General features: G+C 39.9%; 1 protein-coding gene and 1 non-coding gene across 3 annotated transcripts; both read left to right on the top strand.

The window, feature by feature from the left end:
• Window positions 1-30122: 30122 nt before the first annotated feature.
• WIF1 (WNT inhibitory factor 1) lies at window positions 30123-119014 on the top strand. Of its 2 annotated transcripts, XM_040233382.1 has the most exons (10): window positions 30123-30626; window positions 31182-31321; window positions 84827-84935; window positions 96450-96590; window positions 97486-97581; window positions 103218-103313; window positions 107786-107881; window positions 114145-114240; window positions 114749-114844; window positions 118161-119014. In XM_040233382.1, exons 1-10 carry the CDS (start codon window positions 30479-30481, stop codon window positions 118280-118282), a joined length of 1140 nt encoding a protein of 379 aa, XP_040089316.1. In that variant the 5' UTR covers window positions 30123-30478; the 3' UTR covers window positions 118283-119014. The 2 variants fall into 2 exon arrangements, with proteins under 2 accessions (XP_040089316.1, XP_040089317.1); XM_040233383.1 differs by lacking the exon at window positions 103218-103313 and having other exon boundaries at window positions 30133-30626.
• On the top strand, window positions 106227-106338 carry LOC120858948. Its single transcript, XR_005719977.1, has one exon. It is a non-coding gene; the product is annotated as a U6 spliceosomal RNA (small nuclear RNA).
• Window positions 119015-144179: the final 25165 nt, after the last annotated feature.

Here is a 144179-nt window from a genome sequence, read left to right as displayed (position 1 = left end):
GTTCCTATTCCTTTATATTTAAGCACATTTTAATTTCATTAATTAAATATCATAAAATTTAAATCACTTAAGTATAATATAAATACTTATATTTATATAATATTAAGTATGGTTTTAATTCTGAAGTCAACTGGAAATGAAGGAAGAAAATGTTAATTGGAGTTACTTCTGGGTTCAAAATGCTCAATCAGAAAAATACAAATAATACTAGTAAATCAAATCCTCCTTCAGTAAACCATTCTCTTTTCAACTTCATTTCAGTTCGAACCTATATAAGCACATCCACACAAAATTATAAAAATTGTGAACATTCGCTGAATATGGTTTTATATTTTACTCTCACTTAAATGTTGCATCATAAGCATTCCCTAGGTTAGCCAATACAGTTATACAGCTAGCTGTTCATAACTACCTCATAATCCATCTTTCCCCTATTGTTGGCTAGGCACCTTGTTTCTAATATTTCTGCTATTATAAATTATGTTGCAAAGAACATTTTTGATCAAAAGTCTGTCTGCACCTTTGATTATTTCTCAAGGGTAAACCCTTACATCAGCCCGGGTTTTAGCAGGAAATTGATGACCTATTCCAAATGTTTAATTCAAGAGAGCTTCATGAAATTACTGATGATTACTAGAGGTGTGGGCAGGGTTAAAGGAATCAACAAGGAATGGTGAAGCACTCAGAAATTGGCAAACACACCCTTCCCATGCCTAGCCCAAGAGAGAAAAGGGCCAGATTGTTACTGGCTCATAAAGAAAGTTTCAACCGAGCAATTACAGCTGCCCCACAGGAAACCATGGCCTTAAATCTGTACTTCTCAAAGTGTGGTCCCCAGATCAGCAGTATCAGCAACACCTGGAAATCTATCAGAAATGCAAATTATCAGGCCCTTCCCCATTCTACCAATTTGGAAACAAGGCCTCCAAATGATTCTGATGCTCTGAAGTTTGAGAACCACTGGCTTAAGGAACAAAGTTGTTCACAAAGCCATGGCAGCAGGGAGGGATCAAGTGATGGGAGGTAAATGTCCTCAGATTTCCTCCCCTTTTCTGCTCTCTCTTCTCCTTCACTGGCTAGACCCAACTAGAAGCTAGAGAGCAAGGGAGCTCAGGGATCTTTCTGTGGACAACATGTAGTAGAACCAAGAACGGTGGAATGGTGACATGGAGGAACAGAAAGAGAAGAACCAGCCACTCCCTAAATCTGAACCACTGAAGAAAAAAATGTAAACATTTTTATACCTTTTAATGTTGTTACTGTTTAGTCACTAAGTTGTACCTGACGATTTTGTGACCACATGGACTGTAGCCCTCCAGGCTCCTCTGTTCAGGGGATTTCCCAGGCAAGAATTCTGGAGTGGGTTGCCATTTTTTTCTCCAGGGGATCTTCCCAACCCAGGGATCGAACCTGCTTATCCTGAATTGGCAGGTGGATTCTTTACTGCTGAGTTACCAGGGATGCCCCATACCTTTTAATACATGATAGCAAATTTTTTTTTGTAAAGTACTCATAAATAAACACCTCTGCCAGCATTGGTTTTGACTGCCTCTCTGGTGGAACTCTTGCTAACTTTGATATGAAATTTTTTAAAGGGTTCCAGTTGTGTTTTTTTTGGCCATGGGTCATGTGGGATCTTAGTTCCTGGACCAGCATCCAACCTGTGCCCTCTAGCATTGGAATTGTGGAGTATTAACCACTGTACCCAGAGAAGGCAATGGCACCCCACTCCAATACTCTTGCCTGGAAAATCCCATGGACGGAGGAGCCTGGTGGGCTCCTCTATGGGGTCGCTAAGAGTCAGACACAACTGAGTGACTTCAGTTTCACTTTTCACTTTCATTCATTGGAGAAGGAAATGGCAACCCACTCCAGTGTTCTTGCCTGGAGAATCCCAGGGATGGGGGAGCCTGGTGGGCTGCCGTCTATGGGGTCGCACAGAGTCGGACACGACTGAAGCGACTTAGCAGCAGCAGCAGCAGCAGCAGTGTACCACCAGAGAAGTCCCCTGTTCAGGTTTTGTAAATTAAAAATAGTATCTTAGTCTTGTTTTAATTTGCATTTCCTCCTTAAAAATGAGATAATTTTTTTAAATATGTTTTTTACCATTTGCATTCTTCCTGGTTATTATCTAGTTATGTTCTTTGCCCACTTTTCCATTAGGAAATTTTCTAGTTCGAAAGAATTCTTTTTCAATACGAAGATGATTTCTTCTCTCTCTGTCATATTTGTCTTGGGTATTTTTCTCAGTTTGTTATTTGTCTTTTATTTTAGATACATGGAAATTTTACATAGTCAAATTTATTAATCTTATTCTTTATGATATATTCTTTTGCTTGATTAGCTCTTTAAAAATGATTTGTTTGAATTGTGATAATGATGGATAAGTTGGCTTCTTTATCAGATTCTTATCACTGCAGTAACAAATTGCCTCATAATTAGTGGCTTAAAAATGATACAAATTATTATTTTATAGTTCTGAGGGTCAGAAATCCAAAATGGGTCTTACTGGGTTAAAATGAAGGGGTAAGCAAGGCTGTGTTGTGTCTGGCGGTTGAAGAAGGAAAATCATTTTCTGGCCTCTTTGAGCTCCTAAAGGATATCTGCCTTCCTTGGCCTGTGGTTCTCTTCTCCATCTTCAAAGCGCATCACTCAGTCCATGCTTCTGTTGTTCCATCTCCCCTGTCTCACTCTCCTGCCTCCCACTTTCCCTTAGAAGGACCCTTTGATCACACTGAGACCACCTGGATAATCCACCATAATCTCACCACCTCAAGATCTTTAACTTAATCACATCTGAAATTTTTTTTTTTTTTTTTTTTTTTGCCATGTAAGGTAAAGACTCTCCCTGCAATTCAGGAGACCCAGGTTCAATCCCTGGGTTGGGAAGATCCCCTGGCGAAGGGAATGGCAATCCACTTCAGGATTCTTGACTGGAGAATTCCATGGACAGAGGAGCCTGGCGGGCTATAGTCTATGGGAACACAGAGTCAAACACAACTGGACAGCTAACACACAACAAAGGTAATATATCCACAGATTCTGGGGATTAGGACACAGGAAATCTCTGGGGGCCGTTTTTCTGCCTATCCCAGTTCCCACCACCCCATTCTTTTAATAGTATGGTCCAGTGTAGAAACCTACCTAGGTACACTGCCCTTACTCTCCTTCAAAAAATATTTTTAAACCATGCTTACCAGGTTCAAATTACCTTTTTGTTCAAAAACTGTTTTATTATCCCCTTTCTGTTTTAAATCACCCACAGAATATTAAAGTACCTTGTTGACTGTGGCAATTTTCTCCATAACCCAAAGAGCAGTTTCAGTCACCAAATTCCACTTATTCATAGCTGGTTTTTTTTTTTTCCAAACTTACATTTGGCTGAATCCCATGAGCTCTATTGAATATCTAAAGTGAAATTTATTTGTGAAGCCAAACATCTGCCAAGTATTGCACTGTCTCTTATATTTATGGTCACTTCCAATTTCCCTCACACTAAAAGCATAAAAAGTCATTTTTACAGGAGTCCATCATATTCCAATATTCATGATTTAAGAAGTAAGTCACTATTCATGGGAACGAACGTTTCCTTTTTTACCCACTTAACCCTGAGCCTAGTGTTGGGGATATAAACAAAAATAGGACATCATCTTTGCCCTCAAGGTCAAGGGGAAAACGTGGTTCCAATCATATTTTTTAAATCAGAAATGAAGTCAGAAGGTCAATTTGTCTTAAGCTCATTGAGCTCTTAGATTCCATGTGGTATGTATGTATTTGTATATGTTCATTTATATAGGTACTGTATATTCTGAAAAGAGAATACTGTGTAGTAAATAAGACATGGGATCAAATCTTGGCTCTACCGTTTATTTGCTCCATGATCTTATATGAATCGTTTAACTATGAGCCTTAGTTTCCATATTTGTAAAATGTGGATAAGAGTACCCACCTCACCGGACTTTGTAAGGATTAAATGAGATAACATGTAAAGCACGTAGAAGAGCCTGGCCAATAAGTCAATCCTCAAATGTGTTGGGTGGAGTCAGAATGTAAAGGAGGGATGGTCTCCTTATATTACAGAGCGACTAAGTGCAAACACTCGGGAATCAGGCTAGTTGTTTTAAAATCCCAGCTGTCATTGTCATTAGCTGTGTGACTTTGACTGTCAAGTGGAAGCAATCATCATCATCATTATTAGAGACCTCACCAAGATTATGAGTTAAATACACTAACACATGTAGAATGCTTACAAGAGTGCTTGGCACCTGGTAAATGCCATATAATTGTTGGCTATAATTATATATCTCTCTAAAGTTTTAGTTCCTCAAAATAAAATGCTGCAGATATATTAGCTATATTAACTAATACAGTTCTATTAATTATATTAACTAAACTTATGGTTTCTTAGCAAAAGGTACTACAGCTGCTATTATAATGTAATAAAAAGACCAGTCTAATGGGTTGACCCACATTTATAAACACGTCTGAATGAACAAGGCGCTATCGCTGTGAGCTAGTGTCTTTCTCTGTGAAATGGTCACGCTAATCTCTGCCTAACACAAGATTCTTTTTTTAACATAGTAAAACACAAGGTATCACAGATGACCTGGGTTTGAATCCCGATTACTGGAGATTTTGCCTTGGACAGCCATTAACCTCTCTCTTTCCCTTCATTGTATATACATTTTTTTCATTGAGAGGAATGATTTCTACAGCTGTCACCATAATTATTTCCAAGGTGGGGGAGAGCTGTTTTCATTTAGGAAAATATCTTAACAATAAGTGGAAAGTGCAAGTGGGATTGCCGAGCATATACTGAAAGAGGAAATTTTACCTAAACTGTGCTTAGTGGAGAAACAAACAGCTGAGAGATGAGGGAGAATGTGTGGGAGGGAAGAGAAGAAAAAAGAGTGAGAGGACAAGGCTGGAACCTGGGGAGAAAGCTTGCCGGTGGGAACTATAAGGTGAACAAATAAAAAACTTGAAGGAAAAGGGATGTCTCAGTGTGTGTTTGCAAGTCTTTGATTTAACCCCCCTTTCCAGATTTCACCAAAACCTCACCTATCTGTACTTACATGTGAGTGAGTGGTTGGGTCATAAAGGAAAGACCAGTCCAATGGGTTGAGGTCTACCCTGCAGTCACTTTTCCTGATCTTTGTGTGGGGCTAAGAGCGTCATGTGACAGTGACAAGCGATCTGCAGTTTCGGGTGGCAGGGAGGAGTGAAAAGTCCATGGTGGTCCAGAGGAGTGTCTCTCCGGTACCATGTTACAGAAAGGTGGCCTTAGAAGGAGGGAAGCTGTGGAAAGAATTACAGGTATCTTCTTCCTAATGTTATGGTAACAGTTAACTGTAAAATACCGGGTTGGCCAAAAAGTGCGGTCAGATATTTCCACAACTTTTTGGCCAACCCAATATGTCACACTTAGGGTTCCTGTGCTGTGCGCTGTGCTGTTTCGATCAGTCGTGTCTGACTTTGCAACCCCATGGACTGTAGCCGGCCAGGCTCCTCTGCCCATGCAGATTCTCCAGGCAAGAATACTGGAGTGGGTTGCCGTGCCCTCCTCCAGGGGATCTTCTCAACCCAGGGGTCAAACCCAAGTCTCCCGCATTACCGTCTGAGCCACCTGGGAAGCCCTGGGGGTCCTGTATAAGGCCTTTTATTTTCTCTCTCTCTCTTAATTGATCTAAGAAATATGCAGAGAGTGCTAAATAAGTGCCAGGCATTCTCCCAGGTCCTGGGAATGTAGTAGTGAACAGAACAGACTAAGCTTGCAGAACTTAGTTTTGCGGAGTGTAGAGATGAGAGAGTGTATAAAATACATAAGATATGTCAGATGGCGAGAAAGACTACCAATCAAAGCAGGGAGGGGAGATGAAAATGTTGGAGCAGGGTGGAGGAGGGTATGGTTTTAAATAGGAGGGATAGGAAACTTCAATGCAAAGATGAGTTTGAGCAAAGGCCTGAAGGAGGTGAGGGAGCAAGCCTGTCTGGGAGAAAAATATTTCAGGTGGAGAGAATAGTAGATATACAAGCCTTGAGTAGGGAATGTGACGGATGGGCTAGAAAGTTGGTGAGGAAGCCTGTGTGGCTAGAGTGAAATGATCTAAGGAAGAGTTGTAGAAGTCAGAGAGGTGGAGAGTGTATGTGTGGGGACAGGCATAGGTTCCGCACACTGACTGCACATTGGAATCACCACGAAAGCCCCAGCTTGATGCTGCCAGTCCTGATGTATTTGGGCTTGATTAGGACCTTAGCGTGGGTAGGCTTCCAGAGAGCCCCATGAGAGTCTAATGAGGCAGGAAGCGCATGCTCACCCCGTCCCCCATCCCAACCCTTGACAGGGTAAAGCAATTGAGGAGATTCATTCCCTATTGATTGAAATTGCAAGACAAGAATAGCAGGACAGTTAAGGGAGGAGGCTGGGCCCTGCCCAGACCACATATTTTCTTTTCAGAGTCAGGAGACCTCGTTGACCACACAGGTACAGAAAAGGCTCCTTGGAGGCCACAGGGGAGTTATGTCAAGGGATGTCCTACCCAGACACCTTTTCAGTAAAATCCATCTTGGCTAAAAGATGTGTGCACAAACCTGGGAGGATCCCAAGATATACCAACTATGGACTATGAACCAGGCAAATCAACATGATTGGCCAAAAGAAACCCAGAAGAAATGCCCCATAAAAGTACTTCAAACTGCTATGAGGGCGTGACTCAGTAACTCTCTCTCTCCCTGAGACCCTTGTGTGTCTATCAATATGTACTGTACTTTTTTGCCCTCTTAATAAATACTTGCTTCACTACTTTCTATCTTTATGGAAATTCTTTTCTGCAAGGCTGGAGGCTAGGGCCCTTGTCACTGGTCTAATGGCTAGGAGCTGGTGCTTTCACCACAGTGACCCGGCCTCCATCTCTGCCTGGGAACCCAAGATCCACTCTGTGGCTGCTCGAGATCACTAATATGCAGCCAGGATTGAGAACCGCTAATGTGAACAATGTAAGCAACTGAAAATCTTCTTCATGAGAGGGAAGGGAGCAGCAGGGTGAATTATATGTTCTGATTTAAACTTTAAGAATCCCTGTCTTGAAACTGTATGCCATCCAGTTACATTCAATGTATCTTTTAAACCACTTGAAATCTCTCTTGCTGTCACATGGATGAATCTAGAGAGTGTCATACTGAGTGAAGTCAGAGGAAAACTATCATATAAATCCCTTACATGTGGAATCTAAAATGTTACAAATGAAGTTACATACAAAACAGAAAGAGTTTCACAGATTTAGAGAGTGAATTTATGGTTACAGGGCAGGGTAAGGGCTGTTTGTGGGAAGGATGAGGGGAAGGGATAGTTAGGGAGTCTGGGATGGACATATACACACTGCTATATTTAAAACGGAAAACCAATATGAACCTGCTATACAGCACATGGAACTCTACTCAATGTTATGTGGCAGCCTGGATAGAAGGGGAGTTTGGGGGAGAATGGATACATGTATACTTATAGCTGACTGTTCACCTGAAGCTATCCCAACATTGTTAATGGGCTATACCCTAATACAAAATAAAAAGGTGGGGTTTTTTTTTTAAGTTTTCTTTTTTAAAATATTTCTTGAAACCTATGCATGCCTGCCTTCTCAGTCATGTCTAACTCTGTGTGACCTCATGAACTGTAGCCCACCAGGCCCCTCTGTCCATGGAATTCTCCAGGCAAGGATACTGGAGTGGGTTGCTATTGCCTCTTCCAGGAAATCTTCCCTACTCAGGGATCGAACCCAGGCCTCCTATATGGCAGGCAGATTCTTTCCTGATTGAGCCACCAGGGAAGCCCTGTATATAAGTATGGTGTTACAAAACTAGAAGATCTCAATATTATAACAAAAAATGCTTCATGTTTAAGGTGTATTTTGGTAAAATTCTGTTAAACATTATCTTTCCGTTTCTGTTGGAAGTTTATTGAATGTTACCTAGTGAATTAGGGAAGAATATGCATAGACTTCTGTATATGAGAAGTACAGCTTATCTACAAAGTCTTGTCTGAGATTGGAAATTATGCTTATCTGTGACAAACTGTTTGAAACTCTAGTAAGGATGGTAAATAACAGTGGAGAAGATGGAAGTTAAATGACAAAATCTTTTTAAGCTGGGCTAAATGCCATGTATGGCTATTCTCTGTGAAATGGTTTATTGTCATGTAAATTATATGCCATTTTCAATCTGGCAGTTTTCAAATCGCTTCTCTTTTTGGCGAAAAGAGAAAAGAAAAATATTCTGTTAATAATGGAAAACATTCTTTTCTGTTCGGGAGTGTTTGAAAAGAGTAGCTATAAAATGTGAATTGCAATACAGTGTTCCAAATATGCAGTAACTCTGGGAACTCTATAAAACTGAAATCCACCCACAGCTTTCCAGAACCTAATATCCACATCCACCAAGGGAATTATTAACCTTCTCTAATACTCCTGTGGGTGCTTGTGTATTTAGTCATGGACTATAGCCCACCAGGCTCCTCTGTTCATGGGATTCTCCAGGCAAGAATACTGGAGCGGGTTGCCATTTTCTTCTCCAAGGGATCTTCCTGACCCAGGGATCAAACTTGGGTCTTCTGCATTGCAGGCCGACTCTTTGCAGTCTGAGCCACCAGGGAAGATCCTAAGTATGATTTCAAAATATGTATTACTTTAATTTCTCTTAAAATGATTATAATAGAGAAAAGAAAAAGTAGGTTTCTATGGTACTAAGGCTGGTAATGCAAACCCACAGCATAAGCTATTTTTGTTTCAAAATGGGTAAATGAAATAAGGATGAGTATATTCAGTCTACACAGAAAAAAAAATTTTTTTGTTTTAACACATGTTTCTCATCTTTCAATTTTTAATGTTATGTTATGAAAATGCCAAGCATTTTCAAGACTAAAGAGAATAGTATAATGAACTGGCATATATCCATCACCCAGCTTCAACAATTATCTCTACTTATATTCCTTGTCTTGAAGTCAGTTTTCTCTGATGCTAATAATGCCTCTATTTCTTATGACTAATGTTTGCTTGATACACATTTTTCATTTTTCCTCTCCTTTTACTTTTAACCTACCTGAGTTTTTATATTTAACATACTTTTTTTGTAAGCAGCATTGTTGAGTCTTCCTTTTTAAAATCCAGTATGATAATCTCTGCTATTTAAATGGGTATTTAAACTTTTTACAGTTAATGTGATTAAAGATATAGTTAGCTTTGTGCTGTGCTTAGTTGCCCAGTTGTGTATGACTCTTTGCAACCCCATGAACTATAGCTTGCCAGGCTCCTTTGTCCATGGAATTTTCCAAGAAGTTTGCTATTTCCTATTCCAAGGCATCTTCCCAAACCAGGGATCGAAACCACGTCTCCTGTTTCCCCTGCATTGACAGGTGGATTCTTTTCTTATCACTGCACCACCTGGGAAAGCCCCTTAAGTTAGTTTTAAGTCTACCATTTTGCTATTTGTTTTCTACTTATTATATCTATTCTGTTTTCATTCCCCCCCTCTTTTAGATTATTTTTAGAATTCTGTCTCCAGTATTATTTTATTAACTGTACCTCTTTGTTTTATTTTATTTTTTTTACTGTTTTTCCTAGGATGTACAACATTCATCTATAACTAAGCACAGTCTACCTTCAAATAATATTGTACCTCTCCACGTAGACTAAAGAAAGTAATAAGACTATACTTCAGTTTCTTCCCTCTCATTCATTGTGCTATTGCTGTCATATGTTTCACTTTTATATGTTATAATCTTCGCAATACTTTATTACTATTTTTGCTTCAAAGAGTCAGTTGCTTTAAAGGAAATTTTTGAAAGAGAAAAGATTATTTTGTATTTATCCTCATATTTAGCTTTTCTGATTTCCATCTTATATAATCTTCCTTTTGTATTTTTTGTATCAGATTTTTGATGACAAGTTTTCTCAACTATTGTTTAAAAATTTTTGTTTCTCATTTTAATTTATTAAAGAACATTTCCAATGAATATAGCATTCTAGGTTGGTGTTGTTTTCAGCACTGTAAAATCCATTCTCTTCTAGCTTGAATTGTTTCTAAAAAGAAGCCTTAAGCTTATTCCTCTATAAGTAATGTGTCTTTTACTCTCTGCCTGCTTTAAAGTTTCTTTTCTTTATCACTTGGTTTCAGCAGTTTGGTTAAGATTTAGTGTTCATCTACACTGTTCATCTGTTCATCTTGCTTGGGATTTGTTGAGCTTCTTGAATCTGCTCATTTACAGTTTTCATCTAATTTGGAAATATTTTAGACATTCTTTTTTTCAAATACTTTTTCCTTCCTCCTTTCCCTATGTCTTTCTGAAACTTCAATTACATATATGGAAGTCTGCTTGATATTGTTCTACAGACATTGAGGCTGTATTTTGTTTCAGTCTTTTTCCTTCTTTGTGTTTCAGTTTAGAAAATTTCTAGTGCTATGTCAAGTTTATAGAAAACTACTATAATGTCTAATCTGATTTGAAGCCTATTCAGTGAATTTTCTTTATTTTCGATATCTCACTTTTCAGTGTATTAGTTCCAGTTGTATCTTTTTTATAGCTGCCATCTCTTGCCTCATTATATTTATGTTTTCCTTTAAACCCTTGAACATGTTTAAAGTAGGTGCTTAAAAGTAGTTATCTGTGAATTTCATCATTTCTATCATTTCTTAGTCTTTTTTATTGATTCGTCTTCTAGTTTATGTATTACCTTCTCCTGCTTCTTCACACATCTAGTAATTTTTTCATTGGATGCTGGACATTATGAATTTCAGGTTTTAAATGTCAGGATTAAAAAAAAAACTTTTTTTAAGGGTTGAGTCTTGTTTTTGAAGCGAGTTAACTTGCAGGTTAGTTAGATCTATTTGAATCTTGTTGTTAAGTTTCATTAGAGTGGAAAGTGAAAGTGAAAGTTGCTGAGTCGTGTCCAGCTCTTTGTGACCCCATGGAGTCCATGGAATTCTCCAGGCCAGAATATTGGAGTGGGTAGCCTTTCCCTTCTCCAGGGGATCTTCCCAACCCAGGGGATCAAACCCGAGTCTCCCGCATTGCAGGCGGATTCTTTACCAACTGAGCCACAAGGGAAGCCATTAGAGTGGCTCTGGAGTAATAGGTATTCTAGAGCTAGTTTAACCCTGCCTTTAAAGGATTATCCTTCTGGCACCAAGTGCTTCAGATGTTCAGTGAAGTCTCTACAGTTTGGTTGATTGGAACTCAAATATCTCCCTGCTCTGCATCAGCTCTGGCAACTTTTAAGGTTATTGCTTCTGAGTAGATCCTTAACCAGCCTTGTGAAGTTCCTCCCTGTGGATTGTCAGCTTAGTAAGGGAACTTCTTGAGCTTCCTCCCAACCCCACAATCTCTCTTCTAAGTTCTTTGCTTCACAAATTCTATCTGCCTTGGTCTCCCCATCTCTGTTTCCCCAGAGACTAACTTGCTCTGCTTGAATTCCCTCTCTACTCCATAGTCAGGAAAGTGCCTTCAGAAAAATATCCAGAGTGATCTTGGGCTTTCTTGTCTTTTAGGGTTTACAAACTTAACAATTCCTATCATTCAGTGTCTTAAAACAGTTGCTTCTTATATTTTGTCAACTTTTCTCGTTGTTTGCAATAGAAGGACAAGTCTAGCAACAGTTACTTCATCATAGCAGCAGAGGAAGTTTCAGTTCCAATAATTATCTACTCACGGCCAGTCGTGTTTCATCTATACCTCCATCTCCACTCCCACCCCTCCAGTTTTCAATTGATGATGAATGGGACAATCACAACTACAGTTGTGAGTAGGTAAAATAGGAGTGCCACCTGAAGGTTGATGATGTGCCGCTACAATAGATACTATAATAGAACATACGGTATCAGCACTGGAGGCTTCATCTTGCCTTCAAATCCATGGTTCAACTTACTGTCAATAAAGTACAGTTTGGTTTTTTCAATTTTTAAATCATGGACTTCACACTCAATCCCAGTGTCAATTATTGTAAGCAAATTTAATGAAGTGACATTTATTTGATTCTTCTTTTAGAAAGCCAACATACTGAATATGAATTACAGATTCTTAGCACAGGTATCAATTAATGATTATCTGACCATATATCCTTATTACATATTAATATAACTTAATTGGTTAAATCATTAGATAAGAAAATGTAGAAAGCTAGTAATTCATCATTTTGACATCTATTATTTGAATATTACCCAAATTAAGGCATTTATTAATGTTCCTTCCTTAACTGTTTTAATCACCTACAATAAGTGAATTAAACATTTCTACATGTTAAAATTTCCCAAAGCAGTTTCAGAAGGCTGAAGAATAAATACTGTAAATGGCAAAAGGTCTTTAACACCCCAATCCAAACACTGACTAATTGTAAACACCTTATAAAAATACAAGAGACCTGTATTTTCTCTTGTAGAAGTAATATTATAGTACACTTTTCTTCTCTCAAAAAGAGATTTTTTTTTTTTTTTTTTGCTTTCTTAGTAAACTCATGAGGTTGTATAATGTGAGTCCTGGTAATTTATTTTATTTTACTTTAGAATTGTAACATAGCAGTGAGTGGAAAAGCTGAAGAATTCACAACATTCTTCCACTGAAGCACAAAACTAGTGAGGCTGTGAAGAAGTGAAGTGAAGTGAAGTCGCTCAGTTGTGTCTGACTCTTCGTGACCCCATGGACTGCAGCCTACCAGGGTTCTGAGTCTATGGGATTCTCCAGGCAAGAGTACTGGAGTGGGGTGCCAGTGCCTTCTCCAGGGGATCTTCCCGACTCAGGGATCGAACCCCCATCTCCCGCACTGTAGGCAGACGCGTTACCCTCTGAGCCACCAGCGAGGCTGTACGATGTAGTAAATTATCACTAGAATTAAGGGGCTAGATTTTAACCCTAACTGCCGATAACTTGCCAGCTTGGACTGAGATGTCGTTCACTCGCTGTCATGAGCGCTGTAAAGAGGAGTTTATATCTCTCCACATGTCTGACACTGTACGGGAGACTGAGGAGAATGAGTAGTTCAGTCACTAGAGATGTGAACTGTGGAAACATAGATGTGATCAGGGTGTCTACGGCTTAGTCCAGTGGTTCTCAACACTAAGACCCAACACTACCATTTTGGTTGTTTATTTTCTGTGTTTTGTTTGTGGGTTTCTCCCCCCAGTTTTTAAACGTTAAAAAATTCACATACAGTAACATTCAACCTTTTTTCGTATACATGTCTGAGTTTTAACAAACGCATGCAGTCATATAGTAGTCCCTACCACAGTCAAGATTCAAAACAGTTAACATTGTCCCCAAGAAATTCCCTCTTGATGCCCGGTTGTAATTAAACCTTTCTGGGAACCCCTAGCCTCTGGCAACCATTGATGTATCCCTGATTTTCTAGAATGTCACATAAATGGAATTACATAATATATAGCTTGCTGCTACTGCTGCTGCTGCTGCTAAGTCACTTCAGTCATGTCCGACTCTGTGTGACCCCATAGACAGCAGCTCACCAGGCTCCCCCATCCCTGGGATTCTCCAGGGAAGAACACTGGAGTGGGTTGCCATTGCCTTCTCCAATGCATGAAAGTGAAAAGTGAAAGTAAAGCTGCTCAGTCATATCTGACTCTTAGCGACTCCATGGACTGCAGCTTACCAGGCTCCTCCATCCATGGGGTTTTCCAGGCAAAAGTACTGGAGTGGGCTGCCATTGCCTTCTCCCAATATATAGCCTAGACTGCCCCAAAGTTGCCTTTTTATTGGGTTGACCAAAATGTTCATTCAGGTTTTTCTGTAACATCTTTTGGAGAAACCCAGTTAACTTTTGGCTAATCCAATGTTTTAGATATTTTGTTATTCCCCCATTATGATCCTTAAATAAAATCCAAATGGATGTTTGCATCTACTTTAATGAAAAGTTTGGTTTTAAGGGAAATAAGAAGATAAGAAGGTATTATATATAAAAGTACAGTGAAATGAAAAAGCAGCAGTGTGATGTGATTTTTCCAACAGGTGAATAATTCTTGGTAAAGATCCAAACAAAACCAAATACAGTCTGACTTTTCACAGAATCTCACTACTGCCACTAGTTGCACTTCTGGAAATTCAGTGTATATTAACAACTGTATGTTTATATGTAGAATGGAGCTAGGTCTCTAGGTTCAGATAATTATAAGAGGTTTTCATCTACATAAATCTCCAATGCAGTCATCAAAAGATACGTAGACTCTGGGACAGTTCATGTGTGGTCCTGTCTTGTGCAAAACACGACATCTGCTATCCCTGCTCACACCCTTTAAGAGCCCACAGTGCCCTCCAGCTGTTGTAATAACCAAAAGCATCCCCACAAGGCATTTCTAAAATGCCTCCCGGTGGATGGCAGTGGAGACTCACTGGCCAAGATGAAGTAACTCATGCCAGCCAAGACTCTCAGTGGAGATCACCATTCACAGATCTTCTGATTACCAGGTGAATTCTGCAGGTACCTTCATACTAGGAAAGGGAAGTCTTGGAGTGCTGACTTTTATATTCTAGTCTCCAAAAATAGATTCCCCATGTTAGAGATTAACAGATTATCATTTTGGTTTATCCCAGTTCTGTTTTGAGTTTGTTTAGCCTGAAACAGTCTCTGAAAACCTCATCAACTTGAAAGCAACAAAATTAATTTCCTATTTTGTACCTAACTCTGCCAAAGTATTTTTTCCTCAATAGGTCTTACTTTCACAATTAGTTAATCTCCCTTGAAAATTCTGAATGTGTCCTTTCAAAACTTCACAAGTGCATGTTTTTTAAGGTTACTACATGCAAAAATCTGTTTTGCCTTAGTTGTTGTTGTTTAGTCACTAAGTCGTGTCTGACTATTTTGCGACTCCACGAACTGTAACCCGCCAGGCTCCTCTGTCCATGGGATTTTCCCAGGCAAGAATACTGGAATGGGTTGCCATTCCCTTTGCCAGGGGGTCTTCCTGACCCAGGGATCAAACCCACATCTCCTGCTTGGCAGGCAAATTCTTTACCACTGAGCCACGTGGGAAACCCTTTTTTTTGGGGGGGGAGCTTAGTATATTACATAAATGAAGCCAGTCACATAAACTGGCACTGTTTGATTCTGATTATTTCCATGAATGGAAAGAAAAGGTGTTATGTTTACCAGAGAAAAATGCCTCAAGAAACTTGAGTATCCTCAGGAATGAATGCAAGAGAGAATTCAACCCTTATTATGGTTTTAAATAAGGCAACTTCCACAGTATATTTTATAAAAGCCTTGGTAAATGTTTTTTAATTATGAAGAGAGTTTTTTCTTAGGTGAGAAGAATTTTTAGTTTTCTGAGATACTAGTTGATGCTGCTAAGTTCTTGCAGATTCTGAAGCTAGACCTATGTCCCCATTGTCTATTAATGGTAATGTTTTTACTGCAATAACCAAAGGGCAGAGCAAAGTTTCTTCTTGAGGCCCAAGTTATATAGCTTCATATACATTAATGATAAATATTCAAGACATTTATGCCATTCGAATAACCTCTGTTGAGAGTAAAGTTTTGCAGACAGTCTGTAGTAACTTGGAAGAAGCTAGTATTTACAGGAGAGAGCCATTTGGATCCAAATATTGCATTAAATCTTTCCATGTATATTTTACAGATGCTCAAGAAATACCTATTATATTTCAGACACTTTAAAGCCAGAAACATTCCTTAAACTAAATCTGAGTTGAAGTAGCTAATCAAACAAAGCATCCTCAAATATTCAGTTGATGGGGTGTAGGGAAGGGAGGACTCTGTCCTGTTTCCACAATCTGTATTTTTTCCATTACTCCACATTGCCTCCCAAGTGGTACTAAAAGCCCAAAGAGAAGGTGAAATTTTGTGGGACTATAAATATATTGTAAACAAGGCTCCAGATAGCATTCAGTCCCTTGGTGTTCTTGCATAAATGAGAACAGTCTTTGTAAAACCTGATTTTAATCAAGCTTGTTGATAGCTAACCTCAAATGATGCTATTGCAGACTCTGAAATAGCCATCATTTGCAGAGGCACATGACATTTTGATTCAATCTCTTTGCTTGCGGCAAAAAAACCCATTAAGTATTTTTCAAACCAGTGAAATAACTTTACTGCTTTTTCTTATTAATACACCTTTATTGTAAAAGCCTTAGATAATAAAACTAAACAAGATGAAGAAAGTGAAAATCTGTGATAAAGTAATCATCTAATCACTGTTAACATAAGTAGTGTCCAGATATACACAAATATGTTAACATGCATAGACATATTTTAAGCCATTCTGTAATTATACTGTAGAGAATACCATGATCACCCATGCTTTTTTCATTTAAAATAATGAGTACTTCTTTTTATGTCAACAAATTCCATTAGACCCCCCTTTTTTTGGCCACACCACCCATGGCATGCAGATCTTTGTTCTCCCACCAGGGATGGAACCCATGCAGTGAAAGCATGGAGCCTTAACCACTAGACCTCCAGAGAAATCCCAGACCGAATTTTAACTTGCACCAAAGGAGTCTACTGTGTGGTCATTTGTTCAGTTTTGATGAAAATTGTTTCTAGTTCTTTAATATAGTAAAGTTGGTCAAGAACATTCTTGTTCATGTATGTCTCATTCCTATCTAATTATTTCATCAATTCTCAGAAGTAAACATTTTTGTTAAAAGAATACGCCTATCTAAAACGTTAATGTGATCATTACATGCAGAGTCTAAAAAGACATATGTGTGAAGTCTAAAAGGACAATACAAAGGAACTTATTTACAAAACAGAACAGACTCACAGACTTAGAAAACAAACCCCGGTTGTCGGGGCAGAGGAAGAATGGGGGGAAAGGGATAGTTGAGTTTGGGAGGGACATATACACTTTGCTATATTTAAATTAGGTAACCAACAAAAACCCATTGTATAGCACATGGAACTCTGCTCAGTGTTATGTGTCAGCCTGGATGGGAGGGGGGCTTGGGGGAGAATGGATATATGTGGCTCTCCCTTCACTGTTCACCTGAAACTATCACAACACTTTTTTCTTTTTTTTAGCTGGAGGCTAATTACTTTATAATTTTGTCACCACAATTTTTGTCATACATCGACATGAATCAGCCACGGGTTTTTTGGCTATACCCTAGTACAAAATGTTTTTGGTGTTAAAAAAATAAAAAATTAAAAAAGAAAAAAATTTGATGTGATCATTATATGTGGAATCTAAAAAGACGTGTATTAAATCTAAAAAGACATGATACAAATGAACTTACCTGCAAAACAGAAACAGACTTGGAGTCACAGACTTGGAGAACAAACTCATGGTTGCCAGGGTGGGAGAGGATGGGGGGAGGGGATAGTCAGGGAGTTTGGGATGGACATGTTCACACTGTTGTCTTTTAAATGGATAACCAACAAGGACTTACTGTATAGCCCAGAGGACTCTGCTCAATGTTATGTGACAGCCTGGATGGTAGGACATTTGAGGGAGAATGGATCCATGCATATGTATGGCTGAGTCCCTTTGCTATTCACGTGAAACTATCACAACATTGTTAATTGGCCATAGTCAAATACAAAATTCAACATTTAAATAAATAAATAAACGTCGATATGAGATACCATATAACTCTCTGGAAAGACTGCACTAATTCCTAACCCTCGCAACAGAGAATGCTATCAATCATTTTCATCTTTTCTTTAATGAAAGGTTAAAGGGAATAATCTCATTGTTTTTATTTGTATTTCTACAATTACCAGCAAAGGTGGATATCTTAAAATGCTAAACTACTATAGTTTCAAAAAAATGTTATTGAAGTTTAGTTGACTTACAATGTTGTGTTAATTTCTGCTGTGCAACAAAGTGATTCGTTATACATATATATATTCTTTTTCATATTCTTTTCTATTGTGGATTATCACAGCATATTGAATATAGTTCCCTGTGCTATACAATAGGACTTCATTGTTTATCCATTCTATATATAATAATTTGCATCAGCAAATCGCAAACTCCCAATCCGTACCCCTCCCCTCCCCTCCCCCTTGGCAACCATAAGACTGTGCTCTATGTCTGTAAGTCTGTTTCTGTTTTCTAGATATGTTCATGTGTGTCATATTTTATATTCTATATAGAAGTGATATCATATGATATTTGTCTTTCTCTGTCTTACTTCGCTTAGTATGATAATCTCTAGGTCCATTCATGTTGCAAATAGCATTATTTCATTCTTTTTATGGCTGACTAATATTCCGTTGTGTGTGAATATTTCAGTTGGTTCCATGTCTTTAAACAGCCATAGTTTTTAATTTATTTGTATGTGTATGTTAATTCTCTGGCGTTTTGCCCATATTTGCCATTTTTCTATTGGAAAGTCATCTCTTTTTAAAATTTTGGCAAGAATTGTCTTTATTAAGGATTTATGTATATGAAAGTTGGACTGTAAAGAAAGCTGAGTGCCAAAAACTGATGCTTTTGAACTGTGGTGTTGAGAAGACTTTTAAGAGTCCCTTTGACTGCAAGGAGATCCACCCAGTCCATCCTAAAGGAGATCAGTCCTGGGTGTTCACTGGAAGGACTAATGCTGAAGCTGAAACTCCAATACTTTGGTCACCTGATGAGAAGAACTGACTCATTGGAAAAGACCCTGATGCTGGGAAAGATTGAAGGCAGAAGGGAATGATAGAGGATGAGATGGTTGAGTGGCATCACCAACTCAATGGACATGAGTTTGAGCAAGTTCTAGGAGTTGGTGCTGGACAGGGAAGCCTGATGTGCTGCAGTCCATGGGGTCGCAAAGAATCAGACATGACTGAGTGACTGAACTTAACTGAAGGATTTTAACTTAACCCAGCATTTCCCTCAGGATATCATATACCTTTTAATATTATTTCTTATATCCCTGAGATGTAGATATGGATATGGTTATATATATATATATATATATATATATATATATATATGCATCTATATAGGTAAAGATACATATGTATATCTTATATATGTATCTTTCATACATATATATGATATGTATCCACACATATGTTTGGAGTGTTAGTTTAGAAAGATTGCCAAATGCTCACCTATATTTTTTCTAGAATGTTTGCAAACTATCAGACACAAGATTTTCTTTTCCCAAGTGGTGTGCACACTAGATGTCTTCACCCATCCTGTCAGTTCTTTGCCATCCCCCAACCTTACTAAACAGGACGACTCAAGGAAGGGAGGAGTGAGGATTATCTTGTGGTGGTAACTGTACCATTCTTAGTGGTGCCAAAACAGCCCTCTCAAAAGGATAAGTGAAAGTGGTGTGTCTGCTTCTGATAGGCAAAACGGCCTTATCAAAGTTCTATGTCAAAACTGTTCTGATTTCTTTTTTCTTTTTCTTTTTCTTTTTTTTTTTTTTTGAGGCTCATTCTGAAAAAAGCTCCTTCGTATAGTGTTTGTTACCCATGGAATTTTCTGTTGCTTCAGGAGTCTGTGTTCTAGGATGTCTGTGTCTGTGATGACTTTCAGATGAGATTAGAATTTATAAGGTTAGCAAATAAACTGGAAAGAAGAATCAAGGGAGGAAGATTCACAGTGCTGCGGAGACTTCAGAAATCAGTGAGCACAAGAAAATCCTTCCACTCCTCTGTCCTGAGAACAGCCTGATACATACAGGTGAGGGCAGGCATGCATCTTAGCTATTCAGGCCACTGCTGCTGGAGCTCCTAAAATACTAGCTATGAGTGGGGCTTTGCAGATTACGAAGTGCTTTCACATGAACTATATAGTTATTGTTGAAACAACATATTTGTGTTCTGTCGTCCTTTTCAGCTCTCTGTCTCCTGCCTGGGAAAGTTACATTCCTGGATGGGTCCAACCTCTCTGTCCATCTCAAACTCAACTCCCAGCTCCGACTTCAGACCCCAGTGCCTTCCTTCCTGCCATGCCTCTCGTACAGGATACACATCTTCACAAACTGGGTGGAGTTTTAATTCTTTTCACTGGGACCTGCTTCTTTAATAATTTAAAAGGCCAAAGTCATGAGCTCTATGTGACATGAACACAGACTTGGGAATTAAACTTTCCTGAGGTTGTTTGGCTCTGTGGAGTTTTCACTGCTTGACCTTATACAAGTTACCTAACCTCACTGAGCCTCTTCTATAAACATGCATAGTGACTCCCTGACAGAACTGTTGTGAGGAGTAAATTAATAAAGCACATGCTTCATAGATAGAAGTGGCTAACGTGACAGTTAGTGTCCTCCATTTCTTTCACAAGAATCCATAGCTACTGTTTCAGCAATAATTTTCAATATTTAAGTAACTTTTTTGTTATAGAAATGTTAGAACATAACAATAAGCAAATAAAATTAAACCAAGCAAAAAGAAGAAAGGAAAAATAAGTGGAGAAAATAACTTGAGAGAGCTACTGTTAACATTTTAAGATTATATTAAATATATTCACATTGAAAGTAAAAGTTGCTTAGTCACGTCTGGCTCTTTGTGACTCCATGGACTTTCCATGGAATTCTCCAGGCCAGAATACTGGAGTGGGTAGCTGTTGCCTTCACTAGGGGATCTTCACAACCCAAGGATTGAACCCAGGTTTCCCACACTGCAGGCAGATTCTTTACCAGCTGAGCCACCAGGGAAGCCCAAGAATATTAGAGTGGGTGGCCTATCCCTTCTCCAGTGGATCTTCCTGACCAGGAATCGAACCGGGGTCTCCTGCATTGCAGGTGGATTCTTTACCAGCTGAGCCACCATATTCACATTATGGTACAATTATTACCACTGTCCACCTCCAGAACTTTTCATCATCCCAGACTGAAACTTTGTACCCGTTAAACTGGAATATCCCCTGGAGAAGGGAATGGCAAGCCACTCCAGTATTCTTGCCTGCAAAATTCCATGGACAGGGGAGCCTGGTGGGTTACAGTCCATGGGGTCACAAAGAGTCCGACACAACTGAAGGGACTTAGCACCCATGTATGTATTCTACTAGATATTTTATAATTTTGTTTTTATATGATCAGTTCAGTCAGTCAGTTCAGTCGCTCAGTCGTGTCCGACTCTTTGCAACCCCATGAATTGCAGCACACCAGGCCTCCCTGTCCATCACCAACTCCTGGAGATCACTCGAACTCATGTCCATCGAGTCGGTGATGCCATCCAGCCATCTCATCCTCTGTCATCCCCTTCTCCTCCTGCCCCCAATTCCTCCCAGCATCAGGGTCTCTCTCTCTCCAACTCTTCGCATGAGGTGGCCAAAGTATTGGAGTTTCAGCTTTAGCATCATTCCTTCCAAAGAACACCCAGGACTGATTTCCTTTAGAATGGACTGGTTGGATCTCCTTGCAGTCCAAGGGACTCTCAAGGGTCTTCTCCAGCAACACAGTTCAAACGCATCAATTCTTCGGCGCTCAGCTTTCTTCACAGTCCAACTCTCACATCCATACATGACCACTGGAAAAACCATAGTCTTGACTAGACGGACCTTTGTTGGCAAAGTAATGTCTCTGCTTTTTAATATGTTATGTAGGTTGGTCATAACTTTCCTTCCAAGGAGTAAGGGTCTTTTAATTTCATGGCTGCAATCACCATTTTAGTAAATGTTTTATTGTAATATACACATAGAAAAGTGCACAAATCATAAGTATTTAATTTAACAAATTGTTACAAAATAAACATTCCCATGTAGCTAACATCCAGATCAAGAAACAAAACATTAGCAACACCCTGAAGCACCTTTTACAGCCACTTCCAATCATTACCCCCTTCCAAAGTCAATCCCTTCACTGTTTTGACTTCTAATATCATGGATAGTGTTTCCTATTTTGAGATTTTTAGTCAATGGAATCATGCAGTATGTACCCTTTGGGCTTATTTAGCTCAGCCTGAGGTCTACAGGAGTCATCTGTGTGGCATGTAATTGTCGTCGTTCAGTCGCTCAGTCGTGTCCAAGTCTTTGCGACCCCATGGACTGCAGCACGCCAGGCTTCCCTGTCATTCACTATCTCCTAGAGTTTGCTCAAACTCATGTCCATTGAATCAGTGACGCCATACAATCATCTCATACTCTGTCGTCCCCTTCTCCTGCCTTCAATCTTTCCCAGAATCAGGTCTTTTCCTATGAGTTGGTTGTTCGCATCAGATGGCCAAAGGATTGGTGCTTCAGCTTTAGCATCAGTCCTTCCGGTGAATTCAGGACTGATTTCCTTTAGGATTGATTGGTTTGATCTCCTTGCAGACCAGGGGACTCTCAAGAGTCTTCTCCAACACCACAGTTCGAAAGCATGAATTCTTCGGCGCTCAGCCTTCCTTCCTTATGGTCCACATCTCACGTGATGTACATCACATCTCACATCTGTACATGAGCTCTCACATCTGTACATGACTACTAGAAAAACCATAGCTTTGACTATATGGACCTTTGTCGACAAAGTAATGTCTCTGCTTTTTATACGCTGTCTAGGTTTGTCATAGCTTTTTTCCAAGGAGCAAGCGTCTTTATTTCATGACTGCAGTCACAGTCCACAGTGATTTTGGAGCCAAAGAAAATAAAGTCTGTCACGGTTTCCATTTTTTATCCATCTATTTGCTGTAAAGTGATGGGACCAATGTCATGATCTTAGTTTGCATATTCTCATTGCTGTGTGAGTAGTCCACTGTACCAATAATAATCGCTTATTAATTCATTCCACTGTTGATATTTGAGTTGTTTTCACTTGGGGGCAAGATAAATAGAGCATGTCTTTTTTTACTATTATTATTTATTTGTTTATTTGGCCACACCGTGCCTTGTGGCAGGTAGGAGCTTGATCAGGGATGGAACCCATGGCCCCCTGTAGTGGAAGCTCAGAGTCTTAACCACTGGGCCACCAGGGAAGTCCAGAATAGTGCGTGTCTTTCGATGAATAGGTGCACATTTTTTGTTGTTGGGCTTCCCCATAGAAGTGCAATCACTGAGCCTTACTAGTATTTCCAAACAGTTTTCCAAAATAATTGTACTAATTTATACTTTCACCAGCAGTATATGTTTCACTTCTTCACCAGCTTCACATAGTCTTATTTTTTTTCATTTTAACCATTCTGATGACATGAATTGGTTTCACTGTAGTTTTAATTCTGTGGTTGCTAATGAAGTTCAGCAGTTTCTCTTGTGTTAATTGGCCATTTAGTTATGCTCTTTTATGAAGTGCTTATTCAAGCCTTCTGACCATTTTTCTACTAGATTGTTTGACCTTTTTCTTACTAATTTATAGAACTTGTTTACATATCTGGATAAGAGTCGTATATGCCCAAGTACCTTCTCTCACTTTATAGCTTGTCTTTTCACTCTCATTGCTACCCTTTGATTAAAAAATACTTCTTAATTTTAATATCACCCAATTTACCAATTTTTTTCTCTTATGATTAGTGTTCATGTCCTGATGAAACATCAGTATATTTTATTTCTTAAAAATGTTTAAGCTTATTTAATTTAATGCAGTTGCCATATAACAAACTGCACATATTTAAAGTGTATAAGATTTGTTCAACTTCTGGGAGTGATGGTTAATGGATATTATTTTGACTGATGATAATTTCATGGTTGAATTCACAGGTCAGAACTTTAACAGATCAGTAACAATTCATCTTACTAATTCATCTTATTCAAATTTGTTTTCCATTTCTCTACTCCAGGATAATGCAATTGTTTTCCTTTTAATCTCTATCATAAAAAATAACACTGTTAGTACCATTTCTCTAGATATAGAATCTGGAGAAATGGTACTGATGAACCTAGTAGAGAACAGAGTTGTGAACACAGTGCGGAAAGGTGAGGGTGGGACGAATTGAGAAAGTAGCGTTGACATATACACACTATCATGTGTAAAACAGAGAGCTAGTGGGGAGGCGCTGTGTGGCACAGGGAGCCCAGCCTGGTGCTCTGTGATGGCCTGGAGCGGTGGGGTGCGAGGAGCGGGGGGAGGCTCCCAAGGGAGGGGATATGTGTGTGTGTGTGTGTGTGTGTGTGTGTGTGTGTAATTATGACTGGTTCATGCTGTTGTATGGCAAAAACCAACACAACATTGTGAAGCAATTTTCCACCAATTAAAGCATTTTTTTAAAGTAAAAAAAAAAAAAAGCAATGTTAAACGTCATAGGGATGAAACGGCATGGATGAAGAGAAAATAATGGGTATGGTTCGTGGAAGACAAGATATGCTAGGTTGCTTGGCAGTGCCATCATGGTAGGGAAGAAGAGCAAGAGTGTTACATGCGATGGTGAGGAATCCTCAAGCTGTGCTTCAGTAATGAGCTGCCATGTGTTGTGATGTACAGTTCTTAAGTGATAAAGTATGCAAGCAATGTCGTAAGAGGTGCTGGCTCAGGGTGGTGACAGCTGCCTATTTCGAGAGAAACTGACTGAAGCAGGAGAGAAACAACCTTTCTTCTTCAAAATGCTTTTAATTACAAGAGCATCTGCCCATTTAAAAAAAAATCAGAAAATATGCATAAAGTGAAAATCATTCCCTGGTCCAAGTCTCACTCCTCATAGGTAACCCCTGGAAATATTTTGGTATGTAACCTTTTAGATATTTTCTGTTTGATTTTATATGCACATTAACTTGATAGATAGATACTGTGTTTGGTTTTTAAAACAGGACTGCATTAAAATAATGCCTGGTGCAACATGGATGGACTTAGACATTGCCATATTGAGTGAAGTAAGACAAGGAGAAATATCATATGCTATCATGTGTGGAATCTAAAAAAGGGTATGAACAGTCATGGCCAGTTAGCTAGCTGGTTAGAGCATGGTGCTAATTTTAAAAAAGTACAAACAGAAACAGAGTTACAGATGTTGAAAAAAAAAAAAAAAAACTTATGGTTACCAGGAGGTAAGGGAAGGAGAGATAAATTAGGAGACTGGGATTGGCATATACACACTACTATATATAAAACAGATAACTAATAAAGACCTACTGTATAGCACAAGGAACTCAATGCTCTATAATGGCCTGTATGGGAAAAGAATCTAAAAAATAGTGGATGTATATATACGTACAACTGATTCACTTTGCTGTACACCCAAAACTAACATAACATTGTAAACCAACTATATGTCAATAAACATTTAAAAAAATAACGCTTGGCAACTTGCTCTCTTCACTTACAATCTTGTGGCTCCCTTTCCAGACCAGTGTGCTGCAGGGGTGCCTGCTCCCCATTCTCCAAATGCAGCTCACAGTGCAGCTGATATGCCCTATTCTCGGTCCTAACCCCTGTGGTCACCAAAATAGCTCTGGCTGAGACCACAAGGCAGAGTGGCCAGCAAGAGAGTTGTGTCCGACTCTTTGTGACCCCATGGACTGTAGCCCACCATGCTCCTCTGTCCATGGGATTCCCCAGGTAAGAATACTTCCATGGGTTGCCATGCCCTCCTCCAGGGGATCTTCCTGACACAGGGACCAAATCAGTGTCTCTGCATCTCATGCATTGGCAGGGAGATTCCTTACTGTTGAGCCATCGGGGAAGCCCTTGAGGGCAGTGTGTCTCCATAAATTACTGAGAATTCTTCTCCACACAGTTTCCATAACCAACTCCTATTTACTCTTTTGGCTTCATCCATTCCTCTCTCCCCAACTCCAGGGTCATCACGCTGCAGATCGGTACCTGCAGGGCCTCGATCGTACCATTCTTTCTCTCATCTCTTGGTTCTTGCTACTGCTGGACATCATTTGTCCCAGTCTGCATTAGGGAACTTTTATCAAAGTCCCAAATGACCCTGTGCACAAACCCATCATAGTGCTTATTCTTCCCCTATTGTTCATTAACAATCTCCGCTGTTAGACTGAGTTCAAAAGCCGGGGCTGTCTTTTCACGTGCCTTTCTATCCCCTGTACCTGTAGAGTGCATACATCAGACACATTGTTTTTTGAATGAATGAACTAAAAAACTTTCAGAATCCCAGATATGAGATTTCTCCTTTGAATTTCTGATCCTGTCTCATCAATAATCACTGTATTCTGCCTTGAATTATGGTTACTTGGTTCTTATCTTACTCGTTTTAATAGCCCCAGTGGTCTTTGAGGGCTGGGATTGTGTTTTGTCTCTTATGTAGTTTCATGATATTTTTCATTGCCTTTGTCTTTCCTGTTGCTTCTAGACAGTTTCTTACACAAAATAGGCGTTAATAAATATATGTTGAATGCGAAAATGAGTGAATAAATACATGAAACTGCCCACAAATGTAATTGATGAGAGTGAGTTACACAAGGAAAGCAAGGATAATGGACTGGAAAATAAATGGTAGAGTTTTCAAACTAAATGAAGTTGACTTGTAATACCTCCTAGCACATTATTTCCAGATTTTTATCATGTGCCAACAAATATTGTTACATTACATTTTTATTTGAGCAGAGAAATCTTAAAATATTACTTTTTTCTGAGTGAAAAAGCCTCTGTGCTCTTTAATATCAGAAGAAAATCCAGCCTGATTCAATCTTAGATGGACCTTGTTCCCCCAAAATACACCCTCTTACTCTTGAAAATAGCTGACTAGCGTATAACATCTGTTCCTTCCTTCCCTTCAAAAACCAAAAGAAAACAAATCCAATATTTTTAAATAACACTTTTCTCTACTATAAAATGTAGTTTCTCTAAGTGTCCACTGCTGGGGAGAAGTAAACAGAGAAAAAAAATTCCTTACAGCTCTATATATTACCAGTATCACCAGTACCAGATTCAACTGTTGCAGAAGAACCTCCCTCAGAAGAAGTTGAGTTAGGAGGGAATTTGCTGCTGCTGCTGCTGCTAAGTCACTTCAGTCGTGTCCAACTCTGTGCGACCCAATAGACGGCAGCCCACCAGGCTCCCCCGTCCCTGGGATTTTCTAGGCAAGAACACTGGAGTGGGTTGCCATTTCCTTCTCCAGTGCATGAAAGTGAAAAGTGAAGGCGAAGTCGCTCAGTCATATCTGACTCTTAGTGACCCCACGGACTGCAGCCCACCAGGCTCCTCCGTCCATGGGACTTTCCAGGCGAGAGTACTGGAATGGGGTGCCATTGCCTTCTTGTGCCTCTTTTTCTCTACCAAAAAGTGAATTTTATGAAGGATATTTCTCAATTATTATTTGATTAGAACAGCCTGTAGAGGGCGTCCTTACATCAAGAGCTGGAGGGGTTAGAGCACTATTGAGGGAAAAAAATATTTTCAACTAAAACTGCACCTTTCTGGAGTAAAGAAAATGTCTACTGTGTTGTGAAATTATTATCTTTGACTGGGGAACAATTGGCATTACAGTGCTAAAGTGCTGTAAGTATTGCTGAATGTACATGAATGCATTACATAAATGAATATTCACTGAAATAAATAGTGAAATCTTTGAATAGATGTGAATTTTATTGTAAAGTTAGAATGGCTGTGAAGCTTTGGTTGCGAACAGACTTAATCATGCTTTACTTGTCAGTGTGAGGTATAGTGGTTAAGAGAATAGGCTTTGAAATCAAAGTGACTGGGATTTGAACCCTGACTCTACCACTGACCAGGTAAGTAACCATAGTTACCACTGGGTAACCACAGTCAGCTAACTTACTGGACCTTTTTGAGCCTTGTTTCTCCATCAGTAACGTGGGAATAAAAATAGCACCTACCTATTTTAAAGTGTTGTGAGAATTAAGTAAGCTCTTACTTTTACAATTAAGAAGTTCAAATCCATTGGAGATTTCTTGTTGTTAGGGAAATTAAAATAGAGGAAGTCTTGTTCTGGCTTCAGAAGCAGGAGAGCAGGTTCTGACTTGCTTCTGACTGGCCTGGACACTGCCTGGATTCTGTGCCTGCCTGCAAACACAAGTCAGGCGGCACTGTAGATAAAAAAAAAAAAAAAAGGAAATGGGTCTGGAATTCTTGAGCCCCTGAGGGTCTGGCCAGCATCCCCACACCCCAACCCCAGATCTAACAAAATCTTATGACTCACAAGATAAAACAAACAGCATTGTAAAAGTTTAAAAAAGAACCAGGGCTGCACTTTTGTGTGCAAATTGATGATATGTTTGTAGCCCAGGATTGTAAGTGGGAACCCTGGAAACTATAATTTGAAGTCTCACCCATGGGTGGACGCATTGCCCAGGACTTTGTCCCAAATGGGACTCCAGATTGCTATTAATGAGGGACTTCCTAGGGCTGTTCAAGCCTAGATGTTGGTTGGCACAATTTGGTGATGTATGTGCTTTTACTTTTCTTTATTGTTTCTTTTCAGTTCAGTTGTTCAGCTGTGTCCAAATCTTTGCTACCCCATGGACTGCAGCACACCAGGCTTCCCTGTCCAGCACCAACTCCTAGAGCTTGCTCAAACTCATGTCCATTGAGTCAGTGATACCATCCAACCATCTTATCCTCTGTCTTCCCCTTCTCCTGTCTTCAATTTTTCCCAGCATCAGGGGCTTTTCAAATGAGTCAGTTCTTCGCATCAGGTGGCCAAATTACTGGAGTTTCAACTTCAGCTTCAGTCCTTTCAGTGAATATTCAGGACTGATTTCCTTTAGGGTTGACTAGTTTCATCTCCTTGCAGTCCACGGGACTCTCAAGAGTCTTCTCCAACACCACAGTCCAAAAGCATCAATTCTTCTGTGCTCAGCTTTCTTTATGGTCCAACTCTCACATGCATACATGCCTGCTGGAAAAACCATAGCTTTGACTAGAAGGACCTTTGTCTTTTCTTTTAATGACTGTATAATTGAAATGAAGTCAATTAATCCTCGATTAAATATTGAAATTGTTTATTGTGTGTGACCTGTGGTTTCTATTGTTAACAAATCCTTCAAACCTAAAATGAAAGTAAAACTTTCAGCAAAACACTTCTTCTTTTCGAAGATCAACAGTTGTACAACTGAAAATATTTCATAATTAGAAATGCATATGCTTTAGTAACTCATGACCCAATACTTAAATGCATGCACCTGTTCCACTTCAGGTTTGCTCTCCCACCTTTGTACCTGTGTGCTCAGTAATGTCCGACTCTTTGTGACCCCCAACCACCAGGCTCCTCTGTCCATGGGATTTCCCAGGCAAGAATACTGGAGTAGGTTGCTATTTCCTTCTCCAGAGGATCTTCCTGACCCAGGAATGGAACCCATGCCTCTCCTACACTGACAGGTGGATTCTTTACCATTAAGCCACTAGGGAAGCCCCTCCCCACAAGGGATTGAGTCAAAAAACGCGCCCAACCCCACAGGCTCAATCCTTGGGACATCTGTCGCAGCATTTGGATGCCAAAAAACAGAGAAGTAAACAACTTTATTCTGAGTCTGAAATCTAAACAAAACAAGAAACTCCCTTTTGCTTCCGTTTTCTTCACACATCCAAGGGATTTGGCAGGGGGCAAATTAAATCCCTACTGGGGTTTAATGGGTGTGGCTGGCCAGAGCCCATTGCCGGCCAACTACTCTTCCCGTATGCAAGGCCAGAGCCTTGGCTTGATCTAAAGCGCCTGCGATTTCAGCACCAGCGCGGCGCGCCCCCAAATTTCTCCATATACCCGCAACTATGAAGATAGTCAGGACTTTTGGGAGCCCGACCCCAGCACGTTAGGTAAGCCTGTCATCCAGAGCTCAGGGTGCTGCCGGTGAGCAGGGAGAAGAGCCTCCACAGCTGTAAAAAGCATTCTCCGCAGTGCCAGACAAGTGAGGAGTAAAAGCCCCACGCCCTGGTCAGCCCCAGCTCCAGCAACCAGGACACCTCTGGACAGTGGACTCTCGGGTTTTAAATGGATGGGAATGCGCCAAGTGTTTGCAGATGTGAAGAATGACAGTGGCAGATGGGAGAGGCTACTGTTTGCAGAGTGAAGAATGACAGTGGCGGAATATGGGAGAAGTGGGACAGTGGGGAAAGTGGAGGAACGTGAGCCTTCATTTAACACCGGGGTACGAATGGGACTTATCATCATCATTATTATCATCTGGGTTCAGTCAAGCCGTAATAAGTCAGTTCACCGCATTTCCCCCCGTTCATGCCTCGTCTGGCCAGAGGCAGCGCAAGTGACGTCTCAGGGGTCCCTTGGAGCGCCCTTTTCCGCGTCTGCTCCCCAGCGGCGCACGGCGGGTGGTGGACTCTGCCTCCGAGGTTCCGCGCCGCCCCACCCCCCGCGCGTCCCCCCAGCGCCCCCCAGTGGCGACCGACTGGGCACCGTCACTCATCGCTCGCACCGCACTTGCGCCTGCCCTTCCCGCTCTAACTCTCCCGCTATATTTAACCCTCTGACCGTTGTGTCTCCTTCGGCGGGCTGGCATCTGCTTTGCCAGTCTTGCGCCTCCGCTCCCTCCTCTCCCACCTGCTCCCCCTTCCCTTGTCCCGCTCTCGCCATATCTTCTCCCTCCTCCTACTCCTCCGGCACACCCAGACTCACTCGTACCAGAGCCAAGAGGCTACACGCCCAGCCGTCTACGCGGGGAACTGCTCCGGCTGGGAGACAAGGGTCGGGTAGGTGCGGAAGGAGTTTCAGCTGCGAGAACCACGATCCAGGAGGTCCGGAGTAGCATGGCCCGGGAAAGCGCCTTCTCTGCCGGTGCGCTCTGGCTCTGGAGCATCCTCCCGTGCCTGCTGGTGTTGCGAGCGGAGGTCGGTCAGCAGCCGGAGGAAAGCCTGTACCTGTGGATCGACGCTCACCAGGCGAGAGTGCTCATAGGTAAGGTTTCGCGGGAGCTTCTGCTTCTTCCCAAATGCCTGGGTCTTCACTCCCTCCAGCTCTTCTATTAAAGGAGAGATACATGCATTTCAGTTCAGTTCATGTTTTAAAACTTAATTTCCAAGGAAGATTGTCCCCTTTTTAGTCAGCTGCGTGCTTGCTAAGCCCCTTCAGTCGTGTCGGACTCTTTGCGATCCTATGGACTACCGCTTTTCCATCTAAAGTGTTTAAGCTTTTTTCTCCATAAATCTAAGCTGTTCTGATGTTCTGATCATGCTGTTGTTGGTTTCTACAATCCAGCGTTTTTCAGTGGACCGAGCATTTGTTGGCACCAGTTTATTCCACAGTTCACTCCGTTTCACTGAAAGCATACGTCTTTGCCATCATTCTTATCCACAGGAAAATTAATTGGTACTTGAAGGCAGGTGCTTTGTGAAAAGAAATGACCCATTACTAATTCTTCGGTGTTCTTTTGGCACGCAAGTTCTGATTTGGATTCTTCTAAGTTCAGCTAGTTTGATAGCTTTATTTCTTTGTGTGTGTTTTTTAAACCAGGACTTGAAGAAGATATCTTGATTGTTTCAGAGGGGAAAATGGCCCCCTTTACACATGATTTCAGAAGAGCACAGCAGAGAATGCCAGCTATTCCTGTCAATATCCATTCTATGAATTTCACCTGGCAAGCTGCAGGGCAGGTGAGTCCTGTTAATCAGGAAGGCTGGAGAAAATCACCCTTTAATATTTCCAGCACCTGATGGCAGATAGAAATAAGGCAATATAGCATATAGTCGGCTACATTTTTCTTTTTTACAATTTTCAAGAGTGATTTCTCATCTGATCTCCAAAGCAAATAAAGAGTTAACTCCCATTTATTTAAATATGTCACATAAATTGAAGATTCCCAAAAGACAGAGCTAGGCAAAGTGCCTAAGATCACTATTTTGATGTCTCAGTGTCTTCAGACTGCTGGAAATATAATGACCTCAAATAGCAGCATTACTTTTTTCCGTGCTCATTGACATTAAAATTAAACATAATACTTAAAAGACTCTTTTCTCCACAGTATCAATATATACCAACCACCTGTGACATTGTTTACACTTTAAAACAAGTTTTAAAGTCTGTAAGTACTTTTGACATTGTGCCTTTGAGAAAATGGCATATTGAGTGTTTTTCACTAATGATAACACTACATATTTCTGGTACAAGTTCATAGACTCAAAGTGTCATAAGAGAATGTTTGCAAAATATTGGAAGCTATTGGTTTTTTAATACCTTCACATGAAAAAGAAAACTACCCTGTATTTTTATGAAGAAGCATTCCTTTTATTTCTTAGCCTATTAGCATCTTTTTTTATGCTTTGGTATTACATAAATGACCTGTAATTTGGAAAAGAAAGGGACAATAAAATGTAAGCTTAGTTCCTTTTGTTCAATTGGAGAATTTACTCCAGAGGACAAATGGTAAGTTAACAAATTCTTCCACTCATTAGTGGGTAAAATGTGTCTACTTATGAAAATCATTGTAATCAAAATCACATTTTAGGTCCTTTTATTCTAAAGCTGCTTAAATGGCTATTTTCATAAAGAATGTGATCCAGAAAACACTTTATAAAAATTAGTTACTTTGAATTGAGACACCACTTTGGTTCTCTCTCATTACCTGCTGTAATATAGGCATGGTTATTTAAGCTGCCTTTTCCACAGGTCTGTTCTCTCGTTTTTCCTTTCAACTCTAGATCCTTCAGCACTTCCATTGTCATAAAGGAATAGATGTTCTGGGTCCACCAGAGTTCCTAATAGGAGGGTCATCTATTCTAATACCCCCATTTTGCAGATAAGCTCACTGAGACTCCTACTGCTCTCTGGGGAGGGTATTCCTTTCTTCCCCCTACAGTTTCCTCTTCATAGATACTTTATGGACAGCTAATCTGGAATTATTGTGAAACCCAGTGCCAAATCAATGAATGGCCTTTTATTGTCACCTTTTATTTTTTACCTGAATCTATTGTGTTTGACCCCTTGTCAGCCGGGATCAATATTCTGTGATTTTAAAAAGGAACATTTTCTTTATTTATACTTCTATAGATTTGTAAGAACCATTAGGGACTTCCCTTGTGTCTCAGTGGTAAGAAACCTACCTGTCAACGTGGGATACAAGGGTTTGATCCCTGGGCTGGGAAGACCCCCTGGAGGAGAAAATGGTAACCCATTCAAGTATTCTTGCCTAGGAAATCCCATGAACAGAGGAACCTGGCTACAGTCTATGGGGGTCAAAAAAAGAGTGCGACACAACTTAGTGACCAAACAACAACAAAGAACCATTAGTTAGTTTGACTTGCAGCCCTCCCTAGCTGAAAGTGTTCAGTAACTTCAGGCAAAGTAGACAATATTAGTAGCTCTGGTTAGTTGAATTGATTGGTTTATCAATCTATTTATTTTTCCTATGAGTTTGTCTTCTGAAGAATGGAACTTGAAGCAAAGGCTTAAATTCCATGCTCTCTCCCCTTTGCAAACATTGGCATATTGTTGAGTACAAAATGGATTGCATATGCAACAATCTGAGGACCATTTCTTGCAGAGGATTAGAGAGGGTGGTGGAACTGGTATGCAGATGAAGCGTCGAGAGTCTTTTTCTCTCTGGTTTAGGTGTTGATTCCTCTTGTGGATTATGCTGACCAATATCAGCACCTCAGTTCAGTTTACTCCAGATAGGTTACCACAGGTAACTGTGTGAAATCTGCTATGTTTCTTTTTTGGAGGAGTGGGGGATGCTGAGAAAGGGGAAAGGATGTACATGATGCCAAACAGCAAGATGTTTTGAAATATTATTTAGATGTGACTAATGCCAATAAAGTTCTGTGATTCCAGCACCATAATTTTTGAAATGCATGGAAATCTTGAATGTGGAAAAAATATGACTTCAATACCAAAAAACACTTTAAGACTTTAGAAAGGCAACTTTGGCTAAATCCAAACCACATCAAAACTTCTACATGGAAAAATGAAGCGTTCCTTCCATTATCTAGTTGTTTCATTCAAAATATCAAACATCTAGGGATTTCATCACAAGCAAGACACATAACTTATTAATGAAAATTTAAACTTAAATATTAAATGTTTTGGTAACCCATGGAAAATTAAAAATTTTAGGATTGAAGATATAGTAGGTGTTATCTACTTCCAATAAAGTATTTGTTCACTAACCCAAGCTATTCTTGAAAGTTGAAAGTTGTAAGTTAAGTCACTCAGTCGTGTCCGACTCTTTGCGACTCTGTGGACTATTGCCCACCAGGCTCCTCCATCCATGGGATTCTCTAGGCAAGAATACTGGAGTGGGTTGCCATTTCCTTCTCCAGAGGATCTTCCTGATCCAGGGATTGAACCCAGGTCTCCTGCATTAGAGGCAGATGCTTTCTTGGGGCCATTTAAAATGACTTTGATGTTCGACTCCAAACAAATGCAAATAAACATTACAGTGAGATTCATTTCCTCACACTACGTTGGTCAAGTTTTTTAAAGTAGTTTTAGTTTGTGGAGGATTATCCTTACTGATTTGTTTCTGATGCATGTTAGCCTTTCAGTAGGGCGATTTGACTCTGATGGCAAAAGAATTGACATAGATCATTTGACTAGGATATTTTGCTCCTGGAGATTCATCCTGAGAAAATAATCATGGATATGAATAAAGTTTTTGGTGCCAGCCTGTTCGTGGTCATGTTAATAAAAGAAAAAAAAATGGGCAGAACCTAGAAGTCTCTGATAATGGCAGAAAGCATTAATAAGAATATCTAGACATCTACTCAATGCCATGGAAAGATGTTTCTGACAAATTATGCAATAGCCTATAATAGTATATTCTGTTTAGTTTCATTACAAAATATATGGACAGTTATAGGAAAACATGTCTGATAAATGTCTAATCCTCCAAGGTGTTAACATTAGTTATATCTACCTTTACTATGTTTTGGTTTTTCCAGAGTGAAGTGTTTTGATTTGTAATTTTAAAAATTATTTTACATTAAATGTGTGTAAAAAGTTATACTTCAGAATCTAAAACTGGATGATGTTCTGTATTATAAATAGTTTACTTATATTTTTATCCAGTTTCATTTTTGCACAGCAGATCACTCAACAAAATGGTAAAAGAGTTTGTTTCCATGGCTGATCTTAACCTATGGATCCCAAAGAATTTGCTTATGTATATCTGATCCTCACTGACTATTTTTTTGTGAAATCTTCAAACGTCTGTTTTGCTAAACTTTCCTGCCTGAAACCAGATTCCTTGACCTCTTCCTCTCTCTTAAAAATCCTGTCTCTACTTGATTGCCCATTTAAAATATTCATTCATTTTCTGACATGCACCTTCTCAAAGCTTTTAGATTAGAGAATTTCTACTAAAGAGGCTTAAACTTAAAAGATTTGGGGTAATTAAAGAGAGAATAGTCTTTATTACTGTATATAACTTTTAATAGTTGATATTTTTCAATGAGGCATTCTTTATTCTAATTTTTCCCTAAATTTGAGGCAAGTAGAGGCCAAGAGCAACTACTTTGGTTTTCTACACTACACACTAATTAAATATTTTATTTGGAAAATAACCCTTTCTAAACCTAAAGGCTTTCAAATAAAACTTTAATGAGAAGTTTTGTTAGACAAATCTGAATTCTAATATTGAGACACCACTGTTGATTTCCATATGAAGAAATTTGGTGTTAGGCCAAATATTTTATTTCTAGAAATCGTGTAAATAGGTCTTTGTTTATAAAGATTATATAGACTTAATCACTTTACTATATTCTATCACTTGCATAAAGATGCTAAGGTACTATGACTCTGGTCCCTAGTTAATAGGGCATCCCTTTTTCTGTTGGCTTCTTTTAGCAGTGATGATGAATTTATGCTGAGCCATCTATGCTAGTTTTCCTATCTTCTTACAACCAAATGCCTGTACTTCGTGATGTTTGGCAAGGGTTGGAATGAAATTGGTGTCTATGGAAGAGAAATCTTCTAGATGAAGATAATGGGCCAATATTAACTTTAAATCCACCACCTGGATTATTAAGCAAGCTCTGATGATCTGTACCAACAGGTCCAGATCTTAGAGTAAGCTTTTTGTCATGTATTGTTGTTGTTTAGTTGCTGAGTCGTGTCCGACACTTAAAACCCTATGGGGTATCCATGGGATTTCCCAGGCAAGAACACAGGAGTTGGTTGCCATTTCCTTCTCCAGGGGATCTTCCCCACCCAGGAATTGAACATGTGGTTCCTGCCACATCTCCTACATTGCAAGCGGGCTCTTTACCACTGAGTCACCAGGGAAGCCCGGTATAGTAGTCATGTATAGTGGTCATAATTCTTGCAATCTCTAGAAGTCACTAATATATACATATATATATATATATATATTCATTTTTCTCAGTTTTAGGATGCTTAAAAACAAAAGTTTAGAATATTGCTGTGGATACAGGAAAGGAAGAACATTTTACCTGCTGCCCTGGGGAAATGGGTGGACATGTGTATGGTGTGGAAAATTAACTTTATTGGATTAAATTGCAGGAACATACTTCTTTGTTCAATGTGTGATCACTGAAATTAGAAAATATTAGATATGCTGAAGATACAATGTATAAAGTGAAATATCTTCCAAAATGTAAGGTTAAATATAAATGTGTTCATAACTTTTACTAGCTCTCTACAATTAAAAAAACTTCTTGAATTACTGAAAACTGCCAGAAGTAATAACAATAATACAAAGCCAAATATAAGGAAAGCCTGAGACTTTTGCCTAGATTGTTGTGTCTTTGTAAATGATTCCAGTTAGCACCCAAATTTAGCCGTTTTTGTTGTTCTTAAGTGAAGCATTGTTGTTTTATTATAGAATGTTGTGTTATTTTATATGTACAGCAAGGTGGTTCAGTTATACATATATATATTATTTTTCAGATGGTTCAGTTATACATGTATATATATATATATTGCAGATTCTTTTCTATTATAGATTACAAACTATAGAATATAGTTCCCTGTGCTATACAGTAGGTCCTTGTTTTTTATTTTATATATAATAGTGTGTAATGTAATGTGCGTGCATGCATAATGTGTGTCTTTGCAATCTCATAGACTGTAGCCCTCCAGGCTCCTCTGTCCATGGGATTTTCCAGGCAAGAATACTGGAGTGGGTTGTCATTTCCTTCTCCAGGAGATTTTCCTGACATAGGGATCAAACCTGTGTCTCCTTTATTGGCAAGCAGATTCTTTGCCACTGTGCCACCCGGAAAGCCTGTATATGTGTATTTGTATCCAAATTCAGCTTTAAATGAAGAAAGTACCATTGAGGGGGGGAAAAAGTCAGAAACAGACCATTTTCCTGACAACTGACTCACATTTTCCCAAGTTTTATTTGTTTGTTTGTTTTTAAATAGGATCACTCTACTGACAGGTATAAGATCAACTGGATCATCCCCTAGAGAGCTTGTTTTGCAATATGGTGGTTGATATGATGTAACACTGGGCCCCTTAAATTGGCTGCAATTCCAAGTCTCAAATTTCCCCTTGGACTGGTTGAGTTAAGAAGACCTGTATTAAAATGGTATTTTCCTTCCTTTCTCCCCTTGACAAAAATCAAAGAAAAACAATAGAGAGTGAATTTTCATTCAACTACTTCCTCTCTCTCTTCAAAGCAACTGCCAAATGCCCTTAAACACCTCCTCCCAACTCTGAAGTTATGGTAGTACTTATTGTTATTAGTTAAATCCTTTAATGTGTACTGTCCACATTTTTTTCCTGATGGAGTTATGATTGTGTTGGTAGTTACAACCCAAGTAGAAGCATCCCTTTGCACTCTTGGAGTTTGCAGCGGTTTTATGTCACCAAATGAAGGAAATGCCTCGATTTTTGACCCATTTCATGGTTTCCAAGTGAAATGTGGAAACGTTTACGTACTGTGGGCACGATTTCTTTTTTAAAAAAGAAGGTACTCATATCAAAAGCACAACTTTAAACCTTTAGTGTTTAGATTCTGCTACACTGTGGTATTTTGCATTGTGGCGTTGTGGACATGCCACCAGGGATCAAAGAGTAATTCTGCAGAGGGCCCATTTCGTTTAGCAAGCAGGCATGTGCCAGCCATCTGTTGTATCCACTGATAGAAAACAGCAGTAAGTTTCTCAAACTTTTTCCAGGGGGAAAAAAAAAGAGAGTTTATAGCTTAGAGGAGATGAGTTGCAAGGTACCTTATAAGCTTCATCTGGTTCTAGAGCGATTTACATGGCATAAACGTAAACCCTGCTATGTCTTCCTCACACGGTGGTGTCAACATACATAAACAAACCCTTTGCTGTTATCCTCTATGTTTATTCCTGACTTTTAAATGTTTGCACCAATAGAAATCTTTTAAATTGTTGTGGTGAGGTGGAAAGAAATGATGTTCGATAAAGCATTTTGTTTTGGATTAAGCTCATTTAACTTAAATGTCCCTGATGAGTAGGATGAGTGTTGTAAGTAAAGAATTTGAGGATTAAGGAGTGTTACAGGAAGGGGGGACACCTTTCATAGCCCAAGAGTGGACTTTTGTCTAACACTCTGAAATGAATTGTCTCCAAGGAGACTACTGGGAAGGCATTCTCGGGTGGAGAGCAGTAGGGTAAGGGAACCCAGGAGGACTGCTCTGCCATGTGGCTTGCTGTCTTGGGTTTTATGGTGATGGGATTAGTTTCTGGGTTGTCTCTAGCTAGTCATTCTGACTGAGGGTTCTTTCTCATGGCCCATGCATTGCTCAGCCAAGAGGGATTCCAGCGAGGAGGGTTCTGGGAAGTTGGTAGGACATGTGGCGTCTCCTTTTGACCTTTCCCGAATTCTTCCGGTTGGTGGTGGCTTGTTAGTTCCCTGTTCCTTACCAGACCTCCTGTTGTAAGATGACTCATGCAGATAGTTACTACGGTGCCTAACCAGGGTGGATAACAGTTTCAGTCAGTGTTTCCCCTAACAAGAATATAGTGAAAATGCTCTTCATCTTTCAGCCAGCTCTCTGGAAGAGGTATTATCAGATCAGGGCTTCTTTGGCTGCAGGTTTTAGCCAGCTTTCTCCATTTGCCAGCCTGGGATGAACTTGGTTACGTTCCCCTGAACACTTCTGGATGAGGAGTTGTTCTCCCATGCAGTGTCTCTCTCTGCCTCTGGCACTCAGTCAGTCAACAGATACAGACACTCAGTTAGTCACTGGAGCACACAAAGAGGAGTAAACATGGTCCCTGCCCTCAGGGAGCTCATAGTCTAGGAAACAAATACCCATCACACCCAGGCAAATGAGGTTAGCAAGTCTAGGACTGGCTGAGAGAACAAAGAAGGCCACCCGTTTCCCTGTCTGGAGGAGGAAGGGCGCCAGGAACTGAGCAGGTGATTTCTGAATTAACTCCTGCAGGATAAGTAAGCTTTCATCAGACCAGCAAGAGAAGAAAGTGCTTTTCAAGTGAAGAGCTCAGGCTGTTCAAGGGCATGGAGGTCTTAAAGGGGAAAGCATCTTTTAGGTGATCACTGGACCTTGTATCTTATCTGAGAGGTTATGGAAATTCAGTAAAGGGAATGTCACGGTCAAGCAATGGACAAGGGTTTTGGGGGAGAAGAAGGTAGAAACAATTTAAGGAGGTTTCTCTCTTTTGTACCATGAAGAGAACGGACTCAAACACTTTGCAGCTTTGTCCCAGGGACATATTAAGTAAATCTGGTTTCTCTGTTAAGTAGACAGTAGCTTTTCTTTTTTAAAATTTGAGTATAGTTGATCTACAGTGTTGTATTAATTTCTGCTGTACAGCAAAGTGACTCAGATATACATAGATATACGCACATTCTTTTTCATTTTCTTTTCCATTATGGTTTATCACAGGATATGAAATATAGTTCCCTGTGCTATATAGTAGGGCCTCATTGTTTATCGATTCTATACGTAATAGTTTGCATTTGCTAATCCCAAACTCCTAAAACATCCCTTCCCCAAACCCTCTCCCCTCTTGGCAACCACAAGCCTGTGGTTGCATGTTTGCAACCTCTGTGTCTGCATGTTTCATAGATAAATTCATTTGTGTCGTATTTTAGATTACGTGACAATGGCTTTTCTACAACTATAATTTAGCTCTTGTTTTTCTTACTAAACTTTTGAAAGTTTGTGATGATTAGTCTCAGCTCCAGGTTAAATTTTTTAAGGTGATTAGAGTATAGAACTATTAAAGAAAATCAATTTTATATTTTAAAAAATCACTTTATGTGAGTACATAGGAAAAAAATTTGCTAATGGAATATAGAACTTTGTACTTACTGTAGAAGGATGCTTGAGTAAAGAAAATAATGTTCAAAGAGGAATTGACTTAGCATTCTCAACTCTTATATTACATTTCTAATTATCAAGAAAAACTTTCCAAGTATCAAGAAAAAGTATGATAAAGATAATAGAAATTATACTTGGCAGGTGATCTTACAGTTGAAATAATGAGAAGTGGAACAGTGTAAGTGGATGAATTCAAACTATGCCTGCTTCTTCAAGTATTCTATTTTCTTTCAAAACCTATGAGTTAAAACTCTAGGATCAAGAACAAATGTCTCTGCCTCTGAGAGATACATTTTATCTTCTTTTTAGATTTTATAGGTGAATCTGATGAAAGACACTTGGAAAATATCAGGCATTTTTGAAACCTATTCACCTGAACAAACCTCCCAGGCAGCAATGTGTTGTGGGCTTGGGACAAAGGGACATATTTGGGGAGTGAATTCTTAGCTGACAGTGAGATAAAGGACATGAACCCAGTCCCTGCTTAGCTGCTCTTGGCCAGAACTCAGATCATGCCTTGGGTACAAAACATAATTAAGAACCCAGTCCCATATGGGCGGTTCATGTTGATGTATGGCAGAAACCAACACAATATTGTAAAGCAGTTATCCTTCAATTAAAAATAAATGTTTCTAAAAAAAAAAAAAACTAAAAAAACAACCAGAATAAAACAACGTAGACAAAAAACCAAAAGAACCCAGTCCCTGCCCTTGAGAAAATTAGAAGCCAACTGGAGAGGCAGCTATATGGAGACAGATCATTTTAAGAATTCCTGGTAAGCAGTGTTGTAGAAGCCAGAGAAGGAAATGGCAACCCACTCCAGTACTCTTGCCTGGAAACTCCCATGAACAGAGGAGCATGGTAGGCTGCAGTCCAAGGGTCGGACATGACCAATCGACTTCACTTTCACTTTTCACTTTCGTGCATTGGAGAAGGAAATGGCAACCCACTCCAGTACTCTTGCCTGGAAACTCCCATGAACGGGGGAGCCTGGTGGGCTGCCGTCTATGGGGTCGCACAGAGTTGGACACGACTGAAGTGACTTAGCAGCAGCAGCAGCAGTGTTGTAGAAGTACTGAAGCATTCCCAGGTTAGAATGAACTCTGACACTGAGTCTGAATTGGATAAGCACAAACGTGGAAGAACGTGGATGATTTTCAGGGAAAGGAGACAACGTAGAGTGAGGCATAGAGACCAGGCATACATTATCTGGGGAACTAGTACTTTGGTGTGGCTGGAGTGTATGTACAAGGTAGGCAGTAGAGAGGAAGGCAGGGGCTAGGTCTCCACAACTTCATCCTTCATGTCAAGGCACCTGAAACTTACTCTATAGGTAATGTTGTGTGAATCCATGAAAAAGTATGAAACAGAGTACAATAGAATCTGCCTGCAATGCAGGAGACCTGGGTTCAATCCCTTGGGTTGGGAAGATCCCCTGGAGAAGGAAATGGCAACCCACTGCTGTATTCTTGCCTGGAGAATCTCATGTATAGAGGAGCCTGGCAGGCTACAGTCCATGGGGTCGAAAGAGTCACCCACGACTTAGTGACTAACCCACCAGAGTATGACAGAGGCAGAGTTAGAATTTAGATCATCCTGTCAGCAGAATGGGGGGTGCCTCTGAGCTGGGTGTTTCCATATAGCATTATGGAAAACCCAAACAAACTTTTTGGCCAAACCACTGTTCATTTTTAATTATTTTACTCTCCCCATAAATGTTCGTGACAGCAAGAACTTTGACCTATTTGCCATACAATTCTAGGTCCTGGAACAGCTCCTAACACACAGTGCTGCTGCTGCTAAGTCACGTCAATCGTGTCCAACTCTGTGCGACCCCGTAGACGGCAGCCCACCAGGCTCCCGTCCCTGGGATTCTCCAGGTAACAATACTGGAGTGGGTTGCCATTGCCTTCTCCGGACACACAATAGGCAATCAATAATGAACTGTTGAATGAATGAATACATTATTGTTCTCATCTGAGAGATAAAACAACCGAGAAGAGCAAAGGAAGAACAAGTGAAGAGTGACAGCTGGGGTTTAAACCTAGAGTCCTTGCACTCCAGTGCGTAATTGCTCAGTCATGTCTGACTCTCTTCAACCCCATGGACTATAAACCCACCAGGCTGCTCTCTGTCCATGGAATTCTCTGGGCAAGAATACTGGAGTGGGTTGCCATTTCCTTTTCTAGGGGATCTTCCCAACCCAGGGACCAAACCCATGTCTCTTCCATCTACTGCAAAGCAGATGAGTTCTTTACCCCTGAGCCACCTGGGAAGTCCTGTCCTTACTCTGATTCATGCTAAACAGGTGTATGAATACAGAGCAAGCTCTGGGAACACAGAGGGGGAAGCAGCTAGCTTTGGCTGGGGAAGTAGGAGAAGGCTTCACTAGAGAAGACCTAATAATCGGAGTGGGACTTCAAAAGTGTGCGTGAGGGGTTAAATCCTCTGAGATGGGAGCAAGGCACAGGAAGGAAGATATCACAGGCAGAGGCAAAAAAAGTTGTGACAATGCATTCTGGGCAAGGCTAATGGTACCTGAGACTGAGGCTAGATGAGTGGAAGGGAGAATATTGGGGGTTCTGGAAGAGAGGAGATGAAGAAATGATGCTGGACACTTGGTAAGGGTCCGATGGAGAAACACTAGAACCCACAGAAAGGTCACTTGACCAGTTCTTATATCTATACAAAAAGCTATTGGGTTACCTCTAAACGCCTTCCAAATTCTGAACTATTAGTATTCTATACCTTAATATTAAAATATCTTTAATCATTTAATATTAATGGTAATATCTTTATATAAACTGCAATGTCTCTATATTTTTTAAATCAAAGCAGAAAAATTCTTCCTCCAAAATTGTCTCATTGTCAATGTTAAAAAGATTCATCTCAGAATCTTTTCTTTTTTATTCTGTGTTAATAGTAACAGTCAATACTTAATAAATCATACTCTGGACTGGCTGCTTTTCTGAGCACTTTACAGATACTATCTCATCAGATCCTCACAACAATCCTAGGGTAGGTACTATTTTTATCTCCACTACGTAGATGAGGAAACCAGGGGATAAGAAAGTCAAATTCCTTGCCCAAGACTACACAACTAAGAACACTTATGTATACATTTATATACTTAGATCTTTGATAATTTTTGGAATATCTCCTCATGCCAAAAAATAGCAATTCAAACAATACTTATCAATGTTTACATGGCCTAGGTTCTGAGAATACAAATTTTTGATTGATCTACCTGCGTTCTAGGAATTCATCAGCTGGGGGTAAAGACTGGCATCAGAAAGGCCATTATGTCTTGGGGCAATCCAAGTGCTGGGTGCTAAAGAATTTCCACACATAGAGCGTTTTAGAAGAAAATGAGTTTATTAAAGACAAAGAGCAGAGATAAAGGGGTATTATGAGCACAGTGGGTGACCTCCTCACAGGCTAGGGAGAGTCAACAGTTTTCATGGATTAATAACCAATTTTTATAGCCTCAAGACAAAGAAAATTCCTGCTGGAAGGTTTGTGTTAGGTGATTGGTTAGAGTGCTATAAGGTGTTTACTGGAGTGGGCATCTTTGCCTAATTTGGAGTCGGGAAGCTTATTAGTGATGACCATGGGCTTTTGGCCACAGTTACAAGGGGGCTCAATTAGCTTCAGAAATGTCTTTGGTTCTGGGTTCCACTTCTGTGGCATTGGTACAAGACCTCTCACCTGTTGCCTGGGGGCAGGACTCAACATTCTGGGACTGCCCTGATGGTCCAGTGGCCAAGACGCCATGCTCCCAAGGCAGGGGGCTTGGGCTTGAGTCCTGGTCAGGGAACTAGATCCCTATGTGCCATAACTAACAGTTTTCATCCCACAACTAAAAGACCCCACATGCTGTAGCTAAGACCTGGTGCAGCCAAATAAATAAATATTAAAAAAAAAAAACCCCAAATCAAAAAGGCAGTCATAATCATTGTGGTAAGTTCTTGGGCAACCACATTTAGTTGGATGAGGTTTTTCACTGCTTGAGGGAATCTGACCAAAGCAGCAAGTTCAACCTGACTAAGCTGAAATCTAGCCCAGATTTCACTTGTCAAGTCTTCCAGCCGGACACAGAGCTGCCTCTGCCCAGAGGGGACACTTCTACCTAATTTGCACAGAGCCTTCCTATGGGCTAGCTGTTGCCCCCATTAAATGCCCTAAGGCAAGTGCTGCTACTGCTACTACTAAGTCGCTTCAGTCGTGTCCGACTCTGTGCGACCCCATAGACGGCAGCCCACCAGGCTCCCCCGTCCCTGGGATTCTCCAGGCAAGAACTAGGGGAATATAAAACCAGAGGATCTTGTCATTGATCAGGTAAATTTGCAGTTGCTTCTCTTCTGGGGTAAACAGCACAGTGGAGGTAGCATCTAAACTGGGTCACAAACTGTTCAGTAGGAAGACTGTGACCAAGGCAGGTAGGGTTAGGATGGGCATTCTAGGTCTACTGAATGACCTGTGGGAAGGCACACAGGATTAAGAATCATCGGAGTGGCTGGAGAAAGACAGTTTGTTCAGAATCGTTAGGGTTTATGGAACAGAATATCTCAAAAAGTAAGTTTGAGAAGATTATGATGACTACTGTATGCCACTGTTGGCTTGTCTTATAAAAAGTGGCAAGCCATTGAAAGTTTAAAAGTAGATGATGAGGTATCTGTATGGAGGATAACTTTGGTGGCAGGTGAAGGGTAGATGAGGTAGCTGACTGAGGACAGAAGCAAATTAGGAAGTTATTTAAGATGCCACAAGAGGTGGCAAGGATGTGAACCAAAGCAGCTAATCGGGAGAAGGAGGGAGGAAATAGGAAGATACCACTGATAGGTCTCTTTCAGTATAATTGGATAACTTATGGAATGTGGGTATTCTGGAAATGGGGAAATAGAGGGTGACTGACATGGTTGGGAAGATAGTTAGGTCTTAACTGGTAAACTAATTACAGAACAGTTTGAGGTACAACGATAGTAGGGTTCATTTGGAAATTGCTGAAGATGAAATTTCTGCTGAACATCTCAGATGGCAAAGTCTGGTATGCATTCGAAAACTAGAGTCTAGAACTAAGACATGAGGTATAGAATAGAAATACTGATTTTGGACACTGGATCCTTCTTGTCTTCCTCTCTTTCTTCCTTCTTGTGACCTCAACTCAATATGACAAAGCATGTGTTGAATGCTAAAAAATGAAATGTAAATTGTATATGATGCTTGCTTTCAAGGAGACTACAATTTAGTACAGAAGCAGATATGAACCAAAATAGCAATAATACAGTAACAACCATGTTTTCAATGGAGAATGAACAAGATGCTATGAAAGTACTGAAGAGGGCACATTACCTCTGTTGGGAGAGGAGTAAATTATCAGCATAGGGGCCCTGTGTTCTTCAAGGCCTAGCCTATGACCTGTGAGGTTAAGATACGTGCATTTGGAACAGCTTCTCTGCTTGACTTCATGACTTTTATGTACTTGAGATAATTTGGCCTAATGTAGTCTGCCTTCCACTTGCTATATATATTATATATGTATATATTTGGAAATGAATATAACAAATGTCACTGTACTACTAGGGGATAGAGTAAGTCAGCTCTCCCAAAGGAAACTATCTGTGGGAGCTGCAGATGACTTGTTATGATGCCTCGTTTCCAAGGGCTGTTTCAGTACTGGTCATGGATGTAGCACTGGGAGAATGCACAAGTCAAGTAGGACATCTAATTAAGGCAATAACCAGGTGGATCTCCAACAGACTTATAAAAGTATTCTAGTATTTATTTGGCATTTGAGTACTTAGTGAAGCCATTCCTATCATTTGTAAGTTCAATCAGTGTTCTTATTTCCAGTTGGATCTGATTAGGATATTTCAGGTTGTATTATATTGCACTTATAGCAGTAGCCAGCAGATGGCAATGTAAAGGTTACTTCTTTGTGGAGTTTTCCACCCCAGCATTTTTAAAGGCTGTAGGGGTGCTCTCTATCTCACAGAGACCTGTTTGAGGGTATTGTGATCTTTATGTAACTCATCTCCTTAGATCATTCATATATTCCGCAAGTTAGAAAACAACTTTCCCAAATTCAGTGTCCCTGTAAAACATTAAAACTCATCAGATGTTTGAGAACTCATCCTAAATAACTAAAAATGTGAATGATTTCATGATATACTGATTACCCATTTCTTCCTTTTAAACAACTGCTCAGTTTCAGACAGGAGTCAAGCCTTGAGTTATCTCTCCATGTTCATCCAGTTTTTTTTTCCTTTGGTTTCTATTTAAAGGTCACAGACTAGCAGAGTTGAAAGAGATCTCAGAGCTCATCTACCCCATGAATCCCAACCTTTCTTTGAAGCATCCATGATCATGGTCACACAGCCTCTAGCTGAACATGCTCAGTGGCAGTGAACTTATTATGGCAGATTTTATTTAGTGATTTTGATCATGTTAATCATGGAAAGTTGCTCTTCGTAATGGTCCAAAACGTGTCTTCCTGTTGTAATGTTAATATTCCAAGACTCCACCAGTCTGTGCACTCACATTTGGTGGGTCCTACTTTGCATTTGTACCCTTAAATTTACTGACTTGTCCCCTCCATTGCTGATGTAGGGCCTCGGGTTCATTTACTCCTACTTCTTCTCTAGCAAAGACCAACTATTTCTGTGAGTTCATAGAAAGGCTGTACCCATACCATCCTGGAGGGGACTGTCTTGACCTCTGCTGCTGTAGTGAGGTGCTAAGAGAATCCGCCTCCTCAGGTCCAGGTTCAGCCTCTCCATGCTTGCTAAGCTCTACAAACTCAAGAGGCCAAGCTGGGCTATATTCTTCACAAGCCTTACAGCCTCAGAGCAGCTCGGTGTTCTGTGCAAAAATAAGTCTGCCCCTGTCCAAAGTTTAGCACTGAAGTCTGTCACTTGATACCTAACCCCAACTGAAGACATCAATATTTAGTTCCTGCAACCCATGTCATTTAGAGTCTTGCTTTACAAGGCAAATAACAAATCATCTAAGTCAAGACCTATTTCAAATGCCAAATAGAACTTTACTCCAGACTGGCTGACCATCTTTGGTTCCCAAAGTTTGATTATTAAACTAATCTGATTTCTTGGATACCCACAGGCTTGAGTTTGGAGAATTATCATTGCATGTCCTATGGTGTCTAGAGTTTGAGGAAACATTTGCTTGTTAACAGAAGGAGAGTGTATAAATTAGTACAGCTCTCAGGTTAGTGATAAAGAACCTGCCTGCCAATGCAGGAGACATAAGAGATGTGGGATCAGTCCCTGGGTCAGGAAGATCCCCCAGAGAAGGAAATGGCAACCCACTGCAATATTCTTGCCTGGAAAATCCTATGGTAGGCTACAGACTGTAGGGTCACAAACAGTCGGACACAACTGAAGCGACTTAGCACACACATGCTCCTAAATGGAGGTAAGAGATTGCTCTATCATCCCATTAATAGCAGTGATGCCTTTCTTTATTGCACTTAATAGTTTAAAACACATTTTCATTTATATGATCTCATTAGGTTCATTCAGTCCTTCCAATAACTGAAAAAAATCATGCATAAATGTAACTGCAGATAACTAAATATGAGGGATAACTATAATTTACAGGGAGTGGCCTTATCCAAAAGTAAAATAATTCAAGCCTAATTTTGAATAGCTATGCATTTTTCTATAATGCACAGATCTGTGTGTTTGTGATTTTGTAGAAAGGCTTTACGATCTGTGGAGTAGAATACTGTTTAAATTATAAGGAAATATTTTCCATGGAAAATATAAGTGTGTTATCATTCCATTCCATAGTAAGCATAGAAATAATCACCTTTCATCTGTTTTCCTTTTTAAGATATTAATTTATTTGGCTGTGCTGGGCCTTAGTTGTGGCCTGCAGGATCTTTAGTGGCAGATGTGGGATCTAGTTTCATCACCAAGAATCGAACCTGGGCCTCCTGCATTGGGAGCATGGAGTCTCCACCACTGGACAACCAGGGAATTCCCCCAGATCTGTTTTCTGTTGGTATTCCCGATATTTTTTGCTTTCAATTCCTTAAGAAATTCTGCCTACCCAAGACTTTTCTAGGATGGTGTTTGTATGATTCTGGAAAGTTGTTTCATAATATAAAACACTACAGTTTAAGAAAGGTAATTGAATCTGCCCTTTTGAGTGGAGCATAGAGCCAGGACTAGGGCGAGACAGACAAGGCTTCCAAGGTGCTTGTTGAACCTGGGAGTGAGCTCCTCTGTAAATCCGTGATCTGGGTGCCTTGCTTACCTCTCCCTAGGCCAGGTCCTCAACATACTGAAGAATATGATGTATACTGGTTAATTTTATATGTCAGCTTGACCAGGCCACAGAGCACCCAAACATTTGATCAAACATTATTTTTGCTTTATCTGTGAAGTCGTTTGGATGAGATTGACATTTGAATTGGTAGACTAAGGGCTAATGTGAGTGGCCTCATCCAATCAGTTGAAGATCTTAATAGAACAAAAAGGTGACCCTCTTAGGAGTGAGAGGGGAGAACTCCTCCTACCTGCTGCCTTCGTACAGAAAGAATGGCTCTTCTTGGGTCTTGAGCCTGCCTTCTTTCAGACTGGAATGTATACCACTGATGCTCCTCATTCTCAGGCCTTTGGATTCTGATTGGAATAGCACCACTATCTCTCCTAGTCTCCAGCTTGCTAACTGTCAGCCTCCATGATTATATGAACCAATTCCTTATAGCAAGTCAATCTATTTATCCTCTTGGTTTCTTTTCTCTGGAGAACTCTAACACATCTAGTTTTCCATGTCAGCTGCCTAACAGTGGGAGAAGTTACCATCAAAAAGAGACAAATGAAAACCTTGGCCAAATCCTGATCGACTTAAACTCTTGGGGCCTTGGTTTCTTCAAGTACTAAAAGAAAAGAATTAATTTACTTTGTACCGTGGCAGCAAAATGCAGTTGCATAATGTGTACAAAGTACTTGACACGTAGTAGACACTGAAAAAGTAAGGCCTTTTCTTCCCTTTGTATTAATGAGCTGTTAGTGCTAAATGGGAGCGATGAAGCCAAAGGAAGGTAGTCAGCCAGATCCCAGGCAGGGAGCGTGCTGGCAGGGTGCCCAGATTCCACCCCAAGCCATGGCAGTTCACTCTCTCAACTCAGAGTGTCACACTGAGCCGGCCTCTGGAGACCTGGCTTCCAGCCTGGCCCCCACACCATTTATCTGGTTCCTCAGACAAGTATTTCATTTTCTTTCTCATCTGTAAAATAAGAGTTCCTTTCAGTTCTAAAATGTATGTGATTTATTATTCATCATTACCATTTCCTCATTGTTCTTAGCTTTATGTCTGAATTCAAATCACAGGAAGAAAAAACAGTTTGGACTGTTCAGTTAATTGTAACAACAACAACAAAAATAAATTTTAAGCAGAATTAACTTTTCAAAATCCTGTTTGCCTTCAGAATGCGGATCAAATCTCCTGAAATCTATTTTAGACAACTTTTCTCTGGTTTTCTTATTAGCTTGTTTTTAGCCCATTCAGTTTGACTAATAAACTGACTTTGAGAGCTAAACTCAGAGGCAGGTAAGACAGGGCAGCTATAGTATTACTATTGATTATCCTTTAAGAGCTTCTCCAAATCATAACATTTATTCCTGGCTTGGCTCTTTGCAAAGAGTAGAGAATCAACTCAGATCTTGTCTCACTGTTACAAATTGAGATTTTTTTTTTTCATTGCAAACTGTCTTTATAGTAGTTATAATTTCAAAACCCAATACTCAGGAACATAAACTAGACTTCATTAAAGTTTGTAGTACTTCATTTCCTGGGTGTAACTATTTCTTTTTATGAATGCTTATAGTTTTATTTTAACTTCGTTACTTTTTTTCCGTCATAAACTAGTACGCTCTAAATTTTTTTGGAAAATATAGAAAAAGAGAAAGAAGAATAGAGAAGTCATGTATGGTTAACTTATGTTAAGAAATGTTAATATTGTGCTGTTTTTTATAGAACAAACTTATGGATACTAAGTGGGGAAGGAGTGGGATGAACAGGGAGATTGGGACTGACATATATACACCACTATGTATAAAATCGATAACTAATGAGAACCTATGGTATAGCACAGGGAACTCTGCTCAATGCTCTCTGGTGACCTAAGTGGGAAGTAAATCCAAAAAAGAGGGAATATATGTATACGTACAGCTGATTCACTTTGCTGTACAGCAGAAACTAAGACACCATTGTAAAGCAACTATACTCCAATAAAAACTAATAAAAAGTATTTTGTTTTTTTTTTTCATTTAGTTGTTTGCACTGAAGTAACAATTTATGTCCTTTTTTGTTTGTTGTTGGGCTTCCCTAGTGGCTCAGCTGGTAAAGAATCCACCCACAATGTGGGAGACCTGGGTTCGATCCCTGGGTTGGGAAGAGCCCATGGAGAAGGGAAAGGCTACCCACTCCAGTATTCTGGCCTGGAGAATTCCACGGACTGCATAGTCCATGGAGTCAGAAAGAGTCAGACATGACTGAACGACTTTCACTTGTTTGTTGTTTGCTTAAGGACAAGTGGGAGCAGTTTCGCAAGTTATTATGTTCTCTGGTTTATTTAAATATTCTCCTATTTTGATTATGTCTCTAGATAGTTTTTCACTATATAAATTACTCTGTGAAGGGCATCTTGATGCATAAAAGAAAGTTTTTCCATATTAGGATTAATAGTATGAATAAAATTGTCCCTTGGGACTGAGTTCCACAAGTGGAATTCTGTGTCAAAGCAACTGGGATATCCTTGGACAGGCTCTTGGTACATACACTATGGCTGTGGAAGGAAGATAGCACTTGTCAGAGCTACACATTTCAAACACAATTAGGCAAGGGTGTCCTTTTCAGTATCCTTTTGTGGCTTATTTCTAAACCTCCAAATGAAGTTTTCTAAATGGTACTGATGGAGGTTGATTTTAGCATGCATTTTGCTAAGTTCTAACCAATTCACCTCAGTGGGAATTTCCTACTGTAGAGGGCAGTTGGGGAGTAGTAAGCAACTTTCCTTTCCACACAGGGATGTGAAGCCCTCCAAGGTAAACACTGTTGCATAGGGGTGGTTATTAACTGTGGAAATAACTCTTCAGATAGATATTAATTAAAATTATACTTCTAATCTAAAAATAATGCAAAAGAATGCTCAAACTACCACACAGTTGCACTCATCTCACACGCTAGTAAAGTAACGCTCAAAATTCTCCAAGCCGGGCTTCAGTAATACGTGAACTGTGAACTTCCAGATGTTTAAGCTAGTTTCAGAAATGGCAGAGGAACCAGAGATCAAATTGCCAACATCCGCTGGATCATCAAAAAGGCAAGAAATTTCCAGAAAAACGTCTGTTTCTGCTTTATTGACTATGCCAAAGCCTTTGACTGTGTGGATCACAATAAACTGTGGAAAATTCTGAAAGAGATGGGAATACCAGACCACCTGACCTGCCTCTTGAGAAATCTGTATGCAGGTCAGGAAGCAACAGTTAGAACTGGACATGGAACAACAGACTGGTTCCAAATAGGAAAAGGAGTACGTCAAGGCTGTATATTGTCACCCTGCTTATTTAAGTTATATGCAGAGTACATCATGAGAAACGCTGGGCTGGAGGAAGCACAAGCTGGAATCAAGATTGCCGGGAGAAATATCAATAACCTCAGATATGCAGATGACATCATGCTTATGGCAGAAAGTGAAGAGGAACTAAAAAGCCTCTTGATGAAAGTGAAAGTGGAGAGTGAAAAAGTTGGCTTAAAGCTCAACATTCAGAAAACTAAGATCACGGCATCTGGTCCCATCACTTCATGGGAAATAGATGGGGAAACAGTGGAAACAGTGTCAGACTTAATTTTTCTGGGCTCCAAAATCACTGCAGATGGTGATTGCAGCCATGAAATTAAAAGACTCTTACTCCTTGGAAGAAAAGTTATGACCAACCTAGATAGCATATTCAAAAGCAGAGACATTACTTTGCCGACTAAGGTCCATCTAGTCAAGGCTATGGTTTTTCCAGTGGTCATGTATGGATGTGAGAGTTGGACTGTGAAGAAAGCTGAGCGCCGAAGAATTGATGCTTTTGAACTGTGGTGTTGGAGAAGACTCTTGAGAGTCTCTTGGGCTGCAAGGAAATCCAACCAGCCCATTCTAAAGGAGATCAGCCCTGGGTGTTCTTTGGAAAGACTGATGCTAAAGCTGAAACTCCAGTACTTTGGCCACCTCATACGAAGAGTTGACTCATTGGAAAAGACTCTGATGCTGGGAGGGATTGAGGGCAGGAGGAGAAGGGGATGACAGAGGATGAGATGGCTGGATGGCATCACTGACTCAATGGACGTGAGTCTGAGTGAACTCCGGGAGTTGGTGATGGACAGGGAGGCCTGGCGTGCTGCAATTCATGGCGTCGCAAAGAGTCGGACACGACTGAGCAACTGAACTGAAGTGAGCATAAGCATTCTCAGCCATCCCATTGGCTTCCTCGTTCTAAGTTATCTATTTACTTGCTTATCAAAATGTATCTCTGCACTTTGAAGAACTCAGACATTGATAAAGACAAAAATGTGCAAACAAGGATGTCTGAGTGTCAAATATCCATGTTTCCATATGCTCTGCAAGGATGACTAATGAATCGTGAGTCTCCAATCACTAAGAGCACAGAGCTAATATGCCATGGCTTTAACATTGAGAACTATTTTTTAAAAACATATATATATATATCATATTTTAAAACTTTCTATTATATATTGGAGCATAGCCGATTAACAATGTTGTGATAGTTTCAGGTGGACAGCAAAGGGAATCAGCCATACATATACGTGTATCCATTCTCCCCCAAATTCCCCTCCCATCCAGGCTGCCTATAACACTGAGCAACATTCTCTGTGCTACACAGTAGGACCTTGTTGGTTTATATTTTAAATATAGCAGTGTGTACATGTTGATCACAATCTCCGTAACTATCCCTTCCCCCTCATCCTTCCCCTGGTAACTGTAAGTTCAAGAACTAACTCTTCACTGAGCCCACTTCTCCATCTAGTTATCTATGCAGGATGAACTACATTCTTCCCAAGTGTTCAGACTCTAGGTTAAACCCTGGAAGAATTTGTCAAGGGCTGCCTCCACCTAGAATGATAAACTCTTAAAAGAGAAGGAATCTTAAAGATTCCTCAGATGCCTTATTTTTCTGATGAGAAAATTCAAGACCAGGGATGATGACTGACTTTCTGAGGATCACAGAGAAAGCTAGCCACAGAGCACACATCAGCTGACAGACAGAGCAGAGCTTTCCACTTTGCTTTAGTCTGAATCTTTAACCTGTGAAAAGGCGTAGTAGCATCACCACATCACAATTCAGTGGTCCCATAAAATGTGGAAGGAAAGAATGGCCTACAATTTTTCTTCTGGGATGGAGTCAAGGAAATCTGTTGATCTGTTCTTGTGTTATCCAGTCCAATAAACACACACACATACACACACACACTTTAAAGTTCAATTTGGGGGCAGCAGTTGGATGGAATCCTTACAGACCCTGCTCAGCTCTGGCCATGGTAGGTTTCATCCAGCACAGTGCCTAGGACTCGGTGGATATTTAACGATGGCAGTCCCCTAAATCCCAGGCTAATATCAGTGTGGGTTTCCCCCCTTTCATTTCAACGTTAGCGTCATGGAAATGGTTAGGGAGGCAGTGTGATATCATGGAAAATATGCTGGTCCAGTTCCACCAGTGCTGACCTTGGAAATATAACCTAACCTCTATGACCTTCAATTTCCCAACATGATCTCCTAGAATTCTTCCAGCTCAAAGCTACCATGTTCTACCATTTTACCTTAGAGGGGGTTTATGAAGACTGACCTGTTTACAGAGCTCTCTCAGATCCTGATTTGTGGAGATTCCAACAGCATCAAACGAAACTATAGATATAGATTTTTCAATGAGAGCTGAAAAGTTTTTAATAGTCAGATAATATATATCTTTAAACATAGCACTGTTTTTACTTGACTTTGAAAAGCAAAAGATAGGCTTTGTCTTTTGTCCACTGCCTAAGAAGGAAGAAAGTCATTATGTCAGCACAACATGTAGTGACCCTTATGTTCTATTGTCCTTCTCTCATTTCATTTTAGAATGTTGGCTTTTCTTAGGGCTAAATTCCTTCCCCTAGAATCCACCAATCTTAGACTTACAGCCTCTCTCCCTTTCCTTCCTTCTTCCATTTAATAAACATGATTTTCCCCCATGGTACTAGAACTTCTGTTACTTTCATTTCCTCTAATAGTATGAAAAGTGATATGGCACAACCAAAGAAAATTGAGGGAAAACATTCGAGACAGAAATATAAGGGATAATGCCAAGATGACTCTTAAAGAAAAGCTGATGGAAAGAGTTCTGTGGGAGTGAGATGACTTAGAAATAAATGTATGGGAGGTTTTTTTTTTTTTTTTCCAGAATAAAGCAGTATGGGGGTGGGGGGGCGCTCAGGAAGAGTAGCATGAACAAATTACAAAGTTTGGGAGTGAAAAAAGTCAAAACAAGAAGGAGTCAGTGCACCAGTCCAGACAGGGTTGGGGAGGAAATGTTGACAGAGAGGCTGCTTGTGAACAGACACTTTCAAGGTCAACCATTGGTTAGCAGAGCTGGAAGGGAGCTCAGCCTCTCACAGGAAGCATTGCAGGGTGGATCTTCAAGTGCCTTCTGTAAGAATTCCCCCATCATTTTGGCTATCCAGACTTTCATCATGTTGATGGCCCATACTTCCTATCCATCCAGAATCTCACTTGCTACAATGAAATCTCACTTCTTTTTGTTGTACCCTTAAGGACTTGAGAACAGCCCTTTAGCAAAAAGTCACTGACATCAGAGACTAGTTTCCCATACTGATATGTAAAAAAGAAAGAAAGAAAAAAACCCACTAAGAATTAAAGACAAAAAACAAAATTAGAAAAGTAATACTTAATTTTCAAAAGCAGCTTTCATAAGCCATTTAAAATAGCTTTAGTAAGCTTTTTGTATGTTTCTCTTAAATTTTGGATTCATATCATTTAAATAAATAGTAGTATTATATTTAATGCATGGCACGAAAGGATTTTTGCACACAATAGGTTTCATAATCAAGTTGACTTTTTGCATAGCATGAAATTACTTGCTCAAATTCAGGTTGTGATAAGCTATGATTTTCTAGATTGATTTGCCTAGTTTCGGTTGCCCCATTATGCTTTAGTGGTTGGCATATTTTATTCTAGTTTTAATAGTGTTTTATTTAATTAAACCAATTAAAATAGGTTAAGATGTGGACACTCTGACCTGCAGTGTATTAAAATCTACTTGACTTAAGAAAGTCTACAGCTGTTGTGAGCAACTTCACATTTTGTTTCTAAAAGTCACTAATGAGAATAAGTGTTGGTTTTCCAAGATCAGTTTGAATGAAACACCAGTGTGCAGACTAGCCTTCTATAGGTTTAAGCTTTGGCCATACCTCTTAGTTTGATTGTATCACCATTCCATAGCATCGTAGAAAAGCTAGATGTCCCAGTTGTGGGAAGGAATCCATAGTGATTTTGAAGTAAAAGTAGACTTTCTCTATTGTTTCCTGTGCTCTCTCTTAAGGAAAACCATCAGTTAAGTCAGGCACTGTTTGTGTCTTGTGACTCTACGTTGATGTCTAGCTTATCCCTTTAGCTATTAAAAGAGAGATATTGATGCTGATCTGTTTGTAATTTCCAGAGCCATCCTTTTTTTTCGCCTCCTGAAAGGGTCTTAGCTACAGCATGTGGGATCTTTTAGTTGGGGGATGAAAACTGTTAGTTGTGGCACATGGGATCTAGTTCCCTGCCAGGGCTCAAGCCTAAGCCCCCTGCCTTGGGAGCATGGAGTCTTGGCCACTGGACCATCAGGGCAGTCCCATAGTGTTGAGTCCTGCTCCCAGGCAACAGGTGAGAGGTCTTGTACCAATGCCACAGAAGTGGAGCCCAGAACCAAGGACATTTTTGAAGTTAATTGAGCCCCTCCTGAATACAGGAGCCCCATTTTTCAGTATTTTTTAATTTCCACACATTCACACAAATCATGATTCAGATCATATAAGCTCTGCTGATTTGCATACATACAGTTCTCCTCTTGGTCTGTTTCTTTTCCTCTTTATGTAACCTGTTATACTCTGTCACAACTGGGGACTGATCTCAGCAAGGCAACAATGAGAGGGGGCGTGAAGTGAGATCTTAATTCCCTACCCAGGAATTGAACCTGGGCCAAAATCAGCTCACTGATATTTTCTTAAAAAAAAAAAAAAATCAAAGTGAAGATGTTAAAAGCCTGATCCTTCTTCCACTTGATGTTATGCCCTGCTTTGATCATCCCTCTTTGTGTGTGTGTGCAAGCACAAGATATTTGAATTTACTTTTATAAAATGACATTAAACCATTTAAAAGAGATTGCTAAACAATTATGGTCCCAGCCTTTAGGAATTATAATCAAATAGAAGAGATATGAAGCCAGATATCATATTTCTTTGTAGATGGGTACAGTGAATGCATTGTGAGTTAGTAATTCAAATTTTAATTTGAACTCTAGTAACATTTGCAAGTGGAGACATTCTATACAATAGCAGTATAATTACAAAGATTTAGCAGTGCTATTTTGAACTAAGGTATCTAAAGGCATATATACATTTGCTAGGAAATAGATTTGGCAACTTTAAAATATATTGCAAAGGGCAAAAAATCGTGGTTACAGGTAATGAAACTGAATAGGTGACACTGGGCCTGGGTAGTAATAGTTTTGAGGGAGGGGCCAACATGCAAAAATAACTCCTCTGACGTGTCCTCTCTTTACTATTGCTTTTGGCTTTATATTCTCATTTCTCTTTAAAGATCTGATGTTTAGTCCAAAGAGGTAGGACTGATCTTTGGATATCTTTTGTAAGTGTTCCTTCAATTTAGACTTCCTTGTCCCCTTACATAGATCAGGAAACTCTGAATTTGTTTTGTTTGTATTTAACTCCCATGGCTCTGGATACTTTCCTTTCCAAATCCAAAGGTACTTTCCTTTCCAAATCTTTCATTTGCTACTGCCCTTTAATCCAAAGTGAAGCTAGTGAAGCTACACTGAATACCCACATTTTAAAATTTAGTAGTAATGTAATTTAGCTTTAATGAGGGGGAGAGAGAGAGACAGAGAGACAGAGAGCTAGAAGTAAATATAAATCTTAGATACTATAGATAATGACAATGGCTTCCTTGCCAGGTCCAGGTTATTTGAGAACTTTACATGAGAGCATGCCTTTTGCTGAATGAATATAGTTTCCATTTATGTTTTAACAGTGATTTGTTGGAGAAGTCTTTTATTCCCCTGATAATATTTTTTCAAAGCACACAAGCCATGCAGTTAAGTAAAAAGTTACTGGCTTTAATTGCTTTGCACAAATGAGTGTCTGTTGGATTTGGAGGAAGTAGCCTTTTAAGCTTTCCACAAATTCCTACCTGTTAGGTACCCACACCCTAGTTTAAGGGCCCAGAGAGTTCAAGGCTGAACTCTTTTCGGTAGCTGTGAAACATTTCATAGCCTTTTTAAAAAGTTCAGTGGCTGTGTTTGGGGAAGAGATACATGTATTACCCAAGACTGCTAGCTAACGCAGAGATTGTAACATATGGAATTCATAAAGGTCCAATTACAGGTCCGTCACTGTTTGCCATGGTTTTAACTTATGTAAGTTATTGATTAGACTTTCATGAGATCATAATCAAAAGGTTATTCTTTGGTAATGGTGTGTTAGAAGAGCTTTATCCTGAACTTCAAAGCCATCCTCTGAGCCCCAAGAACAAAGGCTTAGATGTTTGAACCAGGGCCAGAATCAGTCTGTATGAGTTAATGACGTCCCAGACCATCAGGGAGCCCAATGGACTCATCCACGTGTGTGAACTTTCTCTCATCACATCAGATCAACAGTCATCATGGAAAGATGACAGTTGATTCAGCTTTAATGTGCTTTTTTTTTTTTAATGAATCTGCTTGACTAACTGTGGTGTCTGCTTGCATTTGCCTCATAACTGTTTATTTTACCTGTAAAGCACACTCATTCACTGTGCTTGGGAAGACAGTGCTTATCCTTAACTAGGTTTACCTCTCGGAAGAGGAACTACAGTCAGCCATGGTGCTTTTCAAGTTCTAGTTAAGGGCAGGGAGGAGTTTTAACTATGAATACATGTTTACTACTATATAGAAATGGGTATTTTGATTACTGAAATGAGAACAGTTTTAGCACTAATCAGAGGATGTTTTATTATCCTGTAGATTACTAAATAATCTACAGGAAATAATTTTTAGAAATGAGAAAGCAACTGTGTAACATAACAATAGTAATAAAGGAGGGTTCAGAATGGTGCTAATCTTCTGACATGTTTTAAGTGGGCAAAATGAGAGGCTGTGAGGCTGGCTTACACTCAGATGGAAAATGTGCTATCCTGTCTTTGGCTCTTAAAAATCCTTCTGTAAGGATCTAAGGACTTAAAACTATTACAGCAAATAAGCAAAACGCCATAGAGGAGTCTTTTTCACAACAACACCTCCAAATCTACCACGTGGGCTTCTTTCTCCTAGACCTTCGGACAAATCCTCAGGCAGATCCTGGAATTTGCTCGTCAGCCAGAGATAATAAAATGTCTTCTGATTAGTGCTAAAACTGTTCTCATTTCAATAATAAAAATATCCATTTCTGTGTAGTAGTAAACATGTATTCATAGTTAAAACTTCTCACTAGACCTCCTCCCGGGCTAGATGACCAGGGTGCAGGCGGGAGGCCACAATAGAGTGAGATGAGATGCAAGGCAGGGTGTTGGTATCATCCACAGTCAAACACAATTAACCTCCAGAGGATGGTTAGAGCTGATCTTGTTATTAAGGGCAGTTTTCCTGAGTCCCTCCTCTGGGAGAGTCTGGCACCTTTGCCTGTGCCAGGGCAATGCTTTCCCTCCCACCTGGGCGCCCATAATCACAGTGCCCAGTCTGTCTGCTCTGGTCTTGCCACATTGGCTTCCATGCTGTCTCCTGATTGTCCCATGTCCCGCCTGGCCTGAGGGACTTGGCAGTAGCTATTCCTTGTGCTGATGTGCTCTTCTCCCAGATACTTGTTCAGTTATTTACAAGATTTCCCATCCTCATAGTCACCTGCTTGTATTGATTGATATAGACACTTTTCTGTCAAAAACAACAACAGATATATATATGTATGAGTGAGTTCGCTCAGTCGTGTCTGACTCTTTGTGACCCCATGGACTGTAGCCTACCAGGCTCCTCTATCATATATATATATATATATATATATAGTACTGGTTTAAGTCAGTAGTATTTATTGCCTATATTGTCTAGTGTATAGTACAGTGTTAGACAAGGTAAGAACTACAGAAGTCGTCTTTGCCTCTGTCTTCAAGAAACTACTACTTGACTGAACTTACTTAAGGGTATAAGTATCCACAGGGTGTTGGTTGCATGTGCGAAGTCACTTCGGTCATGTCCGACTCTTTGTGACCCCACGGACTACTACCCACAAGGCTCCTCTGTCCATGGGATTTTCCAGGGAAGAATACTCAAGTGGGTTGCCATGCCCTTCTCCAGGGCACCTTCCCGACCCAGGGATCGAACGCTTGTGCCTCTTGCATTGGAAGGTAGGTTCTTTACCACTAGCACCACCTGGGGAGTATCCAGGAGCCCCCATGAACACCCAAATCTGATGATGTTCTACCCCTTAGAATATATGATGACGCAGTGCAGTGAACACAGTTGGCCTTCTATATCTGCAGCTTCATCCATTTTCCATCAGTGGTTGGTGATGGAATGCAAAACCAGTGGATGCAGAGGGTTGATTGTCTTGCTTCTGCTTAAACTAAATGTAATGTTTTCTCCCAACAACCAATTTCCTATATTTCAATTTGAACAGAAAGAAGTCACACAAGATAAAAATGATACTGTGGTTAAATTATACTGTGTGTATATTTCCAAAAGCATGTTTGATTTTCTTAGACCTTGCCTTTTATCTTACGGCTCCATTTCAGCCAACAGCTCTGAAGATGGCAAAGGTTTTAAAGTAAACTAATTCTGATTAGTTAATAATAAAATCTTCTCCAGATTGAAACATAAACAGAAGACTAGGTCGTTGTGTGTAGCTGATCTTTATTCATTCCGTCTCTCCTTCATCCTATGAGCTGACTGAGCACTTGCAATGTGGCAGGCACTGCTCGAGGTGGTAGGAACGCAGCAGAGAAGAGAGGTGAAGTGTTGGCCCTCGTGGGGCTGACTTTCCATGTGGTAAATAGAAGGAGATATGATTATAAAAAGTTTAAGTGGACATAGGTCAAGTAATGATAAGTGTTCTGTGGGAAATAAAAGCAGAAAATAAGAATATGCATGGTGGGAGTTGTTATTTCAGAGAGGCGATATGAGCAAGGTTGCTTGGGTGAGATGGCATTTTACTTGAAACCAGAATAAAATTCAGGGTGTAAATGTGTGCATATCTAGGGGGCAAGCACCCTAGCAGAAGGAATAGTTTGTGCCAAGCTCCCCAGGCAGGAAGGTACCTGGCATGCTAAGGCAACAGCAAGGAAGCTGGTGTGTCTGGACGAGAGTATGTGGGGAGCCTTGGTTATGAACATCCAGCCAGACGGTTAGCACTGCTGTAGCACTTGGGAATGAAGTTTCATATTGTGTGTGTGTGTGTGTATGTGTTTTGCCGTGTGTGTCTGTGTGTGTGTTTTGCCATGCCACGTGTGGGATCTTATTTTCCCAACCAGGGATCGAACCTGTGCCCCCTGTATTGGAAGCACTGGACTGCCAGGGAAACTCTGCTGTATTACTTGATGTGTTGTTCTCTGTGAATTGAAGCTTATTCATTCCACACAGATGTCAATATGAGATTTTGTTTTCTTTTTTAAAAAGCTTTTTATTATGGAAAATTTTAAACATATATAAATATAGACAGAATAGAAAAATGAACACCCATGTATCCATCATCCAAATTCAAGAATTATTAACTTTAGCTGGTCTTGTTTTATCTATACTCTGTACCTACTTCCTCTCCCCATAGCATTTTGAAACAATTTCAGGTGGTATATCATTTAATCCACAAATATTTTCATATGTAGCTATAAAGATAACTACAACTCCCCTACAAAACTACTAAAAATAATTCTTTAATATAGACAAACATCTGGTTAGTGTTTACATTTCCTACTATCTCTCAGAAACGTCATACATTTTTAAAGATTTGTTTATTTGAATAAGGTTCCAGAATAAGGTCCACACATTGTGATGGGTTAAATCTTTTCAGTTCAGTTCAGTCACTTAGTTGTGTCCAACTCTTTGTGACCCCATGAACCGCAGCACGCCAGGCCTCTCTGTCCATCACCAATTCCTGGAGTCCACCCAAACTCATTGCCATTGAGTTGGTGATACCATCCAACCATCTCATCCTCTGTCGTCCCCTTCTCCTCCTGCCCTCAATCTTTCCTAACATCAGGGTCTTTTCAAATGAGTCAGCTCTTTGCATCAAGTGGCCAAAGTATTGGAGTTTCAGCTTCAACATCAGTCCTTCCAATGAACACCCAGGACTGATCTTCTTTAGGATGGACTGGTTGGATCTCCTTGCAGTCTAAGGGACTCTCAAGAGTCTTCTCTGATACCACAGTTCAAAAGCATCAATTCTTCGGTGCTCAGCTTTCTTTATAGTCCAACTCTCACAGCCTATTAAAAAAACAGAGACATTACTTTGTCAACAAAGGTCTGTCTAGTCAAGGCTGTGGTTTTTCTAGTAGTCATTATGGATGTGAGAGTGGGACCAAGTCTTTTAGATCTCTTGTAATCTGTGTTTGCCCTTCGTTGCTCTCTTTTTTCAAATTGCTTCAAATCTTTGTTGAGGAGACTAGGTTTTTGGCCTATAGAGGTTCCCATAACCTAGATTTTGTAGATTACATCTTTGTGGTGTAGTTTCACTTGCTCTTCTGTCTTCTAAATTAATTTTTTTTGTAGCTATACCTTAGTGTGTTTAATAGAAACATAATATTCCATTTTACAGATATACTATAATTTGTAGGGAAAAAGTTTAAAAAATTTTTATTGTGGTAAACATCACATAAAATATAAAACATCCTATTTTAACCATATCTAAATTAATACTTTGATAAGAATTTCTAACTTGTTTTTAAGCTAAAGAAATAAGGTAATTGCAATTTTGCCATGTATGATAACATGGACTATAAATGCATGTCTGCAATAAGCAAAAAAGGAAAAGTTTTTTAGACTATTTTCTCAACCACTGCTTCCCTTTTGAACTCGTCTGTCACCTCAGCTCATGGCTGATGTCCTTCAGGATGGTTTGATTTCAATCCTCCCACCCCAAACATCCAGAAACCTCCAGACTGCTTCTTTCTACCTGTGGGTTCTCCCACTGTCTAGAAACTTTTGCTGCCACACCCCATCAATAAGGGACTCACGTAGATCCTAATATTTGTTGAATGCTTACTATGTGCCAACATTGGCTCCCTACTTTACACATGCTATTTATTTTAATCCTTGCAACAGTGCTGTAAAGTAGGGGCTGGCCTCCCTCCAGTTCCTCATGCTTGCCAAAGTTCTGTCAGAGCTTCCTCACCTGACCTTTCCACTGCCAAAAGCGCTGTTCCCTCTTTCACCTGTTTAACTTCCACTCATGCAGCAGAAGTCAGGCAAGCCTTTCTTGACCCGCTGTGTGTACGTGCTAAGTCTCTTCAGTCGTGTCCCACTCTGTGCGATCCTCTGGACTATAGCCTGCCAGGCTCTTCTTCCATGGGATTCTCCAGGCAGGAATACTGGAGTGGGCTGCCATGGCTTCTTTACCGCTGGTGCCACCTGGAAAGCCCAGCAAAGTCAAATTACATATTCTCAAAGCACTACGCACGTCTCCTCTGAAGTACTTTATCACAGTCTTAATTATTTGATCAACTCCCTTCTAGCCTGCAAACTCCATAAGGACAAATACTGGTTTTGTACCTCGGCACTGTAGGCATACACAATGCCCAGTGCCTGGCACACTCAGGAAGACGGGTTGAAAGAATAAGAGGCTAAGACTTTGCCCAAGGCCAGCTCATAAGCAGTGGGATGAAAATTCAAGCCAAGTTGGTCTGACTGTAGCACAAATTCCCCCCCACCCCCGCCTCTGGATGATATTATTTGGACTGCTAGCTGTCTCCATGGAGAGCAGGCTCGGGACCAGCGTAGCTTCCTTGTGTGCAGCCTCACTGTCACCCGTTCCTGCTAAGTTGTGACTGGAATCCCAGTCTACCTTTCTCAATCAAAGCTTCACAAGTATACTGGGGCTTCTGTTTCCTTTAAAATCAGAAATTTCATGACTTGGACTAGACATGGTAAGACATGATTTACCTGTTTTTTTTAAAGGATATAACTAATTGGACCTAAAGCTTTTGAGCCACAGGAATTAGTTACTGGGGATTCAAATAAGAATAGTTTTTGAGCCACAAAAATATATATTGGGTTGGCCAAAAGGTTCATTTGGGTTTTTCTGTAAGATGTTTTGAAAAACTCCAGATGAACTTTTTGGCCGACCTAATATTAGTCATTGGGGATTCAAATAGAAATAGACAATAGACAAAGCTCTTGCCACAGAGGAGAGTGGGAAGACAAGTAAATAGATTGTTGGTATAAATGCAATAGTAAAGATAAGGGAAAGTACAGGAAAGAGTCATCTGGAATGGGAAAGTTTTACCAAAGAGCTGACATTTTACCTGAGTCTGGAAGGTTAAGTCAAAGTTTGCTTGGTACACAAAAGTGTGCATGCTCAGTCATGCAGTCATATCCAGCAAGGGCAGGTGGTAAACATTTCAAACAGAGAGAAGGGAGCAGGGTCTGTATGAAAGCATGGCAGCTGAATGGACTCACAACTTGCTGTCACTGGATCAAAGCCTTGTGAGGGAAGACATGAGAGCAGAGGTTGTGGGCAAAGCCTGATGTAAAGCTGTAGCTGAACTCCTCCTTGTGATCAGAAATCATTAAGAGTTTTAAGTGGGAACAGTGATGTGGTCCAGCTGGCATGAAAGAGAAAAAACTGGATGATAATGTGGACTGGAGGGGATAAATCTGGGAGTCATTAATTAATAGAGAGATGGGTCAGGGACAATTACAGCAGCATGGGTGAGAAGTGTGTGAATTTTGGTAGTAACAATGGGAAGGAAAAGAAAGGGACAGATCTGAAAAATCAGTGAGGATTTGTGGAAGTGATTGGTGAAAAAATAGTTTATAAAGACTGGGAAATAGATGGGGAAACAGTGGAAACAGTGTCAGGCTTTTTTTTTTGGGGGCTCCAAAATCACTGCAGATGGTGACTGCAGCCATGAAATTAAAAGACGCTTACTCCTTGGAAGAAAAGTTATGACCAACCTAGACAGTATATTCAAAAGCAGAGACATTACTTTGCCGACTAAGGTCCATCTAGTCAAGGCTATGGTTTTTCCTTTGGTCGTGTATGGATGTGAGAGCTGGACTGTGAAGAAGGCTGAGTGCTGAAGAATTGATGCTTTTGAACTGTGGTGTTGGAGAAGACTCTTGAGAGTCCCTTGGACTGCAAGGAGATCCAACCAGTCCATTCGGAAGGAGATCAACCTTGGGATTTCTTTGGAAGGAATGATGCTAAAGCTGAAACTCCAGTACTTTGGCCACCTCATGCGAAGAGTTGACTCGTTGGAAAAGACTCTGATGCTGGGAGGGATTGGGGTCAGGAGGAGAAGGGGACGACCGAGGATGAGATGGCTGGATGGCATCACGGACTCGATGGATGTGAGTCTGAGTGAACTCCGGGAGATGGTGATGGACAGGGAGGCCTGGCATGCTGCGATTCATGGGGTTGCAGAGTCGGACACGACTGAGTGACTGAACTGAACTGAACACATTTATAGGTTGGACAATTGGTTATGGACTGCTTGCTATCTTAAGAAATAAAAGTGAAGAGGTTCTTTGGGAAGATAATGAGTTTGGTTCAAACATGTTAAGTCTAAAGGGAACTGTCTTGTAGATAGTTGTTGATATGAATCTAGAACTCAGAAGAAGGGTAAAAACTGGAGATAAAAATGTGGAGATCACAGAAACATAGGTGTAAGTTGAAGACAGAGAAACAGATAAGATACCCCAAGAAGAGAGCAAAAGCAGGAAGAGGAGCCCAGAAGTTGTATCCTGGAAACATTAACCTTGAAAGCAGTGGTTCTTAACCCTTTTTTTGAGTCTTGAACTCCTTTAAGAATGTAATAAAAGCTAGGGTCTGCTCTCCCCAGAAAAACAGTCATATTTATGGAAACACAAAAGCTATGGATTCTCTAATGGTGTCTAGACCCACATCTGAACTCTTTGTAAGGGGCAGTTATAAAAGGAGAAGCATGTGAAGATCATAAAGACATCAGAGAAGGAGAGAGAGAAGAGAAATTGTTGTAATGTATAGGTCAAAAAAAAAAGAGAGAGAAAGAGAAACTGACTGTGATAAAAAACATTTAAGAGAATATTTTTGTTTGTTCACTCACTGATTCTTGTTGGACTCTTTGTGACCCCATAGACTGCAATGTGCCAGGCTTCCCTGTCCTTCCTTATCTCCCAGAGTTTGCTCAAACTTATATCATTGAGTTAGATGCCATCCAACCGTGTTATCCTCTGTCACCCGCTTCTCCTGCACTCAGTCTTTCCCAGCATCAGGCTGTTTTCCAAAAAGTCGGCTCTTCACATCAAGTAGCCAAAGTATTGAAGCTTCAGCATCAGTCCTTCCAATGAATATTCAGGGTTGATTTCCTTTAGGTTTGACTGGTTTGATCTCCTTGCTGTTCAAGGGACCGTCAAGAGTCTTCTCAGGACCACAGTTCAAAAGCATCAATTCTTCAGTGCTCAGCCTTCTTTCTGGTCCAACTCTCACATCTGTACATGACTACTAGAAAAACCATAGCTCTGACTATACAGACCTTTATCAGCAAAGTGATGTCTCTGCTTTTTAATATGCTGCCTAGGTTTGTCATAGCTTTTCTTCCAAGGAGCAAGGTCCACCTCTCAATGGATTTAACAACTTGGAAGTCATCAGTGACCTTTTAAGAAAGCATGTTATTAGTAATGAGGGCAAAAGCCATACTGTAGTGAGCAGAAGACTGATGGGCAAGAAAACCAAGGCCATGAGTATAGCCTGCTCTGGCAGCTTCATAATGACAGGAAGGAAGAAAGGTAGCCTGGTAGAGACAGGGTCGGGTTTTTACCCTTTTCATTGCATTAATATAAATGAGAGAAGATGACATTATCGATGCTGCCAGACTCAGGATATGGGAAGGAAGCAAGATGGAATGTGGATGTTCCTGTTTGTAGATGGATGGAGGAAAGTGGAGAGTATTCCTGTCTAACAGTCTTGTGGATAAGATATTGTCATCATTTGAGTAAAGAAAGTAGGAATGGGCAGAGGACATCTATGGAATTGTTGTGTGTAGGAGAAGAGATGTTTAAAAGAATTGCTCAGGGGTCCTTGGAGACTACTGGAGTTGGCCACATAGATTTAGCTAGTCCTCAGACTATGGATTTTCAGCATTGGTATTTTCCAGGAAATTCCTTTGATTTTGTTTCTTGAAGAGGGATGATTGGTGTATGTATGAGTAACAATTTAAAATAGCAAATATCCAGAGGAGCCTAGAAAATTAAAAAGGCTAATTGTGTTACATGTTCTAGGCAATGGTTTTTCCTGAAGTATAAAAAACATTTATAGTGGTGACTGTTACTCAACTGGATAGAGCTTCTCCAGGTTTGGCTGCAAAGAATGTAATCAATCTGATTTTGGTATTGACCATCTGGTGATGTCCATGTGTAGAGTCTTCTCTTGTGCTGTTGGAAGAGGGTGTTTGCTATGACCAGTGCATTCTCTTGGCAAAACTCTGTTAGCCTTTGCCAGGCTTCATTTTGTACTCCAAGGTCAAACTTGCCTGTTACTCCAGGTAGTTCTTGACTTCCTACTTTTGCATTCCAGTCCCCTATAATGAAAAGGACATCTTTTTGGGGTGTTAGTTCTAGAAGGTCTTGTAGGTCTTCATAGAACCGTTCAACTTCAGCTTCTTCAGCATTACTGGTCAGGGCATAGACTTGGATTAATGTGACATTGAATGGTTTGCCTTGGGGATAAACAGAAACCATTCTGTCATTTTTGAGACTGTATCCACATACTGCATTTTGGACTCTTTTGAGGGCTACGCCATTTCTTCTAAGGGATTCTTGCCCACAGTGGTAGATATAATGGTCCTCTGAGTTAAATTCACCCATTCCAGTACATTTTAGCTCACTGATTCCTGAAATGTAGATGTTCACTCTTTCCATCTCCTGTTTGGTCATTTCTAATTTACCTTGATTCATGGACCTAACATTCCAGGTTCCTATGCAATATTGTTCTTTACAGCATCCAATTTTACTTCCATCACCAGTCATATAGACAACTGGCTGTTGTTTTTGCTTTGGCTCTATCTCTTCATTCTTTCTGGAGTTATTTCTCTACTCTTCTCCAGTAGCATATTGGGCACTACCGACCTGGGGAGTTCATCTTTCAGTGTCTTATCTTTCAGCAAAATAAGACCAGGAACTGACTCAAATCATGTGGCTCAGATCATGAACTCCGTATTGCCAAATGCAAACTTAAATTGAAGAAAGTAGGGAAAACCACTGACCATTCAGGTATGGCCTAAATCAAATCCCTTACAATTATACAGTGGAAGTGACAAACAGATTCAAGGGATTAGATCTGATAGAGTGCCTGAAGAGCTATGGACAGAGGTTTGCAACATTGTACAGGAGGCAGTGATCAAGACCATCCCCAAGAAAAAGAAATACAAAAAGGCAAAATGGTTGTCTGAGGTGGACTTACAAATAGCTATGAAAAGAAGAGAAGCCAAAGGCAAAGGGGAAAAGGAAAGATATACCCATCTGAATGCAGAGTTCCAAAGAATGGCAAGGAGAGATAAGAAAGCTTTCTTAAGTGAACAATGCAAAGAAATACAGGAAAACAATAGAATGGGAAAGACTAGAGATCTCTTCAAGAAAATTAGAGATACCAAGGGAACATTTCATGCAAAGATGGGCACAGTAAAGGACAGAAATGGTATGGACCTAACAGAAGCAGAAGATATTAAGAAGAAGTGGCAACAATACACAGAAGAACTATATAAAAAAGATCTTAATGACACAGATAACTATGATGATGTGATCACTCACCTAGAGTCAGACATCCTGGAATGCAAAGTCAAATGGGCCTTAGGAATCATCACTATGAACAAAGCTAGTGGAGGTGATAAGAGTTCCAGTTGAGCTATTTCAAATCCTAAAAGATGATGCTGTGAAAGTGCTTCACTCAATATGCCAGCAAATTTGGAAAACTCAGCAGTGGCCACAGGACTGGAAAAGGTTAGTTTTCATTCCAATCCCAAAGAAAGGCAATGCCAAAGAATGCTCAAACTACCGCACAATTGCACTCATCTCACATGCCAACAAAGTAATGTTCAAAATTCTCCAAGCCAGGCTTCAGCAATACGTGAACTGTGAACTTCAAGATGTTCAAGCTGGTTTTAGAAAAGGCAGAGGAGCCAAAGATCAAATTGCCAACATCTGTCGGATCATTGAAAAAGCAAGAGGGTTCCAGAAATGATCTACTTTTACTTTATTGACTACGCCAAAGCCTTTGACTATGTGGATCACAATAAACTGTGGAAAATTCTGAAAGAGATGGGAATATCAGACCACCTCCTGAGAAATCTGTATGCAGGTCAAGAAGCAACAGTTAGAACTGGACATGGAACAGACTGGTTCCAAATCAGGAAAGGAGTACATCAAGGCTGTATATTGTCACCCTGTTTGTTTCACTTATATGCAGAGTACATCATGCGAAATGCCAGGCTGGATGAAGCACAAGCTGGAATCAAGATTGCCAGGAGAAATATAAATAACCTCAGATATGCAGGTAACACCACTCTTAAAGCAGAAAGCGAAAAAGAACTAAAGAGCCTCCTGATAAAAGTGAAAGAGGAGAGTGAAAAAGTTGGCTTAAAGTTCAACATTCAGAAAACTAAGATCATGGCATCTGGTCCCATCACTTCATGGCAAATAGATGGGGCAACAATGGAAACAGTGTCAGACTTTATTTTGGGGGGCTCCAAAATCACTGCAGATGGTGACTATAGGCATGAAATTAAAAGATGCTTGCTCCTTGGAAGAAAAGCTATGACCAACCTAGACAGCATATTAAAAAACAGAGACATTACTTTGCCAACAAAAGGTCCGTCTAGTCAAGGCTATAGTTTTTCCAGTGGTCATGTATGGATGTGAGAGTTGGACTATAAAGAAAGCTGAGCACGGAAGAATTGATGCTTTTGAACTGTGGTGTTGGAGAAGACTCTTGAGAGCCCCTTGGACTCCTGGGAGATCCAACCAGTCCATCCTAAAGGCAGTCAGTCCTGAATATTCATTGGAAGGACTGATGCTGAAGCTGAAACTCCCAACCGTTTGGCCACCTGATGTGAAGAACTGACTCACTGGAAAAGACCTTGATACTGGGAAAGACTGAAGGCAGGTAAAGAAGGGGAAGACAGAGGATGAGATGGTTTGATGGCATCACCAACTTGATGGACATGAGTTTGAGCAAGCTCTGGGAGTTGGTGATGGACAGGGAGGCCTGGCATGCTTCAGTCCATGGGGTCACAAAAAGTCAGACATGACTGAGCGACTGAACTGAACTGAACTGATTACTCGACTAGTTCTGTAAATTTTGGCCTCTGAAAATCTAATTATGAGATTACAGATTTTTTTTCTCTGTTTGGCTCTTAGGTAGGAACAGAACAATTGGGCATTAGAAGATATCTTGTCACATAGTATTCTAGTATATGAAATTGAAATTATATTAACAAAGAAGTCAAATTAAGGCATATCTCACAGCCATTACCAAGGTAGTTTAATGCATCTTTTTTAAAACATAAAGTTAAGGAGAAATGTCTGGTTTTTATGATTTTTATCAAAGAAGTTAATACTGTCCATGTGGATTCAGGAAAAATATATTAAATAATTGAAGAAAATTACCTGAAGCTGAAACTAAGAAAAATAAGACCTAATATTAAATATGGTACAAGCCATCATTGACAATATCTCCCAATATTTCTAAGCCCATTAAAAATTTTAGCACTTTTTATCAATAGACTGACATATGTATACCTCTAGAGATAACTATATATTATAAAGAACTCTGAAAGAAATGCAATATTAACTTTGCTGTGTATATGTACTACCCAAATTTATTGGTACATTTTGTAAATGTCATTATGTTACCCACCCCCCCAAATGTGATGTGCTGAAATACACTACGATGTGAATTGTGTGAAGGAGAGAACAAGGAGATGAGATGCTGATGAAGAATAAATGAGGTCTAAGTGTGATTGCTCAGTTTTTAAATAATTATTAAAGGAATAACTCTTGGTACATTCTCCCCCACCCTGTCCAATGCATGAATACCCAATGATGCTTCTGAAGCTTTAAGAAAAATATATTCAAATATAAATCCTGAGATGTGGAGGAAAAAATAGACAAAGTATTCCTTTTTCTTTGTTAGAACTGAACCCTCCCTCTCCCATCTCCTTTAGGACACCTGCATTCAGACTGCTTTATTAGCCCTTCCACGGTCTCCAATAACTTTTCTGTCTTCGTACTTGGGAGAAATTGTAGCTGTGCTCCTGAGTTCCTCCACACTGTTTTCCCCCCATACTTTATAGACTGCCCCTAGTCTCCAAAGTGCCATCTGCACCTCTTGGAATGATGTTTTCTTTCCTCAGTCCCTTACCTTACCCCTCTCAATATTGCCCCAGACAGCCCTCCTTCTTAGGGCCCAATTGTTAGGTTGGCAGTGACCCATAACTTTGCAAATGTTTGAATCAGGGCAAGATTATTCTAAGAAGGAGGTACTTGTTCCAGAAGCCTCTAGGTCAGAGGCCCCACTGCTGCCTGTGATCTCAGAAAGACAGCAGTGAACAGTCCTAAAGTGGGATCTTAGTTCCCTGCCCAGGAATTGAACTGGGCAACCTAGATACAAACCAGGAATCCTAGCTGCTAGGCCCCCAGGGGCTAGAGGCAAAGTTTCCCTGGCCCTTACCTCCTTTGAAAGCAAGAATGTTTCATAGAGGAAAAAACTGTAAAAACAGGCACAGAGTTTGTCATCAGAGACAGCCTAACATGTGAGAGCACAGAAGCAGTTTGTTTAAGACAGAAGCAAGGCAGAAATACACACCCAGAGAGGAGTGTGGGCATCCTGAATGAGAAGCACAGCTAAGTCAGAAGCTAGGCAGTATGCACACCTAGAGAGAAGCCATACGGGCCTCCTCTCTAAGAAGGGGCATGGTAAAGAAGTGATTTAAATCACTTGTATAGGATAGTACTTCTGGGCCTTTGTTTACTTTTGGCCAGTTATTTTTTTCCTCACACCTGACTGATTCATAGACCCTGGCCAATACACGTGTGCAACCTTTTGCTAAGATGGGTCCCCCTGCAGAGGCCTGTTGGAAAATGTCAACACTTGTTATGGGGTGGTGACCCCTCCTTTTTTAAGCCCCAAGGAGCCTTCCTGCACATGTGCAAGACAGGGAAGTTTTCCTTGACCTCAGAAAAGGTCCATCTTATCTCTTTAGCAGAGCTCAGCTTCTGCCATTAGCTTTGTCCTTCGAGTGTCTGAATGAGAACAAATCTTCAATTTTATTCCACTTGACAAAAACTAACTGTTGAGTCTGGGGACCCATCTATTTCTTACCTCACCTCCATTGCTCTTTCCAAGGAAAATTTTGGGAGTCTGATGAATGTGTGCTGAACGGGATTTTGTTTAGAGCCTACATGGTCTTTATAGTGCTAGTGGTGGTGGTTTAATCGCTAAGTTGTGTCCAACTCTTGCAACCCCATGGACCATAGCCTGGGAGGCTCCTCTGTCCGTGGGATTTCCCAGGCAAGAATACTGGAGTGGGTTGCCATTTTCTTTTCCAGGGAATATTCCCGACCCAGGGATCAAACCTAGGTCTCCTGCATTGCAGGCAGATTCTTTCTACTGACTGAGCCCCCAGGGAAGCTGGACATGGTCTTTTACGCTGATATCCATTTTTTCAGTCTTCAGAAGAACTTAAGAAAACCTTTTTCATTGTCTAATGCTTTGCTTTTCTACTTACTTGTTAACTCTCCCACAAAAAATAAATAAATAAACAATCCTAACTTTTGGTTTTATCTAATACAAAATAGCAATTTAATTCTCTATTGCATTGCTTTCCTATCTTTAGGACTCTTAAAAGAGAGTGACTAGCCAGGGATTTGTTGGATAACCAGGTCTGTTTTTGGTTTGCATGAGCAAGGATAGTTCCAAACCCTAGGAGGAAAAAATGGAAAATGTCTTAGATATTTCAGATTCATGTGAAGCCAAACCGTGTGATCTCCTGCCAGTTTTAGTTTACAAAACTCTTGTGGTCCCGGGTGTGTTTATTTGGACTTTAAGTTTTAGTATTACCATTATATTCCAATAACTTCACTCCCTCAACCGGTCCACTGACTGTGGTCTAGTCTAGGGTGTATAAAAAATGATTACTAGAACAGAACTAGGCAGATCGAAATTCTCTCCTTAAGCCTTGTTAATCTAAGTGTCAATTTCATCCAAGCCAGTGACATGATGAAATAACTACCCTGCATGAGAAGGTGCTTTTTCTTTTTGTTTTTGAAGCAAATTCCTCTTAGGGCCAGTTTCAAAAGAAAGCAGGAAAAAAGTCATTGTTGATATTTTAGTGACATTGCAATTGCATATTGTAATTTATAGAACACAAAGTCTATGTAAATTTATACAACTTTACAAATTTGGTAGCTCAATTGGTAAAGAATCTGCCTGCAATGCAGGAGACCCTGGTTCAATTCCTGGGTCAGGAAGATTCGCTGGCGAAGGGATAGGCTACCTACTCCAGGATTCTGGCCTGGAGAATTCCATGGCCTGTATAGTCCATGGGGTCGCAAAGAGTCGGACACAACTGAGTGAATTTCACAAATTTAATTAACTTTAAAATTTATACAAATTACTTGTCTTTATAATTATACATATGTAACTTATAGGAAAGACACAAGCGGAAAATATGAACCAGAAGAACACTGGACAAAGTCATGTTTTAGAACTGGACCTTGTTTATATTATTTGCTTGTATTCTTTCTGGGAGTCTGATTGCCAAGGTTTTGTCCCTAAATAAGCATGAAACAGTTACAAACTGTGCCCAGACTGGCTGGATATCAAATGTCAATGTTTGTTTGATCTTTTCTTCCAAAACCTTCTCTATTCTCTATGTATGCTCGGGTGACTGGCCAGACAGCAAAATAAAAGAGACTCTTTCGACCCGTAAAAGTAATTTACCAATTGCCAAAAACAGAGAAGCTGCCGCATGTCAGTAGAACCAGAGGCTAATACCACTTCACCACAGCAGAGTGTTCTGGATGCACTGGGCTTACACATCTGAATGCTTCCTGGTAGGTCATTCATTCATTCAACAAATATTTATTAAATCCCTTGTGCTGTGTACAAGGCTGAGTGAATCTCCAGTAGACTGCTGGAAAAAAAATATAATCCCATTCTTAACACAAAGAATCCAAGATGTACATGAGAATACATGATATACCCATGTGAAAAGTTTCTTAATAATACATGGTGGTACATGTTTAAGGGCCAAGTTGGTTTAAGTCCTATCACAGGTCAGTATGGGCTTCCCAGTGGCTCAGCAGTAAAGAATCCGCCTGCAGTGGAGGAGCTGCAGGAGACGCAGGTTTGATCCCTGGGTCAGGAAGATCCTCTGGAGAAGAGCATGGCAACCCACTCCAGGATTCTTGCCTGGGAAGTCCTACAGTCAGAGGAGCCTGGTGGGCTACAGTCTGACTTGCAAAGTCAGACACGACTGAAGCAACCTAGCGCACATACACATGGGTCAGTGTAAGTAAAAACACTGGAATACAGGCATGGCTCTGGTATGTTCAAAGCAGGCCAGTTGAGCTCTAGCAGCATGTACCTGTTGTGGAATATTAAGAAATAAGAGAAACATGGAGCCAAATTGTGGAGAGCATTCAAACAGGCTAAAGGCCTTATCCTGGAGATAAGGAGAAATAGGGGAATGGTGATATGACAAAAGTGATACTAAGTCAAAAAGATACATGCACCCCTGTGTTCATAGCAGCACTGTTTACAATAGCCAGGACATGGAAGCAACCTAGATGTCCAACAGAGGAGTAAATAAAGATGTGGTACATACATACAACCAAATACTGTTGTTGTTCAGCTGCTCAGTCATGTCCGACTCTTTGTGACCCCATGGACTGCAGCACGGCAGGTTTCCCTGTCCTTCACCATTTCCCAGAGTTTGCTCAAACTCATGTCCATTGACTGGAGAAGGCAATGGCACCCCACTCCAGTACTCTTGCCTAGAAAATCCCACGGACAGAGGAGCCTGGTAGGCTACAGTCCATGGGGTTGCAAAGAGTTGGACATGACTGAGCAACTTCACTTTCACTTTTCATCACTTTCATGCATTGGAGAAGGAAATGGCAACCCACTCCAGTGTTCTTGCCTGGAGAATCCCAGGGATGGGGGAGCCTGGTGGGCTGCCATCTATGGGGTTGCACAGGGTCGCACACGACTGAAGTGACTTAGCAGCAGCAGCAGATCCACTGACTCGGTGATGCCATCCCACCATCTCATCCTTTTCACCCCCTTCTCTGCCTGCCCTCAATCTTTCCCAGCATCAAGGTCCTTTTCAGTGAATCTGCTTTTCTCATAAGGAGGCCAAAGTATTGGAACTTTAGCTTCAGCATCAGTTCTTTCAATGAATATTCAGGATTGATTTCCTTTAGGATTGACTGGTTTGATCTCCTTGCTATCCAAGGGACTCTCAAGAGTCTTCTCCAGCACCACGGTTTGAAAGCATCACTTCTTTAGTGCTCAGCCTTCCTTATGGTCCGACCCTCACATCTGTACAAGACTACTGGTAATACTGTAGCTTTGACTATACAGACCTTTGTTGGCAAAATGATGTCTCTGCTTTTTAACACACTCTCTAGGTTTGTCTTAGCTTTTCTTCCAAGGAGCAAGCATCTTTTAATTTCCTGGCTGCAGTCTCTGTCTGCAGTGATTTTAGAGCCCAAGAAAATAAAGTGTGTCACTGTTTCCATTTTTCCCTATCTATTTACCGTGGAGTGATGGGACCAGATTCCATAATTTTTGTTTTTTGAATGTTGAGTTTTAAGCCAGGTTTTCACTCTCCTCTTTCACCTTCAACAACAGCCTTTTAGTTCGTCTTCGCCTTCTGCCATTAGAGTGGTGTCATCTGCATATCTGAGGTTGTTGATATTTCTTCTGGCAATTTTGATACTAACTTGTGATTTATCCAGCCTGGCATTTCACATGATGTACTCTGTATAGAAGTTAAATAAGCAGGATGACAATATATAGCCTTGATGTACTCCTTTCCCAGTTTTGAAACAGTCCATTGTTCCATGTCCAGTTCTAACTGTTGCTTCTTGACTTGCATACAGGTTTCACAGGAGACAGGTAAGGTGGTCTGGTATTCCCATCTCTTAAAGAGTATTCCACAGTTTGTTGTGATCCATATAGTCAAAGGCTTTGGTGTAGTCAATGAAGCAGATGTTTTTCTGGAATTCCCTTGCTTTTTCTAAGATCCAACAGATATTGGCAACTTGATCTCTGGTTCCTCTGCCTTTTCTAAATCCAGGGCTTCCTTGGTGGCTCAGATGGTAAAGAATCTGCCTGCAATGCAGGAGACCCGGGTTTGATCCCTGGGTCGAGAAGATCCCCTGAAGAAGGGAATGGCTGACCCACTTCAGTATTCTTGCCTGGAGAATTCCATAGACAGAGAAGCCTGGTGGGCTACAGTTCATGGGGGTCACAAAGAGTCAGACACAACTGAACAACTAACACAATGGAATATTACTCCACCATCAAAAAGAAAGAACTACTGCCATCTGCAGCAACATGGATGCATCTAGAGAATATTATGCTTAGTGAAGTAAGTGAGAAGAAAAGAAAAATGCTATATGATACCACTTATATGTGGAATCTGAAAAAAATAATACAAATAAGTGTTAGTCACTCAGTCACATCTAACTCTTTGTGACCCCATGGACTGTAGCCCTCAAGACTCCTCTGTCCATAGAATTCTCTAGGCAAGAATACTGGCGTGGGTTGCCATTCCCTTCTCCAGAGGATCTTCCCAACCCAGGGACCAAACTCAGGTTTCCTGCATTGTATGCAGATTCTTTACCATCTGAGCCATCAGGGAAAATTTATATCCAAAACCGAAACAGACTCACAGATAGAAAAAACAAACTTGTGATTACTAAAAGGCAGAGGGGATTAGGGAAAGGCAAATTAGGAGTATCAGTTCAGTTCAGTTCTGTCACTCAATTGTGTATGACTCCCTGTGGCCCCATGAACCGCAGCACGCCAGGCCTCCCTGTCCATCACCAACTCCCAGAGTTTACCCAAACTCATATCCATTGAGTCAGTGATGCCATCCAACCATCTCATCCTCTGTCATCCCCTTCGCCTCCTGCCTTCAATCTTTCCTAACATCAGGGTCTTTTCAAATGAGTCAGCTCTTCACATCAGGTGGCCAAAGTATTGGAGTTTCAGCTTCAATATCAGTCCTTCCAATGAACACCCAGGACTGATTTCCTTTAGGATGGACTGGTTGGATCTCCTTGCAGTCCAAGGGACTCTCAAGAGTCTTCTCCAACACCACAATTCAAAAGCATCAATTCTTCGGTGCTCAGCTTTCTTTACAGTCCAACTCTCACATCTATACATGACCACAGGAAAAACCATAGCCTTGACTAGATGGACCTTTGTTGGCAAAGTAATGTCTCTGCTTTTTAACATGCTATCTAGGTTGGTCATAACTTTCCTTCCAAGGAGTAAGCATCTTTTAATTTCATGGCTGCAATCACCATCTGCAGTGATTTTGGAGCCCCCCAAAATAAAGTCAGACACTGTTTCCACTGTTTCCCCACCTATTTGCCATGAAGTGATGGGACCAGATGCCATGATCTTTGTTTTCTGAATGTTGAGCTTTAAGCCAACCTTTTCACTCTCCTCTTTCACTTTCATCAAGAGGCTCTTTAGCTCTTCTTCACTTTGTGCCATAAGGGTGGTGTCATCTGCATATCTGAGGTTTTTGATATTTCTCCCAGCAATCTTGATTCCAGCTTGTGTTTCTTCCAGCCCAGTGTTTCTCATGATGTACTCTGCATAGAAGTTAAATAAGCAGGGTGACAATATACAGCCTTGATGTACTCCTTTTCCTATTTGGAACTAGTCTGTTGTTCCATGTCCAGTTCTAACTGTTGCTTCCTGACCTGCATATAGGTTTCTTAAGAGGCAGGTCAGGTGGTCTGGTATTCCCATCTCTTGAAGAATTTTCCACAGTTTATTGTGATCCACACAGTCAAAGACTTTGGCATAGTCAGATCATGAATTCCTTATTGCCAAATTCAGACTTAAATTGAAGAAAGTGGGGAAAACCACTAGACCATTCAGCTATGACCTAAATCAAATCCCTTTTGATTATACGGTGGAAGTGAGAAATAGATTTAAGGGACTAGAACTGATAGACAGAATGCCTGATGAACTATGGACTGAGGTTCGTGACATTGTACAGGAGACAGGGATTAAGACCATCCCCAAGAAACAATTAGGAGTATAGGATTAAGAAATATAAAACTACTATATATAAAAAATATATATAGTAGTTCTCACATGCTACTAAAGTAATGCTCAAAATTCTCCAAGCCAGGCTTCAGTAATACGTGAACCATGAACTTCCTGATGTTCAAGCTGATTTTAGAAAAGGCAGAGGAACCAGAGATCAAAATGCCAACATCCGCTGGATCATGGAAAAAGCAAGAGAGTTCCAGAAAAACATCTATTTCTGCTTTATTGACTATGCCAAAGCCTTTGACTATGTGGAGCACAATAAACTGTGGAAAATTCAAGAGATGGGAATACCAGACCACCTGACCTGCCTCTTGAGAAATCTGTATGCAGGTCAGGAAGCAACAGTTAGAACTGGACATGGAACAACAGACTGGTTCCAAATAGGAAAAGGAGTACGTCAAGGCTGTATATTGTCACCCTGCTTATTTAACTTCTATGCAGAGTACATCATGAGAAACGCTGGACTGGAAGAAACACAAGCTGGAATGAAGATTGCCGGGAGAAATATCAACAACCTCAGATATGCAGATGACACCACTCTTATGGCAGAAAGTGAAGAGGAGCTAAAGAGCCTCTTGATGAAAATGAAAGAGGAGAGTGAAAAGGTTGGCTTAAAGCTCAACATTCAGAAAACGAAGATCATGGCATCCGGTCCCATCACTTCATGGCAAATAGATGGGGAAACAGTGGAAACAGTGTCAGACTTAATTTTTCTGGGCTCCAAAATCACTGCAGATGGTGAGTGCAGCCATGAAATTAAAAGACGCTTACTCCTTGGAAGAAAAGTTATGACCAACCTAGATAGCATATTCAAAAGCAGAGACATTACTTTGCCAACAAAGGTCCGTATAGTCAAGGCTATGGTTTTTCCTGTGGTCATGTATGGATGTGAGAGTTGGACTGTAAAGAAAGCTGAGCACCGAAGAATTGATGCTTTTGAACTGTGGTGTTGGGGAAGACTCTTGAGAGTCCCTTGGACTGCAAGGAGATCCAACCAGTCCGTTCTGAAGGAGATCAGCCCTGGGATTTCTTTGGAAGGAATGATGCTAAAGCTGAAACTCCAGTACTTTGGCCACCTCATGTGAAGAGTTGACTCATTGGAAAAGACTCTGATGCTGGGAGAGATTGAGGGCAGGAGGAGAAGAGGACAACCCAGGATGAGATGGCTGGGTGGCATCACTGACTCAATGGGCGTGAGTCTGAGTGAACTCCGGGAGTTGGTGATGGACAGGGAGGCCTGGCGTGCTGCGATTCATGGGGTCAGAAAGAGTCGGACACGACTGAGTGACTGAACTGAACTTATACATAAAAAGATGAGCAACAAAGATATACTGGATAGCACTGATAATTATACCCACTATCTTGTAATAGCCTGTTATGGAATATAATCTGCAAAAATACTGAATCACTATATGGTATACCTGAAAACAACCCAATATTGTAAATTATACTTTAATAAAAAAGTGATGTTTCAGTTAGATATATTAGCTTTTATTATGGCATTAAAGAGGCAGGGAGGAAGGATATTTCAGAAATTTTACAGTAATGCCACCTTGAGGAAATAAAGTCTGAGTTAAGATGGAAACAATGGGAATGGAAGAGAAAGACTCAAAAGAGATTATGGAGAGACAAAGGATAACATTTTGGTGTCTGGCTATTGGGAGAGGCAAGAAATGACAACTCTGAGGTTCAGTACCTTTGTCATGAAAAAATGATAATACTGTCAACAGAAATTAAAATTCAGGTGGGGAAGCTGTTTTGGGAAGGTGATGAATGAGGCTCTGCACAAGCATGGCCATGAGGTAGTGTGAACTCTTCACACCGAGCATCTCGTTGCTCAGGAGGAAAATGTTCAGTCTGTGCAAGTGCAGGAGTTTTATGACACAATATAAAAATTGAAGAGCTGAGGCTTGGGGCCTAATGATTCTTCTGAGATTTTGAGCTGATAGGATGCTTAATAAGGAAATGCAGGAAAAGCAAGATGTGGGAGAAGAATCAGCAGACTGTCAGAATCCAAGGATAATGCATTGTGAATTTGAAGGATGAAATTTTGCAGAGAGGTGACAAGAAGAATGCTGAGGAAGAATGTGAGATCTGGTAATTTTATGTCTAGACATTCAGGCGTCAGATTATTTTAAGCATTAGGCATGCTTATTCGTTTTGTTTGGAACTTCAACATTGAACTATTTTCCTTTCTTATTTTAGTAGATTTCTTCTTGGCTTTCACATACTGTATAGGAGCTATTTTATATTCCTTTAGTAATTCTCACACTCAGGGCCTGGCTAATTGGAACATACTTATATGCTATAATAGTAGTAGGTTGTTGTGAGAATTAAATGAATGGTGACTGGAGTATAGTAAACACTTAGCAAAAATTATTTGTAAAATTTCAAACTTTACAGCACTATATTCTGTATTTTTGAATTACTTGAAATTTTAGGGGGGACAGATACGATGCCTTTACTGTTTTAGTGTTTTCCCATGAATGCTTAGGCCGACATCATAATACGTGAAGTTGAAAGAGGTTTGAGAACCATGGTTTTATGAAGAACCTTTGATTCTTAACTCAGAGGTTCCTGCAATTATTGTGCTTATTAGATTAAGTGTACACCATAAACTCAGAACTTCAAAGGTAAAAAAGAAATACTGGATTCTCTCCATTCCCTCCAATGGTTAATGCGATTCTCTGCTTCCTTTCTCTATGTCTACCCAAAAAGGAGTGCCAGAGTGAAGGCCTTCTGAGTTGTCCCATTTGTTATTTAAATGATGTCTTCATCTCTTCTGGAAGGAACAACCTGAATATTCAGCCAAGTTGCTTGGAAGCAAGTTAAATGGGCTCCAGCACTCCTTTCTTGATAATATTTGGGTGTCTTTTATACTTCTCTATGAAAAGAAAATTTACTGCATGGCAAACCAGGCCAGCAAGATTCTCAGCAACTTAATTTAGAAGTGAATTATTCTTCTGAATAGACGCATTCTTTGTTTGAGTACAAGGCAATCTTTTCATGTGTTTCCCAAATAAGCACCCTAGTTACCTCTACCTGAGTTTCCACTAGTGTCACTTAGTGTAACAAAATGTACTTTTTCTTAATAGAGGTTTTATGCTTTCCAGCATGCTACCTCCCTATTACAGTTCATACTCTGGGCTCCTTTTTTCTTACTAATAAATCTGAAATTTGTAAGACTTGTTCCCAAACTTTAAAGCTAGCTCTCTGTTCCCTTTGGCATAGAATTTAGGTTTTATTTGCCCCCAAATAAGTTTTTCCAGGAGAGAGTTTGGGACTAAGAATAGTTATTATATTATAAAATAAAGTAAAAGCAGAAAGTCCTATCTAGGAGTTATAACACTAATAAATCTATCACCTATTTCCTCAACCATTTTCTGTGACTTTGAGGGAAGTATTTAAGCCCTTAATTTAAATGAGGAATTTATTTCATCTCTACCTCATGGTGCTGATGATTTATTTGTAAAAACATTTATATGGTATTGGTGGTTTGGATAGATTTCTTTCAAAGTTTCACTGTCATTATAAAGCAGTCTGCTCCACTATCAGACAAAGAATTGGTCAATTGCTAAGTGATTTTCAACTTAGAGTTTTTAAGAAAGCAGTGGACATAAACTTCTTTTAAAAACAAATATACCATGTATGAAGAAAATTGTTTATTTTAGAGATTAGAGCATGAATATCTCTAAAAAGAAAGTCAAACAAATAAAAATGGTTTTCTCTGGCAACTGTCTTTTGCTGATAAAATCCAAAGAAGAAGCCGTTTTAACCAGTTCCTGCTTTGTGATACAGTCTTAGAATTGTAGCAGAAAAGCCATGATGTTTACTGATTCTCAAAGAAATCAAAGGGTCACCCTACTGTGAAATTTGTGATTGATAAGATCAGAGTATTGGTTGGCCAGATGAGTTCATTAAACCCAGCTACATCCTGCAGTGAGGTCATGCCAACGCTAATTATAAACTCTCTGGGACTGAATATAGCACATTCATGCTTCCCAACCCACCTTATGTGATCCTACTGAAAAACAACAACAGGAGGGACTTTCCTGGTGGTCCAGTGGTTAACAGTCGGCTTTGCAATGCAGGGGTCTCGGGTTCAATCCCTGGTCAGGGAACTAAAATCCCACACACCACAGGAAAACTAACCCTGTTGCCACAACTACGGAGCCTGTGTGTTCTAGATCCCATGTTCTGCAACTACTGAGCCTGCCCGTCACAACAAGAGAGACCACACGCCACAAGGAAAGATCCTGCAGGATGCAACGAAGACCCCACATGCCATAACTACGACTTGAAGCATGCCAAATGATAATTTTTATGACCCAGAGAGATGTTGTGGGGAGGGGGGGTGGGAGGGGGGTTCAGGTTTGGGAACGCATGTACACCCGTGGTGGATTCATGTCAATGTATGGCAAAACCAATACAGAATTGTAAAGTAAAATAAAAAATAAATAAATTTTAAAAATAAAAAATAAAATAAATAAAAAGAAACTGGCAAAGGTCGTGTGTGTTTGTTATGAAACGATAATAACAGGAGACCCAAAGGTTCTATGAAGTTACGTTTTTGGACTGGGTGAAATTATTTCTTTCCCACATTGGGTGAACATCATCAAAAGCTTCTGAAAGAGACATTTAGAAGCTGCTTAAATACTGAGTGTTGTTTTCTTGAAGCACAGTTTCAGGAAGAAGAGCAAGAGATTTGAATACCTGAGCACAGCCATGCTAAATAGAAGGCTAAGAAGAATATTCCGTCTATGATCAGAGATTTATACAAGTAGAGCAGGTAATTATCATCAGCCACACAGAACTGAAAGCAGAGTATATGATTTATCTCTGTTGTTAAATAAGTGTATTTATTTCACTATGAAAGGCATGGAAGCATATGTAGAAAATTTGGGAGAGAGAGAAAAGGCAAAAAATCAGTTACAATCAATCCTATGCAGTCATTCTTTTTAATCTTCATTTCTCGTCTTTCATCCTTTTTCTTATTAACCCCAAAAATAATTTTTAAAACTTGCTGAAATTATATTTGTTTTTATAAATGCAATTTTATAATATATCATCCACATAAACATAGATTTAGTGTATAATGTGATAAAGTTCAAAGGTATAATTATGGAGCAACAAATGATAACATGTGGTATTTGAAGCAATATAGCTTCAAACTGTTTTATTTTCAATAAAACTGAATTGTTTTATTTTCAACATATTTGTACTCTGTTCATTCAACCCTTTTCCAATGTTAAATGTACTACAAATACAAATATTTTGAGTAAGTCTTGGCTTGTAGTATGCCGTTCGTGAGTGATGTTGTTTTAATGTTGGTAGTTATTATTACTGTACTTGGTAATATAAATAACCAAAAGTTACTAACTATAAAGGCATACAGCACCAAATCCTTTATAATGCTAACCAAGATATGTTTTAGAACAAAATGTGAAATGATAAATATAATCTAGTAAAGTGTAGAGGGAAGTACAGCTGGTAGAAGTCATTTAAAACACTTGAATTCATGAAATGCCATCTAAGAAGTAGCCCATTTTTAATAATCATTGGTTTTCTTGAAGGGACATAATTAATGTTCTTGCTTTCAAAGGAATTCTTTCAATTGAATGACCTTTCCTGATGATACTCCTTTCATCAGACTTCTTGCAATTCTCTGCCTTCCCTTAAACAGGGTAGGAATTAACTCCTTGATGACTCTCTATCCTCAAGGCCCTCCTAATGAATGAATTTAGTAAAATTAATTCACACAACATTTTTACCCTCCCAGGAAACCCTTCCCAGTGGTCTTATGGAACCACTGCCACAAGTCAAAGAAACAGTTGCAGTGGAATTTTGGTTAATAAAGGTGCTCCTTTTGACCTGGTAAAACCTTGAAGTGCTTTTCAGCTTGATACAGGTGTGACAATATCCCTACAGATTACCTTCTAAGATTAACCTTTTACATTATCTTACTCATGAAGTTCTTAATGCCTAACACATTGATATTGTGACTTAAAACAGAAAGTTGTATCAGTGTCTACCATGTATCTCTTATATCCTCCATGGTGGAAAATAAATTTTATAATGCATGTGAATATTTTATACTATATGAAAGAAAGGCTGTATTTTTTTAAACCTCTTCCTAGCCCATGTTTATGTAATTAGCTTAATTAACCAATCCAAATTCTGGATATCTCTGCAGATAACTGCAGAACCACTTGGTCTGCCTAACTCTCATTTTGGTATCTATATGATTTATTGATTGTTCTTTATCCCTAAGCAAGAACACATTGTTTCCATTACAAGTCCCTTTAATAACCCAGATGAGAATCAGTTAAGCATCGAAGCTCTACAGTGAGATTATACATTACTACTATCAGTAGTTCGTGGCCATTCAAGTAACAAGAATCATCTTCTCAACTAGATTCAGTGGGAAAGTGAAAAATGTTTACAATGTAAAGTTTTATGGCTTATTGTCATATTGCAGAGGTGGTTTTTACATTTTTAGACTTTTCTCTCCATAATTAAATTGAGATGTTACATAAACCTTCCAAAGGAAATGATACTGAAAAAATAAATGTTAACACAAGATCATTAAATTTTGGACTTTCATATCTTCTTTTGCACATAGGTTTTTGCTTTTGTTATCACTTATTTATTGTGTCTTTCCAAATTTTGATCCAAAAAGTCACTTCACATTTGAAAAGGATTAAAAAATGACCCAAGAAACAGATGGATTTTTTAAGGGCTACTTGAAGATTGTTTTGACATCACCTATTTCCTTCAGAGCATTTTTCTCAATCCTTTTAAGCTGAAAGGCTACCTTGTAAATATCTTGGCTATGTGTTATTAATGTTTTGGAAGAATCACTTCTCTCCAAGCAGTCTAATTCTAGAGTTCTAAAACCCAGAAGAGAGAGTTATGCCTACATAATATTTTAGGTGTCATGTGTTCCAGAATTTCTACGGTGAAAAATGTCAGTATTCCATCAGAGGGGTGATGAATCGAGAAGTGCCTTCCCACTCTCTGTGGTTTCCATGGTGCTGATCGTCAATGCCTTTTGTTGTAGGCAGAATACTTCTATGAATTCCTGTCCTTGCGCTCCCTGGATAAAGGCATCATGGCAGACCCAACCGTCAATGTCCCTCTTCTGGGAACAGTGCCTCACAAGGCATCAGGTGGGTGGTCTTTGCCTCAGACAAAGGTTTGTGCTTAAAATATAATAGTGGTGGGAATACTATTTTAGATCCAAATCTCAGAGAGATTACAGGATTTTTCTTGAAGAGAGCTATTGATTTTAGGGCAAATCAGTTGTTATGTCCCAATTTCCTTTGGACAAAAGATTAGGATAGGTGTGAAGAAATGCAAGTTTTAGAATTTCCTAAAAATTCAGTTCATAAATGATTCCAGATTAAAAAATGAAAGTCACTGTATGAAATATACTTGGCCAACAAGTGCTAATTAATGTAATGCATATAAATGTGGCAAAGATACAAACTACGTGATTGAGAGGGAATGGAATAAATCAAGAAAAACTTCCCCTAAATGAACATCGTATTAAATAGGAATTCGAAGTAGAGAAGAGACATGCAAAAGTGGGAGAAAAGGGTTCAGTCTTTCAGATCTAATCATCCTTCTCTGCTTAGAAAATACAGTATGCAGTTAGGTATTTAGAACTTTTCAGCTTACAAAGCACCAGTTCATGCATTATCTAATTCACGTTCTGGAGAGAATCAAGGCTTGAATTACATCTCCATTTTACAAATTAGAAAATCGAGGCTTGTGAGGTTTAACTGACTTTCCCAAAGTCATATATTAGTAGTAAGTGGTGAAGCTGAAACTAGAGCCCAGGTTTAATGACTTTTAGAAAAATACAGAGATCTCTTATGTTAACATGTTCCAATATTTCCTTCTGCCTCGAGTCTATTTTTTTTTACATAATTATAGTAATAATTGTTTTTACATAATGTTTTTCTGGCTTTTAACATTTTAACATAAGCATTTTCCCATGTCATTGCAGATTTTTCCAAAAGTTGTTCTTAATGTGCTTATAATATTCTATTTTATGAACATACTATAATTTATGTTCCCTTATTGTTATGTTACATAGATTGTTTTTAGGATTTGCATACTAAAAATATCACAGTAACCATTCTTTTTTAAAGTAATAGATGGTCAGTACACCACGACTGTCAATACAAGGCCCTGCATAGAACAGGCATTCAAAAAACACTTGTTGGCTTAATGTGTGTAGCAGAATCTTAAAATTCATCTCATTATTTTGTTAAAATAGTTTCTTAGAGGTAAAATTATCGTGTCAAAAGATATGAACTTGAACTTTTTTAAAGGCTCTTAGAACAAATTGCCAAAATCCCAAATTACTTTCTGCAAAGGTTGCACCCATTGGTACCTTGGCTAGCAGTGTGGCAGACAGCCTGACTTATTGCAGTCTCATCAACATGGGTTATTAATCATGTTAGCTGTTTAGCTGGCTTAAAAAGTGAAAAGTGGTTTCTCAATGTTCTTTTAATTTGAGTTTTTAAATGCCTATTGAGGTAGGAGACTATTTTCTTGTATCTGTTAGACAATGTAAAATGTCTGTCTGTTATGCTCATTTTTTGTGGTTCTTTTCATTAATTTGCAAAGCTCACTGTAAAGTATTTGTAGTTTTTTTCAACTTATCATTTACATTTTTTTTTTTGAGGAGGGTTTAAAATCCTGTGTGGTCAAAACTATCTTTTCATTTGTGATGGATCACATTCATTATTTGTAGACTTTTTAATGATGGCCATTCTGACCAGTGTGAGGTGGTATAGGTTTGATTTGTGTTTCTCTAATAATTAGTGATGCTGAGCATCTTTTCATGTGCCTGTTGGCTGTCTGTATCTCTTCTTTGGAGAGATATCTGTTTGCATCTTCTGCCTATTTTCTGATTGGGTTGTTCGTTTTTTGATATTGAGCTGTATGAACCATTTGCATGTTTTGGAGATTAACCCCTTGTCAGTCACATCATTTGTGAATATTGTCTCCTAGTCCATAGGTTGCCCTTTCATTTTGTCTATGGTTTCCTCCCTAAGGAGCTCATTTAAATCGATGAAACAGGAAATCAGGCACCCTTACAGAGTCCATTTTCAGCTTGTGATTATCTACTACTTCCAAATGTATCTGTATTGATGCATCCCAGCACTGTAAGAGTTGAGGATTAAATAAGCACAGAGTTTTTCTAATTTTCTGGCATAGGTGCCCATGTGAGTATAGACAGGAAGAGTGAATCTGAGTTTCTCGTGGGTCCTCACAATGCTGCTGCTATGACTCACGGCCCTCTCAGAAGATTTGCTTCCAATAGAGATGGAAGTTCCCATGAAGGAAAAGTCCTTGGGTTCCGGAGATACACTCACCCAAGGATGTGAATATCCCTTTCGAAATACAGGAAAACCCCAATTCTGCTCAGGTGATTGTGCTTGTACTGTTGCATACTGCTGCGTCATGGAGACAAGAAAGTTCTTAGAATACGGCCACCAAATTCTTAGAATAGGGCGTTACTCAGTCTTGTGCCATGTCAGTTGATGTTCTTTTTTGGTCAAAGATAATTTTCTATAAAATTTTTCTTGATATTTTTTGATCTTTTAAGAAGTGATCAGGAATAAGATAAATATACAACATGTCTCTCAATTTCCATTTTATATTTTTGAATTTTTCCTTCATCTCTTTCTATTAAAGAACTGCAAACTCATTTAACCCTTTGAAAATGCATTAATTAAATTAATTGCACAGTGACACCTGTTCAACTTAATCTTGTATCTTTGGATTTCTAATCAAATGCTTGTCTCCAAAATCTTCCCACCTTTATTAATTTTTTTGTGTCTGCTGGGAAAAAAAAAAAGCTTACTGAAAATCTACTTCTTGGGATGTTGAAACTGTAAGGTTTGAATATATATTTCATTCGGTTACATTTAGAGAAAACATCATTTACTAGTAATTTAGAATCTTTATAAATCAAATGTAGAGGGGAAAGTAGATGATGCATTAGACAAGGTGAGACTAAAAAGAACAAACCTTCTGGAGTGAGGTGACTCATGCATGTGTGTGTGTGCGCACACACATACACTTTACACAGATAACCTCCCCTCCTACCCCATAGGTTTTTGGAAGCAGATGTAGGATTTGTTTGCAGAAATGCAGGTGCAGGGAGTTTATGGGAATTTTAGTCCATTGCAGGGCGTTATTCATTGCCTCATTAAGTTCAGTACCCCCAGCTTGAGCAATGAGGGTAACTTGAATTATTAAAACGTAATCAAATCAGTGTGTCTTGCTCCTAAGCATCCAGGTAGCATTCGTTACTCTGCTGGTCTATTTAATATCTTCAAGCTGCAAGGGTGTTCTTTTCTCCTACAGATTCCTATGTGCCTAAGCATTGCAGGAAATAGAAAACTCTTGATCTTTAACACTTAGTAAGTGCCTGCCTTCTGGCATCAGAAAGGGAACAAAAAGAGGAAATACAAACTGGATGGTTCAGTAAAATACCTGATTTGGATAACAAAAAACATTTTCCATCAAGCCAAGGCTTGGCCTGTTGGAACACTCAGTCTCTGTCATCCCATGAAACCAAGGCAGCAGGAATGTTTCTCAACCAAGACCATCAGGAATGCAATGAGTAGGAACTGTCAAATAGGTGTTAATGCTGGGAGGACCATCTTCTTCTCAGTGACCCCCGTTCTGAGCAGAAAGTGAAGCCCAGAGTAGATGCTCAGTAAGTATTGCTGGGAGAATGAATGGCTCTCAGTGCAGCGTGGAGTATGGATGACTACTTGTGTTGAATGATTTATATTCATGGAGCAGCATATAATCATGTGATATTGAGGATGAGCTCTGGCCTAGCCTGCCTTTCTCATTTCTTCCCTTTGTTGGAAGGTAGTGGCTTGCATGACCAAGGTTGACGCTGTGTGAGCACTGTGCCGGTCTCAGGGTAAAAGAGCTATTTAATCAGAATAAGCTTGCTGTTCATGTCTATAGAAGAGTGAGTTTATGTGCAGTTGGTGGCACATCAGTGTGTACTTGAATGCCATGTGAGTTATGTTCAAGCTACTTGAGTTTTTCTGGGTTGTTGTAATTTACCCTGCTCTCGATTATACAGCCTAGATGGCACTGGAATTCACAACATCTGGCCTCATTTCCATCTAGCTTTCAGTAAAAGTGGCTCTCTACTCATAGGCTTATTGCTGCAAAAGCACATGGTAACTTTCACGTTTCTGTTATTCCTTGGAAATAGAGAGCCTGTGCTGTTTCTCCCTTTGAGGTCTTTTTCTTTATGCGTGTGTTTTTTCTGAGTGCACATTGTTCATATTTTACTCTGTCTCCCACTGCCAAAGGGGTATTTCTGTCTCTCTCTGTGTATGTGTGCAGGTGTGCACATATATTTGTGCAGGTGTGTGTCTGTGTGTATAAAGGTATGTGGATGTGTCCCCCATAAGGTATATCTTTGTTACGGTCAGTGCCTAGTTTGTGACAATGTACTGTAAGGTACTAAGGTTATAAAAACACATACCATATGGTCCTTCCCTTTGAAAATCACGTTCTTAGCAAAGGATTTGTTGTTTGTTGTTGTTTAGAGGCTCAGTCATGTCTGACTCTTTTGTGACCCCATGGACTGTAGCCCACCAGGCTTCTCTGTCCATGGGACTTCCCAGGCAAGAATTCTGGAGTGGGTTGCCATTTCCTTCTCTAGGGGATCTTCCTGATCTAGGGATCAAACCCGCATCTCCTGCATTGGCAGGTGGATTCTTTACCACTGAGCCACCTGGGAAGCCTAGCAAAGGATACAGAATCATAATCAAATCATTAGATTATAATGCAATTGTATACAGAGGTATATGTGAAATGATGTCATGGGGGGGCAGTGTTAGGGAAACCTACAGAGAACACGTGCTGTTTAATTTGGGTTTTGAGAGGTGAGGGGGAGAACACTGGACAAAAAAGAGGAGAAAAAACATTCCAGGCAGCAGGATAAGTGTGCAGAGTCAGGTACTGCGGACATGCACCACATGTTTGGGAACTGAAAGAAATCTATTTTGAGTTGAGCATAGGTTATATACAAGTCCCTGAAAATGAGGCTAACTAAAGTCAGATTTTGTTTTCTAAGCAAAATTCTTTGAAATATGTTTTAAAAGGTGTTCAGTTATAATTCTTATTACCTGAATGGTCTTACAGATAAAATTTATAAACAGAAAACAGGACAAGTGGAATTTGCAGAACAGGAATAAAATTTCTATTTCACATTTCAAAACTGAAAAGTGGGCAAGTGTAATTAGCACAATTTATACATCTTTCATTTCTACTTTTACTTTAAAAGTGAATTTATTGAAACTCATAAACTATGTATCTCCTAACTTCTGAACGTTATTTCCTAGTTCCTTTCAAATCATTCTGTACTGAGGTTAACATAACAGTTATGTTCACATGCCTCCTATATCAAAAGAGGTGAATATATATGGGAAAATATTTTTACCTAGGGTGAGAGGATTTTTCATGTGTTCATCTTTCACTGGAAGTCAAATTTGTCAGGTTGAAATTACAAATATATAAGTAAAATAAGCATAATTTTAAATCTAGAGTTTATTAGATCTTTACATGTTGAAGATAGAAAATAGTTCATATTATATTAATGTTCATTGAGCATAATTTTAGATTGGTAAAATAATTCTTTTCTATTGATTTACTCAGAAGATGAAGGTGTCACATCTTTAGTTTTCTACCAAGATTGCCTCAGGTTTTCCTATTCAAAAGGATAAATGACTTTATTTTCCTCTATTTGCATTTGGCATAATTTTGCAGAACTATGCTAGATGTGTGAGTTTTTTTTAATGACTTTTTGCAATGAAAGACATGTTTGATGGTGAACAGTAACATTACAGTTTTAACCTTTCAAATGACAGGTCTTTCCACACTAAAAAAAAAATTTTTTTAAACTACTTGGATGCAATCTCAAAAACGACAGAATGATCTCTGTTCGTCTCCAAGGCAAACCATTAGATTATAATAGTTATAGTTATAGTTATATAGTTATCCAAGTCTATGCCCCAACCAGTAACGCTGAAGAAACTGAAGTTGAATGGTTTTATGAAGACCTACAAGACCTTTTAGAACTAACACCCAAAACAGATGTCCTTTTCATTATAGGGGACTGGAATGCAAAAGTAGGAAGTCAAGAAACACCTGGAGTAACAGGCAAATTTGGCCTTGGAATGCGGAATGAAGCAGGGCAAAGACTAATAGAGTTTTGCCAAGAAAATGCACTGGTCATAGCAAACACCCTCTTCCAACAACACAAGAGAAGACTCTACACATGGACATCACCAGATGGTCAACACCGAAATCAGATTGATTATATTCTTTGCAGCCAAAGATGAAGAAGCTCTATACAGTCAACAAAAACAAGACCAGGAGCCGACTGTGGCTCAGATCATGAACTCCTTATTGCCAAATTCAGACTCAAATTGAAGAAAATAGGCAAAACCGCTAGACCATTCAGGTATGACCTAAATCAAATCCTTTATGATTATACAGTGGAAGTGAGAAATACATTTTAGGGCCTAGATCTGATAGATAGAGTGCCTGATAAACTATGGACAGAGGTTCGTGACATTGTACAGGAGACAGGGATCAAGACCATCCCCATGGAAAAGAAATGCAAAAAAGCAAAATGGCTGTCTGGGGAGGCCTTACAAATAGCTATGAAAAGAAGAGAAGCAAAAAGCAAAGGAGAAAAGGAAAGATATAAGCATCTAAATGCAGAGTTACAAAGAATAGCAAGAAGAGAGAAGAAAGCCTTCTTCAGCGATCAATGCAAAGAAATAGAGGAAAAGAACAGAATGGGAAAGACTAGAGATCTCTTCAAGAAAATTAGAGACACCAAGGGAACATTTCATGCAAAGATGGGCCCGATAAAGGACAGAAATGGTATGGACCTAACAGAAGAAGATATTAAGAAGAGGTGGCAAGAATACACAGAACTGTACAGAAAAGATCTTCATGACCCAGATAATCATGATGATGTGATCACTAATCTAGAGCCAGACATCTTGGAAAGGGTCAAGTGGGCCTTAGGAAGCATTACTACGAACAAAGCTAGTGGAGGTGATGGAATTCCAGTTGAGCTGTTTCAAATCCTGAAAGATGATGCTGTGAAAGTGCTGCACTCAATATGCCAGCAAATTTGGAAAACTCAGCAGTGGCCACAGGACTGGAAAAGGTCCGTTTTTATTCCAATCCCAAAGAAAAGCAATGTCAAAGAATGCTCAAAGTACCGCACAGTTGCACTCATCTCACATGCTAGTAAAGTAATGCTCCAAATTCTCCAAGCCAGGCTTAAGCAATATGTGAACCGTGAACTTCCAGATGTTCAAGCTGGTTTTAGAAAAGGCAGAGGAACCAAAGATCAAATTGCCAACATCTGCTGGATCATGGAAAAAGCAAGAGAGTTCCAGAAAAACATCTATTTCTGTTTTATCGACTATGCCAAAGCCTTTGACTGTGTGGAGCACAATAAACTGTGGAAAATTCAAGAGATGGGAATACCAGACCACCTGACCTGCCTCTTGAGAAATCTGTATGCAGGTCAGGAAGCAACAGTTAGAACTGGACATGGAACAACAGACTGTTTCCAAATAGGAAAAGGAGTACGTCAAGGCTGTATATTGTCACCTTGCTTATTTAACTTCTATGCAGACTACATCATGAGAAACGCTGAACTGGAAGAAACACAAGCTGGAATCAAGATTGGTGGGAGAAATATCAATAACCTCAGATATGCAGATGACACCACCCTTAGGGCAGAAAGTGAAGAGGAGCTAAAAAGCCTCTTGATGAAAGTGAAAGAGGAGAGTGAAAAGGTTGGCTTAAAGCTCAACATTCAGAAAACCAAGATCATGGCATCTAGTCCCATCACTTCATGGCAAATAGATGGGGAAACAGTGGAAACAGTGTCAGACAGACTTAATTTTTCTGGGCTCCAAAATCACTGCAGATGGTGACTGCAGCCATGAAATTAAAAGACGCTTATTCCTTGGAAGAAAAGTTATGACCAACCTAGATAGTATATTCAAAAGCAGAGACATTACTTTGCCGACTAAAGTCCGTCTAGTCAAGGCTATGGTTTTTCCAGTGGTCATGTATGGATGTGAAAGTTAGACTGTGAAGAAGGCTGAGTGCTGAAGAATTGATGCTTTTGAACTGTGGTGTTGGAGAAGACTCTTGAGAGTCCCTTGGACTGCAAGGAGATCCAACCAGTCCATTCTGAAGGAGATCAGCCCTGGGATTTCTTTGGAAGGAATGATGCTAAAGCTGAAACTCCAGTACTTTGGCCACCTCATGCGAAGAGTTGACTCATTGGCAAAGACTCTGATGCTGGGAGGGATTGGGGGCAGGAGGAGAAGGGGATGACCCAGGATGAGATGGCTGGATGGCATCACTGACTCAATGGGCGTTAGTCTGAGGGAACTCTGGGAGATGGTGATGGACTGAGAGGCCTGGCGTGCTGCAATTCATGGGGTCGCAAAGAGTCGGACACGACTGAGTGACTGAACTGAACTGAAACTACTTTATTAGTATTATTATTGGTCTTATGGCTAAAGGAGACTGAGGCCTGAGAAGTTTAACTAAACCACGTGATCCATCCGAATCAATGGATCATAGCCAATGCAATTCTCCACCTGATCCTGTTTTAAGCATTAGACAACATGCTCAGAAGACATTTATGCATCTGTTGTGAAGTTAAAATACAGGCAAATTGAACTTAGGTTATAAAAGTTGAGACCCAAAGAATCCAGTAGTTGCAGACTCAAACATTGCAGCTACTTTGAATTCTAACTGGTCTATAGCTTTAAACATGAGAATGTTTGCTTTATTTTTCTAGATGTTTTAAATGATTGAAATATCTAACTATCACAAAATATCTCCAAAGTAAATCATTGAGAACTCAGTGCCACAAAAGCCTGGGGTTTTTGTCTTGTTTGCTAAAGCACCCCCACTGCTTAGAACGGTGTCACATGGTAACATCAGTAAGTATTTGCTGAATGGATGAACTCTTTGTGTGTGCTCAGTTGTATCCTGCTCCAGGGAATCTTCCTGACCCAGGGATCGAACCTGAGTCTCTTGCTTCTTCTGCGTTGGCGGGCAGGTTCTTTACCACTAGTGCCACCTGGGAACTGTTTGTATTTTGACTCAAATTTGTATTTATCCATTTAAAGGAAAAAATTCATCTTGAAAACTCTAAACAAGTTACTTATGGCATGTTTTCTTTCCGTTGGACTTTATATCCTCAGTTTTCTTCCCTGGGATTGCTCAGAGCCATATTGTTTAGGTGGGATTATTGTGGCTCAGACGGTAAAGAATCTGCTGCAATGCAGGACACCTGGGTTCTATCCCTGGGTCAGGAAGGTCCCATGAAGAAGAGAATGGCTACCTACTCCACTATTCTTGCCTGGAGAATTCCATGGACAGAGGAGCCTGGTGGGCTATAGTCCATGGGATGGCAAAGAGTCGGATACAACTAAGTTACTGACACTCACTCATATTGTTTAGGGCCAGGGAACTCTGCATCTTGGTACCTACATTGAACTTAGAGGCTGTGTTAACTAATCACACATTTACATGAGAACATTCCAAATTGTCTAGAAGACCCCCTGATGACTGGAGCATGTGGACATGTAGTCATAACTTAGATTTGTAAATGGTTTGCTTTTAGCACATCTGGAAATATGGACAAACTAGTAATTATTCTTAACTGAATTTCCCATACATATTATAAGACATGTTTTGATATTTGATATCTAAGATATGTTTTGCAACTTGACAATGCTGATAAACAGAAATGAAGATGAGTTTGCATACAAGGATCTTCTCTTCCATACCAAGATTTTGAAAGCTAAAAAAACTCTGAAGTGCCTTGAAGAGAATTACGTGGGCTGCAAAGTAAAGGCTCAATAAGGTCCAAGAAAAAGATAAACCTGAAAGATGTGGTAAGGAAGATTCTGAAAGTTCTATCTTTTAGGTCCTTCCATGTTTTTATGCCTCAGGGTAATTATTGGCCTACCCATCTGCACAAGAATCACGAGAAAAACACTTTATATCTGAACAAAGTGAAAATGCACTGTAGCGTTAACAATTGAAAGAAATTACCTGTCAGCTCCTTCACCTCCTTTTGAAATGGAAATCCCTACAATGGATTTTAGTGTTTTGTAAACTTACATTTTCATATATAAGATTTCATTCAACCGAAGTTTTCAACGGTGACAATTTTACTTTGGAACTTCGGAAACAATCTTGGTTTTTCCTCTCTTTTTTAGTTCTTTAAACTGTACCACCGCCCCCTCCCCCCCACCATTTAATTGATTATTTGCAATGGTCAGATCTCAAGATTCAGGAAAGAAATTCATGTTATTTGGAGAAGGGCACAGTAATGAACACTGACAATGCCAAAGCCTTGAGAGTAGGTTTTCTGTTGCCAAGCATGTTAAGAAGATTTTATGACCAGCTGGTGTGCAGTGCCTTACGGAAAAGAGAAGATCAGTTTCTAACTCATTTCTTCTTATAAACCTAGGGAGAAGGTTTAGAAAAACTCTTCAGGGAAAGAATTTTTCTTGGCGTGGTATGATTTTCCCAAGCTTGGCAGTAACCATAACCTGCCATACGGAAACAAAATGAGACAGAATTTCATATGTATGTCTCTTAGTAATGTTTCTTCTATTCATAAGGAAGAACTAGAATCTAATGGATCAGCTAGATCCCCAGTGGATATGTGATGATAATCCCGTGGATTTCAGAAATGTTATGTAGTCAGCCTCTCACCCAATGGCTTGAGCCCGTTTCTACCTAATGACCTGTGGGCTTCATAGTTGGTGGCCCTCTCGCCTCCTCTGTACAGCAACACTGTTAGTTCCCACTCTCTGCTGAGTCACACCTAGGCACCCCAAGTGAGCGTTCGTCTCACTGGAAAGAAGTAGCTCCTATTTAGGAACCGAAACCATTAGTTATAAGTCTATTGTGAGATTATTTCACCACAATGAACTCTCTTCTAAATCCCTGAGATATGAACACTTCTTAATATTGACAATTAGTCTGAGGAAATACTAACTTCATTAACTCGGTCCAATGACTAGGGTCTAGTCTGAGTTGTGTATTTCCAAAGGAGATATTTTGTCACTTTCAAGCATAGAGAGTAAAAATAAACCAGTGGGGTGTGGCTTATAGAGCTTTATTTAATGGATTCTGGAATGTTGATTTTTAGCTTTTTTTGAATTATATGGAGGCTGGTAAAGATGCTCACACAGTTTCTTTTCCTAATTAATTAATTAATCTATGCTACCTATATTTGCACCTTTACTTTTCAGAGAAAATTTTACCATCTTTTTTTCAAGATGGTACAAGTTCAGACTATGAACAGAATATCCTCAGTTTTATATTACTAGGGTACAAATTAATGAGGGTCATTAATTCTTTCTCTACCCCGCATGATGTACATGTTCTGGGGAGAATGCCCACATAATCAAAATATAGCCCTTACTTTAGTGGAGATACAAGAATGTCAAATAATGGAATGTGAACGTTTTTGTTTTGTTCTTTGCTCTCTTACTGAGGTGTCTGTAAAACTGGAATCAACTAGATAAACTGTTTCTCCATACTTCCTTTTTCTTTAGTTGTTCAAGTTGGTTTCCCATGTCTCGGCAAACAAGATGGAGTGGCAGCATTTGAAGTGAATGTGATTGTCATGAATTCTGAAGGCAACACCATCTTGCAAACACCTCAAAATGCCATCTTCTTTAAAACATGTCAACAAGGTAATCAGTGATGGTGATTCCAGAGAAGACATAAAACTTCCAGGTGTGATTTGAACAAAAAATTGTAGCTAGCTAGCTGGATAATTATTCTGTATAATTATAACCACACCAGTGGGAGGAGGGGCTGCTAAGTACAGGGTCCAGGAATAGTACTAAGATAGACTTGCTCTACTTTGACCCCACTCACAATTTTAGGGACTCCAGTACCCTTCAAAATGCTCTGTCTTCCACCTCTTTCTCTCCTTCTTCCAGTATAGTCTTTGGGAGTCCTCAACCTCATAGCAAGGTCACCAGTCATCACCAGCAACTACCACTACCCATACCCACTGCCAAACACTTGATCCTTCTGACTTTCATGGAAAACAGGTCGCTGCCATCTCACCAGCGATCTCTGCCAGGCAAAGTCACCTCCCACCACAGCCTGGGTAACCAAGGAATGGGAAGGCCTGTCCTCTTCCCTATTCTGATATAAGCTCTTCCAGCACAGAATTTTAGCTCTGGAGGCTTTCAGTGCCCTAGGGATGTACCAAAAAGTCATTACCCACTCTGACAATGAATATGGAAGGCAATATCCATCGTTCTGTCTCAGTGTGAATTGAAGGTCCAGTGCAGTAAATTGATAGGTGAGATGAAGGAAGAACATAAAGCTTGCTTTGCCTTCCTCCGCAAGCCCCTTAACTGTCGAAAATAGGATTGAGAGAAGCAAAGTCTTACTTTCCTGAAAACTTAAGAAAGTACAAGTGATGTAGAGAGAATGAAGTGGAAATATTGGTATTCAACAAATTACAATCAGTGTGCTGGAGAAAATGTGACTGCTAACCTCTTCATGCTCCCCGTAATTCACTCAATATGTTTTGAAAAGTGTCTATACAAAGCTTGTTTCTCTTTGGTGAAGCTGAGTGCCCAGGAGGATGCAGAAATGGAGGCTTTTGTAATGAAAGACGGGTCTGCGAATGTCCTGATGGATTCTACGGCCCTCACTGTGAGAAAGGTAAAGAACACGGACAGCCAGCTCCCTGGCTTGCTTCTTAGTGAAATGGGTGTCACACAGGAGCCCCACATGTATTTTTAGCACATCCCCTGAAATTATCTTTCTGGTCACATTATATGGGTTCATGCAGCCTTAAAAAGCCACAGGAAAGCTATTGGAAAGTGTTTCTTCTAGGAGTGGTTTTCTGTTAAATCCAATATGTGGTGACAGGCGCAGAAAACTGGCAGTGTCTACATTCTTTGTGGCCACTTTTACTCTCCTCCATCCCCCTCCCAGGCTCACTATTATATACACTCTGCTTTGGCATAATCTTACAAAAGTTTTGAGTTTTTCTCCCTCCACTAAAATTGATTTTAAAAAGAGTATTGTGACCAATTTGAAAGTATCTACTCCAATGAAAAATAGCTTGAATCACAATTAAGTCTACACCTGAGTTATGAAGGTGCTCAAGGCAAAAAAGGGAGGATGAAGATCATTTGTGTATTAAATATATGTTTCGGTGAAATTACTACTAAGAAAGTTATATGAAAAAAAAGAGATGAACATGAAAATGTTTACTAATCACATGACTGGATGCATGCTTAGTCTTTCAGTTGTGCCTAGCTCTCAACCACAGAGGTATATAAACCACAAGCTCACATATACTGGACTTATTTAACAAGAATAAGCAAAATATTTTTCATCTTCAAAAAAATAAGAATTTTTCTTGTTTGCTTTTTTTTTTGATTGAAGTATTTTATTTACAATGTTGTTAGCTTCAAGTGTACAGCAAAATGATTCAGTTATTCATACATATATATCTATTTTTTCAGGTTCTTTTCACTTATGTGTTATTACAAAATACTGAGTATAGTTTCCTAAGCTATAGTAGGTCCTTGTTGATTATCTGTTCTATACATAGTGGTATAAATACCAAACTCCAGGTTTATCCCTCTCTGGGCCTCCTTTCCCCTTTGGTAACCATAAGCTTGCTCTCTATGTCTATAGGTCTGCTTCTTCTTTGCATATAAGTTCATTTGTATCATGTTTTTAGATTCCATATGATAAGCCATGCCATATATTTGTCTTTCCCTTCCTTACTTCACTTAGTATGATAATCTCTAAGTCCATCCATGTTGCTGCAGATGGCATTATTTTATTCTTTTATGCCTGAGTATTATTCCATTGTGTGTGTATGTATACCATGTCTTTATTCATCTGTCAATGTACATTTAAGTTACTTCCATGTCTTGGCTATTATATATAGTGCTGCAATGAACACTGGGGTGCATGTATATTTTCAAATTCTGGTTTTCTCTGGATATGCCTAGGAGTGGGATTGTAGGATCATATGGTAACTCTATTTTTAGTTTTTTGGGAACCTCCATACTGTTCTCCATAGAGACTGCACCAATTTACATTCCCACCATCAGTGTAGGAGGGTTCCTCTTTCTCCACACCCTCTCCAACATTTATTATTTGTAGAATTTTTGATGATGGCCAGTCTGATCAGTGTGAGGTGATATCTCATTGTAGCTTAGATTTGCATTTCTCTAATAATTAGTGATACTGAGCATCTTTTCATGTGCCTGTTAGTCCTCTATCTCTTCTTTGGAAAAACATCTGTTTAGAACTTCTGCCAATTTTTTGATTAGGTTGTTTGTTCTTTTGATATTGAACTGTATGAGCTGTTTGTACATTGAAAAATTAATCCTTTGTTGGTGACATCATTTGCAAATATTTTCTGCCATTCTTCAACTTGTCTTCTCATTTTGTTTATGGTTACCTTTACTGTACAAAAGCTTTTAACTTTAAATAGGTCCTATTTGGTTTTGTTTTTATTTCCATTACTCTAGGGGATGAATCCCAAAAGATCTTGCTGCAGTATGTATCAGAGTGTTCTGCCTATGTTTTCCTTTAAGAGTATTATAGTATCTGGTCTCATCTTTAGGTCTTCAATCCATTTTGATTTTTATGTTTGTATGTGTGTATGGTGTTAAACAGTGTTCTAATTTCATCTTTTACATGGAGCTGTCCACTTTTCTCAGCACCACTTATTGACAAGATCTTCTCTCCATTGCATGGACTTGCCTCCTTTGTCACAGATGAATTGACCATAGGTGTGCATCAGTTTATTTCTGGACTTTCTATCATGTTCCATTGATCTCTGTGTCTGGTTTTGTGCAAGTGCCATACTATTTTGATGATTGTAGCCTTATAGTATAATCTGAAGTCAGGGAGTCTGATTCTTCCAGGTCTGTTTTTCTTTCTCAGGATTTCTTTGGTCTTTTGTTTTTCCATACAAATATAAAAAAATTTGTCCTAGTTCTGTGAAAAATACCATTTGTAATTTGATAGGGATTATAGTGAAAGTACTGCATTCAATATGCCAGCAAATTTGGAAAACTCAGCAGTGGCCACAGGACTGGAAAACGTCCGTTTTCATTCCAGTCCCAAAGAAAGGCAATGCCAAAGAATGCTCAAACTACTGCACAGTTGCACTCATCTCACATGCTAGTAAAGTAATGCTCAAAATTCTCCAAGCCAGGCTTCAGAAATATGTGAATTCCAGTCCCAAAGAAAGGCAGTGCCAAAGAATGCTCAAACTACTGCACAATTGCACTCATCTCACACACTAGTAAAGTAATGCTCAAAATTCTCCAAGCCAGGCTTCAGTAATACGTGAACCATGAACTTCCAGATGTTCAAGCTGGTTTTAGAAAAGGCAGAGGAACCAAAGATCAAATTGCCAACATCCGCTGGATCATTGAAAAGGCAAGAGAGTTCCAGAAAAATATCTATTTCTGCTTTATTGACTATGCCAAAGCCTTTGACTGTGTGGATCACAATAAACTGTGGAAAATTCTTCAAGAGATGGGAATACCAGACCACCTGACCTTCCTCTTGAGAAACCTATATGCAGGTCAGGAAGCAACAGTTAGAACTGGACATGGAACAACAGACTGGTTCCAAATAGGAAAAGGAGTACATCAAGGCTGTATATTGTCACCCTGCTTATTTAACTTCTATGCAGAGTACATCATGAGAAACACTGGGCTGGAAGAAGCACAAGCTGGAATCAAGATTGCCGGGAGAAATATCAATAACCTCAGATATGCAGATGACACCACCCTTATGGCACAAAGTGAAGAAGAGCTAAAGAGCCTCTTGATGAAAGTGAAAGAGGAGAGTGAAAAGGTTGGCTTAAAGCTCAACATTCAGAAAATGAAGATCATGGCATCCGGTCCCATCACTTCATGGCAAATAGGTGGGGAAACTGTGGAAACAGTGTCAGACTTAATTTTTCTGGGCTCCAAAATCACTGCAGATGGTGATTGCAGCCATGAAATTAAAAGACGCTTACTCCTTGAAAGGAAAATTATGACCAACCTAGATAGCATATTCAGAAGCAGAGACATTACTTTGTCAACAAAGGTCCATCTAGTCAAGGCTATGGTTTTTTCAGTGGTCATGTATAGATGTGAGAGTTGGAGTGTGAAGAAAGCTGAGTGCCAAAAGATTGATGCTTTTGAGCTGTGGTGTTGGAGAAGACTCTTGAGAGTCCCTTGGACTGCAAGGAGATCCAACCAATCCATCTTAAAGGAGCTCAGTCCTGGGTGTTCATTGGAAGGACTGATGCTAAAGCTGAAACTCCAATACTTTAGCCACCTCATGCGAAGAGTTGACTCATTGGAAAAGACTCTGATGCTGGGAGGGGAAAGGGACGACACAGGATGAGATGGCTGGATGGCATCACTGACTCAATGGAGGACATGAGTTTGAGTAAACTCTGGGAGTTGGTGATGGACAGGGAGGCCTGGGGTGCTGCGATTCATGGGGTTGCAGAGTCGCACACAACTGAGTGACTGAACTGAACTGAATAGTGAATTTGTAGACTTCCTTGGGTAGTATGGTCATTTTAACAGTATTGATTCTTCCAATCTGAGAAGATGGTGTATCTTTCCATCTGACTGTATCGTCTTCAATTTTTTTTATCAGTATCTTACAGTTTTTTGGAGTATAGATCTTTTGTCTTCTCAGATAGGTTTCTTCTTAAGTATTTTATTCTTTTTGATGTGATGGTAAGTGGGATTGTATCCATGGTGTCCCAAAGCTTGTGTTGGCCTGCTAGTTGCAGGTCTGTGGCCCAGTTGGTCTCAGGGTAGGATCTGGTCTGTTGTGGGTGGGCTAGATCCTCAGACTGAGGGGTTGTGATTTTCTTGCCTCTGGTATCTGCCCCTCACTGGGTGAGGCTGGTCTAGAGGCTTGTGTAGGCTTCCTGTTGGGAGGGGCCTTGTGAGTGAAGCTGGGTTTTGGCCCTCTGGTGGGGAGGGCCATGTCAAGGGGTGTCTCTAGTGGTGGCTGATGCTGGGAAAGATTGAGGGCAAGAGGAGAAGGGGGCAACAGAGGATGAGATGGTTGGATGGCATCATTGAGACAGAGACATGAGTTTAAACAATTGTGAAGGAAAGGGAAGCCTGCTGTGCTGCAGTCCATGGAGTCCTGAAGAGTCAGACATGACTTAGTGACTGAACAAGATGAGGTGGCTATGGGCTCATGAAGTCTTTAGGCAGCCTGTCTGCTGATGAGTAGGCTGTGTTCCTACCCTGTTTATTGTTTGGCCTAAGGTGTACAAGCACTGGAGCCTATAGGTTGTTGGGTGGGTTCAGGTCTTGGTGCCAAAATGTTGGCCTGGCCTCCAAGAGAGCTTATGCCAGTGAAAATTCCCTGAATCTTCTGACCAGTGTCCTTGTCCCCAGAGTGAGCCACAGCTTCCCCTCACCTCTCCTGGAGACCCTCCAAGACTAGGTAGGTCTAGCCCAGGCTCCTGTAGTCACTACTTTTGCCCTGGGTCTTGGTAACATAAGACCCAGGTATGCCCTCCAAGAGTGGAGTCTCTGCTTCCTGCAGTCCAGTGGAGCTCCTGCACTCAAGTCTAGCCTCCTCCTGATGCCAGACCCCCAGACTGGGGAGGCTGATGTGGGACTCAGAGCTCTAACTCCTGTGGGAGAGCTTCTGCAACTGTTGTCAGTTTGCGGGTCACCCACCCAGGGGATATGGGATTTGATTGTGTAGAGAGTGTGCCCCTCCTGCTGTCTTGTTGTGGTTTGTTCTTTATGTCTTTGGATGTAGAATATCTTTTTTGGTAGGTTCCAGTCTTTTTGAAATCAGTGATTGTTTAGCAGTTGTGATTTTGGTCTTCTCATGAGAGGAAGTGATCTCAAGGTCCTTCTATTTCACCATCTTGTCCTGAGCTCCATCTGGACTGATTTTGAAATTGAAAGATTGAGGAAATAAGGCAGCAAAGGATATTTACAGAAGATAGATTGAAATGGAAAAATTGAGGAACTAAGGCAGAAAAAGATACTTCTTAAGAAGACCACATCTTACTTAAAATAATGATTCTGGGAAAATTTTAATCAGCCATTCAAGTGGAACAATTCCAAAATTCTCTTCTATGAAATTGGTTAAAAATATAACCTTATTTACTGCACAAAAATAATTTTAATATAGCAAACTTCTATCTTTACAGAGCAACCACTTTAGAGTCAACCACAAAGCTTGAAAATGTAGACCTGTTAAGTTATCAACATTTCCAAAATGATCCTGTTTCTAAAACCCTATTGGCCGTAATTAGAATTCTCTCTCCCCATTAGTCCTTTGCTCACCACGATGCATGAATGGCGGGCTATGTGTTACTCCCGGTTTCTGCATCTGTCCACCTGGATTCTATGGAGTCAACTGCGATAAAGGTAACTTCCTAAGAACAAGGTTCTTTTCCCTTTCTTTTTTTTAAACTGGAGGATAATTGCTTTATAATGTTGTGTTGGTTTCTGCTGTACAACAAGGTGAATCAGCCATAAGTACACATTTGTCCCCTCCCCCTTGAATTTCCTTCCCACCCCTGTAGGTCATCATAGAGCACTTGTTTGACCTCCCTGTGTTATACAGCAACTTCCCACTAGCTATCTATTTTACATATGGTAATATATTTGTTTCAATTAAAAGAAGTATATTTACTATATCATCACTCTTCATAACAGATTTATAAATAGGGTGTATCACTTCGCTGGTTGCTTTAACATTTAAATTTTAGTGTCGCTTAACACAGTACAAGTTTACATTCGCTCACAGAATGCTCCAGTGCAGGAACCTGGTCAGTGGGCAAGGCAGTTAGGCACTGATGATCCTGCTGACAGCTGGTTCCAGCCAATAAACAAACAAAGATTGGAATAGGCACTGCTTAAAAAAACAAAAAAAGTCCTCAAGTGACCCAAAAAACTTTCAACACACATTCCATGGATAGGAATTAGCCTAATTACTTAACCTGGATGCAAGCAGGAGAAATGTCATTCCTGGTTGGACAGCTATCTCCCTTTATGGGAGGGGAGCATGAAGTTTCATGGACAGTTAGCTACTCCTGGCCCATTGCTGTTTTCGTATGTCCCAAATCAGTTTTATGGGTGAGCTTCTAAAACAATCTCTTCCAAACTGCCTGACCTAGAAGTTCACTGATCACCCATTTAATTCTCTGCTCACAGGTCACACCCCTGAGAGCTCGAGTCCCTCCTTCCTGTGAAGCAGTAGCATAGCCAGATTTTACTTTCAGAAAGTAGATTCAAACATGGCTCTAGAGTAGAATGGTGTGATTCATAGTCTTGCAAGACGCCTATCTACTCTGCCTGGTCCACCTCTTTTATGGAAAAAAAATTAACATCCGCAAAGTGTATGATGGAAAAAAAATTAACATCCTTAAAGTGTATGTATTTAATGAAATTATCCTTTAGTCAAAAATGCTAATTGTGTGAGTTGTTGTTGTTGTTTGGTTGCTCAGTTGTGTCCAACTCTTTTGCAACCCCATGGACTGTAGCCTGCCAGGCTCCTCTGTCCATGAGATTCTCCAGGCAAGAATGTCGGAGCGGGTTGCCATGTCCTCCTCCAGGGGTTCATCCCGACCCGCGGACTGACTCACATCTCCTACACTGGCAGCCGGGTTCTTTACCACTGAGCCACTAGAGAAGCCGATTGCATGAGTAAGGCACTATTTTCTAAAATAAATATTGCACTGGCCAAAATAAAATGATGTGCTTATTTTTGAGAAGTGTCTCTTTAGTGATAATACAGATAGTACCAATTAAGATTGAAATGAGCAGCTTTTTTAAAATGAAAGAAAAGCTAAAGGAAAGAGCCCTTAGCATGAGTCAGAATAATCATTTATGGTTGTCTGTTATTTTGTGATATGCAAAGTACCTTCATACAATTACCTGACTTTAGTTCTAACAATCTTTTGAGATATGTAAATATTTATTCATCATAGTCCCAGATAGGCAAAATAAAGTTTATAGACCTTGAGTAGCTTGACCCAAATTTACAGCCTCCACTGTACCATGTTGCCACTCAGGCTGCCTGTTTCAGAACCTGGTTCCTCTACAAGTGACTCTGAGTAGAGAAACCAATCTCTGTGGGCCATGCTTTTCCCAACTGTAAATAGAAATTAAGCCATTGACCCCTGGTTCCCCCATTTCTAAGCTAACTGAGAGCACATGTTCACATTTCTACCTTTTATTTGTAAGTGGTCTTTAAAAACTACAGCACTGGAATGAAAACAACTTTAAAATTTTATATTCATAAAGATTAATCACTAATGACACTGATAATAATAGCCAGTGAGTAAAAAATTCTTTCTTATGCAGCTTCTTTTCATTTGTCTAAATTTAGCATTCAGCCCTTTTGCTACTTCAGAATTGGGCAGAATTTAATTCTAGTAGCAGAATTAAATTCGTATTATCTCAAATTTATTAGGCAATAGAGCCAATCCTTCAGAAATTTTGATGAAGAACAAATGTTTTTATCAGATTTTAAAAGACCATTTGTGAGGCTTATTATTGGTGTAGTATGCACAGTGACTGATTGTCAACTATAATGTCTTTTTTATGCCAGGGTGTCTCAACACTGCATGGTCCTGTGAAGGAAAATATCTATGTGTATTCCAGTTCCCTTTACATTTGTAATATTTTACCTCTCAGATGAAAGATTTTCCTTCTTGTTAGACTCTGGTAACTTTTTCTTATTCTTTTGGAAAGTCTGTTGAAATTCCACTTGGTCTCACTGGAGATCTGGGAACATTAAAAGAAATAATGTTTTTTTTTTTACTCTCTCAACCAAAAGATGCATTTGTTATCCAGGAGGGAGTATAGAGCTTCTGAAAAATGGTTTAATCACTGGCATAGAACTAGACCTTAGCACTACAGATTCAGAGAAACACTAAAGATTAACTTGCATTGGCTCTTGGGACATCTGTTGTAAACGTTAACAGCTGAGTCGTTAAATAGTGGCCCAGCAAACCTTCAGCCCCAGTACAAGTCCTTTGGTGTCTCTGCCTCATTTTCTTAGTCAAGAGTCATCGCACACAGAGATGGAGAGACGCTCCAGCGTTATGCAGTCATTAAGGGTGCGGCCAGATTCAAGGTTTGCCACATCTGTAGTGCTTGTCTCATTCTGTACCTTTTGATTGAACTCCCAGGTTCATTGCATTCTACACGTTAGTAAGGATAGTGGCCAGCGAGAGGCCAGGTGAACACAGATCCTGACATTTTCTCATCTCCTATTATCCCCAGGAGAAACAGGGGCAAGTGGGGAGATAGGACATGCTCACAAAAACAACTGTCCTCTGCTCACTTTGGCAATACACATGAGAAAATTGGAACAGTGCAGAGAAGGTTAGCATGGCCCCTGTGTAAGGATGACAGACAAACATGTGAAACATTCCATAATAAGAATTAAAAAAAAGATCCAGCCCTAATATTAGCTTCAGTGGCTCAGATGGTAATTGCCTGCAATGAGGAGACCTGGGTTCGATCCCTGGGTGGGGAAGATGCCCTGGAGAAGGATGGGAATGGCTACTCTCTCCAATATTCTTGCCTGGAGAATTCCATGACAGAGGAGGCTGGTGAGCTACAGACTATGTGGTTGTGAAGTCACACAGCACTGAGCAACACTTCACTTTCAACAATGTTAGCAGCAAGTAACAAAGAGGAAGCTCAAGAAACGGATTCTCCTAAATCCTAAATCCTGTCCTCCAGTGCTGCTGTTACTCTCTATGACAGGAAGCTTGATTTTGCCAAGACAAGTACAGCATGGCCTTAAGCTAGGAGATACTTATGATAATCATTTTTAACAAAGCTTTATCATTTAGGAAGCATGATATTCATAGAATATTTTAGTTGGATTTCATTTCCGCAAAGAAAGCACACACTTAGAACTTTTGGAAATCCTTTCTGATTTTCTTCCTGGATGCTTATTCCAGCTTTCATTCACCTACAGCCAATTTTGGCCTGTTTTATATAGGACAAGAACAAATAGGCCATAAAACTGGAATAGCTGAGTTCTTATTTTCATCTCTGTTATAGAATGAGCCAACTTGTCTGTTTTTAGATACTTGCTCTCCCCCGTTTTCATTTCTGTCCTCCCTCTATTTTAGGTGCCAGTGAGCGGTGAAACTCCAGAAGCTGACTCTAAAAAGGGGGGTTTAGGATGAACTACCAGCAGTCTGATTAGCACCTGGAAAATCTAGTTTATTGGACTCCCACAATCACACCACTTGCTTCATCCCTCTAGCTCATGCTGCCTCCACTTCCCTGCCTATGGGATCTCATAAAGGGGAATAGGCTGCCCTTTCCTGAATATAATTATTCTTTCTTGCCAACGTCATAAAAACTTATTTTTTCAAAAATTTCTGTTATATAAGATGCATCCCTGTTCTTCTTAATCAGGAAAAAAGTTGCTTTCTCCTTTGTCCAACCCTAATATTTATGACTTCTCTCCCTTTTATCTGTTCCAAAGAAGGTTTTCTCCTTTTATTCTTCATTCATCTTAAATATTTTTCTTGGGTTTATAGCATTCTTCTCCTTTTAAGAGCATAGATATTTACAATAAAATTAAAAAGATATTTGTTTTTACCCACTGCTGCCTTTTTTCACTAAGAGGCAAACAAACCCCTAGAGGTGGGTCTGGTGTCATGCGTGCGGTATCCTGTTATGTTGCCTGAATCTGCAAATGGTCAAGCAGTTGATTACCACTGCTGTCTGGGCAATATGGCTTATTTTATTAAATAAGTAAATGGGCAAGTAGCAGATGCCTAAGAAGTATCACTTAGCCTTAATGAAATGTTGTTGTTAGATTTAAGTGACTACCTAATGCAATACCCTGTTATTCATTCTAACAGCAAATTGCTCAGCCACCTGCTTTAATGGAGGGACCTGTTTCTACCCTGGAAAGTGTATTTGCCCTCCAGGACTAGAGGGAGAACAGTGTGAAACAAGTGAGTACTGACCTGCATTGTCTTTGTTTGGGGTGGGGAACATTAGAAGCACCAAATAACCCCTTCACTTTATTGATGATGAATCTGAAGCCCTGAAACAATGAATAGCTTGTCTAAGGTCTCAGGCCAGGGGTTTCTTTTTACTAGATTCAGCCACCATCCATTTTGGCTAACAGTGGGGTAGAGGAGTGACATAGATCAGCTCAGCTGACTCATTAAACACTCTCTGACTCGGTTACATCTGGTTTGGCACTATTCACCATGTTGCACTGTTTCTTATGGAGAGTCCATAGTTTCAGACTAGAAATGTACACCAGAGCTTTAGGACAGCTGGAATTTGTTCACTTATCTGCAGGCATAGAGTCTTTTTATCCCCCTTTGGCACTCACTGCCACATTTCCTAACCAGCCAGAGCCTAGTAATCCATCTCAGAGCAAAGGATAGACTCAAGAAAAAGGAGGGAAGTAAGGTAAAGAGCAATAAAAAACAGAAGCATCTAATAGCACACACAACAGCGTGAACGAATTGCACAGATGTTATGCTAAGCAAAAGAAGTTAGACACATGAAAATGCATGCTGGGCGATTCCATTTTTATGAAGTTCAAGAACAGGCAAGAGTAATAGGAGATCATAGAAACCAGAATAGTGATTGGGAGCACAACAGAACTTTATGGTGTGCCTACAATGCTCTGTATCTAGATTGAGGAAGTGTCTCTTAAGTGTTTATTTATGGTTAAAAAAATACAAATTTAAGGGTGGAATGTGGTATAAAATCATTGTTTTGGGAATCAGGATACCAAACTCTTTGCCCTGGCCCTGTTATCTTCCCGTCACTGAAGCTCTCTGCTCAACTCAGAAATGAGCCAACCTCACCCTAGATTGCTCTGTGACCCACAAAACAGATAACACCAAAGCCTGGCATAGGAAGAAACAAAAGGAATGTGAGTGAGCATGTCCCTACTTTTCTGGAAGTTCTGGAATATGGCATTTTCACCTCCAGCTGTATTATGTCCATAAAACACCACTGTGTTTGCTCTAGCCATAGTTTCTGAAGTTGTAGTGGGTTCAGAATTAAATAATACTGACTTACTATTTTAACTTTCAACCTCTAATTTATTTGTGGGGATTTTTTCACTTCAATGAGTAATAGCTGAAATGACGATTTTTTTTATAGAGTTCAAATGAAATACTTCTGAAGTTTTCATAGAACGTGTAATTTAATTGTCAGGATGTGGCTTCTGTTCTTGTTAATTACCCTGCCCTGATAAAGATATCTCTGAACTAACTCCCCTCAATTTTCTCCACACACTTACACTCAGACTTTGTGTACTTAATTGGTTGATGTTTATGAATCTTTGTTCATGGGTTCCTTTCTCTTCATGGACATATGCTCTTTCATGCCCTTAGGTTTATGACCTTTCCATTGGCAGAGATAATGTTTGCTATTCTTTTTTTTCCCCTAATTGACCCAAAAATGTGGGCCTTTGAAAGCTCTTGATTATTGCCATCACAAGTTATACTCAAATCCTTTTAGGAAATTTTTTTTTCTATCACCAGAACCATATTACCAGGAAAAATTAAAATGGGCCTTGTATTGAAAAGTGCCTATAGTGTAATAGAGACAAAAAGTTGAATTATATATCTTATGTTTAACTTGAGACATAATTCACATACGTGAAACTCACTTTTTAAAGCATACAATTGATACTGATTATATTCACAAAGTTGTGCAGCATCTACTTCTAGAACATGTTACCATCCCCCAAAGAAGCCCTATTCCCATCAGCAGTCACTCCTCATGGTCCTCACCCCAAACCCCTGGAATCCACTAATGTACTTTGTGTCTCTTTAGATTTGCCTGTATTAGATATTTCATATAAATAGAATTATACAATAGACGGCCTTTCATGTCTGACTTCTTTCTCTTAGCATATTTTCAAGGTTCACCTCTATTGTTACATATATCATTACTTCCTTTTACTTGCTAAATAATATTCCATTGTGTGGATATACCAACTACATTTTGTTTATCCATCCATCAGCTGATGGGCACCTGGGCTATTCCCACTTTAGGGCTACTACAAATAGTAGTGCTGCTATGAATATTTGTGTACGAGTTTTTGTGTGAACATGTTTTCAGTTCTCCTGAGTATACCTAGGAGTGGAATTGCTAGACCATATGTTAACTCTTTAATTTTTTGAGGAACTGCCAAACTATTTTCCAAAGTGGCTGTACCATTTTACATTCCCACCAGCAATGTACAAGGGTTCCAGTTTCTCCATATCCTTACCAATATTTGTTATTCTCTTTTTTTTTTAGATAAAATATATATTCTGATGCTATTATTATTTCTCCTGGCCTCTATCAAAGTTGATGGCTTTTCAAACTTCATTCTGACTTGATTGTGAGATATACTTGCAAGTTAACAACTAAGACAATGGTTAGAAGTATCTGGATATATGTACATATGTTTTTCTTGTTCTTTAAGGTTCATAAACTTTATAAGATTCCTTAATGAACCTTCAGTTTAAAAAAACAAATTATTTATACTGTACCAAAAGTGGGTTTTTAATACCTTGATGGATTTTATTATTGTAAAGGTAATCTATATAAAATGTTTGCCATAAAAAATTAGAATATTGGATAAAACAGGTAAAAATCACTTGTAAAATTCTAAGACTCAGAGATGGTGGTTGTTGGCACTTATGGTAAACCACTTTCATCTTTTTTCTATGTGAAGAATGGTCACAGATTTACCTCACAATCTGATGGGTGGAGGAAGTTTAATATCTTTATTTTGTCAATACCTTATCTCACTGTCCTCACTGGTTATAGCTAAAATTTGAATTTTTTTAGAATTCGTCAAATCTATTTGTCCTCAGGCAGTGCTTAGTCTCATTTGGGTAAAAATCTATGATTTCTCATGTTGACTCAGGGTTCCACTATCCAACGATAAGAATTTGTTCACAATATACTTTTAGGAAAAGAAAGTCAATATTAAAGACATTTATAGAATTCTGAACTTTAAAACAGTCATCCCTTCACGATATTTTGGTTCCATGAGCTGTGATCTAGGAATGGTCTTCTAACAGTCACCTGCAAAGAGAGTTCTGTTCTGTGATAACCAGGAGAGAATGTCTTCCTTGTTGGCTGCAGTGAGCCTCAGGGTCCTCACTTTCCTCTTGCCAAGGGAACAAAAACATCCCTGGGGACAATGAAAAGATTCTCTCAGCCATTCTCTCCATTCTCTCTGGATACTAAGTTCACATCTCATGGAATATGGGGAACCTTGGGCCCCCCAAGTAGTTCACAATACATCCTCTATCTTTTCTGCCATATAATTATTGTCCCACATCTTGCTTAGTTGAAAAACCCCAGTACATTGCAGAGTATCCAATTTTGAGCATATGATGGGATCAGATGTTCCTTTGATACAAATGGAAATTCAGAGTTAGATATTCCTTTCCTTAAATCGAAGTTGGATCTTGACCACAGAGTAAATGCTATTCTTTGTGTCCAAACCTAGCAAAAAGGGTTCTTTTGGATTTTAATGGTTGATAGAAAGGTGGTATTCAAGTATTAAGGTTGTTTTAATACCTTTCTGTGAAACATCCCTGTGTCAGAAAAGCCTACAGCTCTAATGGCATTTCAATTTTCTGAGAGACAGTAACATCTCAATTGTCTCTCTAATCTCCACAGTGAGTACATGTTGGATTATTTATATGTGAGGAACATCATTTTGGATAAATAAATGAAAGTGTTTCTACCAAAATGATTTTCATATGGGATTCACTTCATGTCGGTCAAGCATAATGCTTACCCAGAAAAAACTTCAGCCTCAGGATGGAAAATTCTAGACTGCAAATGGAGAATAAATGGCTTCAGAAGAAAGAAAGAAGAAAAATATGATTTTTACATCTACATCCAGCTCTAAAATCCTGGGATGCAGAGATCTGTGAAAATATCAGCACTCCTCATTTGGCACAGAGATAAAGCATGAAGTATTATTAGGATCTGAGACATTCCAGAAAAATGCCCAAGTGTGGAATCAAGGACTTTGTGTGCCCCACCTCATGTCCTTTTCAGCCAGCCTTTCCCTCCATCACTGCTATGACCTAATCTGTACAAACATAGTCTGATTGCACCTGAGCTGAGCCAGATGTCTCTCACTTACCACCAGAGACTCCTGAGTACTGAATATAAATATATATAATCACAACAAACTTTGGAAAATTCTTAAAGAGATGGGAATACCAGAACACTTTACCTGCCTCCTGAAAAACCTATATGTAGGTCAGGAAACAACAGTTAGAACTGGATATGGAACAACAGACTGGTTCCAAATTGGGAAAGGAGTACATCAAGGCTGTATATTGTCACCCTGCTTATTTAACTTCTATGCAGAAACACTGGGCTGGAGGAAGCACAAGCTGGAATCAAGATTGCCAGGAGAAATATCAATCACCTCAGATATGCAGATGACACCACCCTTATGGCAGAAAGTGAAGAGGAACTAAAAAGCCTCTTGATGAAAGGGAAAGGGGAGAGTGAAAAAGGGAGAGTGAAAATTCAACATTCAAAAAATGAAGATCATGGCATCCGGTCCCATCACTTCATGGCAAATAGATGGGGAAACAATGGAAACAGTGTCAGACTTTATTTTTTTGGGCTCCAAAATCACTGCAGATGGTGACTGCAGCCATGAAATTAAAAGACGCTTACTCCTTGGAAGAAAAGCTATGACAAACCTGGACAGCATATTAAAAAGGAGAGACATTACTTTGCCAACAAAGGTCTGTATAGTCAGAGCTATAGTTTTCCAGTAGTTGTGTATGAATGTGAGAACAGAACCACAAAGAAAGCTGAGCACTGAAGAATTGATGAACTATGGTGTTGGAGAAGTCTCTTGAGAGACATGACTGAGCAACTGCACATATATACAGATTATACGTATATAATCTGTAGTCACAAACTAGAAATTCAAGAAAGTTATTCCATGGGGTAACCTTTGGTCAGCGGACATTGGTGCAGATGAATAAACGCTCCCTTCTCTCTTCCTTCAGGCAACTTGAAGGAGCAGTCCATATACCTGACTCCTCAGAAAGATGCTGCAGAATAGAGCCCAGTTGCCTGTAGTGATGAACAACCTACAAACATACTTTTGTGTTGGCTTTTTCTCTTCTGCTGTTGACTCTCCCTGCCCCCTATTCCTCATCCCAAGAATCACTTCCCCAGATAAACTCTGCAAGCGGGTCCTGATTTCTGGAGAATCCTAGGCTAAGGCAGAAGTCATCGTGTCTAGGTATAGGCCTGCTTTCAGAAATAGTGACATACAAAAATCAGAACTCAGAGGAAAGATCACTTAGGGGGCCATCCATATCTTCACTTTTAATATATCTTAAATTACAAGTTTTTATGAATCGGTTAAAACATTGTCAAAAAAGTGATGTAGGATAGGTGTTAACTCTTCTCGAAATTTTGGGTAGAATTCAGTAGATGAATGGATAAGAAAGCTGTGGTACATATACCCAATGGAGTATTACTCAGCCGTTAAAAAGAATACATTTGAATCAGTTCTGATGAGATGGATGAAACTGGAGCCGATTATACAGAGTGAAGTAAGCCAGAAAGAAAAACACCAATACAGTATACTAACACATATATATGGAATTTAGAAAGATGGCAATGATGACCCTGTATGCAGGACAGCAAAAAAGACACAGATGTGTATAACGGACTTTTGGACTCAGTGGGAGAGGGAGAGGGTGAGATGATTTGGGAGAATGGCATTGAAACGTATAATATCATGTAAGAATCGAATTGCCAGTCTATGTCCGATGCAGGATATGGCACGCTTGGGGCTGGTATGCAGAGATGTTGTGGGGAGGGGGGTGGGAGGGGGGTTCATGTTTGGGAACACATGTACACCCATGGTGGATTCATGTCAATGTATGGCAAAACCAATACAGAATTGTAAAGTAAAATAAAAAATAAATTAAAAAAAAAAGTGACGTAAATACAGCATTTGAACAATACTCATTGTGGAAGATTCATATCCAAAATTATAAGTAAAAATATGAGCCTATTTGTCCCCAAAATGAAGCTCAAACAGTAACAAAGCCAGGGTTGATCCAAAATAAGTGGAAATAACTGCCACTTAAAAGCCTTGATCCTCTCAAAGCCTTGCAATTCCTTTGAAAAAATGTAATTGCCTCTGAAAGGAGAACAGAGTTCCTTGCTTATTTGCATTCTTCTATTTCAGGCAAATGCCCACAGCCCTGTCGAAATGGAGGCAAATGCATTGGTAAAAACAAATGCAAGTGCTCCAAGGGTTACCAAGGAGACCTCTGTTCAAAGCGTAAGTACCCTGTACACACAGCTGACCTATGTTATGGGGTAGTTAAACTAGCAGGGATCTCTTCTCTCTTACTTCCTAACTTCTGTACCTACTGCATGTTGCTGAGGCATCACAATTAACCTTTCTTCACTGACATTTATGTTTCTTGAGGTAGACCAAAGACATATGAAATCCATGCATGTAAAAAAAAAAAAAAACACATTTGCACACACCACCAAACTTTTTAACTATTAGGAGTTTTCTTAAGGAAGATAAACTTCCATTGCCTGGCAGTTTCAAAGTCCTCCTGAGTATCTTTTGTCAATGGGAAACATCAAGTCTAGATCACTTCCAGGACTGACTCAAAAGAGTCCAAAACTGACTTCTAGCTGGAGATTCACTTAGAAAAACACATGAAGGGATGAAGCCAAAACTAACACATTTGAAAGAACTGCAGGAAAGACAGCTGCGTAATTCTGTTAACCGGTGAAAGCTCGGGAAACATTCTATTTCTCTCCTTTGACTCTAGCTGTCTGCAAGCCCGGCTGTGGCAAACACGGAGCCTGCAGCGAGCCCAACACATGCCAGTGTCGGGAAGGCTGGCACGGGAGACACTGCAATAAAAGTGAGTGTGAACTGTCTGGGGAGCCAGACTCTTGCTGTCCATTTCCTGGCTCCAAAGGCCAGGACAGACAAGCCATAACTCAACTCTGCTTTCCCTTGCATAAAACCAACTTCTCTTCTTCCTGCTCTCTCCAGTGGTCCCCACTACTGCCAGAACTCTCTAAGCTTTAGAGTGTAGAGGAAAGAAAGCATCACTGTAAAATACCACCACATCTGTAAAATATCACCACAAATATTTTCCAGGTTAAATTAGTACTCCAGGTTGGTTTGGTAATATGGTATGTTAACTATGATAGAAATGAGTAAAAGTAAGATTTCTAAATCAAATGTAGATCAGTAGCTACACGGGTCTCATTTTATCATTCAGGATTGATCAAGGAGCATTAGAACATGAAGAGTTTTGCTTTGTAAAATCTTTACACTGTGTTGGTTTGGGGATGCTTTAAATGGGTTCTTTCGAGGGAGAGAAAAGGTCTGTGAAGTACAGGAGAGATGTTAATGTGGAGTTATATTTTTTTTCACATTTACTGACCACCAAAAATGGACTAGCTATAGGATAATAAACCACTGGTCTATTTTATACACAAAATGAAAGTTAAAGTTGCTAAATTCAGTCATTCTGTTTTGATTGATATCGTGCTAAGCATGAATCCAGGCACTGGAAACATACCAGTGAACAGACGGAAGAGATCCTTCCTGGTGGTGCCCAGATTCAAGAGGGAGGGGCAGTCAATCAGCAAGTGAAGGAAATAAATAATGCATTTCTGCAGGTTCATCCTGTAGCTTGAACTCTATCTGCTGAGGATGGACCCACTGGCTACTTTCTGTGGGCAAAGGAAGGCTTCATTCAGTCATGCAGCTCCCTTGATTAATAGAAGTCCAGATTGTGCCTATCAAGTTGTTTCCAAAATAATGTACACAAAGTGAACAGATCACTTTCATATCAGGTGTTTTTCTAAATCAGTGGTCTCCAAAGGGTGATGCATATAGCCCAGTGAGTGTGGAATACTCATCTGGGTGCTGAGGGAAAATATTAGTTTGAAGACATTAAAAAAATATTTTATGTTCTTTTATTACACTTATGTAGAAATGTTATATGTATAGTTATATATCTCAATCTTGAATTCCTATTTTGTACATATTTTATAACACACATTGTACTATTCGGATGTGTATAAAACCAGTTATGTGTAGCTTTATATGTTTGTTTGTTTTAAAGTATATTGGTGTCTGGCCTAGGCTACACTGAGCCATTGATCTGAGTCTTTTTTCCACCATTGCCTTGGCTGGATGGTAGATTGAATTGGCTTCAGGTGGACATAGCTTAACAAAAAGTGGAGTTCCTCTGGAAAATGGCTCCTTTACCCAGGTGGGAATGATGGAATGGTACCAAGTGGGGCAGAAGGGGACCTTCCTTCAGGTAAAAGACCTATAGAAAATTAACCATTCCAAGAAGGCGAGTGAGAGGCCCTCATGCATGCAGTTTAGATGAGCAGTTCTGACAGGTCTCCCAGCCCCAGTAGCACCCTCACTTGTAGACTTTGCTGCTGAAAGCTTTTGTCATCTCTGCCGCCTTCAGATTCAGGCATGCATGTCAAGAAGATGCCTTGGTGCTTGATTAACATGCAAGCATGTTTTACAGGAGAGGCCCTCCAGCCATTCTGTACAGTGGCTGAGAGAATCAGGCTGAAAGAATGAGGTTAATTTTGCTTAAAAGGAGATGACAAGGAAGCTGTGAGGCACAGAATTCTGCTAAGAACAGATTCCCAGTGAGGCGACACATTGGGAGGTCCCAGGCACCCAGACATCTGAGTTGGGAGGAGGATACTGGAGACAGACTTCCTGGCTCAGGCTCTGCCTCACCAGGGAGGTTTGGGCTTCACGGGTGGCAGGGTGAGCAGCAGGGTAGGGACTGTTGGCTCATTGTCTTGGTGGGGTCCATGAGCTACTAGCCTACATACTGACAATTCAAAGAAAAACATTCAGGAACAAAGTATTCTGTTATCAGCAGTTACTTAATGGCATGCCTGCATTAAAAAACCACAGGGAACAAATGAAATGCCAAACTTGACTCCAATGCACAGGAAGATGGAGGCAGATTTTTAACTGCTGTCTTAGATCAGTTCTAGGAAATCAGCAGAAGTGAGTCAGTGACCCAGGCATCTTCAGAATTTCATAAGTAATAAGAAAAGAAGTCTTGAGTTGTGTAACTCACAACTCACATTGTGTTATTGTGTTACACTCCTCTTACGATGAACTGGAAATGCTATCATTAGACACCCATCTTGACCAAAGCTCACAAAAGCCCACTGAGGAGTCAGTTCAAATCCTAACCCTTCTCTAATATGTGTACCGGTGTACTTTTTAAAAAACACTTCTCTTTTCCTAAATTCTTTTAGATTCTTTTTTTTTAAACTTTTTATTTTGTATTGGGGTATAGCCAATTAATAAACAATGCTGTGATAGTTTCAGGTGAATAGCAAAGGGACTCTGCTACACATATAAATGTAGCCATTCTCCCCCAAACTCACCTTCCATCCAGGCTGCCATATAACATTGAGCAGAGTTCCCTGTGTTATGCATTCCTTGTTGGTTGTCCATTTCAAATATAGCAGTGTGTACATGTTCATCCCAAACTCCCTAGCTATCCCTTCTACCCATCCTTCCCCTTCACCCCCTGCAACCATAAGTTCATTCTCTAAGTCTATGAGTCTCTTTCTTTTTTGTAAGTAAATTTGTTTGTATCATTTCTTTTTAGATTCCACATACAAGGGATGTCATACAATAATTCTCCTTCTCTGTCTGACTTATGGAAGTCCTTAATTCTTTGTGTAAATGCAATAGCCATGCCTAATCATGTGATCTGTATGAAGAATGGGGGTTGTTGTTATTGAACTAGATCAATAATAATGGAGGTTGGTTTTGCAAGGCAATGAAAGGATCAATGACAACATTCTCTGCAGAAGCACTCCTGCAATGAGACCTCAGTGCTCGATCCTTACAAGCCCTTGGATGGAGAAAATCCTTCCATTCAATAATATTCATCCCAAGTTTGCTTCAAGCGTGGCATGACCAAAATATATAGTGAATCAGAGATTCAATGGAAGCCAGATTTGACAGAGTTAGCAAAATGAATTTCTTTCAAAAGAGATCTTGAACCTGTAACATCTCATCATTCAGGTAGCTTTTTGTGGTCACTGTGGTCTTTCACTCTGGGTTGGAAAGGGAAAAATGGATTTTATTTGAATGGTGAATAATGAATCTGAAGAGCTTGTTTTTGTAGTTTCTTTTCTTTTAAGCTGTGAATAATTTTGCAGGGTATGGAGCCAGCCTCCTGCATGCCCTGAGGCCAGCAGGCGCCCAGCTCAGGCAGCACACGCCTTCAGTTGAAAAGGCCGAGGCGCGGCAGGACCCACCTGAATCCAATTACATCTGGTGAACTCCGACATCTGAAACATTTTAAGTTACACCAAGTTCATAGCCTTTGTTAACCTTTCATGTGTTGAATGTTCAAGTAATGTTTATTACAGTTAAGGATACTGGCCTGAAGTTTATTAGCCTCATTATAAATCACTGAGCTGATATTTACTCTTCCTTTTAAGTTTTCTAAGTGCATCTGTAGCATGATGGTATAGATTTTCTTGTTTAAGTGCTTTGGGACCAACTTTATGTTATGTCAGTTGTTCAGGTTAAATTCTTGTCTTTTCAGTGTGTACTTGGCAGATAATTGCCAAAAGTACAATGCATTCATGGTATTGAGGGGCTGGGCAACATTAGAGAAGATAAATGGAACAAAAATGCATAAATCACAAGGGTTTGGATGAAGCAGTTAAACGTGCTGAGGTCTTAGCATTTCAACTTATTTTGTCATGTATTTAGACATTTGTCACATTTTTTAACCCCTTAAACTCACAATACATTTTACCTTTACCATGACCTTACCATGATTCCAGAGAATTCAGTATTAAAAAAGAGAGAGAAAGAAATAACACTGTGGTAGTGACATTGAATGATATAATATATTGTAAACACAATAAAATAGGGAATATATGTATGAACTGTTGGCATTGGCTTGAAGCAATATAATATATTGTAAACAAAACACAGCTCTTACAAAAACATTTTATACTGTTTGTATGTATAAAATAAAGATGCTGCTTTAGTTTTCTGAGTGTGGTATGGAGTGGTCTTTGCATATGCTAGTTTATGGAAATTAAGTTGGTTGCAATTGAATAGAAGTTAAAACTTTGCAATATCATAAAAAAGAGAAGACATTCTTTCCCTGACTCTGGACTAGCTCTCCAGCCTCATCTTTCCCTCCCAGTTCTGTCTCTGCTTCAGCCATGCCACACTACACTCTGTTGTCAGAGCCTGCAACACTCCTATTTATGTCAGCTCCCAGCTTGTCATTTCTTTCAAGAAATCTTCTCTAACTAGAATATGTTAAATATCCCATTAGTGAAGACTTTTAATGGTGTGAAAATATTACAAATGAAAGTGTTACCAACTGGGAATGTAAGTTGATGCAGCCACTATGGAAAACCGTATGGAGATTCTTTAAAAAACTAAAAATAGAGTTACCATATGATCCCACAATCCCACTCCTGGGCACATATCTGGAGAAAACCATAATTCAAAAAGATAGATGCATTTTAGCATTCATAGCAGCGCTATTTATAATCCCTAAGGCATGGAGACAACCTAAATGTCCATCAACAGATGAAAGGATAAAGAAGATGTGGCATACACAGTGGAATATTACTCAGCCATAAAAGGAATGAGGTAATGCTATTTGCAGCTACATGGATAGACCTAGAGATCATTATACTGAGTGAAGTAAATCAGACAAACAATGATATTTCTTATATGGAGAATCTAAAAAAAATGGTACAAATGAACTTATTTACAAAATAGAAATATAGTCAGAGATGTAGAAAATTAACTTATGGTAACAAAGGGGGAAATATGGGGAAGGACAAACTGGGAGATTGGGATTGACATATACACACTATTATATATAAAATAGATAACTAATGGAAACCTACTGTACAGTACAGGGAACTCTACTCAGTACTCTATAATGATCTATATGGAAAAAGAACTGGAAAAAAAGTGTATGTATGTGTGCCGCTGGGTTGCTTTGCTGTGCAGTGGAAACTGGCACAATATTGAAAATCAACTGTACTCCAATAAAAATTTAAAAAGTAACCAACAAGGACCTACCATATAGCACAGTAACACTGATCAATATTTTGTGATAACCTAAATGGGAAAACAATTTGAAAAAGAATAGATACATGTATATACATAACTGAATCGCTCTATGGTACACCTGAAACCAACACAACATTATTAATCAACTATGCTCCAATATAAAATAAAAATTTAAACAAGGAACGTGTGGTATGCAATGGAATATTACTTAGCCATAAAAAGTGAAACAATGCCATTTGCAGCAACATGGATGGACCTGGAGATTATCATACTATATGAAGTCAGAGAAGACAAATAGCATATTATATCACTCATGTGGAGTCTAAAGTATGATACAAATGAACTTACTTACGAAACAGAAACAGACTCACAGACATAACAAATTTGCCAAAGGGGAAAGGTGGTAGAGGAGTGATAAATTAGGAGTTTGAGATTAGCAGATACACACCACCATATATTAAACACATAAACAATGGTCCTACTATACAACACAGGGAACTAAATTCAATATCCTGTAATAACTATCCAAAATTAGTCTGAAAAAGAATATAACAATTCTTTTGCTATATATCAGAAACTACTATACATTGTAATTCAACTATACTTCAATTTTTTTTAAGTGCTACCATTTATTAAGAACCTATTGGTTCCCAAGAATATGAAATGTGTTATCTTACAATCCTATGAGGCAGGTATCATTATGCAATTTTGCATAGAAGAAAACCAAGTCACGGAGACAGGAAGTGATTTACCCAAAAAACTATACATAATAGGGATGGGCTTGAATTCATGCCACTTGCCTCTGAAGCCCTACACTGTGCTCTTCTCCTTTTCTCAGCAAATACAGCAGAACACAAAACTCTACAAATCCTAGGTAGCAACTTTTCAACCAATTATTCGCCTCATTCTCCCAATGGAATGTGGACCTTATTTTATAGTCTAAAGTTCACCAGCTTTTTTGCAGTGGACACTGACATAATCAGTTGTGTGATTTAGGGAAGTGACATGTTAGGGGAAGAGATTAAGGGAGAGGCTGTAAGCAGAGTGATCACATCTTACTGAGGTGATTGACCACAGCAGTCTTTCTGCTCTAACTAGCCAGAGCCCAGTGTCAGCCTGTGCTCACAAAGACTTGGCAAAGCAGACCAGAACCCAGGAAATCCTAATATAAGAACTGGCTTATTTATTAAAGACTTCTAAATAAAAGTCCAGATGCATGATTATGAGTATCTAAGAGGCAGCAGAAAGTTAATTTTGGGAATAGGATAATAATAATAATAATTGACAGTTTATTCTGAACACTTTACTTGTATTAACTCATAATGAATAATAGAATTGCAAGGAAGCTGGACTGAAGGCGTGGTGACAAACTGCAATAGTCGAGGTTAGTCATCTCCAAACCATTTTGACTGCACACTCCAGCAGAAATTTTTGAGTTCATAGTGCTGTGCGTGCGTGCATGCTAAGTCGCTTCATATGTATCTGACTCTTTGTGACCCTATGAATCATACCCCACCAGGCTCTTCTGTTCATGGAATTCTCCAGGCAAGAATATTGCAGTGGGTTGCCATGCCCTCCTCTGAACACACATCTCTGAAGTCTCCTGCAGGAGATTCTTGATCCTAGGCAGGGGGGTTCTTTATCACTAGTGCGGTCTGGGAAGCCCCTCATAGTCCTATATATGACTATTATTTATTTACATGTATAACTATACCACTGTGTACATTATAAAAGCCAGAAATGTTAAAAGGAAGAGGTAAACCCTACATTGTTGGTGGAAATGTAAGCTGGTGCAGCCACTGTGAAAAACAGTATGGAGTTTTCTCAGAAAACTAAAAAGAGAATTTCCATATGATCCAGAAATCCCATTCCTGGGCATCTATCTGGAAAAAAACTATAATTCAAAAAGATTCATACACCCTTCAAGAGAAATCTATTGCTTAAGAAGGTGGTGTTTTTTAAACAAACAGAAGAACTCTATTTGACCATTTTAAAACCTTGGGAGAAATAGCTCTTAGAAGAATGAAACATTTAAAACTTGTTCTGAAGCACTTTTACTTTTCTCTCCCAGAATCTAACATATGAAAGGATCATCTGTTTTGGTCAGAAATATATTTTATGTTCATATCAGCACTATTCACAATAGCCAAGACATGGAAAAAACCTTAATGTCCATCAACAGATGAATGGATAAAGAAGATATGGTACATATATATAGTGGGATACTATTCAGCCATAAAAAAGAGCAAAATAATGCCATTCACAGCAAGATGGATGAAACCACAGATTATCATACTAAATGAAGTAGGTCAGAAAGAGAAAGACAAATACCATATGATATCACTTATATGTGGAATCTAAAATATGACAAAAATAAGCCTAACTATGGTGGCTCAGACAGTAAAGAATCTGCCTGCATTGTGGGAGACCTGGATTTGATCCCTGGGTTGGGAAGATTCCCTGGAAGAGGGCATGGCAACCCATTCTAGTATTCATGCCTGGAGAATCCCCATGGACAGAGGAGCCTGGCAGGCTACAGTCCATGGCGTCACAAAGAATCAGAGGCTGCCTACAGTCCATGGGGTCTCAAAAGAGTCAGACACAACTGAGTTACTAAGCACAGCACAAACCTAACTATGAAACAGAAACACGGACAAAGAGAACAAACTTGTGGTTGCCAGGGAGAAGGGAATTGGGGGAGAGGTGGAACGGGAGATTGGGATTAGCAGATGTGAACTTTCAGATAGAGAATGAACGAACAACAAGGTCCTACTGTAACGCACAGGAAACTATAGTCAATATCCTGTGATAAACCACAATGGGAAAGAATATTTTTAAAAAGAATGTTTGTATGTGTGTGTATATATACACACACACACACATATATGTATGTGTGTGCAGAACTGAATCACTTTGTAACATTGCAGTAATTAACACAACACTATGGGATGGCTGGATGGCATCACTGACTCAATGGACGTGAGTCTGAGTGAACTCCGGGAGATGGTGATGGACAGGGAGGCCTGGCGTGCTGCAGTTCATGGGGTCGCAAAGAGTCAGACACGACTGAGCGACTGAACTGAACTGAACTGAACTGATAGTCCCTGTACTTCCCCAGTGGCTGAGCTTCTCGTGGCTCAGATGGTAAAGAATCTGCCTGCTAACGCAGGAGACCCAGGTTCGATCCCTGGGTCAGGAAGATTCCCTGGAGACGGGCATTCAACCCACTCCAGTATTCTTGCCTGGAGAATCCCATAAACAGAGGAACCTAGCAGGCTACAGTCAATGGGGTCACAGAGTCGGATACAACTGAGCAACTAGCACACACACAGTCAAACATGTTTCAATAAAAATAAATTTTTAAAAAGAGGTAAAAATATATGTATCATCTCTAATATATTATTTCCTTCACTTACTCTCAAAGGTAACTTTACATACACCTGGAGTACACATACCCCCCCATAGGAGACTTCAGGATAATAGGATCTGAAATGCATTAGCATCAGAGAGGAGAGCTTAGACTCAAAAGAAAATCAAATCTAATCAGGGGACTAGATGACTGATTGGATGTAAGGGTTAAGAAAAGAAAGGAACCTGGACAGTGATGCTAATGAGTAAGGAGGAACAAGAGTGAGCAAGGATGTGCCTTTCCAGAGATGCTGAGTTTGGTTTCGAAGATAAGTTTAATGTGCCTTTAGGACATCTTGGTGGAATTGTCTGCTAAGACATTTGGAAATACAGCTAGCTAGGAGGTTAGGCCCAAAAATTTGTTGACTAGTAGTCATATTATAAATGAAGGATACTCATTATCTATTGAAATACTTTCAATAACTATATACATAATAGCTTTATTTGGTGAGGTGCAATATGACTAACTTGTGTTTTATTGTATTTTTAGATTCTACATAGAATCTAACATACTTTGCTTTGTTTATTTATATAACAATGTGGCCTTTACTATTGGGCAAATTGAGCCACTCCTCCCTTTTACCCTCTACCATATGCATTATGAATTTTCATCTGAATTATATCCCCTTTGGTCACTGTCAATTTATGTAGAATCACAACAGTGGAGGTCAGCTCTTTTGTTGTTACTCTTATGTTACCACAGAAGAGGAGGAGGGGGAGGGAAAAGACAATGAGGAGGAAGAGGAAGGGGTAAAGAACCTGCCTACCAATGCAGGAGACCTAGGAGACGTGGGTTCAGTCCCTGGGTTGAGAAGATCCACTGGAGGAGGGCACAGCAACCTACTCCAGTAGTTTTGCCTGGAGAATCCCAAGGACAAAGGAGTCTGGCAGGCTATGGACCATAGGGCTCTCAAAGAATCGGACACAACTGAAGTGTCTTCAGTTCAGTTCAGTTGCTCAGTCGTGTCCGACTCTTTGCGACCCCATGAATTGCAGCACACCAGGCCTCCCTGTCCATCACCAACTCCCGGAGTTCACCCAAACTCATGTCCATGGAGTCGGTGATGCCATTCAGGCAAATCATCCTCTGTCGTCCCCTTTTCCTCCTGCCCCCATTCCCTCCCAGCATCACAGTCTTTTCCAATGAGTCAACTCTTCGCATGAGGAGGCCAAAGTGCTGGAGTTTCAGCTTTAGCATCGTTCCTTCCAAAGAAATCCCAGGGCTGATCTCCTTTAGGATGGACTGGTTGGACCTCCTTTCAGTCCAAGGGACTCTCAAGAATCTTCTCCAACACCACAGTTCAAAAGCATCAATTCTTCGGCGCTCAGCTTTCTTCACAGTCCTACTCTCACATCCACACATGACCACTGGAAAAACCATAGCCTTGACTAGATGGATCTTTGTTGGCAAAGTAATGTCTCTGCTTTTTAATATGCTATCAAGGTTGGTCATAACTTTCCTTCCAAGGAGTAAGCGTCTTTTAATTTCATGGCTGCAATCACCATCTGCAGTGATTTTTGGAGCCCCCTAAAATAAAATCTGACTCTGTTTCCACTGTTTTCCCATCTATTTCCCATGAAATGTTGGGACCAGATGCCATGATCTTAGTTTTCTGAATGTTGAGCTTTAAGCCAACCTTTTCACTCTCCTCTTTCACTTTCATCAAGGGGCTTTTTAGTTCCTCTTCACTTTGTGCTATAAGGGTGGTGTCATCTGCATATCTGAGGTTATTGATATTTCTCCCAGCAATCTTGATTCCAGCTTGTGCTTCATCCAGCCCAGCGTTTCTCATGAAGTACTCTGCATAGAAGTTAAATAAGCAGGGTGACAATATATAGGCTTGACGTACTCCTTTTCCTATTTGGAACCAGTCTGTTGTTACATGTCCAGTTCTAACTGTTGCTTCCTGACCTGCATATAGGTTTCTCGAGAAGTAGGTCAGGTGGTCTGGTATTCCCATCTCTTTCAGAATTTTCCACAGTTTATTGTGATCCACACAGTCAAAGCATTTGGCACAGTCAATAAAGCAGAAATAGATGTTTTTCTGGAACTCTCTTGCTTTTTCCATGATCCAGTGCATGTTGGCAATTTGATCTCTGGTTCCTCTGCCTTTTCTAAAACCAGCTTGAACATCTGGAAGTTCACGGTTCACGTGTTGCTGAAGCCTGCCTTGGAGAATTTTGAGCATTACTTTCCTAGCATGTGAGACGAGTGCAATTGTGCGGTAGTCTGAGCATCCTTTGGCATTGCCTTTCTTTGAGATTGGAATGAAAATTGACATTTTCCAGTCCTGTGGCCATTGCTGAGTTTTCCAAATTTGCTGGCATATTGAGTGCAACACTTTCACAGCATCATCTTTCAGGATTTGAAATAGCTCAACTGGAATTCCATCACCTCCACTAGCTTTGTTCGTAGTAATGCTTCCTAAGGCCCACTTGACTTCACATTCCAGGATGTCTGGCTCTAGATGAGTGATCACACCATTGTGATTATCTTGGTCGTGAAGATCTTTTTTGTGCAGTTCTCCTGTGTATTGTTGCCATCTCTTCTTAATACTTCTGCTTCTGTTAGGGCCATATCTTTTCAGTCCTTTATCGAGCCCATCTTTGCATGAAATGTTCCCTTGGTATCTCTAATTTTCTTGAAGAGATCTCTAGTCTTTCCCATTCTGTTGTTTCCCTCTATTTCTTTGCATTGATTGCTGAGGAAGGCTTTCTTAACTCTCCTTGGTATTCTTTGTAACTCTGCATTCAGATGCTTATATCTTTCCTTTTCTCCTTTGCTTTTCACTTCTCTTCTTTTCACAGCTATTTGTAAGTCTTCCTCAGATAGCCATTTTTGCTTTTATGCATTTCTTTTCCATGGTCTTGATGGTCTTGATCCCTGTCTCCTGTACAATGTCACGAACCTCTGTCCATAGTTCATCAGGTACTCTATCAGATCTAGTCCCTTAAATCTATTTCTCACTTCCACTGTATAATCATAAGGGATTTGATTTAGGTCATACCTGAATGGTCTAGTGGTTTTCCCTACTTTCTTCAATTTAAGTCTGAATTTGGCAATAAGGAGTTCATGATCTGAGCCACAGTCAGCTCCCAGTCTTGTTTTTGCTGACTATATAGATAGAGCTTCTCCATCTTTGGCTGCAAAGAATATAATCAGTCTGATTTTGGTGTTGACCATCTGGTGATGTCCATGTATAGAGTCTTCTCTTGTGTTGTTGGAAGAGGGTGTTTGCTATCACCAGTGCGTTCTCTTGGCAAAACTCTATTAGCCTTTGCCCTGCTTCATTCCGTAGTCCAAGGCCAAATTTGCCTGTTACTCCAAATGCTTTTTGACTTCCTACTTTTGCATTCCTAATGGAAAGGACATCTTTTGGCGTGTTAGTTCTAAAAGGTCTTGTAGGTCTTCACAGAACCATTCAACTTCAGCTTCTTCAGCATTACTTAGCACGCATGAAAATAATAATTTAAAAGCTGAAGTAGGATTGAGTGAAGGCAGTCTGAGAAGATGTACACCATTTGGTAAGATAAAATAATTAGGAGAAATGAGGCAAAAGGAAATAAAAAAGTTAGACAATAAAATGGACCCAGAGGGAGGAGCTTAGGACAGAGGTATACAGGGACTTTTCACACTTGAGAGAGGTAGACCATATACTCAGCTCTAAGCTCTGCTCCAGCACCTCAAAGAAGAAACCATTATTGGTAATGATGGGCAAAGATAATGAAAGCAAAAACGAACTAGTTGCTCAGGGGAAGTTAAACTATGTAAGGAATTCACATTAGCACTAGATCAAGACGTGTAGGTGTGTGGGAAAGCTACCTTTTGGAACACCTTCAAGCTGATAGTCTTTAAAATTTCCACAGAGGAGCTGCATGTATGACAGGTTTTTAAATAAGGATTGCTGACAGGGTTCAGCTTCTCATCCAATATCCCAGGCAATTTGTCTCTGACTGTAGAATCTGTGCCCCACCCAGCAGACAAAAGTTCTCTAGTTAAGTCCAGCCACACTACTCAGAGGGGAGTTTATTGAGCATACTGTTACTTGATCACACCCCTTGAAATTCTTAACACCTCTGCAAGTGGCTTCGCAAAGTATTTCCTCTGACCGTATACAGTACTCCTCCTAGAAAGTTTTATCAGATTTTTTTCTATTTTGAAGTAGAGTTGATTTACAATGCTGTTGCCAATCTCTGCTATACAGCAAAGTACCTCAGTTAAAAACGTATAGCGATACATTCTTTTTACAGATTCTTTTCCATTATGGTTTTTTACAAATTCTTTTCCATTTATCATAGGATATTCTATATAGTTCCCTGTGCTATACATTAGGGCCTCATTGTTTTATCCATTCTAAACGTAATAGTTTGCAACTACCAACCGCAAGGGCTTCCCTGCTGGCTCAGATGGTAAAGAATCTGCCCGCAATGCGGGAGACCTGGGTTCCATCCCTGGGTTGGGAAGATCCCTGGGCAGGGGCAAGGCAACCCACCCAGTATTCTTGCCTGGAGAATCCTCATGGACAGAGGAACCTGGTGGGCTACAGTCCATGGGGTCACAAAGAGTCAGACATGACTGAGCAACTAAGCACCAACCCCAAACTCCCAGCCCATCCCTCCCCCTTCTCCCTCCCCGCCCCCCAGCAACCACAAGTCTTTGCTCTATGTCTGTGGGTTTGTTTTTGTTTGTAGATATGTGTGGTACCTATATTTGATGAAATACTACTCCACCATAAAAAAGAATGAAATAGTGCCATTTGCAGCAACATGTATGCAACTAGCGATTATCATACTAAGTGAAGTAAGTCAGAAAGAGAAAAACAAGTATCATATGAAGTCACTTATATGTGGAATGTAAAATAAGACACATATTAACTAGATTTTTTTCTCTCATTGCAGGTCCAGTGTGCCTAATGACACAGTCTGAGATGCTAGCATAGCCCTAGATGGTCCTGTACTTATACCAACTCCAACTGAGAGCAGAGAGAAATGTCTCTTTTGGGTTCTCCTAAGAGATCAGAATGTGATGTAATATACAACGCTCTCAGTCATATCGACAGAGTAACAATAGATAGGATTGTTTCTTTCCATATTCTTCAAGAAGGGACAAATCATTCATCACAATAAAGTACAGTTTAATGAAAACTTTTCTACCAAAGTAGTAAAGAGGAAAGGGCTATCGCCAGGTGAGCAATTTTTAAATTGGGTAAATGAGAAACATGGCTGTTTCAGAAGAATTTCCTGAGGCAATGAAAAAGAAGAGGAAGGAAAACAAATGACTACCCAAAGACAGGAGTTTCATCATCATAATTTTAGGCAGTTTATGCAAGTGGTACAAATATAAAAGTTTAATAGGCATATTGAATAAATGTCCTCCATATGGCTCAAGATAAAAAAAATTGAAACCATATACAGGAAATGACATCATAAAGTATTTAGGTATTCAGCAAGATTTTTTAAAATTCTAATGTAAACTTAAAATGTAAATTGATTTAGCACCTGTTTACTGGTTTATCTTAAGAATATCAAAATTACAAATGGAAAATATTCTGTATTAAGCATCAGCATTACAGGATTGTTCCTTGGTAACACATTTCTCTTCCTAATGGTGTTTGGCTTGAGTGAAATTATCTGGCATGTATCAAAAATCCAAACCAAGAAGAGCTACCCTGAAATGAAAAAATAATCTGTAAAATCCACAGTATGATCACTGAAAGTTGATTCACCTCAGGATGAATACTCGGCTTCCTGTTTCAGTGAATATGACACTGGAGAGTCCAGCCTTAAGCATGGTCTTGAGGCTGAATCTGGAGTCATGGACTGCTTCGCTGGTGGTTCAGTTAGTAAAGAATCTGCATGCAATGTGAGAGACCCAGCATTCAATCCTGGGTCGGGAAGGTCTCTGGAGAAGGGAATGGCAGCAAACCACTCCAGTTCTCTTGCCTGCAGAATCCCATGGACAGAGGAGTCTGGCGGGTTAGAGTCCATGGGGTTGCAAAGAGTTGGACATGACTGAGCAACTAACACTTAACACTTTCTTTTCACTGGGGTCATGGTGGCAGGGGAAGGGAGAGAAGAGAAGAGAGAGCCTTAATGATAATCCAGGAAGGATCAGCTGTGAAATTTGAGGTACTAAAAGCAAAGTGAAAATGTGGGCCCCTTGTTCAAAAAAAGTATTAGCACTATCAAGATGGGGACAACAGGGCTCTGAACCAAGCCTGGGATCCCTCGTTGTGTGGGTCCGCATGCAATTGCACAGTTCGCATACCCAGGAAGCTGGCCCGGTCCTGGAGCAAGGCCTTAGGTCCATGGACAAGGCGGTTTCACTAAAACATCCCCTCATTAGACACTGACCAAATGAGCTCTTCCTTTGTCTTTCCTTCTCTCGATTCTAGAACTCAAGCCTTGAGAATGAAAGACTTGGTAGCTATCAAACCAAAGTCAGTGACCATTTACTAAATTTCCCTTGTATTAATATCACAAACACAAAAACAGGAAGGAAAGTAGAGGACAAATTAAGGGACAAATACTTATTGCTTTATGCTTCTATCCTCAAGTTCTATCCTCAAGAACTCAAGTTCTTCATTTCCTGCTTCAGAAGGAATTTACAGCTTTAAGTTTACAGCTCACAAGGAAAAGCTGAATTTCAGAATTCTGTGAATAATCCATTTTAACCAAAAAGATAATCTTGGGTTTTTCTAACTTCTAACTGGTGTTCTTTATTAGGAGACAGGAAGGCAGAAACCTGGCTGGAGTTGAGATCTTAAGCCTTGCGATAAAAAGTTCATCTCCACCCACGGAAGCTTGATTCAGTGAAAAGCCTTTTGACACTCTCCAGAGACTCCAAAGACAAATGTCCTCAAAGTCCAAATTAGTCTTTCCTCACTTCCAGGAAACACCCCAAAACTAAAAAGCAAATCTGTGATCCTTTTCTTACTTTGTAAAGATGAATATTTACTCAGAGTTTGCATTTAACCCTAAAATATCACACACTGTGGGAAGTAACAAACACTGGCCCTGCGGGAGCAGAGCAGCCACGGGCACCTGGTCCGCGGGGCACCTGGTCCACGGGCGCCTGGTCCACGGGGCACCTGGTCCACGGGGCATGTTGGTGAATGATGACTCTTTGGTTTGTGTCACCAGCACTGAACCTCAAGGACCCAAGTGGAGTTTTAAAGCTCGTTTGCTTTTCAGTCATTTGGGTCTTCTGCCCTGGCTTGTTTATTTGGATTACGTACTACCTTGTTTCTAAACCAAAACCAGACTGAGACAGCAACTTCAGAGTAACCAGCTGAGGTGAGCCTTAAGGCTACAGCCTTCCTGGCTCCAGATTTAAGCCGCCCTTGAAAGGAGGATGTGAACACAGGTTATTCCATGACAACTCGTCTCGATGTAAGTGGCTAAAAATGCTCAAAAGGAAATTACTGCCGCGGTTGTGCCTTCAGAAGAAAAAAGAATGACCTTTGAAATGGACCATCAGGTTGAAATTTAAGCAAGTTGTAGCCTTCCTGGCTTTGCCGTGTGTCCATGCTTTTATGTGGGTGCCAACTCAAGACGGACATTCCACAGAGGGACATTACTGGGAGTCCTGGCAGAATGGGGTAACAGGAGAACTAACAGGGTGGCTTTGCGGTAAGCGAACTTAGTCCAACACAGAAATCACATGCCAAAGTTTTCAGGGCACCTTTCTGTGGAACTTTTGGTTCACAGCATGCCTGTGAGGGGGTTATTAGTTCAAAGGAAAAACTGAGGCTAGCGGTTGCTGAAGATCATAAAATAATTCAGAAGCAATAATAATAATCCTAGTGGTGGGGATTCCAAAACTGTGTCCTGGAGAACACTGATTGCTCAAGATGTTAATAAGAGTTACATGAAAACAGGATTCTGGGGTCAAATAAGTCTAAGAGATGGAGTGTGTGTGTGTGTGTGTGTGCTCGTGTGCACACACACTCTCGGTTGTTTCTCTTTGTGACCCCATGGACTGTAGCCTGCCGGGCTCCTCTGTCCATGGAATCTTCCAGACAAAACTACTGGAGTTGGTTGTCACTTCACACACAGGGGGTCTTCCTGACCCAGGGATCAAACCCGCGTCTCCGGCATCTCCCGCATTAGCAGGTGGGCTTTTTCCTTACCACTAGCGCCACCTGGGAAGCCCAAGAGATGGAGAGTTACAGAAATTCCCTGGTGGCTCAGACGGTAAAGCGTCTGTCTACAATGCGGGAGACCTGTGGCAGTCCCCAAATTTATTTAATCAGAGATATTTCTGCCCTAAAGCATTTCCCAGGAATAAGATTACACATAGTACACTTAGGGGAGCAAAACCCTAGAACAGATTGAAGTCTCTGGAGGAGGGTTCTTTACCACACCCTTTTTTCCTATAGAATTTTTAATGTTATCCTATCTGTTTGAAGGTAATCCAAGGAAAACTGAAACTTATGGCTCACAACACAAACAACTTCCAATTTAAATGATAAATCGGTTGGTTTTAGGTAATTTGCTTATTTTCCCACAATGTATTCCAGAATGAATTGAGCATTCTGGCTTTACTCATTTAAAGGAGTATTAAAAGACACTTCCATTAGTGTAAGTACTTTTACACTTTAGATTTAAGTTTGTAGTTCACAGAACTAGTTTTATCAACAGAAGGATAAATGAATCCCTATCGTGAATCAATTTTCTAGATATTTAAGTAACAGCCAGCATTCAGGAAGCCCATGTGAATTACCTAGCTAAAGCACATGTCTCTCAGTCAGTTGCCTTGCTACTGTGTTTACGGCGATTCATCCATTTTTAATCGGCACACTGCTTCTTAAAAATTAGTCAGCTTTAAATCAGAGGTGGAGGGGGTGGACAGAGAACAAAAGGTGACCATCTAAAGACTAATAGACTGGGAACAAAAAGCTCCAGCTCTGTCGCTCTCTAGGAGGCCATTCTTACCCAAGATCCCCAATACGGCACATTTTAAGCCAGATGTTGCCCTACTTATGCCCCTCTGGGCCCTTTATTCCTAAGAGTTGGCTCTCAAGACCACAGTGCTCTGAATGCATCAAGCACTCTAATAAAGAGATGGAGCAGCTAGTATTCCCTTCACGCTGCTTCTCAATCACTGCTGTTCTTGGGTGCTCATGCCCCTAAATATGGGTCTCTTCTAACAGCAATTAATCATTCCTGGGAACAAGATAGGATCCTAGGTTAGTGATAGGGCTTTTCCAGGATAATAAAGAAAAAATTTTAATTTCAGCCTTTATAGTTCTTTATATGTGAAAGTGTTAGTCACTCAGTCATGTTTGACTCTTTGCAGCCCCATGGACTGTAGCCTGTCCATGTGGCCATGTGGCAGAGCAGTCCTCCTGGGTTCCCTTACCCTGCTGTTCTCCAACTGGGTGCCCCTTCCCAATAAAGCCTCTTGGTTTGTCTGCACATGTATCTCGTCGGACAATTCATTTCCGAGTTTTAGACAAAACCCCACTCTCAGGTCCTGGAAAGCGTCTGCCTTCCTGCAACAATATAAGGTAATATTTATAGATTCCAAGAATCACAATGTGAATATATCTTTGGAGCCACCATTCAACCCACTACAGTGATCATCATTAAGGACCACAGACTACTCTATGCTGAGAATTATGGTTACCCAGAGCTACAGGCAGGAAGTGCTGTCCCCAGGAAGCTACAGCCTATCAACAGAAACAGAGCTCATAAGAAGAAGTCAACCACAGGGAACATGAAATGGTGCGGCTGACGTAAAAACAGGTTGGCAGTTTCTTAAAAAGTTAGACACAGACTTATCATATAATGTAGCAATTCCACTCTTATGTATATACCCAAGGGAAATGGAAACCATGCTTATACAAAGACTTACACATGAATGTTCACAGCAGCCTTATTCATAACAGCCCCCAAATGGAAGCAGCCCAAATGTCCATCAACTGGCAAGTGATTAAACACAATGAACACCAGCCACTCAGCACTAAAAAGGAATGAAAAATTGATACATGCTACAACATGGAAGAACTTCATGCTAACTGAAAAGAAGTCAAACACAAAAGACCACACTTTGCACGATTCCATTCTTATGAAATGTCCAGAAAAGGTAAATCTATAGATGGCATATTACTAGTTGGTTCTGGGCCTGGAGGGTGGGAAACAGGGATTGACTGCCAATGGACATGAAGGATCTTATTGAGGTAACAGAACTACTGTAAAACTGGATTTTGGTGATGGTTGCAAAATTCAGTACACTTAACGCCCTCAAAATCATTGAATTATACAGTTAAGATGGGTAACTTTCATGGTATGCAAATTATACTTCAATGAAATTATTTTTTGAAGTGATTATAGCACAAGGCCACATATGCTAAAGGTAAAGTGAGTGATGTAAATGTTGAAAAAAGAATATGAGTGTGGAATACGTATGTCAATGCTGTGTGTGTAATCTGGGTTAGCAGATAAGCACAGCGGAGGAGAAGACTCACTCAGAGGTGCAATGGGAAAGGTCAGGTTCCGATTTGGCCCCATGGTCCATGGGGTCATTCTTTCCTCTACTCTTTTCTTGATCTCCTGCATACCCACCCTTGGCCAGTTTCCTGGAGACCAGGAGTCTTGTGGTCCAGTGGACTTACTGAGCTTCAGTTCAGTTCAGTCGCTCAGTTGTGTCTGACTCTTTGCGACCCCATGAATCGCAGCATGCCAGGCCTCCTGTTCATCACCAACTCCCGGACTTCACTCAGATTCACGTCCATTGAGTCAGTGATGCCATCTAGCCATCTCATCCTCTGTCGTCCCCTTCTCCTCCTGCCTCCAATCCCTCCCAGCATCAGAGTCTTTTCCAATGAGTCAACTCTTCGCATGAGGTGGCCAAAGTACTGGAGTTTCAGCTTTAGCATCATTCCTTCCAAAGAAATCCCAGGGCTGATCTCCTTTAGAATGGACTGGTTGGATCTCCTTGCAGTCCAAGGGACTCTCAAGAGTCTTCTCCAACACCACAGTTCAAAAGCATCAATTCTTCGGTGCTCAGCCTTCTTCATAGTCCAACTCTCACATCCATACATGACTACTGGAAAAACCATAGCCTTGACTAGATGGATCTTTGTTGGCAAAGTAATGTCTCTGCTTTTGAATATGCTATCTAGGTTGGTCATAACTTTCCTTCCAAGGAGTAAGCGTCTTTTAATTTCATGGCTGCACTCACCATCTGCAGTGATTTTGGAGCCCCCCAAAATAAAGTCTGACACTGTTTCCACTGTTTCCTCATCTATTTCCCATGAAGTGATGGGACTAGATGCCATGATCTTCGTTTTCTGAATGTTGAGCTTTAGGCCAACTTTTTCACTTTCCTCTTTCACTTTCATCAAGAGGCTTTTTAGTTCCTCTTCACTTTGTGCCACAAGGGTGGTGTCATCTGCATATCTGAGGTTATTGATATTTCTCCCGGCAATCTTGATTCCAGCTTGTGTTTCTTCCAGTCCAGTGTTTCTCATGATGTACTCTGCATAGAAGTTAAATAAGCAGGGTGACAATATACAGCCTTGACGCACTCCTTTTCCTATTTGGAACCAGTCTGTGGTTCCATGTCCAGTTCTAACTGTTGCTTCCTGACCTGCATACAGATTTCTCAAGAGGCAGGTCAGGTGGTCTGGTATTGCCATCTCTTGAAGAATTTTCCCCAGTTTATTGTGATCCACACAGTCAAAGGCTTTGGCATAGTCGATAAAACAGAAATAGATGTTTTTCTGGAACTCTCTTGCCTTTTCCATGATCCAGTGGATGTTGGTAATTTGATCTCTGGTTCCTCTGCCTTTTCTGAAACCAGCTTGAACATCTGGAAGTTCATGGTTCACGTACTGCTGAAGCTTGGCTTGGAGAATTTTGAGCATTATTTTACTAGCATGTGAGATGAGTGCAATTGTGCAGTAGTTTGAGCATTCTTTGGCATTGCCTTTCTTTGAGATTGGAATGAAAATTGACATTTTCCAGTCCTGTGGCCATTGCTGAGTTTTCCAAATTTGCTGGCATATTGAGTGCAACACTTTCACAGCATCATCTTTCAGGGTTTGAAATAGCTCAAAGGGAATTCCATCACCTCCACTAGCTTTGTTCGTAGTAATGCTTTCTAAGGCCCACTTGACTTCACATTCCAGGATGTCTGGTTCTAGATGAGTGATCACACCATCATGATTATCCGGGTCATGAAGATCTTTTTTGTATAGTTCTCCTGTGTATTCTTGCCACCTCTTCTTAAAATCTTCTGCTTCTGTTAGGTCCATACCATTTTTGTCCTTTATCAAGCCCATCTTTGCATGAAATGTTCCCTTTGTATCTCTAATTTTCTTGAAGAGATCTCTAGTCTTTCCCATTCTGTTCTTTTCCTCTGTTTCTTTGCATTGATCACTGAAGAAGGCTTTCTTAACTCTTCTTGCTATTCTTTGGAACTCTGCATTCAGATGCTTATATCTTTCCTTTTCGCTTCTCTTCTTTTCACAGCTCTCTCCAGACAGCCATTTTGCTTTTTTGCATTTCTTTTCCATGGGGATGGCCTTGATCCCTGTCTCCTGTACAATGTCACGAACCTCTGTCCATAGTTCATCAGGCACTCTATCTATCAGATCTAGGCCCTTAAATCTATTTCTCACTTCCACTGTATAATCATAAGGGATTTGATTTAGGTCATACCTGAATGGTCTAGTGGTTTTCCCTACTTTCTTCAATTTAAGTCTGAATTTGGTAATAAGGAGTTCATGATCTGAGCCACAGTCAGCTCCTGGTCTTGTTTTTGTTGACTGTATAGAGCTTCTCCATCTTTGGCTGCAAAGAATATAATCAATCTGATTTCGGTGTTGACTATCTGGTGATGTCCATGTGTAGAGTCTTCTCTTGTGTTGTTGGAAGAGGGTGTTTGCTATGACCAGTGCATTTTCTTGGCAAAACTCTATTAGTCTTTGCCCTGCTTCATTCCCCACTCTAAGGCCAAATTTGCCTGTTACTCCAGGTGTTTTTTGACTTCCTACTTTTGCATTCCAGTCCCCTATAATGAAAAGGACATCTTTTTTAGGTGTTAGTTCTAAAACGTCTTTTAGGTCTTCACAGAACCGTTCAACTTCAGCTTCTTCTGCGTTACTGGTTGGGGCATAGGCTTGGATTACCGTGATATTGAATGGTGTGCCTTGGAGACGAAGAGAGATCATTTGCATTGATTGCTGCATTGATCAATGCAAATGATCTTCTTTCATTTTTGAGATTGCATCCAAGTACTGCATTTTGGGCTCTTTTGTTGACCATGATGGCTACTCCATTTCTTCTGAGGGATTCCTACCCGCAGTAGTAGATATAATGGTCATCTGAGTTAAATTCACCCATTCCAGTCCATTTTAGTTCGCTGATTACTGAGCTTAGCTTGGCCCAAATGTGAGTGTCAGCAAAGCAAGTCACCCATCTCTACTTCTACATATATAGCTCTCCTTCAGGCCAGCTGGAGCCTCCTCCATCAGGTAGAGGGAGGTTCTGGGGGTCAAGACATGTTTAGCCTGCAATGGTCTAGCCCAAGCCTTCCATAGCTGAATGATAATACTTTCCCATGTCTCTTTGGATCAATTCCATGTTATTTCCTATGGGTTTTCTCATGAGAAGATGGACAGAAAGTTCTAGGCTGGTTGTTTAACTCTGACATAGTATTATTGAAAACATTTCTTAAAATGATGACTTTCCATGTATTTAGGGATCAACCAGGCCACCTAACCTAACCTTGGCTTAATGATTACACACCAGAGGTACACATCAATGACAAAAAACTTGTTTGCAATAAATAAAAGTGAATGAATCCTATTTTTGAGAGTTTGAAATCTTCTAACGTGAAAGGAAACAGAGTGGAAATGGGAGTAATATTCTCTTTTCTCTCAAACATCTCAGGTCTTAGGTCTTTTATAAAGCAGACTAAAAATAGATGCTGATTAGATTGATTTGTCAGAGAAGGCAATGGCACCCCACTCCAGTATTCTTGCCTGGAGAGTCCCATGGATGGAGGAGCCTGGTGGGCTGCAGTCCATGGGGTCGCTGGGAGTCGGGCACAACTGAGCAACTTCACTTTCACTTTTCACTTTCACGCTTTGGAGAAGGAAATGGCAACCCACTCCAGTGTTCTTGGCTGGAGAATCCCAGGGACGGGGGAGCCTGGTGGGCTGCTGTCTATGGGGTCATGCAGAGTCGGATACGACTGAAGCAGCTTAGCAGCAGCAGTAGCAGTAGCAGTAGCAGCAGATTGATTTGTTCAAAAGAAGCAATAATGACATTCCCTTTTTCTGAAATTCTAGACCTGTATAACCATCAGCCAACTCCCCTTTGGATATCCAACAGGAAAAAATAATCATTAAAAAAAATAGGTTTCTTCAGGAGACAATCCCTCTGAGAGAGGGCTGTACCTTGCTCCAGCTGGTACTCTGATATGTAGGTGATTTCTTAAATCATTCTAGATATAGTGACAAAAATGCCATTGACCTTTTCCTTTCTGCTAACATAACAAGAAAATGGCTCTGGAGATTAACTCTAGAAATTTTTCTTTCATACAATTATTAGTGTTTTTTTTTAATCTCTGAAAAACCTAGGGTCAACTTTAGATAGCTTTGCACTGCCAAATTACCCGCTGTTAGCCTTGGGTCTCCACTCCAGTGTTCTTGCCTGGAGAATCCCAGGGACAGGGGAGCCTAGTGGGCTGCCATCTCTGGGGTCATACAGAGTCAGACCAACTGAAGCGACTTAGCAGCAGTAGCAGCAGCCTTGGGTCTCAAGTCACATGTTATAAAGATGTGAAGAAATACAGTTTGTCATCATTTGGAAGAAATACAGTCTGTAATATATTGAAGGCAGGAGGAGAAGGGGACGACAGAGGATGAGGTGGTTGGATGGCATCACCAACTGAATGGACATGAGTTTAGGTAAACTCCAGGAGTTGGTGATGGACAGGGAGACCTGGCAGGCTGCAGTCCATGGGGTCACAAAGAGTCTGTCACGACTGAGCAACTGAACTGAACTGAACATACTGTCAACTGCTAGTGCATGCATGCTCAGTCATTAAGTCCTGACCAACTCTTTATGACTCCATAGACTGTAGTCTGACAGGCTCCCCTGTCCATGGAATTCTCCAGGAAAGAATATTGGAGTGGGCTGCCGATTCCTACTCTAGGAGATCTTTCTGACCCAGGGATCGAACCTGTGTCTCCTGCATTGGCAGGCGGATTCTTTACCACTGAGCAACCTGGGAAGCCCTCTACCACTATTAGAAACATAAATTAATACAACCAAACTGGAAAAGTTTCACATTATCTTGAAAAGTTGAACCTCCACATCCTCGATGACCCAGAAATTCATCTCCTAAGTATATACCCTACAGAGAGTTTGCATATAATGGCTCAGAAATCATAAACAGAATGTTTACAGCAGTGTCATTTATCATACCAAAGAGTTAGAAACAATCCTACTTCCCACTGATAAGACACTAGACTAATAAATGGTGGTTATATATACATTAGAGAATAGTATAAACCAGTAAAAATAAATGAATTGCAGTTGTAGAAATCAAACATTTTAGAAACACAATGTTGAAGTACAGTATGACTCCATCTTCAAAATAGGCAAAACTAAACAATATACCATTTGGGACACATAAAAAAAGCAACCTTTCTCTGTAAAGATGGTGAGAAATGGGACTGGGAGGCACTTATGAGGATTTCAAAAGAATTGATGATGTCCTACTTCTTAAACTGGGTGGTGGGTTTAAGAGTATTTTTTTCCCCAAATATATTCACTTGGTGTGCACAAATTATCCCTAACAAAAATGAAAATAAATCTTAATATTTGCTACAATCTATCAATAAGGAATGTGATCAGGTGATCAATAACTAATAAGCTAAATTTTAAATCTTCAAATTTATTAGTAGGCAGATAATTGTGAAAGTTTTTAATATAAAATTTAAAAATGAGTAGCATTCTTCAGCATTCAGATTAACAAAGGTTAACTTTTGCATGTGTTAATGTAATGAGATGAACATTTATGCTGCTAAAAGCATAAATCAGAACAACTTTTCTTAAAAGCTATTTAATGATATATATCATAAAGCCTTAAAATTTGTTCCTTTGACTCAGTAACGCCATGAAATCTCAGAATCACAAGAGATTCAGTCAAAGATTTAGACCCTATATAGCATTGTTCACAAGTAGCTAAAAATGCAAAAACATTTATATATTCATGCAACAATTTTTAATGAGCAACTAACTACCATGTGTGAAGCAGTGTTTGGAGCACCTGCAATACATTGGTGAACAAAATTGACAAATATTCTCCCCTCATGGAATTTACATTACTGTGGGAGGATAAGATAATAAATGGTAAACTTAATAAATAAAATATAATCCTATGTGCAGGTCAGGAAGCAACAGTTAGAACTGGACATGGAACAACAGACTGGTTCCAAAGAGGAAAAGGAGTACGTCAAGCCTATATATTGTCACCCTGCTTATTTAAGTTATATGCAGAGTACATCATGAGAAATGCTGGGCTGGAAGAAGCACAAGCTAGAATCAAGATTGCTGGGAGAAATATCAATAACCTCAGATATGCAGATGACACCACCTTTATGGGAGAAAGTGAAGAGGAACTAAAAAGCCTCTTGGTGAAAGTGAAAGAGGAGAGTAAAAAAGTTGGCTTAAAGCTCAACATTCAGAAAACAAATATTGTGGCATCTGGTCCCATCACTTCATGGGAAATAGATGGGGAAACAGTGGAAACTGTCAGATTTTATCTTTTTGGGCTCCAAAATCACTGCAGATGGTGATTGCAGCCATGAAATTAAAAGATGCTTACTCCTTGGAAGAAAAGTTATGATGAACCTAGATAGCATATTGAAAAACAGAGACATTACATTGCCAACAAAGGTCCGTCTAGTCAAGGCTATGGTTTTTCCAGCGGTCATGTATGGATGTGAGAATTGGACTGTGAAGAAAGCTGAGCACTGAAGAATTGATGCTTTTGAAGTGTGGTGTTGGAGAAGATTCTTGAGAGTCCCTTGGACTGCAAGGAGATCCAACCAGTCCATCCTAAAGGAGATCAGCCTTGGGTGTTCTTTGGAAAGAATGATGCTGAAGCTGAAACTCCAGTACTTTGGCCACCTCATGCGAAGAGTTGACTCATTGGAAAAGACTCTGATGCTGGGAGGGACTGGGGGCAGGAGGAGAAGGGGACGACAGAGGATGAGATGGCTGGATGGCATCACTGACTAACAGACGTGAGTTTGAGTGAACTCCGGAAGATGGTGATGGACAGGGAGGCCTGGCGTGCTGCAATTCATCGGGTCGCAAAGAGTCGGACATGACTGAGTGACTGAACTGAACTGAACTGAATCCTATGTGAGAAAATAATAGATACTGAAGAAAAATAAAAAAGACAAAAGAGAGCAAGAGTGATCAAGAGTGGCTAGAAGCAAGACAAAAAGGAACAGTTTGCTTCCTAAGAAGAGAATGCCTGAGCAAAAATTCTAAGGAGGTGAGAAATCTGGGTAGTGGGTCCTTGGGCATTCCAGGCAGAGAGAATAGATAGTGCGAAGGCCCAGGAGCACAGCCTGTCTGGCAATTAGAAAGATAGCAGGGAGTCCAATATGTTTGGTGTGGCTGGGCAAGGAGAGGAATAGAAGCCAGAGAGGTAAGGGCTGGGGGCAATGGTGAAGGGCCTCAAAGACCATCATAAGGATGTAAGCTCTTAAGGGGTTCAGGATGAAGAACATGTGTACGCCCGTGGCAGATTCATGTTGCTGTGTGGCAGAACCAATACAATATTGTAAAGTAATCAGCCTCCAATTAAAATAAATAAATTTAAATTAAAAAAATAATTTTTAAAAAAGAAAATTTTGTGTCTCTTTTTTTCAAACTTTGGCCATGCCACACAAGTTGTAGGATCTCAGTTGTCAGACTAGGGATTGAACCTTGGCCATGGCAGTGAAAGCATTAAATCCTAACCACTAGACCACCAGGGAACTCAAAACATAAGTTTTTACTCTTAGCAAAATGGGGAACTGTATTTGGTGCAGACAGATATGATTTGACTTATGTTTTTAAAAGTTCGAACAATGTTCAAACAATAGAGAAATAACTAAATAAATTACAGCAATTCTTTGCTTGTTCAGAGTAGGAGCTCAGAAATATTTGGAGAACAAATATATTTATAATGAAATATTACACAACCATTCAGGGACATGGAAAAATTCTTATCGTGTATATTAAATGAGAAAATATGGTTAAAATCATATGTAAGTTGTGACTCTAATTTTGAATAGATAGGTAGCTATGTAGATGATAGATGTATAATAGAGAAACAGATTTCAAAAAAAAAAAACCACAGGGAGATATCAAATACAAAATGGTTTTAAGTAAGTGGTAAAGTTACAGATGTTTTTATAGTATTTGTTGCATTTTGGAGCTATTTATGGATTTTTTTAAAAAAATAATAATAATGTATTAGTTTTATAATCATAATAAAAATATATATTTAAAAACCTACCATAACCACATGGATTTTCCTTGTAACTTCTATGGTGACTGTCAGGAAATATGTCCATCAATCAAGTTAATTCCTAAACAAGTTAGACAAATGGAAGAGAAGGCAATAGGATGGTTCTCAGAGTTTCTGATATAAGACATTCCAACAGTAAGCCTGATACTTCTGGGTTTATTGTTACTGCCATTGTTTTGTTTTTATGAAAGCAGCTTCTTCCTCTAGTTATAAATGTAATTCAGGCTAAGTATGAAACTCTTGTAGTTCACTTGTGGTACTAAGCCTGAGACTCCAATGGTCTTAATCTGGGCTGTTAGTCTACAAGTGGGATCATCTCATAATCTTATTTTTCCAAATGTGGGGTTAATTTAAACAGAAAGCAGCAAGCTTTTAAATGAAATTCCCTCTTTGGAACATATAGGCAATTCTCTTCCTATGGAGCTTAGAGGTGAGTTTTTCTGACATATTACCAATGGAGATCCAGGAATTTCAAATCCTTCCCTAATCACCACCTTCTTCACAGCAGAATTTTCATACTAACAGGGAATAATAGCAAAATGTTAATAACTGGAACAAAATCTATGCAAGTCACAATACTCCAATATAGGGTTTGTTTGGATGTGAAAATTTATATAGGACTTGTTGTTTACTTTCTCCACTTCCTCCAAAATCTAAATAATGTTCAAGTGAGATTTCCACAGGAAAGTAACTGAGACAAAGATAGAGACATAGAGAATGAATGGGAGAGAGAAACAGAGATAGGAATAATAAATTTTGCAAAGCAACTATTGTTGAGTTTACCCACCCCACTGTTTGTACAAAAAAGATGTGTTAATCAAGGCATTACTAGTTGCTGTAACAAATAAACCAACATATCTGGAGACCTGTATAAGTTAATTGGTGGTGGGTACCCAACTAGTGGATGGCAATTTTCCTCCACACAGTGACTCAAGGACCCAGGCTCCCTCCATCTTCTAGCTTAGACTTTAGACTTTGATTATTTTTCTATTATTGCCCATAAATGGTATATTAATTTATATTAATTTTGATTAGTCTTTTAGATAATAAGGGAGAGGCGGTTTAGCCCATGGGCTAGTCTCTTCACTAAGGAGAGGAGGCAACATGTTAGAACAGAAAAGACACAGGATAAGAAGCAAAATAATATTAATCTCTAACATTTCCTGACTGTTGATTCCGTGCCAAGCTCTGTTCTGAGTGCTTTGCCTTCATTAGTTCATCCAGTCCTCATAACAGCCTGTAAAATTCCAGAATACAGGCAGTGGCTACAGAACCCATGCTCTTAATCACTACAAGTTATCCTGTTTCTAAGTGGGTTTGAATTCAGAGTCAACTCTTTAAAATCTATACATACTTGTATAAATTCCTTAATTTCTCAGAGCTGTCTACCAGTCTATAAAATTGGGTGTTGTTGGGATTAAATAATGTGAAGTCCGTAATACTGAAGAGGAAGAGTTAAAATTTTACATAACCTCCTTCTCCTTCTGTCTCTGTAACTCAGCTTGCCCCTTGCAAAGTCTAGATCACGTAGGTCATGTAGTCCCAGAAAGTGGGGACTTGGAGTCCCCACTAGGGGACTAGGAACTGGAGTTTATCTCACTCACCCTTGTCCTGCTCTTTGCAATCACCCAGCCCCTGCAAACCTGCTTAATCATGCCTGTCCGTGTAAAGGTCAGGCATCCCCCTCATCTTGATTGCTGTTCCCATGTGCGTGAAACCCCTTAGTTTAAACCAGCCTATTAACAGCTAGTGTTGCCCACTATAATCTGTCTATAAAAACTCTGTAATCCCTTTGTTCGGGGCTCAGAGCTTGGAATGGTAACTCCTCTGGGCCTGCCGGCTTAGTAAACCTGAGATCTCCAACTCTCTGAGTGTGGTGCTTGCCTTCTCGAGTACTGGTTCCTGCAACAATATCATAGCTCAGAAAATATAAATTATTTACTCAACAAATATTTTTTTCAAGTTCTATGGGCAAAGTGCTGTGCTAAGCACTGGGGTTGTAAGTGGTAAATAAGCCTAATAAAATTCATGCCCTCAAGAAGGCTAAAGTCTAGTAGAAAACGTAGCCATTAAATAAACAATTGTATGGCTAATTGACTATAATTAGGTAAGCTATTATAACAAGTTTAGGGTGATGGACCCAGTGTAACTTTATTCAGGGGAG

Source organism: Oryx dammah, unplaced genomic scaffold (assembly GCF_014754425.2).
Source record: "Oryx dammah isolate SB20612 unplaced genomic scaffold, SCBI_Odam_1.1 HiC_scaffold_29, whole genome shotgun sequence".
In the NCBI taxonomy this organism is placed as follows: Eukaryota; Metazoa; Chordata; class Mammalia; order Artiodactyla; family Bovidae; genus Oryx; species Oryx dammah.
This window is presented reverse-complemented; position numbering and strand designations above follow the sequence as displayed.

Bases quoted from the DNA above. Each gene is read 5' to 3' on its own strand.
- WIF1 (XM_040233382.1), top strand. From the start codon at position 30,479: ATGGCCCGGGAAAGCGCCTTCTCTGCCGGTGCGCTCTGGCTCTGGAGC. The intron at 84,936-96,449 runs GTGGGTGGTCTT...CTTTTTCTTTAG, and splicing joins AGTGCCTCACAAGGCATCAG to TTGTTCAAGTTGGTTTCCCA. The intron at 107,882-114,144 runs GTGAGTACTGAC...CTTCTATTTCAG, and splicing joins GGGAGAACAGTGTGAAACAA to GCAAATGCCCACAGCCCTGT.